The sequence below is a fragment of the Nyctereutes procyonoides genome, unplaced genomic scaffold, assembly GCF_905146905.1.
Source record: "Nyctereutes procyonoides isolate TBG_1078 unplaced genomic scaffold, NYPRO_anot_genome, whole genome shotgun sequence".
NCBI classification, from domain to species: domain Eukaryota; kingdom Metazoa; phylum Chordata; class Mammalia; order Carnivora; family Canidae; genus Nyctereutes; species Nyctereutes procyonoides.
Window position 1 is genome coordinate 25,894,778 of NW_026575133.1, and position 143,006 is coordinate 26,037,783.

Sequence of the window (143,006 nt, forward strand, 5' to 3'; positions counted from 1 at the left end):
CAGGGCAGAGGCCCCAAGGCGGGGGCAGCCCTGGGGTCTGAGGAATGGCCAGGGGCCCGTGGGCCTGGGACGAGGGAGCCAGGGGACATGGCAGGAACCGGGTCCCCGGGGATGAGAGCAGACCGTGTAGAGGCCACGAGAGAGACTTGGCACACGTCTGAGTAGTGGGGAGTCGGGGCAGAGGAACGGCCTCCCGCTCCCGCTCAGGGTGCCTCTCCAGCTGCCACATGTAAGGAGACCAGGCGAGGGCCGAGAGCGTGGAGACCAGCGTCAGCCACTCGCCAGGAGGACGAAGTGGGTGTGGACGGCAGCCGTGGTGATGCGAGGGTGGTCAGCGTCCAGACTCGGTTGGAGGATGCGCCTGCAGCACCCCAGCCCGTGGGGTGTGGGTGAGAGGCCGGAGGCGAGGATGCTCCTGGCCGGGGCCTAGGCCATGGGAAGGAGGTGGGCAGCAGGTCTCCAGCAGGTCAGAGAGGGTCAAGAGTGCAAGGTGCCCCCTAGACGTCCTGGAGGAAAAGGCCAATAGGCTGCTGGACGTGACAGTCCCGAGCTCTGGAGAGCAGTGTGGCCGGAGGAATGTCCTGGGGGCTGCCCCTCCTCGTCCCCCCTCAGCGTGGCCACCCGCACCCCTGCTCCCTTCCCACCCTGGCCTCCTGGCCACTGCCCTCCACCCTCCCGCACTACCCGGTCTCACGCTTTCCACGGCACAGCCCAGCCCCTAAAGGACCTCAACTGGCTCTGCGTGGTCCAGCCTCCTCCAGGGGGTGCCCTGAGCTCCTCCAGGATGGACGCACATCTTGCTTGGGCTACGTCCCAGCCGTCCAGCAGCCCTCGGGCCCTGGCGAACACTGCTGACCAGCACCCCCCTCCTAGGCCTCTTCTGCCCTGGGCCCTGCAGCCACCTGCTGCTCTTGTGCCAACTCCCGGAACGGGGCGGGGGGCCCCGCGACCTGGGGCCCTGGGATCCAGAGGGCCTCTGCTGCTCCGGGGACCCTAATGGAAAGGAACATCCTTCCTGCATGTGCAGGACCCAGCCCGGAAGCCTCAGGATACTATACACACACACACACATACACACACACGCACACGCACACGCACACACAGGGTTTGACCCTCTTTTCTCCTCCCTCCTCCCCCATCCATCCCCGGCTGAGAGTCTTAGGCAGGGAGCCCAGGAAAGGCCTGAGAAGCCAACTCTACCTGACTCTGCGTACTTCTTAAAATGTGCCGCAGTGTACTGAGTATTGATTACGCATGTGATTCATGACGAGGAGCGACTCCGACCCTTCTTTTCTAGGCAGTGGGTCCGGTCAGAAGGCGCCTAAGGGGAAGGCACCAGGCGGGCAACGCATCTTGTCCCGACCCCTGAGCCTACCCTGCCCGCAAAGCTCTCACGTTGTCAGGAAAGCGCTAGAAAATGCAGGTAAGCACCACAGAGACAGCAGCGATGCAGATCAATCTATTTGGGGGTGGGAGTCCCTGCTCCCGGGGAGGAGCACCCCCTGGAGGGGACTCCGTGCCCCCCAGTGCCTCCCGGGAGGTCCCGACCACCCTGCACCAGTCTGGTGGCTCCCTAGAGCCGTGAGGTCGGTTCCTGCAGAGGGTGGCCTGGCGGGAGGACAGCGAGCTGCTTCATCTTCTCTGCCGGGATATGGTCAAGTCGTTTGTGCGCTACTTTAATATTCTGGATGAGTGTCCTCTAGTTCCCAGCCTAGGAAGCTGGTGGGGGAAGGGCAGTCAAGAGGAAGGGGGCTTCACTGTACCCGCAGTGCGCCCACCTAGCAGGCACCCAGTGGGGAGGGGTGGGCAGCTGGCCCTGGGCACAGTGGGTTGCACCAGGCTCCCCACCATCAGCTGCACCCAGGGAGGGGTCTTGGCTGCAGACCCCCAGGCCTTGGTCCCGCTCTTCTGTGTTTATGGGTGCTTCCCATAACGTTCTTGTCCCTCCGAATGTGCAGGCAGCGCTGGGGACCCCACTCACCTCCTGACCCACAGCTCAGGAGGGCAGGACTCAGCAGAGGGACAGAATTTGGGGGTCCCACCTTCCAGCTCAGCCTGCACTTCCAGCCCAGTAGCCCTACTGGGGGGACCAGGACCAAAGGAATATTCCAGAAAGCACTGAAATGAGCAAAGTCCTAGGTAAACCCGGGCAAGCAGGTTCCCCTATGGTCAGCCCCACCTCCAGCTGCCCCAGCAGCAATTCCCCAGAGATTGTGTTTACTTTGTTCCCTCCGGATGTCACTATTTCTAGATCTTGACACCCTCTACGGGGGCAGGAATATGCTTTTGATGCCTGCAAGCCCGCAGTCGTTTATGAATTCCTAATTTGGGGCCAGCGGGGCTGCAGTGTAGCTGCTGGCACCAGGCCCGGCCAGCAACTTGCAGGGCAAAGCCCCCTGCCTTCTCGCCGGGTTCTGGCACCTTCTCGACTGTGCTTCTCCGCAGTGCCGGTCACCTTGTCATCTTCCCCAGACACCGCTGCTACTTTTTGTTTTCAGCCCTCTGGCTGCTGCCCTCGGAAAAGCTGATGTGTTCAGGCCCTGAGCCCAGGTCCCCCCTGGAGCTCGGCGGTGCAGTGGTCCCCGTGCCGCTTCCCCAGAAGGCCCGCTCCCGGCCACCTGGCTTTGCTGCAGCTGAAAGGGAAGCTACTGCTCGGGAAGGAAGACATTTGAGCAGATCTTTCTCAACTTTGTGTTTAGCATTAGACCACAGCTCTTGACGTCACAAGCCAGGAACCTGCCACCTCCATGCTTTGTTTTTATTTGTGACGTGCCCTCCCCCAAGACTGTGGTGGTCCTCCTAACCAGCAACCCAGTTAGAGGGGTTTGTGGGATCAGAAGGAGCCCATGGGTTCATTTCCCCCAGGCCATGCTGCAGGGTTGAGGCAGGTGGAGTCTGATTTGTCTGCTCTCCAGGCTAACCGGATGGTTTGTGTGTCTTCTCCTCCCTGATCAGCAGGGAGCCTGCTCCTCCCTCTCTTTCAGCCCCTCTCCTCTCCCCACTCATGCTCTCTCTCTCTCTCTCTTAAATAAATAAATAAATAAATAAATAAATAAATAAATAAATAAATAAAATCTGGGATGCTTGTGGCTCAGTGGTTGAGCGTCTGCCTTTGGCTCAGGTCATGATCCTGGGGTCCTGGGATCGAGTCCCACATCAATCTTCCTCCAGGGAGCCTGTTTCTCCCTCTGCCCATATCTCTGCCTCTCTCTCTGTGTCTCTCATAAATAAATAAATAAATAAATAAATAAATAAATAAATAAAATCTTTTTTAAAAAATCTTTTAAAAATGAGTAAAATATTTTAAAAAATAAAATATAGAATCAAAATGCATCACAATAACAGAAAAGCGTAAGAAAATACAGTGTTCTAAGATCTGAACACTGTGTGGAAGAAATAAAAGTCTTAAATTATGTTAGATGGTAATAAGGAGGGGATATATATTGTAATTTCCAGGACAATTATGAACATACAAATAAAAGTATAATTTAGTGCCAAGTTTAGATAGGGAAAATAGAGTGATAAAGCTATCAACCTGTAAAGAAAATACGAAAACAATGGTGTGGGAAAGCAACATAAAACAGGTGCAACAAATAGCAAATACATAGTAAAATTGTACCTTAAAAAATCCCAACATATTAATGATTATGTTAAATGTAAATGGACTAAATATTCCGAGGAAGACTAAAATTGTCCTATCAGAGTTTTCTTAAAACTGACTTATAAATTAGTTACAAGAGATTCAAACAAGAGCAAGAGATGATAACACTGAAAACGACGCCCGATAAGCCCCAAATTGGAGGAAGAGACAAACCCACAATAATATTAGCAGATATTAGCACAGTCCTCTCGACAGAAATAGAAAATCAGTAAGGATGAAGTCTCAACAGCACAATCAGCTTGACCTAATTAACATCGTCTCCAACATTGACAGGACACACCTTTTTAAGGGCTCGTTTAATAAAATGAACCATATGTCGAGTCGTGAAGCAACCGCCAACAGATTTTAAGGGATTGACATCATTCACAGCTAAGTCAGTCCTCTGGTCACCGTGTCATTAATCTAGGAATGAATAACAAAAGGTCATTTCGAGAATTCCCATCTCTGCCCCACTAACCATCTCTGCCCCCAAAATCTATGTCCAGTTCTTTGCAAATCGTGGGCAAGCCCGAAAGAAGGAAAGGGAGCACTTCTCGAGCCAGACGTAGAGCAGCAACCGCAAGCCAGAGGGATCATTCAGCAGCCAAGACCACCCAAGCCCAGGGGAGTATCAGATGCAAGTACGTGTCCTCAGGGCTGGGGGTTATTTATTTGTTTATGAAGATCTAATTGGCTTGATTAAGCAATTTGGGAATCGTGTTGCCTCTCATTTGGCAAGTGGAGGGGATCTCGCCGGGGCTGGGTTTTCATGCTTGTAGGAGAGGAGTCACAGCTCTGACATACAAGAGACAGAGGTGAACTAGGAACTCTGAACAAAGCCAGGGCCCTGGAAGACTGGCCCTCCCTTCTAAGAGACTCTAGGAAAACCAGAGATACACCTCAGGAATGGAGCTCGACTCTGCTCAGAAATGGTGAAGGTGGAAAAAGGCTCCCATTTGAAACCAAAGCTCCAAACCCACCCCACCCCAGGCCGAGGGAGAGTTGCAGTGTGCACTGCCCACAACGGAAGGACATCCCAAACCAGAAAGTCTTTGCAAAATTTGGTTTCAGAAATGTGACCGCTTGGATCCAGGCCAAAGCAGAGACAAACACTTGCCTGGAGATACTTTCCTGCTCTGGGCTGGAAAGGCTCCCATAATAAAAACTGGTGACACCAGCTGAAGAAAGACTCACAATAATTTCTTTAAATCACAAACTGCACAAGGAAACAATTCTCAGTGAGGCCAAGTCAGCAGGGAAAGGGGACTAGATCCCCCAAGCATTTGCAATAATAAATAACAGTTCAAATGAAACTATAAATCATACTTAAATGTAGGACTTACATTTTATAACGTGTGAAACTACAAATCATATTTAAATCATACATAAATTTAAATCATTTATAAATCACATTTAAATAACAGACTAGTTCAGTTGAGATGATAAATCATACCTAAAGCATGTTTAAAATGATTATGTAAAGAAGGAATGAGAACCGTATGGAAAGAACAGGATTCTGTGCAAAAATTAAATTTGAAAATGAACCACGTTGAAGTCCCACAACTGAAAACGATCCCAAAAAAAGTCATTTGAAGCTGAAAAACGATAGCTGAGCTCGCAGAGCTGGTGGCTTAGACAAGCAGAAAGATTTGGGGCGCGGAGAGAGGAAGGTAAGGATATTTCACAGAGTACGGTGCAGATAAAATGTGGGGAGCAGCTAGAACCTGGAAGGGATGAAGGACTGGGGAGGGGAGTGAGGAGGGCCAGGCTGGGGTCAGGGAGGATGGCCGTGAAATGACGGGTCTCCATCCCGGCACTTGCTAGCCCACCTGCCCCAGGTGGGCTCTGGCCACCACGACAGGAACCGACTATTCTGGGCTCACTTCTCAGAGGAGGCAGGGGTGAGCTCTCTCCTCTGATGCCCAGCCCAGAAGCTCGAGTGTTCCAGAGACGGCGGCCCCAGCTGGCGAGGGAGAAGCCTCAGAGCCCCTGGGATTGTGTGAAAGCCCGAGAGCCCAGAGCCCGAGGAGCCACAGGAAAGCATCTCAGCAGATGCGAGCAAACTGGGATCACTTCCTGTGCTACTTTCACTGTTTCTCTGAATGTCCTGGTGATGTGGGGTACGGGGGTTTCTCTGGGTTGTGATCTGCCCTTCAGAACCTGAGCTCAGCCCAGCCCAGCCATGCCCAGTCTAGCCCAGCCATGCCCAGTCTAGCCCAGCCATGCCCAGTTCAGCCCAGCCATGCCCAGTCGTGCCCAGTCCAGTCCAGCCCAACCATGCCCAGTCCAGCCCAGCCATACCCAGTCCAGCCCAGCCTAGCCATGCCCAGTCCAGCCTAACCATGCCCAGTCCAGCCCAACCATGCCCAGTCCAGCCCAGCCATACCCAGTCCAGCAAACTCCTGCTGGAAGGACAGCAAGTGAGGAGGGAGAAGGGAGGAAGTGGGAGGAAGGAGCAGAAAGTCAAAGGCAAAGGGGACAGAGGGAGGTCAGGTCTGTCCTGTTAGACGGGTCAAGCAGGATGAGTTCCTGCTGCCCGTGGAGGTCCCAGACCCCAGGGTGTCTAAACTAAGGCAGGACAGGTGCTCCATTAGCACAGGGAGGCCCTGGGAACGGAAGCCAGGGTGGGAGCCCAGCAGCCCCTGGGACCCCCGGAGCTCCTCCCTCCCCACTTAGGGAAGATTGGCCTGAGGCCAGGGGGAGCCGAGAGGTCACAGACCAAGGCCCGCAGAGGTGGGGCCTGCAGCCAGGCAGGCCTTTTGCAGGGAGCAGAGAAGAGAGCACAGCCAGCCAGGAGAGGATGCAGGGGAGGAGCGCGACGGTGGAAGCGGGACAAGGACGCGCAGGGAGGGAGTGCTGAGGTCTGCGGGCAGAGGCCACAAGCCAGGCCCTCCCACCACCCACAGCCCCACCTTGGAGGCCTGCTGGGTAGGTGATGGCTCCCTCAGGGCCCTCCTTGGCCACCCACAGGCTGGCTCAGGACTGGGTGCTTGGAAGGGGGGGTTGGAAGTGAGGGTTGGGAAGGGGAGGCATCCCAGGTGGAAGGACCAAGGTGGGGAGGAGGTGCCTGGACCGCTGCCAGGTACAAAGAGGCTGGAGGAGCCTCAGCTCAGCCCATCGGGAGCCACGTCCTGGAGGCGCCAGGTGGAGTGGAGGGAATACTGGAGGGGGAGTCAGGCCGGTTCCCAAGGAGTCTAGGCTCTACCCCTGGCCTTCGCCCTGCCTCCCTTTCCCTATGGACACTTTGGGTGTGACCATGCCTAGAGCCTGGAGGCCAAGAGGCAGGCGGGGTGCACCCCGGGAACACCCAGGACCACACTCCTCCCACATCCAGGAGCCTTCAGAGGGAGGCTCCGAACTGGCTGGAGGGAGACTTTGAGTCCTTCCGCCCTTGGACGCCCCGTGACTGGGCTTCCCCTTGGTTCCAGGGAGCTCCCTGGCCTAGGTGAGAGGCGGGTGGGGGGTCGCGGGGGTCCAGGTGGGTGGTGGACATCGATCATCCATCATCGATGCCCTGGTCGGCCTCCCGGCTGCAGGGCCCGCGCCGGCCACACGGGGGCAGCGCGGGGCTGTGTTTCTGTCCCTCCTGCTACCCGTCAGCTGCCCCCCCTGCACCCCAGAAGGCTGGGGACCCCAGAAGGCTGCCAGTCCCCGCCTCACCCCTTTCCCCACACCCTCTCCACACCCCACCTCTGCAAAAACGCCTTAGGAAGTCAAGAGTCGTGGCAGGTTTTTAAAAAGCAACCCAGAGACCAGCAGATCTGAAGGGCCCCCTGAAATCCTCCAGGCCCTGAGCCTGGCCAGCAGCTAGGGAAACTGAGGCTCAGAGCAGTTACGCCGCTTGCCCAATATCATCCCGCTCCCTAGCTCCCCGACCGGCCTTCTCTCCAGGCACCCACTGCCTCCCTCGCCCGGCTGCTGGTTATGGGGTGGGGGGTCCCCCAGGCTTCGCTGTCTAGATGGCCGGGGGGCACACAAACGACTGCGGAGCCAGGTAGAAAGCCATGAATGCCACACTGGGTGGGAGAGGGACTATGAGGGGGGCCTCCTCATGCAGGTGGGAGGGAGGGTGGAATCCGGAGGCCGTCATGGAGGAGGAGGCGCCGCCCGAGCTTGTTCCTGGGGTGGAGCAAGAGGCTGACTCAGCTGAGCAGGGGGCAGGCGGGCACTCTGACCGGGTAACGCCTTGGGCAGAGGCAGGGAGGCAGAACAGAGCATCGGTGGGGGGGACCCGGGCCTCGAGGGGGAGGAGGAGGTTAGAGGCTGACAGGGACGTCGCCGAGCCTGGCGTCCACGCGGGCTGCCTCGGTCTCTGTCTGTAGCACCAGGCTGGGGGGGGGGCGGGGGGGCTGGCTTGGCTTTGGGAATTTCCTGAATTCCATTATGTTGAAAGTACAGAAAATGGCAGTTCTCCAGATTATCTCATTTGGAGGTAGGAGTCAACAAATGGTCTCCGCGGCGACCGTGGGGCCTAAGAGGAGATGTCTGGCGCCCCACGAGCTCTGGAGGCCAGCCCCGAGGTGGGGGGGGCGGCCTCTCCCCATTCCTCAGTCGTGACTCGAACTCGCAGCGGAAGGAGAGGGAACTGGGACGCTGAGCTCCGCCAAGGCCTCGGGCCGGGCGTCAGGGCCCAGGGAGCGGGCAGGCCCGAGACGTCAGGGGCTCCTCTGGAGGCCCAGCAGCCCACTCGGGACACAGAGGGGCTGCAGGGAGCGGGGCAGGAGGCCAGGGTGGAGGCCAGGGTGGATTCTCGGCCTCAATGTCCCTGGCAAGGCTGGGCACCGGGGCCAGGGCGGGGGGCGGAGAGAGAAGGGGCACTGTCGTCTGGATCCGTTCAGCTGTGTCCACAAGGCAATGCCCTTGAAGATGCCACCCGGGCCTGGCGGCAGCCCCAGAACCTTCATCAGCCTCCCCGCCCAGGTGGAAAGGCAATTGGACCGCCCAGTCCCACCCACCTCTTTGCACACTCAGACTCCAGGGACCCAGAACTGAGGTGTGCAGGGTAAGACCCGGGTCCTGGAGACCAGCAGGCCTGACACCAAGGACCACCCCTGCCGCGTAGGAGCCGGTAGGGGCCCTGTCCTGCCTGTTCCTCATCCGTACGATGGTCGGCCCCAATAATGATAGGACCCCTCTCTGCGCTGGAGGGGAGGATCCAGGGGACCACGAAGGTGCGCTTGGCACAGCAGGTGCTCAGTAAACAGATGGCGCCGTGATTACTGTCGCCATCGCCACTGACCCGGCCTCCCCGGTCGGCAGATGTCCGAGTCTCCTCCGCTCCTGGCTGATGCTCGGGGCCCGCTCGGTGCTCTTGGCCATTCTGCAAAGTGCCCTCCGGTGGATTCTGTTTCCCACGAGTCAGTCATGTCTGTTCCCAAATCCATCCTATGCCACTTGCGCCTGACCTTATAAACGCGCAATTTAATTAAACACACAAAGCCGCGGTTCTCAGACTGTTTCGGATTAAGACTCCTTTCTATGCTTAAAAATTATCCAAGGTCCCAGAGATTCTGGTTATGTGGTTTCCATCCCTCAACGCTCACCCGGTTGGAAGCGACCGCCCAGGGGTTTGTGGAGCACCTGCACAGACCCCAACAGCTGGGCGACGTCGCTTGTACGCCCGAGAAGGACGGGGACTGTGTGAGGGCAAACGACCTCTGGGTATGATCGTGAAACCAGTTTGGGTGGGGGCATCTCCCCAAAAGATTTCAGCACCCGGACCCCGTGGGAGCCACTGCTGTGGACTCACGACCCGGGAGGGCGAACAGGAACTGCTCGCTGCAAACCAGCCTGGAAGCTTTGAGGACGTCCTAGCACAGATGAGGGAGATGCGGTGGGAAAATGCCACAAAGGAGGAAGGACTCTGCCTTCAGACTGCGAGGCTGCTGCCTTGGGGTCCCCGTGCCCTACAGGGAGCCCAAACCAGAGCCGGGCACTGATTTATCAGGACGCTGCCTCTGCGAGTCACGGCCCAGGGCTCCTCTCTACGGAGGAAAGGCTCTGGCCCTGATACTACAGGATGGACGAACTAATGCCCTTTAAATATTGTATGTAAAAATAAAATGTTAAAGACCATATATATGGTTCAGCAGGATTTCCCCTTTACCCAAGTTCCTGGAGGAATTCCAGAGTTCCAGAGGCCACCAGCACAGTGACTACCCCCCTCCCCGTCCCAGCCAGCCCATCGCCTCCCACCACAAATTTCCAGAAGGTCAGGTCGCCAGCCTTGCCAAGGCCTGGGAGGGTGTGTCCCGGGCGGGGACAGCGAGGGCTGGGTGGACACAAGGGACGGCTGTGAGGTCGGTGCTGGAGTCGAGGGGGCCGGGTGAGCGGGTGGGGGGAGCTGGGGGTCAGGGGTCAGTCAGCAGGGCGAGTCAGGGAGGACCTGGCAGGGGTCCGCATTTCATCCTGAGCGAGCTGGGGGGTTGAGGAGGGTTTCCGGGCACAGAGGGATGTGGTTTGAGGGATGTGTTAACAGGTTGCCTTGGCTGCAGGTTGCAGGGAAAGAGCTTGGGGGGGTGGGGGGGCAGGGGTCCCACCATCGGGGGTGGGATGGTTTTACATGTAGGTGTTTTGTGTTTCTTTTAAGATTTATTTATTTATTTAAGAGAGAGAGAGAGAGAGAGAAGGGAGGGGCAGAGGGAGAGGGAGGGAGAAACCTCAGCAGACTCTGGCCAGATCCCATGACCTTGAAATCATGACCTGAGCCGAAACCAGGAGTCGGATGTTGTGCCAGATGCGCCACCCCGGCGCCCCTACATGGAGGTTTTATTATTATTCAGGCCCAGTGAGGCCCACAGACCAGGAGACACGTGCCACTGAAGACACAACGTGTCACTCACAGCTCCCAAGAGGAGGGGGCCCGCCAGGCCGCGCGGGGCCACCCCGGGGGTCAACCAGGGTGGGCCAGCACGCAAGAGCCTCTACAGTGGTTTCCAGGGGAGAAGTGGGTGAAGAGGGTGGTCACGCTAAGCAGGGTTAGGACGGCCGGTGGGAGTGACTTGGAAAATCTCACCACCCAGAGCCCTGTGTTTTTCCTCCTGTTAAACAGGAGCCTGCGTATCTTCTATTTTGCTCGCTCCCAGGAGGATCCGGGCACGGGGGCGCCGAGCAGGAGCCCCGGCCTGGTCTGAGGCATGCTGGCTCTGCTGCCCGGGCCATTTGGGGGAAGCCGGGCCGCCAATCCCTACTCGGTTTCTGCCACAGACGCGGAGGGGAGGTCGCACGTGGGATGCAGTGGCCTCGGGAGGGGCGGAGGTCACAGCAGGAACAGGCCGCTGCCCTCAGCACCTCTCCCGGGGCCCCCCAGGGGTGCTGCAGTTCTGCACTGCTTGGGTGATGCTCTGGTCTGTATCTAAGTGCTGCACGAGATCCCAGGTCCACACGGACAGGGACCGGGTCTGCTCTCCCGGAAGCCTCCGGCGCCGGGCACCCAGGCAGCTCTCCGAAAACACCTGGTGAAGGAAGCGGCGAAGGAAGCGGCGAGTGAGCAGATAAGCAGCGCCCACCCCGGCCCACCCCAACATCTGGCCCACTGCCTCCTGCCAAGTAGATGTTCAGAAAATCTTTGCTAAGAAATTAAATTTTGAGTCTTTGTGCACTTTCTAGCTGCAGGGGGTCCCTTGGTGCCTCTGAGGCGGCGGGGTGGGGCTGGGCCCAGGGGTGGGCAGCCCACTTCTGAGGACTCTGCTGGCCCCTATGGGGGGAGCTGGTAGGTGGGAGGCCCAGGGGCTTCTACTGCCCGTTCCATTGGGCAGAACAGAGTTCATTTCCTTTTGTTTTCCCCTGGAAGCTCCAGTCACCACCCAGAGCCCTGGGACAGAGGTCTGAGGAAACCGCTGCTCCATCCCTGAGGGCCTTCCGAATGGGGGTTGGTCGAGGGAGGAAGAGTTCTGGTGCCTGAAAGGCTGGGGTACCGGCTGGGGAGCCCTGCTGGGGGCACGGTGCCTATACAGGATGGCACAGCGGGTAAAGGCATCGGCTTTGAAATTAGTAAGTAGAAAACTAGTTGCCATTCTGCTGCGACTGGGGATCAGGCCGTGCGACCTCAGGCAGGTGGGCAGCCTCTCTGACCCTGTTTGTCCTTTTGTAGACCGTGGTCTTATTAACTGTCCCACTCGCTCACGAGGCCCCCAGACCTGGGGATGTGGGAAAGGCCAATGGTGTTCAAGGTGATGGGGGTGGGCGCCTCTCAGACCTCCACTGGGGAACCTGGGCCTTGAACCCACCCTGTCTGGCTCCAGGCCTGGGGTTTATCTTCCTCCAACACCGTCCCTCTTTGGGCACAGTTTGGTGGGTGCAAGTCAAACCATCCCTCTCGGTGGAAGAATGGTGAAGAATGGCTCCTGACTTGGGGGGAAGCTGGACACGGTCCCGTCGGGACTCCCCGGGCCCGGCCTTTCTCTGCTCCACTGGGTCCCCGCTCTTATGTCACCATGTGGCCTTGGGAAAGCCATGCAACTCAGGGAGGCCCAGGTGTCAGCCTTGCAGAGACCTCCCTGCTTCTAAATCCTACCGCGAAGGCCGGCAGAGCCAGGGTGCATGCCGGAAACCCACGAGAGCCCCAGTGGCCTCCCTGCTCTCCCCATGCCGTGCCCCAAGTAAGGAATCCCCACCGTGGGAGGGGGGCCCCCTTCCTATACCCCCCGCACCCCACCCACAGGGCGGCCAGCAGATAATGGGCCCATCTGGCTCCTTGCCTAGTCCTCAGCGCAACAGTGAAGGGCGTGCGGGCAGCCTGCGTCTGGTCTCAGGAGCCCGTGGCAGGAGGATGGGCAGCCGCGCTCGGGAGGGCATGATGTTGTCCCTCACAGGTCGGCTGCAGGTGCCCAGGGCGCCACCGTGTCCACCCGGGCGTTCAGCCCCGGCCCGTGTCGGCTCTGGGGGGGCAGGCCGCGCAGCCCCCAGACACCCTGGGCTGCCTCCAGTCCTCCCCCCTTCTGCCCAAGACCTGGGCTGGAGCAGGTGAGCAGAGGGGGAGGTGGAGGGGGCCGGGGGATGGCATGGCCGGGCGGGAGGGCTGGGGACGGGGTACCAGGAGCAGGGACAGAGTGGACTGCAGTCCAGCCGTCCCCAGGCCGCCCCCAGACATGAGCCCATGGAGGTCACGGCCCCCGGGCCTCTCTCGGGGACCAGAAACCATGCGAACTATTTTGGTGGCTTTCAGAAGCTGCTCCCCTTGAAGCATGACTAACCCGGAAACAGCTGAACTTCAGAAACTCTCAACTGCCCTTGTGGCTGAGGTGGGTCTCCTGGAGAACCGAGAAAGTGACTTTAAAGGAAAAAATAGAACTTCTAAGCACTCAGCAATCTATCTGGGGTGGGGGGCCCCTTCTAAGCGCTCACCTGGAGAAACACCCAGAACGGCTTGCAAGGTAACCTTGGGAGAAAAGTGGGTCTGTGGCCCTGCCTGGCCTCCCCCCGTCCCGCTCACCCCAGCCACAGGACCTGCTGGACAGGAAGACGCACCACCTCGGGACGGATGGGTCGGGAGGGAAGCTTGGTCCTCTGCTGGGCAGCTGCCTGCCCCCTCAGATCTGCTTGGGCCCCACAGGGCGAAGATGCAAAGGCTGGGCCGGGGGCGTCCACTCCCTTGGCTGCCTGGCTGCCTCCCGGGGCCACCCTCCTGGGGGTGGCTGAACAATGACCCCTGAAGACGTCCACATCCTAATCCCTGGAGCCTCTAAGTCACCTTATGTGGCAAAAGGGCCTTTACTTAGATGTGACCCTGAGACGGGGAGAGGACCCTGCATTACCTGGGGGGCCCAGAGTCATCCCTGGAGTCTTTCCGAGGGCAGGGAGTGGGGACAGTCAGAGAAGGCCGATGTGACCCCGGAACTAGTCAGAGATTCGAGGATGCTACACTGAGGACCGGGGCAGGGGCCACGAGCCATGAAAAGGGGAGGCTTCCAGAAGCTGGAGATGCCGAGGGAGCGGGTCCTCCCCCAGCATCTCCAGAAGGCACGGGGCCCACACCTTGGCCTTCGCCCCAGGAGACTGATTCCGGATTTCTCATCTCCGGAGCTGCCAGATAATCAACTCGTGTTGTTTTAAGGCGCTAGTCTGGCATAATTAGCGCCAGCAGCTGAGGGATCCTGGTCTGGTTCCCCAGGGCCACCCGCCCACGGGCCTGCCCCCTCCTGGCTGCTCAGCGGGAGCCCTGGCCCGGGAGGTTCTGGGAAGGTGCCTCTTCCTGCAAGTCTTAACAGGATCTGCCTCGCCCACAAGGAGAACGGCTCCCCCAGGGTGAGATTTTGGGAGCAACAGGGAAACACCCGCCCACACCCAAGGCCTCTCTCCCTCCCTGCTGGCTGAGGCCAGAAATTCCTCCAGAGCCGGGCTTTGCTTGTTCCCAAATAGGGGCATGGGGAAGAGGTCATTCCAAAGGGAGGTCAACATTAAGATGTAGATGAGTGTTCCCTGTGAACTGGATCCCGAAGAGGGGGGCGCCCACACAGGGGAGAGGGTTTCCCAGGACAGGGAATCAAGGGACCTCAAGGCTCACCCGTCCATCCTGCCCCTCGTGTCCCACCCACCCCTCTCCTCTCAGGCTGGCTTTCTCTGCTGAGCCAAACTGGTCCTGGCTCCCTCATCAGGAGATGGGGTCCTCCTCTTTCCGGGTCTGGACTTGCTGGGCCCCCCTCCCACAATACACAACTACGGAGGAGGGTGCTGGGGGACTCTCCCAAGGTGGTCTTTTCAGAAAAGGGGGACCAACCCGTGGTCCACACTGGCCTCCTGAAAGCCCAGGCCTCTGGAACCCCAAATGTGGGTCAACCCCAACTCCTCCACCCGGCTGGCCCATCCCCCTGCAGCCAGAGGACCCTGAAGTGTCTAGTGACAGTGACACACACTCACTGCCCCCGGGTATGAGGGAAGCAGCCATCCTGGGAGCAGTCCGTGGGCACAGCAGGGCCTGTGGTCAGTCACCCCACCTTCCAACCCACACGGCCGACAATCACGTGAGGCTGGTCTGTGGGCACGGCGGGCCCTGGCACCCGCACACCCATGGCAGGCCACTCGTGGGTTGTCCCTGGTGATGTCAGAGCTCTTCCCTCTCCCGTCCCCATATGCAGGGGGTCCCCTCCCCCGGTGTGCGCAGAGAGCACACAGGTGAGACCCTGGACCATCTCGGCGACTCATCTGTATGCAGCAGGTGCGGTGGAGGACCTACCCCGGGCGCGCAGGGGGGCGAGGCACCGCATGCACTCCCGGGCCGGGTCACGGGGGCCACATTTAATTATGTTAAATATTAATAAAAGTACAGAGTAACTGTGGTTCACTTAGCATACCTTCCACTACCGAGGGTGTACAACTGAATACAGTCCGATACGCGGCTTTGGGGACACAAAGTATCTTCAATACCAGGTCATGAGAAACGCTCCCATTCACTTTGGTTTTGGACGACAGGCTCTAGGACGGCCGTCTGGAACGACACCCGGGCCGTCAGCCAGAACCGGGCTGCCTGTGAGAAAGCAGGGGCGCCAGGTGCGCCCTCCGGAGAAAGGCCCCTCGAGAGGAACTGTCTGGATGGCACTGATTGGCACCGAAGGGCTGGGCCTGCGTCTATAAAAAGATTTGTATCATAAACCAAATAATATTGGAAATAATACCTCCGGGAATACTTCTGTAAGAAGCAGAATCACACTACATGTTATTCACATGCATCCGAGTGCGTAGGAAAAATCCTCTGTCGTAGTCGTGGGTGGGGCGGGAGAGCGAGATGTGTCCTCAAGTGACAAGTTCGTTGGCAGAGAAATCAATCCATGAAAAGGTGGTGTCCAGAGTGGAGGCGCCTCATCAGCAACAGAAGTGGAAGGTGCCCACGCACGCATGCGTGTGCACACCCAGGACTGTAAATAAATACACACGCACGCTGCCGTGACATCTCCCTGCAGCCCCTGGTGCTCAGGCCGGATCCCCTGCTGGCTGCCGCTCCACCTGCTGCCTGTGAGGGACATGGGGCCGGGGGACTGTGCCACAAAGCGGGTCTTCGGGACACACAGCTCCTTCAGTAGCAGGAACAGCTCGGCTATGGCCATACTGATGGCCCTTGCACGCCTTCACCCGGGCGGCGCATCCCACCTCTTGCTGGCAGAAAGATGAGGACGCCAGGGCTGGACAGCTGAGCAAATCCTCACGCCTGCACACGTGGCTGGACACAAAGGCATCCGCATGTTCTGACTTTGGCGTATGGGACTTGTCCAGAGAGCTCTGGTTCCCAGGAAGCTTCCCTTGGAAACACTCCAGTGCAAAACTCCATCGAGGTCCCACCTGGGGCTGTGTGCCAAGTGGGCTCCAGTGTTCTCTTCGCTCTCTCCCCATCACCTCCAAGAAATGACGAGACCTTTAGCCCATCCACTGGTAAACCAAGCTGCCGAGCGGCCCAGTAAGTTCCATTAAGAATCCCAGCATACCATGCGCGGCCCACGTACAGCTCACTCATTGTGTTTCTCAATCAGAACAAGCATCTTGTAGTCTGTGAACATAGGAAGGGCCTCTGGCCATGCGTGGTGGAGAATGTGCGTAATGAGCTCATTCCGGGGGCTGGGGGGGGGGAGGCCGAGCAACAGAGAGCGTCCTTGGCCGGAACTAAAACTTGAAACACCTTCCAGGCCTGGTGGTGACCTTGAGTGTGCGAGGAGAGTCCAAGAGGCCCAGACTTCCCAGGAAGAGTTCAACCCCTGGAAGGTGCTCCGTCTGGCATTAACTGCAACAACTTCCCTTCCAGTTAGAAACGGACTTTGTATTCTGATTATAAACTGAGTAAACTCTTGAGGAAACATCTAAAGAGGCAGAAAAGGGAGCTACGGCTAACGAGATACAGAAAGTGGTTTCAAACATTCAATTTTCTAGTTGAACGTAAGTAACGCACAAGGACAGAATGGGAGATGGTCCGAGAAACAAATGTGCTACCAAATTTGATGATTTTTTTCTTCTCTCTCATGAAAGTGAAGTTAAGAGGGTTTATATCTGAAGAGAAAAAGGGTGGACTTTGGAGTAAAAGGAAAAAAAGGAAAGAGGCTCCATTCTCTGCCCAAATGAAGGTATTGGCCTGAACAGTGCTTCCAAACTGAATGGAAGTGTAAGCGCTGACCTCTAGCGTGGTGACATGACCCCTAGCATGGTGGCATAACCTTAGTGTGGTGGCATGACCTCCGGCATGATGACGTGACCTCCAGCGTGGCGGCGTGACCTCTGGCGTGCTCAATTGGATCCCAGCATCGTCAGCCCCCAGCTACGCCCATCCCCCAGCGCCCCCACCGGCACCGCCCGCCTCACCCCCGCAGCCTGGCCACGCTGCTGCGGAGGGAACAGTTTCCCAAGTGGATTTCCAATGGCCTCGGCTGGAGAGGCCCTGCAAAGGGTCAGTTGCCAGATTATTTCACACCACAAATGGTTATGCTAAACACGTGCCTCGGGAGGGGAAGAAGAATCTCGGGGTTTTCTCCACACTGTGAGTAAAAGGGCCCCCCCACAAAGACAGACTTTTCAATCGTGGTACAGTGGAAACCACAGAGGGAACGCAGCCCTCAGGTCTTCCTCCAGGCGAACGCCTCGTCGGCGAGCACCTGCGCCAGCCTGGTGTTGAAAGGCCCGTAGAAGTCCTGCAGGATCCTCTGGGTGACAGGCCACATGGGCCCCAGGTTCCGGTCCTCAGGACGCCGCGCATTGGACGCGGGGCTCTTTGTCATCAGGGTCTCTTGTTTCTCACCTAAGGGCCCTGAACAGAGAGAAAAGAAAGGCTCCCATGAGGCCAGAGGCACAGCAGGATGGAACCCCACAAAGCTCCCAGCCATGCTTCATGTCGAGACAGGAGTTCCCCTTCAGTGTGCGGAGATTAAAATGCTTCGGCTGGACCCATTCTGGAGTCACTGAGGGTGGAAAGCGGAAGTGTCATCATGAAATAGCAGGGACTCTCAGGCCTGGGGTTGCATACTTGCCCTCGGAAGTGTGGCTGGAACTGTGGGATGCAGCTCACCTGGGCCTCACCTCCTGGCTTCCTGGCCAGATACCCCTCAAGGGCAGGCACTTGCGGCCACCAGCCTGTCCTTCGATAACTGTCCAACCTGCACATCCATGTGCTTAGATCCTCCTGCTAACCAGCCTGCCAGAATTTTGTCCTTGTTCTTTCCACTTCAGGCTGCTGATGCAAAGGGCCTGTGGCTGCACCATACTTCACCCTGTGTGTTGTGCTATGCAGGGCCCACGGGGGCAGGGGGAGGCCACCTATGCCCAGAGACCCCATGAGCTGAACTTCCTCCTGCAGCAAGGTCAGTAGGAAGCAAGGCCCAGGAACAAGCCAGCCACCTCCACCTCCAGCCCTCTAGACCATAGGCCTCTCACTGGCTTAACCAACCGGATCAACGCTCAGGCCCTCGGGATGGTGGCAAGGCCAAGGTCCTAAGCCTTTACACAGAAAACCATCAAGACCGTGTGGTACTGGCACAAAAACAGACATATAGATCAACGGAACAGAACAGAGAACCCAGAAGTGGACCCTGAACTTTATGGTCAACTAATATACGATAAAGGAGGAAAGACGATCCACTGGAAGAAAGACAGTCTCTTCAATAAATGGTGCTGGGAAAATTGGACATCCACATGCAGAAGAATGAAACTGGACCACTCTCTTGCACCATACACAAAGATAAACTCAAAATAGATGAAAGATCTAAATGTGAGACAAGATTCCATCAAAATCCCAGAGGAGAACTCAGGCAACACCCTTTTTGAACTTGGCCATAGTAACCGGAGAAGGACAAACAGTGTATGTTCTCATTCATTTGGGGAATAGGAATAATAGTGAAAGGGAATATAAGGGAAGGGAGAAGAAATGTGTGAGAAATATCAGAAAGGGAGACAGAACATAAAGACTTCTAACTCTGGGAAATGAACTAGGGGTGGTGGAGGGGGAGGAGGGCGGGGGGTGGGGGTGAATGGGTGACGGGCACTGAGGGGGACACTTGACGGGATGAGCACTGGGTGTTATTCTGTATGTTGGTAAATTGAACACCAATAAAAATTAATTTATAAAAAAAAAAAAAAAAAAAAAAGAAAACCCTATTCCAGTGTCCTTGGGTTGCATGTAATAGAAGGAACAGAGCTGCCTCACTGTCCGTCTCAGGGACTAAAGGCAAGCTCATCAAGGCAAGAGAATCTACCAGTGGCCAAATCAAAGAAAAATGGTTCTGGGCCTTCAAAGGGAAGAATAATCACACTCCCTCGTATCACCAGCTCACCTATGACAAAAGGGTCCCAAGGCCAGTGGTGGGCACACATACTTCAGGAAATATTCCCTCAACAAAATTCCCAGGCCAGATAATTAGACGGGGCTGCGGGAGACGAATGATGAGTGAGCTCTGCTCTAGACTTCAAGCAATCCTTGGGGGCACATCCACATGGGCAGCACGCCGTGTCCACATGCCCACCCCTACCAGCCATCACCATGGCCAGGAGCAGTGGGCCTTCCCAGACGTACCACCAGCCATGTGGCCCTGACGTCAGGGGTTGCCAGAAACCTGGGACGAGGCAATGACCTGTCCATGCCCTCCTCCAAGCCTTGTGGCCTCCGCAACACTATTCCAGGCACACACTGACATCTCACCCATCCTCAGGGCTCAGGCCACTGACCATTCCTTCCAAGAAGCCTTCCATTCTGTCCTTCAGCAGCTGGGACCCCAGGTCACGTGTACAAACCTACTGCGAGGACACTAACCTTCCCCATCGTTCTATCAGTGCCTTGGGTTCCTTGAGCTGAGGCTTTCCTTCTCCTCTCTGTCTGCTACCCTGAAAGCTTCCAGGTGAGGGGCCATCCCCTCACTACCCCAGCACAAGGCTCGGCGCCTGACAAACAGCTACTGAACTAGCCACCCAGCTCGGCCCACCCCTGCCAAGTGCACGGAGTCCAGATGTGACTCAGCGAGCACCGCGGCCAGCCAGTGTCCACGGAGCTCATGCCAGCTCCACGGTCTCCAGCGCGACATTCATACCGAGGTTGAGGAACTGGAAGACCCTGTGCATGGTGTACTTGACGTTGGATGCGTGGTCTTCCAGGCGAAGAATGAGGAATTGGTCTTTGTTAAAAACAGTGAGCCAGTCCAGAAGGTACACGGCATACAGACCGACCTGGAGCCTCACCTAGAGCCAAAGAAGAAGGCAGGTGTTACCTCAGGAGTGATTCCCCCAACACTTTCCCCCAAGTATGATGGCATGTGTACAAGCCAACCCCAAAAGACTTATCCAAGCAAACAACTGCCTTCAAAGGATGGATTTTAAATGCCATGCATGCTCGAGTCCTCATGGAGGGTTCTGAGCTACCCACGCAAGGCGTTCCTACTTGGCGTCACATTTAACCCTCACGATGACCCTCTAGGTAGCCCCGTGACACATTTAGTAGTAAAGACTGTGGTGAAGGAAGTGCCCCAGACTGTTTGCATGAACAGTGCCGACATTCTTTACACAACGTCCTGGCTGTTTCTGCTCCTACACCCAGCACATGACGACCATGAGAAACACCAGTCAACGCCTCGGAGACAAGCCAGGTGAGGGAACTGCCATGTGCCCGGTGCCATCCGAACACCCGTGCCAGACGGCTGTGTGTACGTCCCGGTACAGCAGTGTTACATGCAGCCACTGCACGTCCGGGGTCCTCGTCCTTCTATGCCTTCTCTCACGCCCAACTGCAAGCTTGCACAATGAACAATTAACCTTGCCCAAGGGAAGTCTGACCCCTTGTCCTTGGATCCTAGGAGGTGACCTCTAGGTCACCTGGATGTCCTACCTCATAAGCATCTTTGCTCACCTGGGGCATCTGGCCACCCGACAGTACAGAGCACGAGTCGCCACGGGAGCTTTGGGCCACACAGGCTCAGTCTGACCTGCAGCAGGGGCTGGACAGTAAGGCCAGCCACGCGGAGGTATGTGACTGAGCCCAGGCAAGAGCCTGGACACCAGGGCTTCGGTGGGCTTCCCTGGTAGGCAATGCTCGGCACGTAGCGTCACGTGTGCTTCTTCCCCACACAGGCTGATGGGTGATGGGTGTCCCTTCCCTGCTGTAAATCGTAACCACGAATACCACCGTCTTCAGTGCGCCCTGGGATTCCTTCCAATTACTGAGCCCCAAAACCACTTTTGGGGACCCCCGACTTACAAACACGTCACGACTCAGAGTGGTCCTGGTATGTTCCCGTTAACCTCGCAGCTGCTATTAAGCTCCTCAAAGCTTCAGGAAAGAACAGTCCTCTCCCCTTCCACCAAGGCCCCTTGTCCTGCACTCCTACTCCTGCGCCCCGGCCTCCCCACGTCCTCGGGACCCCCACTCCTCTTCCTGTCTGCTGCTCTGTCTCTGCCACCTTCCCAGATGTTTCCATCCGCTGCCCCTCTGGTCAGGCCCCACTGCACGGCCTCCTCACTGTTCCTCCCGTCTAGTCTCCAGCAGCCAGCCCTCGCCTGCCACTACCGTAAACGGTCCCCACTCCCGACCCGCGCCCCCCCCCACGGTGTCCAAGTGTGGAGAGCTCTTGGTCTGGCTTGTGCTCAGCCCCCAGGTACCCCCTCCAAGCCTCGGCCCCTTTGGGCTCCTCCTGTCTTCCCCTAGCAGGGCTCTGGAGGCCCTGGCAGCCATGCCCACTGCCGTGGGAGCAGACGACGATGGTGAGACAGTTGACCAGAAGCACAACTTGTTTCCTCTCCCACTATTCTTTTCTCATTCTGTTATTTTTCTTATCGTGTGGGAGGACACAAAGGAAGAAAAACAGGGAGGGGGATCAGCTGTCTCCAAAATTCATCAGCTGCCTCCAGCCCCCAGGTGGTTGCCTCTTTGTGTGCCAACCTGTACAGAAGACCCCAAGCTGGGCCAAAGCCACAGGGAAATGCGTATGTGCCAGCCTCAGAAATCACGTGTGCGTCGCCTCTAACACAGACAAACCATTACAAGAACGCCTGCTTGAGTCATCAGCCTCAAAGAACATTTCAATTCTCTGTCAGCCTCACGGCTGGCCCCTCTCAGGGAGGCCCTGCCTCACAAGGGCCGTATCTTCCCGAGAGCCCGCTTTTGGATTGGGGAACTTTCTAGAATCAAAGAAGCTGGTGTTTGCAACACGATGGGGCACTGTATAATAGCCGGGATCCCACTCCTGACCTGGCCACAGGTGACAGACTATTTCTGGGCAGGCCTGCTATGTCCATCATGGGAAGAGCCCCCACCACTGCTCCCAGAGGGACAGGACCTGCTGGCTGAGGTCCTCCTGTAGCCGGAAACAGACTCAGGGGTGCTCTGCAGAAGGGAGGTGGGCTGGCTCCCATAGCAGCAGGCTCCCTGGTCCCCTGAACACCCCTCTCCCAGCCCGACGCCCCTGTACCACTCCAGGAAAGCTCTGGTCACCCCGACTGACACTTTCTGGTGCAAGCAGCATCGCTGCTACAACTGTGCGCCATTAAGACCAACCTAGGACAGGCCCACTCAGAATTATTCGCCTCGCCCCCGGCAGAGTTGGAGAATCAAAATGGAATGAAGATAAAAAGAGTATTTAGGGGAAGTGTCCGATTGATAGAAGATTACAAAACATCAGAGCTGAGAGAAGCCTTTGAGGTGATCTGCCCCAGCCAACTCTTGATGGAAAAATAGAAGCCCAGGGAGGGGTAGGAGGGCCGGCTCAGGGTCAGCTGGGAGCACCCACCAGTTCTGTTTCCTATTGGGGCTTAGGTAGAACTCCCCACCCAGCCTATCTGCTGTCTGCTAGTGCCAAAAACTCCTCGTTCATTCATTCACTTGTTCTGCAAATAATCGAGTGCGTGCTACACGCCAAGTGCCCCACTAGCCAGTGGAGATGTGCTGCTACGTAACAGACACGGCCCCTGGCCTCCTGGAGCCTGGAACCTAGTGGGGGACCCAAGAAACCAACACCTGTAACCAGCAGCTGCAGTCCACGCTATCGGGACACACACAGGGTGGGGACAGGGAGCAGACGGTAGATGAAAGCAAGACCGGGAGAATGAGAAGCCCTCCAACACCCAGGAGAGGCCTGTCCCCCGGAAAGGAAAGTGGGAAAAGGCGCTGGAACCTGTCTCTTCAACCTCAGGGGACAACGCTCTGTCTGGAGGGCTGCTAGACAGATTGCCGGGCCCACCCCCAAGGCGCTCGATTCTGGGGTCTGGGGCTCAGCCTGGCAGTCTGTGTTTCTGACAAGTTCCCAGGGGGCGTCGATGCTGCCGGTCCAGGGACCCGCTTTGCAAACCCCTGCTCCAAGGCAAGAGGCTGGCCTGAGGACTGAACAGGAGAGCGTGTGGCCGCAGAGCAGTGATGGAGAGGGGGTGGCAGGGAGGAGGTGGAGGTGGCGGCCGGGCCGGCTCGCGCTTTCTGGTGCTGCAGGAGGGCAGTGAATGTCTTCAGAAGGGTCGTACCAAGGTCCACCCTGGGCTGTGGCTGAGCTGGGATTCAGCTGGAGGGAAATCTGCTTCCCTCATGCCAGAATTAAAGATTCAATCTCCTTTGCCTGGTTCTTCCTGCTGAGCAGGAGCTGGCCAGGGGCTGAAGAGTAACGGCCAATCTGCGATCTGTGACACCCGCCCCCCTCTGTCCTATGTACAGATGCCGCCCCTGGGCTTCTCTCTCTGACCAGAGGTGTCTGCTAAGCCACCGCCTTGTGGTGGCTTCCCCCTTTTATCCCACCACCTCATCCTCATCCATCCCATCTGCACTTCTCTTCCACTATGCCTAATTGTTTCTAGAAACCTCCATCCCCTCCTACCCTGACTCAGCTACCAATTCTCTTATAGAAATCTCATCTCATCCCCACCCCCACTGGCTTCCCTGTCTCTGGGATACACCCCACCCTCCCACCCCTGAGGGCCCTGTACACTGGGCACCTTTCTGAAATGCACAACTGCTACAACTATCCTCCCTTCAAGCCCTCCCTGGGGTCCCAGCAACCTCAGGATGAAGTCCGGACTTCCAAGGCTCACCAGAGCTCCTCAGTGATGCAGGCTCACACCTTCCTCTTACCATCACCCCACCACCCACACAACTATGTGCTGTGCTGACTGTAGTAAACACGGTCTGTGCCCACCTCTCATCTTTTGCACATTCTGCTCCCCTCACCTGGACATGTCACCAACTCCACACCCCCAGATGACTCCTCCTTTCAGCTTCAACACAAACATTACCTCTCTGAGAGAGTCCCTCTGATGCTCTATGTCCGGGTAGCCTCTACTGGGAGCCACAGCTCCTGTCCCAGCCTGTCACTCTCCCTGCTAGGGCTGGGGCTGCACTGGGCAGTCTGTCCTGCCATGGCTGCCATCCCAGCCTGCGGGCCACTCACACACATAGTGAAGTGGTGAATGCACGTGAAGGGTAGCAGAATACGCAGCCCTGAAATATACCACTTGGCGTAAGGATTATTTTGAAGGCAACTGAGAAGAAACAAGAAAAGCTCTCTGCCCTCACTGTTTGCCTAAAAGCAGTATGTAAATTTGTGAGGGTGCCCTCCTCCCCTCTCGGCCATGATGGACCAAAGTTAATCACTGGAGAAACTCTAAACCTCTGTCGGCCTGAAGACAGCACCAAAGATTTGACAGAACAAACCTTGCTAAAACTAGCCCTTATCACCCCCATCCATTTACTTGCCTTCCCACAGTTTCCTGCTCTAGAAACTCAGTCTTTTTCCTTTGTCTGGTCACCTCTCTACAAACGCATTGTTCTCTTACCACGTCATATGAGCCTGAGTTCTAACCACCCCTCTGAGTTACTCATCAAGGATGCGTGTATCTGCAACACAGACATTAATAAGCTGGTGGTTCTTTCCCCTCTTGTTAATGTGTCTTTTGTCATCTAATTTATGGGGCCCCAACCAATGACTCTAAGATGGCCAGAGCCAAGGGATGATTTATTTCTCCCCCCCATGTGAATGAATATCACTCTGATCCTTCCAACAGCCCGGTAAAGCGGTAGTATTACTACATTTTATGGGAAGCAACAGAGTCTCAGAGAAGCTCAAACAATTGTTCAGAGTCACACAGCTGGTAAATCCCCAGGCTGGGAACTGCACCCACGCCACCATCTGACTCCACAGGCCACTCCTCTACCCTACACCCCTGGCCAAATTCTGTGCGGATCTGTGGCCCTGGTCTGAAGCATCCTTGACAAACTAAAAACTCCAGCAGGAGAGCCTCAATCCAACCCACTGCCCAATGCACCCTGCCTTCCAGATGACACACCCTCTGATAGCGAGAGAGTGAAACCCCTTGAGAGGTTTGTGAAGCTCCCCATGCCCAGGGGGTTCCCAGCCTCCACCTCCAGCACATCTGTCGGTGGTTTACCACATGATGCACTCTGCAGAGCAGCACTTGTGAACCACACCCCAGGACAGGGGCAGCGCTGGCTTCACTGTGAAAGGGTTTCCTGCCACACAAATCTACTACAAAGGTAAGCCCACAACCCAAAAGTGGTGCAGCAGAAATCCACCCTTAGCTAAAGTGTGTGGAATTCACCACCAGCAGTTTCTTTTGCATAAAAAAAAAAAGCAAGATGGATATGGCTATATTCCTGAAGGCAAACAAGAGAAAAGAAAAGAGAGATCAAGGAAAAAACATTTTTCCATTTAGGCCCTGCCAAAGAAACACTGAAAGTCACCGGTGGGCAATTTTTTTTTAACCACCATGACAATCCACCACTGGAGAACATGCTTAAGACAGTTTGAGAGCTGGGTCCCCGTGTCTGCCAATCCTAATTGCAGGGTGCATTTTCGGAGCCTCGCTACATGGTAATCTTCCTAAATGCGCCCTCATTCCCTGCGGAGGGAGGAGAGAATTGTACCGGGGAGATCAGCAGGGAAGAAAGCCTGGTGCCAGCTGAAAGGGCCCATCCCTCTTACAGTTTTTATGTCCGTGCATATTTGTGTGTGCATTAGCCGCCGCGCAGAAGCCTGGGGAGAGGCATCTGCACATTCAAATGCTTCTCTGTGTTTATATGCTCCCATCCCATCCACCATGCCGCCTGCATAATAAGCACCACAGAGCCTGTTCTGAGGGGGGCCGGGCTTCCAGGATACGCACAGGCATGGCATTGTTGAGCGTGTTGTTGTAGACACAGGCACGCAAGGAATAATCGAGCATGCAATTTTCAAACAGCTGCAGAGCTTCCGTCACTTTTTCATGAAAGTCGTCGGCAGATTTATTCGAACTTGCGAAGTAGAGATAGTCGGAGTACAACCTGTGAATAAAATAAATGGATATTTTTACCGCCCAGGAATGTGAAGTCATGCTTCTTGGGTGACAATGACAGTCAACGTGCAATCACAGATCTCGTCTTGTTCATTAGGACCCTGGCATTTCTTTGTTCCCTTGCACATGGGCCACTTCCCTACCTCCTCTCACACCTCCCCACCCCTGCCAGGGCCACCCACACTCTCCTGGACTCAGACTCATCTACACTGGCCCCAGACAAGCCACCAGCACTTTCTTTATTCTTTCCAGCCACTTGAGCGTGCAGCCCTGCTTTCCCTGTCCTAGTGAGCTCAGAAATGAGAGCAAAGTCAGGCCATGAAAATGTTATCCTCCTTCCGGTCTGTCTTCTCTCCTCCATCTGAGGCAACAAGAACATCTGTCGCTCTTATAACATTACAGTTCCTTGGGAAATTCCTGCCCATTCCACAGACATTCCAAATGTTTTTTTTTTTTTTAATACCACTTGATGGGATGAGCACTGGGTGTTATACTACATGTTGGCAAATTGAATTTAAATTTTTTAAAATGTAAAAAAATAAGTAAAAAGATTTTTTTAAAAAAATACATGAAATGTATCTTCCTAGATTGGTAGGGAACCTATTTTTCAACACAGTATAAAAACACGCCCAGATATGCATGCAGTCACCTCTAAATCTGTTTGCTTGTCCACGTCCATGGGTCCATTCATGCGGATCCCACCACATGGATGTGCCAGGTTTTCCTACGGGAACTGGTGGTGTGGGCTCCTTGGCTGAACTTTACTGAGGCTCCTCTAAACCTTCTTCCCAACTTGTAAACGGCCACGTCATCTCCGAATTGCCCAATTTCAGCAAGAATTCTGATGGGTCAGTTTAGCCAGAATCCCCCACCCTCTGATATCTGATCATCCTGGATGTGTGGTGGGTTCTTCATCCCCATCCCCCCAACCCTTGGGGGCATGTCTCATCCCCTCAGCCTGCCTTCAGTGGGAATCCTGCTACATCGGGTTGGCCAGAGCCCTGACTCACTTACCCTGATGTGTCCTCTCAATAATTTCCAACCCACCGATCCCCACCCTTCCTTGGCTATAAGTCCCCACTTTTCCCTGCTGTACCTTGAATGGAGGCCAGTATCTGTCCCCTACAGGAAACCCCACACCATGTCCTGACCTCCCTGCAATGGTCCTCAATGAAGCCTGCCTTCAGTCTTGAACAAGCACCAGGAGAAGGACCTGCTTGCTTGCTTTCTCTTTCTTTCTATCTTTTCTTCCTTCAATAAATCTTCTGCAAATATATTTTACTGAACTCTCTGCATTACAGACAGATTTTTTTTAAAGCATGGGATATTTCTTTCCTTACATCACATAAATAAGCGGTAAGACAAGATGAGTTCTAACAACATAATAAATCCATCTCTCTTGGAAAGCCTTCCTGCCCAGGTTCTCTGGTGGTCCTAACTGGGAGTCTTGCTCCCCAAAGATGAGCTTCATTATCAGTTGCTGAAACAGCCTTTGAGAAATTTTCTTTGCCTACTCAGGCATCTATCTGCATATTTTGTATTTTTGAAAACGCAGATGGCATCAGATTACATCGGATGGAGTCAGGCTGCAGACCTACCACTGTGGCACTCTCCTAATCACCTGGTTTGGAGGATTCTGAGCATCCATGAGAGCAGCTAACATGGTACACTGCAGCCTGACAGACACCTGATTCTCTTGTCGCCAAATAACTTTTCTCTTTAACAGAACTGAGCTGTGAGTTCCCACACCTCTTCCTCTTTCTGCTTGCAGAGAGGCTAAGTCACGTGCCTTTTCGATGCCCATCCCCACGTGACCTCCCTGCTGCACCCTTGCCTCATACACCATCCTCGGCCTGCCTGTGGGAACACAGGGCTGACGAGGGGTGGCCCCCTGGCTCCAAGGACCCACATTCTCTCTCCTTCTAATACCACATTAACCCCCACAACTTCTCCAAAGTGGCTTCACTCATTCCAGTGAAGGCAATTCAGTGAACCTTACTATGTACCGTATGTCTGAGGAGTACACATCTGTCCTGCCAATGGTGCTCCAGCCCCTCCCTGGGACTCAGCCACACCCACTGGAGCAGAAACCACTGCACAGGGCCCCCACTGCACAGGTCAGCTGCAAATGCTCCTCCCACACCTCTCCCCTCTAACTACTGTCATGGGAGGATATGCAGATGTACCGGTACCTCGAGCATGGCTTGTCAGGGACAAGAGCTTCTTCACCCCTGGCACAGTGCCTTTGACATGACCCTGAGAATTCATCCACAGCCAGTATTCACAGAGGACACCTGTGAGAAGTCTGAAGATGCCTGAGATCTGCCCAGAGATTGCCTAGAGTCTACATACACCCTGGCATGGGAGTTTTGTAGACCTCAACCTGTTCCATTAAACACTTCAAAAGGCTGTTTCCAGACTTGTCCTCAGTGATGCTCAGTGACTGGCGAGTTCACACCCACCAGATCCGTGCCCACCCGAGCATATTACCCAGGATGATACCACATCTGCCCGTTACAGTGTCCCCCAACATCAGCTGTCCATCATGGCATCCATCACTGCAGGCTAGTCATAATATAATCTAGAAGCTGATGGTTAAATGCCAAAATCAGATTTGCATGGACCTCACAGAGCAATTCAGTTGTATGTGCCAAGGCGTACCATGTGGCCATGAGTCCGATGGGGTACCATTCCCAGCTCACGTGTTTCTTATCAGTGCAACTGACATTATGGCCCAGGCCAAGAAAGTATGTCCAGGAAAAGTAACAGACACCTCTGAAACTGTCATCAAAATCTATTATTTAATAGGAAATCCAAAACCAATGACTCCTATAGGACTATCCACATTCTTTGGTGGTACTGGAATTCTACCCCATAAATTACTATCTAAAAACCCAACGACCAAGTCAAGTTTTCCATACTGAGAGTTGATTTTGTAGCAACATTTCTTGTGGACGTTAGGCTCATAAATAAAACAAGAGCCCCTAAAGCTGCCTCAATTTTATGTACAAAGTAACTTCATAAAGAATCTGCTGATTCTATACAATTGTTTAGAGATTAGGAAGTAATTCCAGGGCACACACTGCAACGTGTCTGATGTTCCAACCAGGTCAACCCAGCTCTGCCGGCAGGCAGGAGGGTGAATTTTCATCTTTTGGAGGTGACGTGAAATGAACACAAGATCCCACCTTCTGTGAGTCAGACCCACTTCCTCAGGAGAGTGGAGGGGGGATGTCCCTGGCCTCTCAGACCCCCCCCCCAGGAACTCTGAATCTGTCCACAGAGCATACAACAGGCCTCGGGGTTCCCTGGAGCCCACATGCATGCCCAGATTTATAATCTGCAAAAATACATCCTTCACGCTCCACTTTGTCAAAAACATCTGAGCAGAGTCTTTGTTCATCACAACAAATGGCCATCCTTCCCATCCAGATTCTATAGATCCCCTCAAAATATCTACCCAGTACCTGTGAATAGGATCTAATTTGGAAACAGGGCTCTTTGCAGATGAAATTATGTGGAAGATCTTGAAATGAGATCATCCTGGATACAGGGTGGGTTGTAAGTCCAATGACGCTGTCCTTACAAAGGAGAGATAGACACAGGGGAGAAGGCCCCATGAAGACAGAGGGAGAGGATGGGTGATACCACCACAAGCCAGGGAACGCCAAGAGCTGTGAGACACCAGCAGCTGCTGGACACAAGCCTGGGACAGTCCCTTCCTCAGAAGCCCCAGAAGGAACCTACCCTCCTGATACCTGGACTTTAGACTTCTAACCGTCAGAACTGCCAGAGAAGAAATGTCTGTTGCTTTAAGCCACCAGGTTTATGGAAATCTGTTGCAATGGCCCCGGGAAATACATGCAGGTTCTAACCCCCAAATGCCAGGAAGACTGGGGAGTCATTTCTGCCAGCACCTCTCTCCTACCCTGAAACCTCAGCAGAGTCCTGAGTGTGCAGCTCTATGGGGCCAGGTGGTTGGCTTTCCCAGAGACACAAGAGGGAAGGCGAAGGAAAAGCACTGTTTGGTCCCCTGAAGAATGAGGCTCATGCTTCATAAGAATGTTGGCAATAATCAATGCTGTGATTTCCCCACAGCTACCCTCTGGGAGGAACGGACCAGGTAGTGGCCATGGATGACTGAAAGCCACCTGCATGGTTTAAAGCCATTCAGAAAATGTTGAGAAGGGCAGCAACTGTATCAAGAATAAGTGTCCAAAAGCTGGAGTAGGCACACTCACGTGACAAGAGCTAAATCTAAACATCCACATTTTGGCCTTTAAAATCAACTGTACGATGATGAAACGGAGGAGACAAGCCAAAAGGGAAAATACACAATAGGTTTAGCTGACATAAGCTCGTAATGAATCACCACAGAACTGCCTGGACACTTATGCAGATCTCAGGATGCATTCACAAAGGTATGGCCTTGAGGACATGGGAGGGTGTCACCTTGCTCCACCCTGGCAGGTGGGGACCCCAAAGGAGGCTTGCCTACTTCAGTGCTAGGTGCCAAATGGTGGGAGGAATGAGCTGCTGCATCTGAAGAAGCAAGCCTTAGCAGGAAGGACAACAGTTTCAATGACTAAAAGGCTGTCCTGTGCTGGAAGGAGACCTGAACCATCCTCCTGAAGGACCGACTAGTGAGTAGAAGGTTCTGGAATTAGTTTGATGTGAGGGAAAAAATCTCCAGCTGGGCCAGTCCAGTAGGAAACAAGTGCCCCAGGGCAGGAGCAGTCAAGGCTGGGGGCGTTGCTGAGGGAGAGCCGGCTGACACCGACACCCAGCAGGCCCCCTTACAGCGTAGGGGCTGCCAAGGCCCCTTCTGCTGAACCACCTAATTTTCTTCTTCTTCAACCATCCCAAACAGATGGGTGTTACATTTGGCCAGGACTGTTTCCAACAGCAATTCCAAATATAAGTCCGAATACATTCCAGGCCTTCTGTGCTGTGGTTATTTTAGAAGGCTGCTGGGCGGCCCCATGCCGGGGGGTCGGCCCTTGTGGAGGTGCACTCAGCTCCTGCCTGTGCTGTGGCGGGGGGGGGGGGGTCCTGGGTCCCAGCACTGCCACAAGGGGGGGGTGGGAGAGAACATGTGTGCCCGGGGGGGGGGTGGCTCCCTCCAGAAGGGACCACAGCTCTCCCGTGGAAACAGAGGAATGGCCGTCAGGACCATCACAAAGACCCCACAATGTAAAATCGGGCTGGTTATGCCAAGGCCAGTGCTGATCTCTGCAATGACACAGCCGGGGTGCTGCTCCGAACCTATGTGAGCAGAGGTGGGGGCACTGATCGCCCCAACACTGGAGGCAGCCACTACTCCACGGGCCGCCCCTGCAGGCCAGGCTCACACAAGTGGGCTGTGGGCTTCCATCCCCGATGCGGCTGCCCCTCACCAGATCCTGTGCTGGGTTCCGCATGCCTGTCCTTACTCCCTGTTCAAGACCTGCCCTCTGACCCAAGACACAAGCTGAGTATCGCCACCCTGTCTTAGGAGGGGAAGACTGGCCTTTGGAGAGATTAGGGGACTTCCCAAGGTTACGCAGCCCAGGTGACTTTGCGGCTGGGGTCCAAACAAACCCAGGTTTGCATGAGTCCTGAGTCCCCTGAGCCAACAGGCCTGGCCCCAGGCCTCAGAGCTTAGGGATGGAGCAAGCAGCAGCTGATGAGAGCAGGGTGCTAACCATCTGAGCCAACGGGCTTGGGTTTTGATGTTTTGATTGTTTTAGGTGCACAGTGATTTGGAAGCAGAAGTCCATGCTGTTAGAGAACTGGTTAATAAGGTACAGGAGACAGAAAAGCAATCACAACGTGTAATAGAGCAAACACACACTCAGAATAAACACGGGGAGCTTCACTGCCACAATCAGGGAAAGCCAGTGTTTGTGGACAACCACACCGGACATCCAGAAAATGACAGCGACAACAAACAGGTGTTCAGGTAAGAGCTCCCAGAGTGACCTCTGAGCACGTGCGTAAGCTGACAGTCATTGGCTGTCGCAACAACTCATCTGCTTTGAATGGTTTAGTTCTTAAATGGTGACGTGCTCACCAGTCAGCCTTGCTGCTATAAGGAGACCCACGCAAGTTCCAGCTCAAACGTCCCTAGTTCGGGGAGGCTGGTTTCTCCTCCTTTTGTTAATGGTCTTGTTCGTATCATTTTTAAGTTGAGATGTAATCCACATACTGACGATTCAGTAGCTCTTAGCAGACACGCAAACCTGTGCAAGCACCACCACCATCCAATTCCAGAAGGTTTTCATCACCCCGGAAAGTCGCTCTAGGTTTTAACTCCTCCGTTCCCAGGGAGGCTCACATGAGAAGTCACAGAGATTCCCACGGCCGCAGGGCCACACGTAAGGTTCACCTTCACCAGCTCCGTCTCAAGAGCCTGAGCAGTGCCACTGCTCCCAGTTACTGCTCCACGCATCAGACATCGGGGAGGGCCAGGCTCTGAAAAAAGATCGGGGGGCAGACGCTGAGGTGGTGGGTGGTGGGGAGCAGCCGACGGCTCCTGGGCTGGCTCACTGCAGGCTACGCCGGCCCTGACTTCACTGTGCGCCCACAGCGCCCGCCAGCTGCCTTCTCAACGACATACATGTGATGGTCCTATTTCCACCACCAGAAGTGGGCATGCTCTCGTCTCACACGTCACTCTCCTCCCACCAATGACATCACCAAGGTTCTGCAGCCACCCAGAGGGTGATTACAAAAATGAAACCCAGAAAGCCCCCTCATCACTCTCCATTTGCCAGCATCCAGATTCAAATCACCGATCAATAACTTCCTGACCTCTGATATGGTGCCATCAATAATGATTTATGTGTATTTTTCCTACAAGGAAAAAAAGACCATTTAATATGGCCGGGAGGCCCTTCTGTCTCACTGAATCGTAAGCTGTGACTCTCTCAACAAGAGGAACGATGAAGCAGCACTGGCCGGGCCAGCTCATTTGGGGGGAAAAGCCAAGAGTCATCCAAAGCCGTCCACATGGGTGACACTGATGAGGCTCATTTTCTGCCACAGAAGAACATCCAGGTTTGGGCTAAACACATCCACATGGATGCAACATCTCCAGCTCACTGAGGTCATTTGGGCTGCGTTTTCTCCTCCTTTGGTGCAGCAGTGGGGTTCTGGGTTCACCTTTGTTTCTTCTAGAGCATCCAATCATGGGTCTTTAGTCAACATTCATGGAACAAAGAGTAGAACCCTCAGAGGCAAAACCAAACATCCCTTTGATCTATGAGCCTGGCATGGCTTACAGGCACTTTCACAGTTTGCCGGTGATCCTGATAGCAAGTGTCTGCTAGCAGGAAAGAAAAGGCAGCGCACAGGATCACCGGGCTACCCCTGGTTAGCAGCAATGAAGCCAGGCCTGGATCCCAGGATCCCAGGATGTGGGACCTCATCACAGAGTGTGGCCACTGCCCCCTTCAGCTGGGGTATGGCATGTGCTATCCCTCCCCCCCCAAAAAAAAAACAGCTCTAACTCGCCAACCTCACTAATCCGAGGTCCCTGAAGTGACCCTGGATTCAGAGTGGGCTGAGTGTCCTCCCCCATCCTGGCCTGGTGGGCACACAGCTCACAGCCTCTGCAGACTGAGCGATGGGGGCCCCTCTCCCCGGTGTTTCTTGCCTTGCGCAAACAACCTGTGTTGGAATCATCAGGACTGCCGAAGACTCTGTAAATGTTTCCTAAAAAACTAAATAGTGTCAGACACACGGGAATTTTCAGCTTGACCATTCTTCTCTCCCCAATAACAAGATGCGGTCCCTCATCAGGTGGTTACCCCAGAACGGAGTCACGAAGGCCCACGTTGTCCTGGCCAGGACGTGGCCAGCTCACCCTCCCTGCTCTGATGTCTGAGGTCTCCCGGGCCCCTGGCCCTTGGGTGGCTCACAGTTCAGCCCAAGGACAGTGACCTCATGCCATCTTTAGGGCTCATTAAAGGCATACCAGTGACACCCAGACAGACAGCTCACTCTGAGAAGCAAAATGCCTAAATTGGCCAGAAAACTAATAGGCCGCTGAGAGCCTCACTACGGTCTCCCCCAGACCACCGCTCATCCTTCATCCTCCAGGGTTTTAAAGACAAGGGCGAGGGTGGGAGCCAGAGGGAGGGAGGCAGGGCGTGGAATTGATCTGCGGCTGCTGTCACCACCTCGACACTCCAATAGCCTCTCCCCCCTCCAGCCCTTGCCCACAGAGGAGCTCTCTGAATTTCCCTTTAAGATAATTGACCTTAATAATTGATCCATCAGTGCTGAGGAACAGCGTGCTTTCTGATCCTCATGCGAATGTGTGAGAGAGGAAACGTCACGTGACCCCGGAGCACCAGCTCTCTTCTCCTGCCTGAGACGTGTCTGTGGCACTAAATCAGTGCTTCTAGGGACCGAGAGTTGAGCTATTCAGAGAAGATCTTCAGCACAGGCCAAGCGGCGAGAGAAATCCTGGTTTCAGGTCAGAGGTCTACTGCAATTCCAAAGCATGGATCGGCACGGCTTCCAGCCATCTGAGCTCGAGGCCACCCTGGGATCACCATCCTGCTCACTAATGTGGAGTCCGTGCTTGGGCACCATGAAGACAGGGGTCCTTACTGCTTACAGCGCTTTGCAAAAGCAGGGAGTCATCCTGCTGCTGGCTCACACTCCAGTCCCACCCAGCATCTGCCCTCAGCTGAGACGATCTTTAGGCCTCCCCAGGGCAGACCACGTACAGTGGCCCATGGGCGAGAGAAGCCTCATGGGCAACAGCTCTGAAGGGCCATCCCAGCCACACAAGTCCTGATGGCATCAAGGAGCCATCCATGTGACTGCATCACGGCCCAACTCTCCACCCCGTCACCCCCCCCCCAGGATTGTCCCACAATGGGTCCCATAAACCTCCTGCACACACACTGCTCTCTCCACATCCGCATCCTGAGGACCAGCCTATGATAGCAAGGACAGCTTGACTCTTCCATCAAACCAACACGGGCTCCAATCCAGCCTAGCCACTACTAACCAGGTACTGTGGGTAGGGGACGTAGCCCCACGGAGCCCGCACACCTCCTTGCCAAGTTCAAATGAGGCAATGCCTGAACCAGGCTTAGCACAGAGGGTGCCTGGAGTTAACGCTGAGGTCACTTAATTGAGGGCTGTCCCCACTCCTTCCATGAGACACAGGTTCCAGGAGGGCAGACAAGGATTTTGCTCTCCAATGTACGTACGTCTAACACATCAAAGGTGTCCAGTGACTGTTTAGCGAGCAAAGGAGTGCTCAGTCTGGCTACTGCAATTATTTACTACTACTGTAACCTAGTAATAATAGCTAATGATCACACAATATTTTGCATTTGTCCAGCACTGATTAAATACTTTACATATATTAAGTTATTCTCACAACCCTAAAAGCAGGACTATTTTCTCCCATTTCACCAATAAGTAAATGGGGCACAGAGTTGTCAAGTAGCTTTCCCAAAGTCACAGAACCAGTGAGTTACAGAGCTGGGGTTCCAACGTGGACCATTTGGTCCCCCAAGGCTATGACTCTATCAAGGTGACCCTGGTTGGCTGCTTGCCATCCACACGCCCTACCCACCCCTGCTTTGCAGATGGAGTAAAATCCATAAAACTAGGATTCCTGTCTAAAGGCTTAACATCACTCATTACTCTGTCTGAATGACCAAACTACATGCAAATGGATGCGTTTCATTAAGTGCTTCATTCCCTCCCTTCCTAATGCATCATCAGAAATAGATTAATTATTGATCCAGTCTAGTGGATTGTTGAAAAGTCCCTTTCTACAAGCAGATGAAGAAAACAACGCTCCAGGTGCCAAGGCTCAAGGAGTCAGGGTTAAAATCAAGTTCTCACTCGTAACTGAGTGGAGTTTTCCTTTCCGTTTGACCCGTCATCATGGAACATGAGCACCCAGCGTCCTGTGCGGGTCACTGCTGTACCTTGTATTAAGACTACATGCAGGGGCAGCCCTGGTGGCTCAGCGGTTTAGTGCCACCTTCAGCCAGGGGTGTGATCCTGGAGACCCGGGATCGAGTCCCACATCGGGCTCCCTGCAGGGGGCCTGCTTCTCCGCCTTTCTCTCTCTCTCTCATGAATAAATTTTTAAAAATCTTAAAAAAAAAAAAAAAGACTACACATGGAATTAAACCCAAAAAATGGATACGGTAAAATCTTTAACAGATGGTGTGTGACCCTACTCCAAGGATCCCCTGAATGAACTACATCAGAGAGCTCAGCACCTCCCAGCCATTTGTCACAGTTAATGGAGGCGGCCTCCAAATTACAAGGCAAACTCTGTCAATCGCTCACAAATGAAGAGGCAGGAGGCTAACGGGAGATGTGTTGAAAAGAACAGTTTTTCTTACTATAGAGTCGAATTAAAGTAAGAAAAAAATCTGCTTCTTAATTAACTAGGCCAATTTGGCCTACAAATGCTTCACTTTTTAAAACTGTCATTATCCCTTACATAGAGAAACTTGCAGCGTGAAATTTGGCTGGCCCTTCTGGCCATAAGAACCAGCCTATCCACGTCCCACTATTCTTCTGTTCTCCTCCAGGGCGTGGGGGTGGGGGACTGGAGGCGAACTTACCATTTATATCTTTCTCTGAAAACTTAAAAGTGATTGATTTGATTCTTTTTGCAACTCCAACATTTTTAAAATCCTCTACCTCAGATCAATTCTAGAAATAAAGGCTAAATGTGAATCTGGAACTTGAAATAAAATCTACCCCCACCCCACCAATTTGTAGATAGAAAGAACAGTTTAGCCTAATCCCACTGCAGCAAGCAACCCCCGGAACCTTCCCTTGCAGAAGAGCAAGGTCGCAGAACGACCCATGTGGGCTGATGGCCTGGGACCCAGTTAGACCAATGGGAACAGGAGTTCCAAGTGTTTGTTTCTTCAAAAAATCTAAACATTGAGTATCTATCATCCTTTCCGGCAGGGATGGCAAATAAGCCAGACATTTAAGATAGGCCATGAGTCACGGGTTCCAAAAAAGAAATTCCTATTGTTGTATACTTTTCATCAATGTTTAAAAAGCAAATGGAACAGCTGTTGCTGTCAGTAACCCACACAGAATATGTGCATATGAACACACACTTCACTGTGCATGTGGAGGTTCTGCCTCCGGACACGGTGCCGTACTGGCAGCTTCCCTGCTCCAGGCTGCAGAGCTGGCACCCAGGTTCCTGGAGGGACAGACAGGGAAATGGAGTGCAGGTGTGGTAGGCAATAACCCGTTCCTTGGCATGCACACCCTGTAATCCCCTCCCCTTGGGTGTGGCCTGGCCCTTGTAGCTTGTTTCTAACCAACACAATGTGGTCAAGGTGATGGGCTGACACTCTAATGATCAGATTACAAAAGTTTATGACTTCTGACCTGCTAGATTCTCCCCCATGCTGGTTGTGATGAAGCAAGCAGCCATGTTGGCAAGACCCAGAAGCAAGGCACTGAGGGTAGCCCCTAGCCAACAGTCAGCAAAGAAAGGAGGCCCTCCTTCCAAAGGCCATTGAGAAACTGAATTTCACAAATGAGCATGTGAGCTTGGAAGCAGAGCCTTCCCCAATCAAGCCTTTCGATGAGACCTCACCCTGGTGAAGCCTTGATGGCAGCCTTGGGAGACATCCTGAAGGAGAAGACATAGTAAATTGTGCCAGATTCTGACCCAAAGACACTGCAATAGTAAATGTGTGGTGTTTTAATCTGCTAAGTTTTCGGGTGATTTGTTATGCAGTAGATGACTAATGTAATACACCAGGCAACCCAATGAGTGGGGTAGCCTCCTAACGAAGGCTGCCACCATGGCATCCCACCACTCCCCTCCTCAGCACCATGACATCCACGTGAGACAGTCAATGCCTCACTTCTCTGAAAAATTGCCAGCTCCCAGAGAGTAGGCAATGGGTGGGCCTTCATCCTTCATGGATATGTATATGCTCAGCACCCAGCACAGTGCCCAACATGTTGTCAGGGCTCAATAAATCTGTGAACTGATGAACTATCTCTGTTGAGGACCAGAATAGCAAGAAACCTTCACTTTCAGCTCCTACAATAAACAGTATTTATTCCAGAAAGCGAGCAAGCAAACAAACAAAACAAAACATGGTGACTACTTGGAATGGCCATTTGTGGCCCTTGAGCCTTCTAAAGGAAGGCAGACTTTGGCTAGGTCTGAGAGGCAAGTTGGGCAGGTCTTGCTTCTGGCTCACTGTCTGACCCTGGGTGGCACCAGGACCCGTCCCTATTCAAAGGCTCGCCTTATGGCACTTGCGTCCTCAGGGGTAGAATCGGATCTGCAGGGAGAGAGAGACACGTAGGGAGGTTGACTCCACTCTCCAACAAGAAAACCCATGGTCTTTACTTTTGTCCACACTGATTCCCTGCTCAGAATGCTTCTTCCTCAAGCATGTTCCTTCTTTGTTGGCTCGGCAAATTCTTACTCATCCTCCAAAATCCAGCCTGGCTTCAGCTCCTCCGGAATAACTTTTCTAGGCCTCCCCACCTGGAGCTCATTCTCGCTTCTGTACACTTCTCACCCTCCCTCTTGCTCTGGCTGACTCCACAGGCCATAACCACCACAGCCATTGCTGGCTTACGACCAGCCGTGAGCTCCCCAAGCCCAGGGCCTAGAACAGGGTGGACACACACCGAACAGGCCCAGATGCAGACTAGTTCCCACTGCTCTATGCCCAGGGAGTGACAAAATGTCACAGTCTTGGCCCTCTGAGGTAGAGGCACGGCGTGACCTTCCTCAGAAGGAGAAACTCAGGAGATGTGACAGGAAGACATTCAGTGAGCAGAAAGTGCACTCTTGAGAGAATGTTCCGACCTTGTGAACTGCTGCTCGGGGCTGTCTGGGGGAGGGAGGCAGAACAGCTGTGAAAACACCTCAGTGGGCGGCGAGGGGTCACTTAGTCACTGAGCCTCTCCTTTCAAGGCTGACAGTTACATAATCATGTCTACACGAGAGCACCACTGGTTTGTGTCAACTGTTCTCAGGCCAAGGGGGACTGGCCCACTCCATGAGCAGAAGGGCCAAACTCCCTGCTTCCCAAGTGTGGGAACTGGCAGGTAGGATGAGGGAGCTGCTCTGAGGTCAGTGGCTGCCTCAGAACCAGACCAGATAGATTCCTGAGGCTGAAAGGACAGAGCCAGAGTGGAACCATCTGGGCCATATAGATGTGCCTTATGGCGTAGCACCAGGAGGGCTGCCAGGGTGGAGACGGCGGGGAACAATCCAGTTCTCTTTCCTCTGACTAGATCACATTCGGAGCCGCAGGGCCCATTTCAAGAACTCCACCGGAAGGACAGAGATAAATTCAGGGAGAAGAGGGCAGGACTTTAAGGCATATCTTTCTGGGGGCTACAATGTGAAACAAAGTGAGACAGGAAACCGCATGTGCATACAGTTGTGTGCACACACACACACACACACACACACACACACACCACTTATCTGCATAGATAAGCAGTCTGGAAGAAAATATATCAAATACAAATACCAGCTATTGGGTGGGAGATTATAGATTCTTTTTATAATAGTTTTCCTTGACACAGCTTTCCAGTGTACCTCCTAAAATTTCCACAGCAAACACGTCTTATTAGCATCACTGGCAAGGATGGTGAGGCCAGGAATGTGTGCCATCCAAGGAAGGCATTAGGGGTGTATTAGATTCCTAGGGCTGCTACCACAGCACTGCTACCACGGTCTCGTGGCTTGTAACTGCAGGAATTCATTCTCTGGCATTTCTGAAAGCTAAAAGTCTGAAATCCTGGTGTCGGCGGGATGGGTTCCTAGTGAGGGTTCTGAGGGTCTGTTCCAGGCCCATCTCTAGCTGCTGGCACTGGCTGGCAATCCTAGGTGTTTCTTGGCGTGTAGACACATCACTCCGATCTCTGCCTCCAACACCACCTGGTGCTCTCCCCGTCTGTGTGTCCCCGGTCCAAACTTCATCTTTCATAAGGACACCAACCACCCAATCAGGGGCCACCTTAACCCAATATGACTTCATCTTGAGTCCATCTGCAAAGACCCGTTTTCAAACAAGATCACATTCATACGTATGGGGTGGGGGTAGAACTACAACACATCCTTGTGAAGGGCATAATTCAACCCATAACAAGAGGTAGGTCACCCAGTGAAAAGGGACACAGAGGGCTGGGTCGGCTTCAACGCCTGGCTGGCCCTCCCATTTAGGGAGAGTGACACTTGGGTCTAGATGGTTCTATGTGAATAAACAGATCCAGCGTGGATGCTCCCAAAAGACAGATGTGGTTTCAAAACAGGAGGGGTATTCTCACAGATTTGGAGTGGTCATCTTGGGTGGGGGGACTCCCGCCCAAGGGTCCAGCCTGAGGGCCCCTTACCTCTGATGTGGCAGTACCACGTGGATCACTGCAAAGTGATCGTCAGGTCCTTGAAGCCTTCAGTTTCTGCCACGCACACTGGCTTTGTCGTGACTCAAGCATCGCCAGCATTGGCCCAGCCACCCCCGCATCGCCCAGTCCCACACTGGCTGTGTCTTGGCCATACTGGGCAGCCCCAGCTTTTTTTTACAACAAAGCAGCTCTGCCTGTCATTTCTGGAGACTGAACACAGTTTCTTTGAGACTAAACGCTGAGAGCTGATGGAGATAAAGGCATCACACAAGGAATCATGGGAACCAAACCCCTCGCCAAACCCTGACATCCCCTGAGTCCAAGGGAGTTTCACATGCCCTGACAGTACCCAAGGTGGGGGTCCCACGTCCCCAGGTCAAACAGGCCAGAGGGTGAGGGCCCACAGCCAGACCATGGGCAGGATGTCTAAGAAAACAATCCACAATTTGTTTAGACCCAGTGAAGATTGCACCAACAATAACATTTACATAAGAAATAGCAGTAACATTGCAAGTTAAGCTTGTTTATTTAAAAAAAAAAGAGAGAGAGAGAGCAGATCTTATTTATGACAAGAAGTCAGGCTGTTGCTTCAAAACTGCCTTTTCGCCCCAGATACGAGAACTCCAGAGTGCTCACCTCTCTACGGGGTCCCTGAGCATGACAATCAGTTTTGCGTCCGGCTGGAAGGCGTGGATGAAGTCCTGGGTGAGAAAGGGCGGCTCTCCGTCCGTGCTGTTGTCGTAGAAGAACGTCCACGCATTGTTGTCCCACATGGTGGAGGCGCTGGCCTCCCCTAGAAACAGAGAATGCTGTGGATGAGCAGGGTTGAGTTCCGGGCCCCCGCAGGGCAGCCTGTGCTGGGGGCCAGACCTGGCTCCACCACCAGCATGCAGGCCTCCAGGAAGATGAGGCCAACAAGCAGCCTCTGCCACAGTGACCTCCCCTGCATCCGCCCAGCGGTCTCTGGAAAGCAAGGTGATCCAGGCAACACTGAGCATCTGCTTCCTCCCAGCTCCTCTCCAGGATGTGTTTTTTTTTAAAAAAAAAAAACCTTCTAGCAGCATTTGGGTCCCAATTTCACGACACGACTTTGCTCACGGTGCACAGCTCTGTGGCATTTTAAGGGCCCACTGAGAATGTACTAGATGGTTTCCTTCAAAGAGCACCAAGGATGAAGGAGTAGTTTGGGTAAGCTGACCCTCATTAGGAAATCAGATGCAATCTGCATCAGATTTTCCCTGAAATCACAACCAACGGCTGGGTCTGGGCACGCTCTGAGACCAAATGAGACAAAGAATTTGCGGGAAGGCTCACGGGACCTCAGTCTTGGGTGCCCTGTCCTGTGTGTCCACCCACCCCATCACCCTGCACACAGCTGGCATTCATTCCATGCTGACTAGATGGACAGGAAGTTGGTCCTGCCCTTGTTTTACTATGGTCTGCATGAATAAGGGATAAAATGTTAAGTACACATTCTAGGACAGCGATGAGGCCAAGACATACACATTTCAACATCTCTCACTCAGATACTTGAACCAATTCCCTGACTTTTTTTTTTTTTTTAGGAGAGTCTTCAGAGATTTAGAAAGAAAGGCAAATCGATCAATTACATACAAATTCAATTTCCCGACATTTTACATGGGTATTTGATACATCTCAAAATCACTTATTCAGGGAAAATCTGAGCCAAAAGCCTAGGGTCTTTGATCAGTGATGAGTGCATCACAGTAATGCAGGGAGTTGGCAGGGTCCTATCTATTCTGTTGGATGTGCAACCACATCCAGGTGAGCACTTCTGTTCTAGTCTTTTCTTTTTCTTTTTTTTAAGAGAATACCACAGAATGCAGGAAACACAAGTCAATCAGAAGTCCTTTGAAAATTCTACTCACACTGAAACAAGAATATTAGAACAGAAGAAGTATCTAAAACCAAATTAGCATAACTCTGTCAAATCTCATAAACTACTTCTCTAACCACAGAAATATTGGTCCATCCACGGTCCATCTATACATCCATCCACCCATTCATTCATCCTCCATTCATTTCATATCCATCTATCCCAAAAGCATTCATCTGGTGTCTACTAGGTGCCTGGCACTGTTTGGCATCAGGATAGAGAAGGGAAATAAGACAGACAACGCCCTCTCCTCTCTGACCTTATGACCCAGGGGAAGGCTGACAACTCTATAAATAATCAGATCCTCAGGTGAGCACTTGGACAGGGCAGAGCGGGTGCCGTGAGAGTAGAGGCAGTGGCCTTTCATTGTGTCTAGAGCCTGTCCCACGCCTGAGAACCCGGCCACTTGAATCCTTCATGACTCCAGCCATTAGCCCAGACTACTGAAGAAAGGCTCTCTCTGATCCCTGAGCCAAGATGAAGACCTAACCAGAGGAAGCTGAAGCAGAGCTGAATCACATTCCAGGGCCTGGAGAAGCCAGAGTGAAGGCTGCTCCAACAAGCCCATTGTACGGATGTGCAGGCTGAGCTCAGGAACATGGAGACTGACTCATCATGTGGCACGTGGCTGGTGGCATGGGCGGGCTCACTGCCAGCTTTCCCCACGCCTCTCCACTACCAGAAAACTCCCCAAACTCTGCTTTAGGTAAATATCAGAGCAGAGAATTTTTTTCTTTAATCTTCCTTTTTAAATCTGGAAATAAGTAAAATTAGAAAACCAAACTAAGGCTTTCCTTTTTCATTCATTATCTTAGTCTCTATTTCCTAGCCCTAGGATGTATATTTTTAGCTCTTTCATAAGAACATGAGACTCTCCCAGAGGCATACAGTGTGGGAGTCACAGTCAAATATTAATTAGACTTGTGATCTGAGGTGTGTGGACCCAAGGCAGCCAGAAAATAGCTAGTAGTCAACTTACACCAGGGTGGGGGTGGTATATGATCTCATCAGGCTCTCAGAACTCGATTTAAAAAATAAAACAATAAATAAATCAGGGCTTAGGCATGTAAGCCTCTCTCCTTGGACAGGAGAGTCAAAAGCAAAGAGAAAGCTTTCACGTGGCTGATTACAATCCCTCTCAGTCACTAACAGATTCACTCAATTTGGAGAATCAAAATATAACAAATTTAGGAAAATACAAAAACAGATTCCTGTCTCAGGTAACCAATTTAAGTAAACTACGTGGCCAGGTTTCTCTCTTTCAGAAAATATAAGTGGGTAAATGTCTTCTCCTAAGCTGAATCCAATACAAAAAGCAAATGGGGCTCTTTATAAAACTTTGTGAATTAAAAAAAATATTAATCAAACCACTTCACTTTGAACGTCTGAGGACATTAAGTTGATGAGGGCTAGGCTTTTTCAACAGCAATTCATCACCAACTATGAGTTAAGGCTGCATCTTGTTTCTGGAGAGATTGCTTCTGTCTTCACTGCATCCTGGGGCCAGGGATTCCAATAGCCACAATATTCAATCAATGACTAATTGGCTAATTACGTTTATGATCCGCCATCCAAACTTAGATCAGTATGTCATGAAAAGAAACCAAGCATGTGTACTTAATTTAAATAAAAACAAAGAAATGTCAACTTTTATAAAAAGCCATTTCAGGTATACTGGAGCCTCCACAGAACTAAAAAGTCTGCTAAATAGTTTTGCTTTAGACAAATTGCGTCAGTGATATGAACATTTTACACAGGAGTAAGAGTGATGGCCAGGTCAGGAAGTGCACCCTCCACAGAGGTGGCAGGCATCACACATTTGTTCTGCAGGCAGAACAAAAGCTGGGCCAGCCCCAGAGCAGAAGGGGCCTGGCAGGAGTGGGGGGCCACCCTAGGGCAGGGATGGCCCTGAAGGGAGCCACACAGAAGCCGTACCTATGATGATTCTGGTCATCCTGCTCTGCTCCTTTGCAGAGCTGGCCTGCAATCCTTGATGAATCTGGTGTGCAGCCAGGTCAAAGAGGTCCAGGTAATCTTCCACGGGGTAGCGGTCCCGAAGCCCATCTCTCAGGCGCACAATTCCTATGAGAACCAAAAGGCAGGAGTTACTGAGCACGAAGCTGCCAATGCTGGGTGGCGGCCTCCTGGGGAGTGACCAGAGAGAGACGTGAAGGCCAGGGGCCCAGCTGCAGAAGCCTAGGCTCCATCCAAGTAAACTGCAGGAGGAGGCTCCCAGGGAGAATGTTTCACGGGTGCTCACCTCAAGGGGTGGAAAACCACCATTCGGCTGCAAGCGGCAGCCTCAAGCATGGCACACCTATTCAAGAACTCTAAATGCATCTGCTTAGAGGGCCAGCCTTTGGGGCTGGCTGACATACGTACCAGGTGGGGCCCCAAAGTGGCTGAGCAGCAACAGCATTCAGAATGCACACACTTTATTAAACAGAAAAGGGAGTTGGGTTTTGTGGGCTTTTTTGAAGACTTTGAGAGAGAGAGAGAGAGAGAAAGAACCAGCAGGACAGGGACAGAGACAGAAGCAGGCTCCGTGCTGAGCAGGGAGCCCAACATGGGCTTAATCCCAGGATCCTGGGATCATGACCTGAGCCGAAGGCAGATGCTTAACCCACTGAACTACCCAGGCGCCCCAGAGAAGGTGGTTTTTATCTAGCTTCTATCTCTAGCCTCTTTGATCAGGCAACTTGTCTGTCCAAACAAGGGGAATTGTCCCAGAACCCAGCGACAAACAGTTGAAATCACTAGTTATTTTGGCACTGGCCAATGCGGCCTAAACTTACCCCCTTGCCTTAAAAATGGGTGAATTTTGGGGATCCCTAGGTGGCTCAGTGGTTTGGTGCATGCCTTTGGCTCAGGGCATGATCCTGGAGTCCAAGTCCTGGGATTCTCCCTGCATGGAGCCTGCCCCCCCCCTCCCCAGGTGTCTCCCATGAATAAATAAATAAAATATTTTTTAAATGGGTGATTTTCACGTGCAACATTAACAACACACTGCCCGAAACCACAGCTGCCAAGGTCAATGGAAAGGGGAGAGAAAACATCCATGCGCACAAGAGCAAGAGGTTCCAGGAGACTCTTGAGTCCCGGGTCCCAGAAGCACGCCCCTGCGCTTCCCTCATCCCTGCCAGCAGGAGGCTGGTTCTCATTAGGACGAATGGTGAGCGCCACAGGGAGAGCGCCTGCCCACGTGAAACCCTGAAGCCGGGACTCCCACAGCTGCCTCCGCCAAACCACAAAAGACACATTTACACTTCTGTCCGCTAGCTCCAGGAAGAACATCAAAAGGATTAAGTCAATTTGTCAGGAAACAAACAGGACTTGGGCTCCACTTGGGCCCTACAAAGGAAAAACACATTAAGATTCCCTTCTAAGCAACCTGGTCCTGGACGTTGAAACACGCCCTGGAATCCCTCCCCACCTCTGACATTTGTCAAAGTGACCAAACGTCTCCTGGCAGAAGGGAAAAGGTTAAGAAAAGGAAACAGTGACCCGAGGGCTGCAGAGTGGCTCAGGCTGGGCGGGGGCCGTGTCCACAGTCACCCCTGCGCGGAAGGGGTGCTGGAGGCGAGGTCCCCCAGAACCCCATCCATGTGATTTTCCTTCAGAGCAGCTCAGGGAAATGAGCCCCGAGGCTGCTGGAGGAGTGTTCGACGCCCTGGAGGAGCCAGGCAGCAGCTCAAACCTCACCCGGAGAGGCACCCTTCCTTCCTACAGTGTCCCCCCAGGGAGGGGTGGGGGGTGGAGGGGGGGGGACTCCAGGCGCAGTGGCGCTGCAGAGCTGGGGATGGGTGCCCCCGGAGAAACACCCACCTGGCACCTGGCACTCACCGATGGCAGGTGTCCCAAAGCTCTTAAGAACGGCTGCCAGTCTGCACCTTCCCCTTGCCCTGCATACAGCTGGCACTCAATAAGTGTCCTTGGGGTGCGTGGGAGCGGAGTCCAGCCCCGCGGATGTTTGTGGAGGGGGCCCTCCACTAGCGAACTGTGCGCTCTCTGCGTCTCAGGTGAGGGTCCTCACCTCCTGCTGCCCTGCCTCCCTGGCTGCGCTCAGCAACGCACCTGGAGCCCGCCCCACCGCACCTGGCGCCCGCCCCACCGACCCCCAGGCAGGACAGATGGGACCCACGTGGGCCAAGTTGCGGCCAAGTTGCGCAAGAGGCAGAAGGCCGGGACAGGGAGAGGCGCATGCGCATGCAGGCCCCGCCCCTCGTGGCAGGCTCCGCCCCTCGCGGCGGGGTGGGGGGGCTCGTGCGCATGCGCTCACCAAAGCGCTTCCGGGTCCACCAGTGGGGCTCCTTGATGGCGGAGAACTTGACTTCCGGGTGCAGCCGGAGGCGGTCGTAGAGGTCGGTGGTGCCGCACTTGGGCTGCCCGATGATGTAGAAGCGCGGCAGGCAGCGGAGGCGGAAGTGCTTCCCGCTGGCGTGGGACAGGTGGCCCCAGAAGGCCTTGCGCAGGGCGTCGAAGGTGGAGCGGAAGCGCTTGGAGTAGAGCACGTAGGAGTTGGTCAGGTACGGGTCGGTGGTGTTCCTGCCCGTGAACTCCTCGTACCAACACGGGCTCTTGCTATTTGGAAGAAATTTATTGGGGATTACTGAAAACATCTGCAGCGGGAGAGAGAGAGGGGGAGAGAGACACCCGGAGGCGGCGAATTAGCGAAAAACACGTTCTAAGCACGATGCGGTCACGCCCGATGCTCGCTACGGGTGTTCTCGCGAGAAGTCTCCTTGGACAATAGCTAAACCCGAAAATAAAGCAGACCTGGGTAAGTGGCCACGTTTTCCCTTGGCCCAAAATTAAACTAAAACTTGGGAGAGAACGAAGGTAAAAGCGGGCTCAAAATCCGTTCTGCGGCGCTGGGCTCGGCAATCTTAATTAAATTTCACAGTTGGAATCTTTTTTTTTTTTTTTTTTACTAGGTGCGTATTTAAATGACCCCATTCGAGGAAAAAGTACTAATGAGGACACAATAGGAACAGGACGACAGTGATCTACAAAAACAACGGCAACCACCCCAGCCACCTTTCAAGTCCTACGATGGCATTACTAGAAGGGGTGGCCCTGAGCCCCTGGTACCCGGACTTCCTTCCTGGGGGCGAACATCGTCAACGGAGAGCCCTGGCAGTGCCCTCTGATCCATGAGGCTGTCAAGTCCCCCTTGTTACACCTGAGACATTTTTGGGTCACGTTTCTTTACTGTGTTCCCAAAGATGGTGATGGATAAAGGAAGCATCTGTTTAAAAAAAAAAAAAATCAGCAAATGGAGATTAGCACAAGGCTACTCACGTGCAATTCCTGCTTCTTGAGATCTTCTATGTCTGGGAGCTGCCTAGTGGTGAACTCTATCCTGGCTGTGATGCTGTTGATAATTAATTTAATGCTTGGGTAGTCTTTGACATACGAAATATTATTTACAGAGGGTTGGTGATGGTGCTCTTTCCCGTCACTCGGGTTTTCACCGTCCATCAAGCTGGGATTGCTGGGGAAGGCTCCGTAATGGAAAGGCGAGGAGATGAGAAGCTCTTGGTGGGCCCCAGAAAGGATGTAAGACGCCATCACCAAGGTCATTATCATCAATCCAAAAACGAGGCTGCATCGCTTCCCCTTCTTGAAGCGCAGAAACCTGCCCCAGCTCTCGTTCCCCTCAGCCCTCACCTCGAGAACAGCAAGCAAGTTCATCTGCTTACCGTCCACACGAAGCACGATTTTGTTCTCGCCTTTGCACGCGGGGCACTCCGGGTGACTGTGAAGAGGGCCTCCTCCGCAGCCCACCTGCTGTTGGCGCTCGTTGTTGGGCAACAACTGTATGCAGCAATTAATGCAGTGCCTCATGGTAATGCCCTTGGACTGCTGGCGCACAGAGCCATGGGCGAGCCCCTGAGGAGCCCAGATATATGCAAGGTGTGCTGGAAAACGTTAAAGGAGGTCTTTTGATTATACAAGATGGTTTTAAGGCACCAGCAACGGAAACAAATATAATGTAAAAATGAGTAGGCACCAACGCACTAGAGAACGAGGAAGGGCCTTCTTTGGTTCAAGTTTGAAAGACAACAAAAAGAAGTGATCTCCAATTGTCATGTTCTGTAAGAGCCACTACAATCTTAGAAAAATCCCCAAGTTTGGGAGCAACGCTGCCTGTTTCAGGTTTTTCCCATGGCACAAAACAAAGTAGAAGAATTCTCGCTGGAGAACATGGAAACATCCAAGAGATTAGAAGAGATCATGGTCTCAGTGAGGGATGGGTCGGCATGCCATCCTTGGAGAGGCCTGTGAAGATTTCTTCTTCTACATCCCGTGTTCCTTTAAAATGTTTCCTCTTCAGGGGGAGCAAAATCTTTAAGATGTCGGATTACCTAAACAACAAAGAGGTTTTATTCCATTACATGATGATAGCAATATCCCTGGGATCACCTTCCAAGGAGACAAGTTCTCTTTTCTACTCCCGGTAGTTTTTGTTAATCTGCTCGGTCACAAGCAAGTCATAGAAAATCACACAGGATAAAAGGAGAGCTTTGAGGTCCTAGTTGCTTGGCTCTGGGGCTCAATCTCTGCCACCAAATGTGGCTGCAGCACCAGCACCGCCAACCTCATATCAAACACCTCAGATTTTGTACCGCCCATATATCCTTTAACGTCCCAGCCATGCCACAGCTAAGTACTGAATCCCCAAATCTCAGAACGTCACAGTCCTTCTCAGATGCATGCCCAGTCAGTGACTATAAAAGTTGAGAGATTAACTGAAGTACCTGTGCTTTTAAATCAACAAAATATCCAAAAAAGCACCTGGTAGGGTAGGAGCATGCGGAGAAAATATGTTTTTTTTTCTCTCCCAATAGCACCAATAGTCTCTTACCGAGAACTAACCTTTATTATCAGTTTAGGAGGCAAAAGTTAATGAAAATTTAGAAACACTGCAATGATTCTCTCCTTCAGCAGAGTGTATCATATAAAAAAACCATTTGACTTTAAGTTATTAAGCAATTAAACCCAACGTGCAGTATTCCCGAGTAACATAACACTCAAACCCTGAAATCATTTTTCACTTTCATCATCCTGGGGAAAACATGATTCTTAAAAATCCATTATCAGAATTCTGTGGTTATAAAATGTATTGTTGCCCACATGACACTTCTTTGTAGGTGTTGTAAAAAAAGCAAAAAAAAAAAAAAAAAAAAAAACTTAGTTTCCAATAATGGTAAACCACCACTAATTAGCTGTGTGACTTCGAGTGGGCTATATAACCTCTCTGAGCTTTGCCTCCCTCCCTAGTAAAATTACGGTAAGAGTACCTCCCTTATAAGCGTACAGGAAGTACTAAATTAGTTAAGACATGTGGAGAGTTTGCATAATGCCTACATGTAGTTATTAGCGGCCCCTAAAAGGTAGGCAATTTTAATAATAGCATCATCAATGACCATTACTATTATGATTTTTAATTGTCAGTGAATGCCAAGAACATTCAAAGTGGAATCAAAGAGGGGAGATCCTATCATGTTACTTTTCCTACTGCGCTTGAGGGTTACCCAAGAGCAGTAGACTCACCCCTCCAGCTCGGCCCACATGCACAGCCCTCAAACAGTCCTGCTTGTCCCCAGAGAAAGTGAGATTAACTAAGCCTGCGTTAAGGCCTCCTCGTATTAGCTAGAAGGCTGAACAATGAGGACTCACCAGCAGGAATCTTCCCTTCCCTTCCCTTGGACAGAAAACCCATGCTTTATCAAAATACGTTGACCAAGAAATAGCCAAGCAGTGCTTCCTAAAATGTCTTCCACTCAGTGTTCTGCACGTTGTTGATGTGTTCTTTGCCTAAATTACTTGGTGAAAAGGTAAGAAGGCCAAAAATCAAACAGACTTCTTTACAACAGGACTTTTGGGGGAACCTTTAATATGCCAGTGAGCCCTGTGGCTCCGCAGGGGAGGAATATAATACGCAAACCTTCCAAAACATAATTGGCCATGGAATTCTCACGAATGTCGCAAGGAACAAACTTGAGAAATGCTCGTTAGTAAAGGCTGAGATTGGGGTCAGGGCGGTTCCAGGAAGGGCAGAGGAGCGGGGGTGTGCAGGGAGCAAACCGCTCTGGAGCCAGGCCAACATCCGGGGCTCTGCCCCTCATCTCAGAGAGGTTGGAGGGACGTGACAGGAGCCTCAAGGCAATCTCTGCCTCCCACTCGCTCCACCACCCTTGACCCATCACTTGGTACAAACAATTCTTCCAAACCAAAGAAACAAAAGGGCAAGATCCCCTACTTGGAAATCCTATCACTAAGCCAAGAAAACATTTTTTTACATTTTGAAGACAAGGCCAAGCAGGGCTAAAAGGAGGCTCCAACCAGGATCTCAGTGGGGAACGTGTTCGCACCCTTCTGTGTCTCTGGCTGCAGAAAGTCTAATTAGATTTTTTTTCAAAACAGTCTTTGAAGCCCCAAGACAACAACATACAAAAAAAGAAAAAAAAATCTGGACCCAACAGAATGGGCAAAATATTCCTAAACAAAAACAAAGGTTTGTCTTACAAGCCAAGGAAGTGAACAGATCTGGGTAGTTGGGGAAGCTGACAGTCTTAACGGGAGGCTCCGGGATTCGGCGAGCCCAAGCATTTGTACCCTTTGGGTGGCTGCACACTCCAGCTTGGCCTCTTCCAGTCTTGCTTCTTAAACATAAATTGGGGAGCAGAGAACTGGGGTGATGACACATTCGTTTGTTCTTGTGCTCAGCAGATCTTTTCTGAAGAGCAAGTGTGGACCAGCCAGTGCTGCAGATACAGTGGACCTGAGGGCCCTAAACCAATAGAAGATGGGGAGTAACAGAATAAAAAATAAACATGTGGTCTCTGTCCCCAGTTCCTGGCAAATAGCTCCTAAAACCCTTGGAATCTCCTAAGTGAAAGGGTGAGAGGAACATCTTTTTTGTGATTCATAACAAGCCCCCATTCGACCACAGTGGAATTTATACTGTGACTCTGGGCAGCACCCCTGAGAGCTTCAGCTTGGGGCTGGTGGCCAGAAAGCACAAGCCTCGGTTAGACAGTCAGAGGTTTGGGACTTACAGCCCCACATACCCAACCTCCAGGGAGGCAAGTGAGTTCATCACCAAGGGCCAATGATTTATTCATCACGCCTATGTCATGGAACCGCCTTAAAAACCCCGAAATGACAGGATTCTGAGAACCTTCTAGTTGGTGAACATTTGGAGGTGCTGGGAGGTGGCTGGCCCAGAGAGGAAGGCATGGAAGTTCCACGCCCATCCCCCCATATCTTGCCCCACGCACGTCTTCCATCTGGCTATTCCTGAGCAGTAAGTATCCTTTACAACAAACTGGTAATAGTAAAGAAGGCATTTTCCTGAATTTTCTGCCTTGTTCTAGCTGAATTATCAGACCTAAGGAGAGAATTTGTAGTTAGGTTAGACAGAAGTTGCATAGCCTAGGGACCCAGTACTTGCAACTGGCGTCTGAAGTGGGGGCAGTCTTGGGGGCCCGAGCCCTTAACTTATGGGGTCTGTGCGAGCTCCAGGTAGTTACTATGAACTGAACTGAATTGTTGGACACCCAGCTGGTGTCTGGAGAGTTGGAGTTTGCTGGCATGAGGAAACATCAGGGGGACCCTCTTTGAGAAAAAAACATAAAACTATCTTACATTTACAAGTTTTACCAAAACATACGACTGGTTTTTAGTATATAAGATACCCCTTGATGTCAATGAAAAAAAAAAAAGTCCTATGACTATATACCACTCGTAGCTGGGGCCCTGTAAGTGCAGAGCCTGGAGCTTTGAGGCTTCCAGCCCAAACCTTGTCTGACCGGACGGGAGTGGTACAAAAGTGACCAGGACAGGGAGGCTTTTCCCCACCTGGGGTTTACATCCCACCAGGAGTGAGGGGCTACAGGGCAACAGACAATAAACATGACAAAGGTGTAAGATCATCCCAGACAACAATAAACGCTACAAAGAAAATACAAAGAATACAATGAAACCATGACAACATGCATTCTCCAAGGCAGCACTAGGGCCAGATAACTCTTTGCATCAGGGGCTGTTCTGTGCACTGAACTCCACCCCCAGGTGAGACTTGCAGTCCAGAAGAAAAGGGGTCCAGCAGCAGGATGTCCAGGGAAGACTAGTTGGGAGGGGCCACCTGAATGACAAGAAGGAAGCCATCCGTGTGGGGATCGGGAGAAACAAAGACCCCATGAAGGGGAGAAGCTGGGGATCAAAGCCGAGGGGGACCACCAGGAAGGTAGAACCCTGGGCTTTGGGGCAGGTGAGGGGTAGGAACCAGATGAGAGAGGAAGCAGGAGCCAGGTCCTGTAGGGCCCGGGAGGCAAGAGTCAGGGCTGAGATTTGTTCAAGGGCAAAAAAAGGATGCATGCCATGTATTCTCTCGAAAGGATCTTTACAATACGTATTACTATTAACTAACATAACCCATGAAGAAAAATCGAATTACTGTGACTGTATTGAAGGGAAAAGGGACTGCCATTATACTCGTGAATTGGCCTTTTCCATCCGCCACAAATCACCCTGAGAACAGTCACGCAGAAACCTAACACTTCGGTGGTTCTTCCTTAAAATATAAAGTGACGCATGTCCCTTGCACTTTGCCTGTCTGGAATGTCCACATTTTGGTGCCAGTCCTCAGATAAGCGAGGACCCTTGGCGTTCCCATGCAGCTACTAAACCAAAGTACTCAGGTATACATTTCAGTGAGATCGCTTCCCAGCCTGGGCTCAGTGCTGCGCCCTATGGAGGCAGACAGTGAGTGTGGGAACCCGTACCCCCCTGCGAGATCAGATGACTGGTCCCAAAATAGAAAGCGTTCAATTACCCAGCCCTGGCTAGGATGCCCCCTATTAACCTATGCACCCCAAGCATCATTAGCAAGCCATTTATAACAAAATTGTAATTGAGAGACCCAGAAATACCACTTTAGAGTAAGTAATTGAATGCCCCCTCGGTGTAAGATCGATAAAGGGCATCCAATTTCACCCTAGGAGAAACTTATTAAATTATTGTAGCTATGAGCTGATAGAGCAAAAGAAAGATGTACAAAACTTCAAAAGAAATCTGGACAGATTTAAATAAATAGCTTCATTTAGGTAGACCATTTCCATCTACCCTCTGGGAGGGGAGAGGGAAAAAATAGCTAATTACATTATTTTACTTGCATGTTTTAAGGGGAAAAAATTTGATGGGTCTTAAGTAACCTTTACTAAAACACAAGGCTTTCTTCTGATTAGCATGTCTCACTGCTGACATTTCTCTTTGGGCTATGTATATGGAAATACATTTCTTCAAGGAATATTCATCAACAACTACAAGAAGGAACATTTTTCATATTTAGCTCAAAGACATCATAAGATTGTCTCTGAGACTGAGAAGCAGCAAGCCTGGAGAGTCCCGTACAAACAACAGATTATCAGCTTCAACCTTGTACCTGGAGTTTTACGCTTTTGATCACAATGCAGTCAAGTCAACAGAACAAAGCCAAGACCCCCGATTATCCCTCACTGGCCACAGCACAGTAGAAGGAAGCCAGTCAGCGGTCCTGCGGGCCAGGATACCAACGCGATGTCCACCTGGTGACTTCAGGCAAGTCACTCAAGTGATCTGGGCCTCTGTGTTCTCAAAAGAAATCCTTGATGGTAATAAATCACATATAGCATTGGAGCTTGGGTGCCAAAGCCAGAACCTGGCTTTGACATTGGCCAAGTCATTATAATCCTCTCCTGTTCTCCCTGGATGTAAATGGGGAATGCTCACAGGACCCATGCTGTGAGCACGAAGTGGTCAATTCACATAAAGTCCTTCAAAGAGCCGCCCATAGAAGTGCCAAACAAATGTTAGCTCTTTTAAATATGGATATAGTCCCGGCCCACAAGAGGTGTTTGGTAAGCAAGCAGTTAATTACTATTTTCGGTAGAGATCTCACTATTGGTTCCAGTTTATTACCTTGCCCCATATTCTACTTTTGGTCACATGAATGACTTTGCAGCTTCTCCCTTTGGCTTGAGTGGGAGACTTGCTTTGACCAACAGAATGAGGGAGAAGTGACCATGTGCCAGTCCCAAGCCTAGGCCTTAAGACTCGTCCCACATACTCACTTGCCCTCTGCACCTTTGCCGTCACCATGGGAAGAACATGGTGGCCTGGCAGTGCTTGGGGTGGTTGGGTATGTGATGAAAGCTTATGGATACACTCTTCTGCAGGTTATAAACACTAGGTGTTACTAAGTTAAACTGGTATAATTTTACATTTACAAGTTCCAAAAAATGGGTTTACAGGAGTAAAGTGAATCATGAGCGATTCAGGCCAAAGCAATTCATCCAAAGACCCAGTAAATCAACTGAATCAATGCTTTTGCCTAATAGAACCCGTTGGCTAATGACACAAGCAGATATGCCAAAACAGTGCTAGAAACCCAGATGGCAGCTGCTCTCGAACAAGACATAACTGCCCAAATGTCACGCACTAGGTTACTTTCTGGCAAAATGCGTGTTTATGACAACCGCAGCTGTTATGCTTTGTTATCTGGACAACTGACCCCATTCTCCCCACTTCCTGTTAAAGACCCATTCCTCCCTGCCTCGCTCTGGAGCCACTATGCGTTCTGTGCTTCCTTGAGCAAGCCCGTCCTATAGCCTAGTCCTTAGGATGTCCTTGCCAGATTTTACCTTTCCTGATAACGGAGACACCTCATCCGTGCTTTGTCTAAAACAGGGGTTTTCACACTGTGCAACCTGCAGGGTCTTCCTGATGGGCCCAAAGCGTGTGTCATCTGAAACACAGGCAGTTCGTAAAAAATTATTTTTAAAGCATATTTGACTGTATAGTAAGTTCATCATCAACACAGCTGTTAATAAGGACTACTTCCCATGCCTTACGGTATAGAAAATATATTCCAAACTATTCTTTCATCCTATAAAATACATCCATAAGAAACAGGTATTTCCTCTGTGATCAGATCTTCACAGGATACAGCTCCTCCTTTGTATCTAGTGTAAGAGGCCTGATGCTCTGCAACTGCAACTCTGCACAAAGTTGGGATGTAGCAAAAAATGTCTTCTGAGCAATCCAAACCAAGTGTTAACAGGCTTTGGAGTCAGGCAGACCTGCATTTCGATCCAACTGCACTCTCTCCCAGCTTTACGATCTCAGACAACTAACCTGACCATTCTGTGATTTTATTTCTCATCTGTAAAATGGGAATAAAACCATCTGTGTCGCCTAGAATGGATGTGAGGAAGAAATAAGATAATATACATAAAATGCTTCCTCCGGCATCTGGCACCTAGCGAGCCTCAATATATGACAGGTGTCCTTAGCATTCTTATAGAAGCCCTCAGGCCCTCACTCCAGGCCTACTTGCTTTCAATGTATACATACTTCTAGGCACAGGTGTCCAATTTTCCTGTCTGCAGCTGATTTGAAGTAATGAATGAGAAGAGACAGGTGGTGGTGAGAGGCAGGCACACAGAAGAGCCAAGTTTTACAGCAGAAATAAGATGCCAGTGAGCATTGCTGACTGTGATCACTCGGTGCCCCGATAACCAGGGTGGGTGGGGAGCCCTGGAAAGCCTGAGACAGCAGTGGGTGCAACTTGGGAAAAGCCCAGCACCTTCAGAATAATCATCCATCCATAATCTGCTTCAGTGCTTAACATGGAGCGTCAGTGCTCCAGAAATGTGCCCATCCGCAGAGGTCTAAAGGTCTGGGCTAAGCAAGCCGCCTCTTTACAAATGGGAGGTTTAAGAGCAGAAAGGAACTCATGGAGGATTCCTGGGGACTTCTACCATAAAGTCCTTCATGCTATGACAAACCTGGAACACCTCAAAAATGATGGTGAGGAGTCAGGGTGTAGGTCAACAACGGGACAGGCTCCAGGGATTCAAACCTGCGGTACCCATTCTAGGCCCACATTTCACAGACGAGGAAACTGAGGCCCAATATGGTCCTGTACACCCCCAAGGGTGAGCATCTCATTACAGAGATCCAACACCCTGATCCCTATCCACCTGCCCAAGCCCACACCTCCTCAACCCAACCTGAGGAGCCCATCCTCACCCCCACCTGGCTCTCAGAAGCCTGGCTCTCATCACCCTGGCCTGGCTCTCAGAACAGTCCGGAAGTTCCTTCCAGCCCCTTGCCTCCCTTCAGAAATTCTCTTCTAAAGAACAGATATGCACAGAGATACAGGATAGGGGGTCCTGGATATGTGGGAGGCAGACGTGGGGCGAAAGGCAGGTACCTCCTCCAATCACTTTGTCAGCCCAGGGCACTGAGTCTTAAACTGTCTCAATACAGACTCATCATGCAGGTGCATCTGCCCCAGCTGCAAAGTGTGACGGGCACCAGGACAGTGACAAAGTTGACAGAGGCTGGCCTGATGCCAAGTGTGGGGCAGGGGACAGAGATGGGGGCTGGTCCGTAACAGAAGGCTGGAGCTAAGAGAGCAGGGAGGAATGGATAGGACCCCATGTGGGGGAGGCAGAAGAAGCCCCCTGCGCCTTCTTATGCATCAAAGAGAAAACCCTGGAACCTATACGACTGAGGTGGTGGCTTTTCAGACTGTGCTTTTAAACTTTGTAGCCTCAAAAGCAGCACCTTCCCAACGAGGCAGCAAACTATTGCACATGGCCCCTGAGCTGATATTTCCCAGTGGGAACCTGGCTGGTCACCCAGGGCAAGTCACGGCACCTCTGGGCCTGTTTCCTTGTAGGTAAAACCTGGAGCTGGCACTACCTCCTTCAGCCCGAACGCTCACAGGAGTCTGATTTGAAGTGAAGGTTTCCCTGATACCAACCCACTGTCTTCACTTGCTATGTCTTCTAAGGCTGCTAAGAAGCCAGCGGTCTTGCAGCGAGCGCTGAAAGGTTGGTGCATACCTCCTTCACGCTAGGCAAAAAAAAAAAAAAAAAAGCTGCACAATTAGCCCCAAAGACACAAAAGTGTCTTCTTAGCTCACAACACCTTTAAAGTACATGTTTATCAAGCACCCACTGCATTTGCCGAAGCTACAAATATGAAAGCCCAGGCCTTCTGGAACATTCCATCTTAATTCCAGAACAAAGTCTCCAGAGGCTCCAGAAAAATGTCCACCGTCAGAATTACACAGAATTATACATAGCCCCCAAAGCTCACCAGGCCTTGACTCTGCAGACCCCAGAAGAGCCAGCACCAGCTCGCAGAGCTGAGAGGCGTCCTCACAACAGGGACCCGGATCCCACCAGGGATCTCTGGTGGTTGAAGGCAGCGGGGGTGGCGGGGACACTCCGAGCCCCCTCTGAGCTGGTGGCTCTCCAAGAGGGTTAATGTGCCCCAGCAACCTGTGCAACTGCCCAATACATGCAGGGAACACAGCCAGACACCGTCTCTGCGCCAGGTGCAGCACGATGAGGTGTCCCCAGCAGGAGGGAAGGGTGGACAGGAGGCTTCAGGATGCTCCTGCCACAGCTGGCACACGATGACGTCTATGTGCACAAGACACTAAAGGTCTTTTTCTGAAACCAATTGGGGGGAAAACTCTTTCTTATCGATCATTTTATTACTCCCAAGGGTAATGCAAATCCATCCTAGATTGAGGTACTAGATTTTCCACTCAAGCTTACAGATCTACTGATGGTGGTTTTCTATTAAGGTAGAACCTACCAGAGACGAGCTTTCACAATCTGCTGCGAAGCCTGCCCACCTAATGGCTCTTGGCAAGAAGCAACAGCCGTCACATAAAGGGAAAGCATTTCAAGGAAGCAACGTTCAGTCTGTTTTAAGGCATTCAAAATTCAATATCACCCTTTGTGCAGACTGGGATGTATACCTCAAAATGTGGTTTTCAGGGACCCCAGAGGACAAGAGTACCATGTGAGGTCCCTTTTTTTTTTTGAAGGGGGGTGTGGAGAGGAGCAGAGGCAGGAGAAAATTTCAGGCAGATTCTGTGCTGAGAGCAGAACCCAATACGGAACTCGATCTCAAAACCCTGAGATCATGACCTGAACCAAAATCACGAGTCAGACCTCAACCAGCTGAGCCACCCAGGTGCCCCAATGTGAGTTCCCCTCTGGATGGCAACTTTCTGGGCTCAGCACTGGGACCCCCATGTTACATGTTACTGTGTGCCCACTGAGGCACAGCTGGGGTGAACACATACCCAGAGAACCAAAATGCAACTGCAGGCCTGTTTGGCTGCAAAGCCATGAGCTCTGTCCCGTAGCACACCACCATGGAAGACAGCGGCTCTGGGAGAAAGCCACTCAGAAGTTGAGGCTCCCGGGGCAGCAAGAGGTGCTGCTGCAGTTCCGTGACTCTACCTGTAAGCTCTACAATGGCAGGGTTGGTGACAGCCCTGAATTCAAATCAGTGCAGGCACTAGATCTCCCACACAAGCTTCAATATCTACTGTGCCTGGCACCGGGTGGTACTCACTACATCTTTTTTTTTTTTTTTAATTAATGAGTAAAGAGGTAAACTTCTAGCAGATAATCCAGACGGGGCTTTGGCCACTTACGACAACGATAAAAGTGACAAGAGCTAAAATTTGTTAGGGCTTCCTTATGCCCAGACACCAGGCTGGGACTTTGGGGATTATCTTGTTTACGCATCATGACAATCTAAAGAGGACAGCACAATTAGCATTTCCACTTCAGATGGGAAAATTGTGGCTCAGAGAATTTGATGTCCTACCCCTCCTCCTCTATATGACTCAGAGAGTCATAGAGTCTCTCTATGAGAGAGAGCTGGGGATCCTGGGAATCAGTAGGCCTGGGTGGAGCATCTGCCGTGCCCCTTAACCAGCTGCGTGACTGGATGCAAACCCCGGCACCACTCAGACCCCTCAACGTCTTCTTCCCGAAGCAGACACATCACAACAGTCCAGTGATCTCAGGAACCCAGGTATGTGATATATTGTTACGATTCTTTTTGCACGCTTTCAGGGTTTCCAAAACCTGTCACGACAAACCTTAACTGCCAGGAAAAAGGGACACGATGTGGGTCGATGGGGTTATTATAGCTCTTGTGCAGTGAAACTGCGAAGAAGAGAGGCAGATTCTAGTTGCCTTTCAACGATGTTCCCCTAACACAAACAGGAAAATGAATATAAAGCAGCAGCAGCTCCCAGGATAAGGCACAGAGATGACATCTCAGGGCCATAAGGAGCAGGGTGGCTCTCCCCACGCAGAGTCCCCAGAACCCTCCCACCTGCTTGGACAGGAATTCAGGAAGAGTGGAAGGCCGTGGAAGAGCAGAGGAAGCCCAACCCAGATGTCCTTCAGTTCGGGAGAAGAAGAGAGGTCTTGCATAGACACATAGCTCACATGCTCAGAACCAAGTGCGAATAATGATCTTGCAGATGTACAGCGGCACCCTTCAATGAATAAATTAAGGGCAGCACAATTGAATGGGGAGCAGCTGCGTACTCCCCACCAGATGGCTTTGCTGATCTGAATAGTTTTAAACATTGTTTTATTTCCAAAGATAAGCAAAATAAGAATCTGGTTAACCCTTGAATAAGAAGAACCTCCTGAAAACACTTCTTCAGAATTTATTTCTTTTTGATGGCAAGAGTGAATATGACTGAATCTCAATGTTCGCGGGAAGGTTTTAGAACAAGGTGAAGTGAGATTTCTCCAGGTTGCTGTCTGCAGGCAATGGACATTCACTGTCTGCCCACAGGCCTGGCCTTTACTAGGTGTGGCAAGAGGCAAGGATCACTCCAGCACCAACCCAGCTTGGATGTAGAGACCCCAGGGGCGTGGGCAGGTGCACCAGCCCCCAGGAATATCGGGACCTATGCCAACCCTCCCAGGGGAGTGGGCAGGTGCGCCAGCCCCCAAGAATATCAGAGGCTATGTCAGCCCCCCAGGGGCATGGGCAGGTGCACCAGCCCCCAGGAATATCGGGGGCTATGCCAACCCCCCCTGGGGCATGGGGAGATGCACCAGCCCCCAGGAATACTGGGGGCTATGCCAGCCCCCCAGGGGTGTGGGCAGGTGCACCAGCTGCCAGGAACATCAGGGGCTATGCCAACCCCCCTAGGGGTGTGGGCAGGTGCACCAGCTGCCAGGAATATCAGGGGCTATGCCAACCCCCCTAGGGGTGTGGGGAGATGTACCAGCCCCCAGGAATATTGGGGCCTATGCCAACCCCCCCAGGGGCATGGGGAGATGCACCAGCCTCCAGGAATATCGGGGGCCATGCCGGCCCCCCCAGTGGCATGGGGAGGTGCTCCAGCCCCCAGGTATGTGGGTAGGTATGCCAGTGCTCCAGGGGCGTGGGAGGTGCGCCAAGGGCTGCAGGAAGCTACAAGACAATTTGAAGCTTCCATGTTCAAATATTCAAACATTTCAAACATTACCAACATTGTTCTTAAGTGAAGGTAAGCTCAGATCTGTCACTAAATAACACAAAATGTGCCCATCAGAATTACAGCTTGCCCCAGTGGGTGCTGGAGGTGAGTTTGCTGTAGGGCAGCGGGTGGAGAACCCACAGGAACCCAGCACCTGTTCTGTGCCAGGCACTGGGCTGCCTCCTGTCCACCTCGAAGATGAGGCCAAGCTAAAGGTACTGTCTCATTCTGCAATTGCCCCCTTCTACAGGTAAGAAAACGGACACTCTGAGCAGTGGAGCCTCTTGTCCTAAATCACACAGCTCGTAAGACACAGAGCTGGATTTAAACACAAGCTGAAGCCCAAACTGCCCATCCCTGCAGGGAGGGGGTGCCCACGGGAGGTGGAGGTGGGCAGCCGGAGGGATATGCTCTCCACTTACACTTCTCCATCTGACTTCCGAGTCTACTTAGGGCAAGTATCCCTTTCATCACCACAAAGACAGTAAAGGTGAAGTAGCAGTAATAGATACTGAATAAAACAGCATGACAAGTGGGCAGTGGACAGGGTCAAGGCCCCCAGGACAGGAGCGCTCATCTCTGAGCCTCAGTTTCCCCTTCTGTGAGAAATGAGTGCACTCTTGTCCCAGTCCCCGGCTCAGGTGGCTGGGGCTGAGGGGGTGGCACCGAGGCCACAGCACCCCTCAAGACAGGGTTTGGTGGCACTAAAGGGCTTTGTGCAAAGTACAAACATGACATGGAAGCCTCACTTCATCCCCTTAGTTCTCAAGTTGCTTTTGCATTGATAGCATCTTCCCACGGGACGTACTGTAACATTCAACTGTCATTTAAAAAAAAATCCCATTCCCGTTTCACTAGGAATGCTGTGCCTGGGAGTGCGCCCTGCCTTCCCTACTACTGCTACGGAAACCCTGGGGGGCGTGCTCATTGATAACCACGTGCACCCACTGCCCAAGAGGGCACAAGGGGCCCTGAGCACAAGAGCCCCTGGAGGACACCTTGTGCTGTTCACTGATGCCAAATGAGGCTCTGACGCTGATGACCCAGGATCAAGCATCAGATGGGTACACGGGCACAGAACAGGCATGTTGCTCTCATGGAAGGAGGAATGTGATGGCAGAGAAAAAAGACAGAAAACCAAAGTGAGATGTATGTGAACACACACACATGCCCATCTGGTCGCTGTGTGCCTGTCTGCTCATCTGCAAAATGGAGACCAGGCTACACCTGCCGCAGAGCCACAGGCATCAAGTGGGATGATCCACTCGAGGTGCTTGGATGCTGGCCGCTGGCGCCGAGCACCGAGAACCGGCAAGTGGACCTCCATCCTCATGTCTCCTCCTTCTCCCCCTCCCACCACTGCTGCGAGGGTCTCAGCTCTGCAGGAGGGCTGCCCACCCGCTGTATGAAGACCCAGCCAAGTCTGGCTGCGAGGCAGGAAGGAGGAAAGCCGCAGAGGCTTCAAATGGGCCAGGTCTGGAGAAATGGAAATAGGCCAGTGGAGGAAGCCCTCGGTGGTGAGGACGTGGGGACGAAGACGCCAATGCCACCAGGACACCCGGAGCCAAGCGCTGCTTCGTGGATGGAAGGAGAGACCCACCAGAGGAATGAAGTTACACGGTGGTGGTTTCGAAGCCTCCTTTACACATTTTAGAAAACAGGCTCAGTGTCTGATAACCTCACTCAACTCTGGCATCCACAGTCACAACCCTGTAAAAGAAACAGGTCAAGCAAGTGTTATTTATAGACGAGACGAGTTATCCCCCCAGACACTGACCGTGGATATGCCCAGGCGACGGCAAAGGAGTTCCCCTCTCCATTAAGTGGGGACACTCGAAGTGTTTAGTGGCCCATACGTTCCAAAAGGCCTGAGTTTCCATACTTGAAGCTGGAGAGGTGAACATTTGGTAAGTTTTATAGGAAAGGTTACGTTCTCCAAGAATACCTCCGTTTCTCTCAAGCCACATCTCTGCCCGTCTCGAGGATGAAGGGGGGGGCGGGGGGTGCAAGCCCAGGAGACAAAAGCCTCTTTCTCAGCGCAGGTAGGGATAGCAGAGTGGAGGACTAGGAGCAGCTACACAGCACATGAAATCAGACAGCTGAGCTGCAAGATCCTCCGTTCTGCGTAAACAAAGCAACCTCTTTAAATTAACCACAGAAGAGTGGAATCTTTTTCATAAAGATCTGGAAAGCCTTCAGGCATCATTATGAAGGTCAGGACTTATGTTCACAGAGCTCAAAAAAAAAAAGTCTCAACTCTTAAAAAAAAATTTTTTTTTGGATTTTTAAAAAAGTCCTTGCGGCTGACTTCCTATCAAGAACTGCTCTGGTCTCTGTTTCTGCAAAATAAATATTTGGCTAGAGTGTACAGTTGTTGAGACCCAAAGTCGGCTCACAGGCAGTAAGAATTTCTCTCGACATAACCCGAGTGCGTACGTGCTGCCTCCCTCATCCCTCCAAAGGCCCGGCAGAGGCTGTGGGAGCACTGGACTTAGACAGGAGTGTGTGGTGAGCGGAGCAGGAGCACGGAAGCTTGGGGGCACCTGCAGCCCAGAGTCCCCAGCAGATCCCGAAGCACTGCACCCACCGTCTGACTTTGGGCGGACCACCTCACCTCTGAGCCGCCGGGCTGAGGACATATCTACTCTCCCGCCGTACTCCAGGAAGGTTAAAGGAGAAACAGAGGCCCTGGATGCCCCCTCTGCCCCACTACCATCCATCCCACTGCCCCCCCATTCCCTGGCCGTCTGCCATCTTCTCCAACACCACCTACCTGCTTGGCCCATGAACTCCTGTCACCCTTCTGATGTCAGCCAAGGCCCCCCAACCCCGAGCCCCAGACCAAGTCGGACCCCACACTCATCTGTCCAACCCTTCCCATCTCTGTGTGTGTTTCCTGGACTGGCCCCCGCCCTGACCACTGTCCTGTGAGCTCAACAGCAGCAAGAGTGTCTCTTCTATTCACACTTACCACCTCTTCGTAAAGGGAGAAAATCAGAAAGGCAGGCAGGAGGCAGGCAACAACACATATAAAAATACAGCACGTTGCAAACAGAGAATTCCCAATAAATGCGGGGGGGTGGTGGTGGTGGTATTTAAAAGAGAACTTAAAATCCTGCCATGCTGAAATCCTGCGTCTCTAGGATTAATCCTTCCGTCACCGAAAACCCACCTCCTGGTGTCTCCAGGGCCTGCACCAGCTTCCAGCATGGGGCTGTGTGCTGGCCCCAGGGTCCCGACCCCTGCGAGGGCCCCCCCACCGCCCCAGGTGTGCAGGGGCCTGTGACAGCACCTCATTCCCGCCAATGTCACCCCTCTTCTAAATTAGCTTTCGTACTTAAGAAGACACAAAATGCTATGTCTTCATAAATTATAGGATTCTTATCTGCGGCCAGAGGTTTGCTTCTTCCGTTCTGTGTTTACCCATCTTCAGCTCTGATGACACCCCCTGCCCCGTCTCAAGCATGTTTCCGAACGCACTAGGACGCCCCCATTTCTCGGCGCGCGATGCCACAAACCCCAGGACTGAGTCCCAAACAAAAGGGAAATGAAAAACCCCTCCGCCCTTCGGATCATTTTCGTTTCCTTCCTGTAAAGGCTCTGGAAACATTTCAAAGACGCCAAGTTCGGAAAGTGCACCAAAAACCCAAATTGCCTCCCCCTGCCCTCCTTGCTTTCTCTCTCTTCTCCTTCTGTGGCCCACCTGCTCCTGTCCCCATTTCTCTACTTCAGGAGGGAGAAAACACCAATTCCCCCTAAAATCCAATGCGTGCCTCGATTTAATTAATTCGAGGGATTTCCTGGGGTCCACGGGTGGGGGGAGTCCGCCGCAGGGCTCGGGGCTGGGGCGGGCAGGGTGGCCAGCATGGCCCAGTCGCTTCCCGGCCCCCCCAGTTCACACAAACCGGGGCTCGAACCCCGGACGCTCTTGCACCACTGCCGCCAGGACACATCTGGCCCAGCTTCTGCGTCTGTTCCCAGGCCCTCCCCACGCTCCCCTCCCACGCCGGCCGGAAGAAACGCCTCGACGCTGTCACACGGGGATGGGGGCTCATCTCTTTTCTAAATGTTCCTCCACCGGGATGACTTTCACTTTCTGATGACAGTTATGACCCGGCTGGACCGTCCGTGGCCGACTCAGTGTTTCTGAGGTTTTCACACCCTTTCTGCAGTCGTAAAACCTGAAGCAAAAGTGAACGACTGGGAACAAATCCCCAAGATGCTAGAAGTGGCCAAAAGCATTCACTGAACACAATCTGGAAAAGAGATGGAGCCGTTTCGGCTTGGTCAGGGCGGCACCCCTGCCTGGACGGCTGGCCACCTCCCTGGGGACCCTGCGGGGCCTTCTGGCCACAGAACCTGCATGGGCACACACCTCGGCTTCGGGCTCCTGCTCTGGCCCCATCTGCCCCCACCCTTCCTGGGGTCTGACCAGCCCCCCGCCACAAACAGGCTTTGCAGATGGAGCAGAGGAGCTGTTTGCAAATCCCAGAGTAACCGGCTGGCCTCAGAGCATCGCCGGGCATGCAGGCCCCCAGCCTGGGCGACGCGACAGCAGCCTCCAGACGCCTCATTCTGCACTCATGCCGGAGGATGCGGTAATGTGCCAGGACTCCTGCGAGCGCATGCTTCCATCCTCCTTAAAATCCTCTCGGGGGATTTCAAAGAAGAAAATAAGAACATTGTTCAAAGGTAGCATGAAGCTCTCACATACCTATCTTTCATGGATATTTTCTGGCCAGTAATTTCCATTCACATCAATGAAACTGTGGCATCTCGTTCAGACCCACCTGCTTCGTCACCAGGGTTAGGCCTTGAGGAGGGAGGCAGAAGAGAGCCGGCGTCTGCCATCCCGTTGGGTATGGAAGCCTCCGGAACAGAACCACACACCTGGGAGATCACCCAGTTTCAAGCTCTCATTTCACAAGGAGACGTCAATCTGCCCAAAACCTGAACTGACTTTCAAGTCTGATGAGCATGGGAGTTGGAGGATGTTATGCTGGGGGCAATTAAGCTCTTAACTGGAAGCCTAAGGAGTCAGGAATTTGAGGAAACAAAGTTAGAGATGGGTAAATATCCAAATTCCCCAAGTAGAGCTGGATTTTCAAATTGCATGAAAAGTTGCGTCTAAACACCTAAAATAGAAGCAGCTATCCAGATACTTCGTGTCAAAGCTCCCCCAACGTTTGCCTGAGTTATTGAAACAATGGAAACAAAAAATGATCATCCGGCTCACTCCGGAGTCACTGTCTCCAGGTCTCACCTGCTTGCGGGGTCACAGGCAGAGCCGGGGTGCGGGGAGAGAGGGGTCTCCATGGGGGAGGGGTTCCACATGCCAACTGCTCAGGAGTGGGGTGGTGGCTACGAACACGGGGGTCATCCCACCAGCTGGGGCTCTTATTCTGGCTCCAAGGCCTGACCCCAAGCCCACCTGAGTTCCCCATCTGAGAACTGGGGATGATGATGAGGATAGTGCACCTGCAACTGCAAGCAAACTGCAGGGAGGATGGATAATCCACGGACAGTGATGGGGAAGGAGCCTGGCACCCCCTAAGTGCTTGAATAGACAGCAGCCATCCCAATCACGCTTACCCTCACCATTACTATTACTCCCATTCCTGTTATTATTCCTGCACTTTGGGTCTGTGTTTTGCTGATACATCAGGTAGGTCTCTGGTCTGGTCTGTCTCCCTCGGCTCCGTGTTTCATTCTGGCCTCTTCTAGAAGGCTGGCTTGCCAAAATGCATCGGAAATGAATTACTTTGCTTACTGTCTGTTGCAACAACTGATCCTTCGTATTCTAATCCAGAGAAAGAAGATCAAAACACATACATTTTCATGTCTTCTAAGTCAGTTTAAAAAGAACTGCTGTGCTCTTATAAAAAAAAAAATTCTGTTTTCCTATCAATGCTTTGATAGCCTTAAACACACACAAGCGCACGTGCGCGCGCGCACACACACACACACACACACACAGAGCCAGAAAGACCAAGGAAACAGTTCTTTTAAAAATAATGGGCAGCCCGGGTGGCTCCACCGTTTAGTGCCGCTTTCAGCTCAGGGCCTGATCCTGGGGACCTGGTATTGAGTCCCACATCAGGCTCCCTGCATGAGGTCTGCTTCTCCCTCTGCCTGTGTCTCTGTCTCTCTCTCTCTGTCTCTCTGTGTGTGTGTGTGTCTCACAAATAAATAAATACAATCTTTAAAAAAATAAATAAATAAAATAAAAATAAGACCTTGTGAATAACTGCAAAGTATTCCATTTTGATTAAAAAAAAAACAAATACAAGTGATTAAAACAGGATCATTTTTATCCTAGAATGGTAGGTTTGATTTTGGGCCTCAAGCCCACAAAGAAAGCATTAGCAGGGAGATAATCCAAGCTAGGAAGAAAGTATCCAAACAGGTTCGAGCAAGCCCCTCTCTGGGCTAAGCTGCAGTCAGGCATAAGTGGGACACGACCAGTCAGGGTGGGGACTCCGCCTCTCAGAGGTGGGGAGGTGGCCCGTCCCTGCACAGACATCCAGCTCAGCATCGTGCCCCAGAGGCCTCTCCCTTGGGGGCCCCCAGGCTGAGTTTCACCCCACAAGCTCCCCACAAGCCGAAATCTCATGTGACTGCCCACATCCCTTAAAACTCCCAAATGCAGGAAGAACTGGGGTCACAACCAAATCCCACCAGCTCGGCGACCATACAAATCAATGCCACACAGACCATACGTACAACCAGGTGACGCAGGAGTCTAGTAAGATTCAAGCTCGTCCCTGGAATGGATGACAAAGGGCGGAGACTGTGTGAACCATGTAACATGGCACGAGTTACTGGGTCTGGGTCTCAGGAAGCTGCTGCCAGGGGGACCCAAGGTCCCCTGGCAAGTCACCTGGTGCCCGACCCCTCATGCTATGATGTCACTGTCAAGGTCAACCAGTACAGAAGGAGAAACTCAAACACGCAGTGGGCAGGGCCTATGGCCTGGTAACAGCTGAAGAGGGCGGGGTATTTACCGGAAAGTTTATAATTTCAGGTGTAGAAATTCAAGTCACTAACTTTAAACGGCCAAGCAGAGGACCGATGAGCCAGGCTCCATGTCAATCGTGAGCTCCCACTGGGGGACACCTGAGACAGAGGCCAGCCAGCCTGTCCCTGCTGAACCAGACCCCGACCCTTCCCTCAGAGAGACACGGATTTCCCTCACTCTGCTTCCCCACTTACATGGGACTATTCCAACTTTGGACACATGGTCCCATTTTTCCTGGGGTAACAAGAGAATACTGATGTGGCCCAGGGCGCTGTCAGGAGCAAACAACAGAGGAAGGTCAAGGGGACAAAGAGAACTCTGCACAGGTGGGAAGTTTTCTTTCAATGTGTAATGTTTTGGTGGTGTCCAAGGAACAGTTTTTGGAAGGAAATAGAATCCCCTGCACTTAGAGTTTTAGAATAAGGTGCAATGTTGGTCTGAGTCTCCTACCCACTCACAAACCAGGGCCCCCAAGCCCACGCACCAAGGTTTAACTTCAAGGAGGCCAGTCCCTCACCCCCAAGGGCCATAATCTGTCTTCAGACAGCATGTCCCCAATTTTTTAAATTTATTTTTTAATATATTTTACTTAAATTCAATTTGCCAACATATAACACCCAATACTCATCCCATCAGGTGCCCTCCTTAATGCCCATCACCCAGTCAACCGATCCCCTGCCCACCTCCCCTTCCACAACCTTTGGTTGTTTCCCAGAGTCAGGAGTCATTCATGGTTTGTCTCCCTCTCTAATTTTTCCCCACTCAGTTTCCCCCCTTCCCTTATGGTCCCTTGCACTATTTCTTATATTCCCCGTATGAGTGAAAGCATGTGATGATTGTCTTTCTCCGACTGACTTTTCTCACTCAGCATCATACCCTCCAGTTCCATCCACATTGACGTAAATTGTAGATATTCATCGTTTCTGATGGCTGGGTAATATTCCATTGTATATATTGACCACATCTCCTTTATCCATTTATCTGTCGAAGGACATCTTGGCTCCTTCCACAGTTTGGCTATTGAGGGCATTCAGCATGCCCCAAATTAACCCATTCAACAAAGTCCACAAAACCCCACTGTGGTGTCAAGCCAAGGGCACAGCAGTGAACCAAACAAGGCCTGTGCGGTGGGCTCGCAGGCCCGGTGGCGGAGGCATCCAGAACCCCACGGGATGGACTAAGTGTGGGGGTGAGCGAGAGCTGCTGCACCACAGTATCTTCTGGCACACAGGTGAGCTCCTCTGAGCGCCACAGACCGCCACACCTGCACGGGACTCATCCAGGCGGCTCCAACTCCCCTCCAGAAACACAGGGACCGAGGCCAGGCAGAAACGAAATCTGCTTCACTTTCTGGGATACGTTTCTGCAGCTTAGCGGTCTATCTCCCTGGAGTGGGGCATCCGAGCAAAGCTCATTTCCAAAGGCAGCCCCAGGAGAGACGTGGGAAGGGCAGGCAGGGCAGGGCACTGGGGCGGCGCACCGATGGCGTTCCCCTCCTCTGGATGAGGTACCCTTGAGGCCAGGTGTAGGGCCGGATGTTTGATCAGCCCCAAACCCCGCTTCTAGGTGAGCAAAACAACAGGAGACAGCAGGCAGCCGTCACCTCCTCCCGTTACCTGGCACAACTCCCAGCACGGAAGGAGAAGCCTCAGAGCAGCACGCCCCACAGAGAGAGAGCATGGGCCCCACAGCCAAGCTAAACGTTCCAGATCAAGTTCATTCTCACCTCTATTAGTCACCCGGACCTATCCACAATAGAATCCTTTCAGCACGTATCAGCACCAGAGCAATCAGTGGAATTGCTTGCGTTCATCCAGGAAGAAAGTTAGAGCGTGTGGCGCTAAGTTTCTGCCCCGTAAGAAAGCAAGAGAGAGGCAAAGGGCACGCAGGCAGTTTGACACGGCGCGGACGCCCCAGCGCCATCCAGCCCTGTCGCCTCGATGAAGGCGGACGTCCTCCCATCGGATGGACACCTGTTTCCCTCCAGAGGCGCCAAACCAAAGCCGCCTCTGCTTATGCATCTCAGAGTGACTAACAGAGCTCGTAACCTCTTTGGGCTTATTTTCTGACCCAGCTCGCAGTCAGACAGCTAATGACCTCCAGCTGCCAGGTCCTAAGGGCTCCTCCGGGGTGGACATGGCCAGGAGGCCGCACCGGGGCCTGCTCAGCTCGGCGGCCCGGCCAGGCATGCGGCAGGGGTGAGGTGTGCGGGGCGGGCTGGCTCACATGTTCTTTCAGCCTCCTCCCGTAGGAGACTTTCTGGGGCAGAGGCTGCATCAACAGCAGGCCCAAGGCTCCCTGCCCCACCGCCAGGAAAGGGAACTCACCGCTGGGTCCCGGGTCTCCCACTGTGCAGCCAAGAGGACCCGCACCCCCAGGGAGGGAGACACGGAGTCCTCACGTGGGCCTTAGACGGTTCCTCTCTGCAAGCTGCTTCCAGAGAATTTCTCAATCTCCCAATGGAGAAAGAGGATGGAGGTCCCAGGAACCCTGTCCCCGGAGGAAGCCCAGGTCCCCTGAAGGCAGAAGGCAGGAGGTGCTAGGCAGTGTGGGCCACCCTGACCGCAGGGACGCAATGCTGGGGGTCGGGGCGGCTGCGCCTGGAGTGGTGGTTCTCTCCAGGAACCCAGTCTCCAGGAACAAAGACTCCACACTCTCTGAACATCACAGAGAGAACCACAGGTCCCAGCACCTCACTGGGGTTTGTGACCAGGACCCTCCTGTCGCTTAGCCAGCAGCTGCAGACTGCCCCTCCAGAGGCCTGCTGGGGCCTTTCCCTCCCTCCGCCCTGGGCCCAGAGCTTCCTTCTGCCCACCCTCCGCCAGCCTTGTCCATCATGACCTGAGAGTCCCCGACAGCCCCTGTACCCCGGGCTAGAAGGCTCGATGCATCAGCCAGCATACTTGTGCACCACTCCCACCCCTAAGGTCTCCCCTGCGACACACTCATCACCACTGCAATTAAACGACCATTTGACTAAGTGCTTATGTCTAGTCCGTCCACTAGACTCTAAGCTCCGAGTCTGTAGGGCCCGGACATGTCCTACCCACCGATTCCCCAGCAGCCAGCGTTTACTTCCTTGCCTGTGCCCTTCTGTGGGTTAGGGCTCACAGACTGGGAGCACCAAGGCATCCCCAACACCTGGCTGTCCATAAACATTATTTCTCTCCCACCCTCACATCTCCTACAGCACAGCTGTGGAGCAAGTCCTAGAACCAAATCTCAGCCCAGCCACTCCCAGCTGGTTGATCCCAGGCAAGTGACTGACCTCCTCTGTGCTTGATCTGCCCGTCTACGAAACAAATATCACATCATCTACCTCTCGGGGCCAAAGGGGAGATTAACTGAGTTACATGAGGTACTAACCATGAGGTCTCCAACAAGACAGTAGGATTTTCTTCTATCTTTATCATTTCCTTCTATTTAGGGCCACTGTCCAAGAATGCTGGCTCACAGGCCCAATGGGAACCTAGTGTCTGGTTCACTGGTCCATTAACAGGTCCTACTAAGTGTGGCTGTGCTAAGTGCGGCACAGGGCACAGTAGGTAGACCAGACAAACAAGGTCCCTGACCCTGTGGAGGTTCTGGGGTTTGCAGAGAAGAGAGATTATTCTAGCACATTCATCTTTTCATGTCTCTCTCTCTGTCTGTTTCTCTCTCTCTCTCTCATTTTTCACTTGTGCATTGATATTTTCTTCCCCGATAGCTTTAAACCAGAAGTATTATTTAAGTTATCTCAGACTCCCACACCAGGTAATAAAAATATTGTGGGCTTTTCTCCTATTACTTTTCTTTTCAAAATAAAAAACCATGACCATGGATGTCTTACCAGGGAAAAGAAAGAAAACCAGCTTCTGCTTGCAAACGAAGATGCTAATCCCATTATTTATTGAAAAAGTTATGTACTGGCCAAGTGCTCCCTTGAAAGGGAGGAGCTGAACCCAGACCAGCAGGTGCAACACAGGGTGTCGGCCCCGAGGGCGGGATTCCCGCCTTGCTACCTCTCCCCGGCCAGGAGGCAGAGAAGACCCTTCCTTCTTCTCTCCTGGAGCTCAGAGGCCCATTCAGACCCATCACCTTGTAACAACGAAGGACAGCACAGCTCCTGCTGCTCCGAGCTCACGTCTCCAATGACCTCTGTCCAAACCGAGGACAAAAGGAGGAAAACCCAGCACACAGTAACTCCCCCGAGACGAAGCTCCGAAGAGCCGACCTGGGCAGCTATCCACGAGTGTTCTGAGCTGAGCCTCATCCCCTACACTCCCTCCCCATTAAAAAAAAAAAAAAAAAAAAAAAAAAAAAAACAACTTTCATCCTCATCCTAGGGCCCCAGTTCCGATTCAAAACCTGCAAAGGCCAGGCTCTCCTTTGCTGGAGCCTCCCTTCTCTTTGGCAGCCGGCCCCGGATGCTACTTTCTGCTTCTCCACTGGCTCCTGTGAGAAAAAGGCACCCACTGAGCGCGTGCAAGTTCTGGCTGGCGGTGCTGGGCGAGAACAAAGGCTTCACACAAAGGAGAGCTGGGCCTTCCAAGGCCTGCGGCCACTCGCTCCAGAAGAGGATGCTCCAGGGCCAGAGTCTCCTAGCTGAGGTGCACTGCGCCGCCCCCTCCTTCGTACCCCGGGAAGCGACCAGAGTGACCTACAGTGGCCCCAAAAGCCTGGACTTTCTTGAGATGAAAGGCCGGGAGGGGATAGGCTGCTGCCCCTCTAGGGACTGAGGCACAGGATCCATTAAGGGGCACTGGATAATCACTGTTTGTCAGCCTTTTATACCGTGCAGTGAAAAATTACCAGGATTTTAGCTTTAGACTCACACACGCGCGCGCGCACACACACACACACACACACAATCTAGAAGGGTTTCACATTCAGGGTTTCTCTTCTGTAAGCTGAGCTCTCTGACCACGAGTTTCCTTGGAGGATTTGTGCCCTGGGCTTGTCCATTCTGAAGAGCACAGTGGTAGATTTTTCCAGATTCCTAACACTTGGGCACCCAAGAAAAACACAGGAAATCCCACCAGCAGACCAGGACAATCGCTCCACGAACCAACTCAGCTCAGCAAATATCACCAGAGTGTGCCCAGGAGTCGGGCACCCCTGCCAGGCCCCACAGAGTCCATGGGGGTGATGCATCTGCAGCCCTGCCCTCCGGCTGCTCACGATTGACCCTTCACGCAAGTGAAATTCTCTGTAATCTTTCAGGAAGGGGCTCCTATTTGCATGTTGCATGGGGCCCTGTAAATTATACAGACGCTTGCAGAGATATCTTAAGAGTTATGCAATTAGGATTAGAGAAATCATGCCCAAAGAGCTTCTCTTATTCCTGGTACACGTACCCTCGAAAGAGCAGTACCTAGAAACGGCATTACACCTCATCATGGGTCTGAGTAGGGACCTTTCCCAGGGCACTTGGGAATCAGCATCCTGCATTCTATAAACCAGCAGAGAGGTTACCACGAGGCGTTTCCATGAGGCCATTTATCATCACTCTGATCTATAGCAGCATCTCCTCTAATGCAGCTTTGCCTGACAATTTAAACAATATGGGCCCTTTAATTTATCACACTAATGCGATTACACACTCATCCCAGAGCCCAGCAGCGCGCACTCAAGTGGAGGCCCCTTCTGTGAAACTTACGGTGGAAGCTTACACTCTTCTGGCCCCTTTAAATGGGGAAATCTTTACCTTAGTTGAGCGATGGGCTCATTCCACCACCTGCAAAGAAAATGAAGCCCTTGGACAAGGGCCCTGCTCCATCAGTTTCTACAACCATCACCCAGACTGCGAGGTTTAAACGCCATTTACAAACAAGCTTAATTTTAACCTTCCTTTGTGGAGAATGCAAAATCAATTAAGTATCTGCTGATAATGCCCTCGTATCTCGTTTTGGTGGCATCTCACAATTAATGCTGCCCATGAGGCTGACAGCGAGCAGCCTCACACATGCCTTCTGGTTATTATGAGCATCACTCTGACCCACAGCTGAGCACAGGGGGTTCAGACACAGCACGCTGCATGGGGAGTTTGCATTTTTAAGAAATCGGCTTGTAGATGGTTTAATTAAAATACACTAGAGCATAATTCAATTGGAATTGAGGCTTCCATCAAACTAAATCAGGCAGCAGAGATCTTCCCAACCTTAAAAGTAGCTACTGGTTCTTTACCAGTAAAACCAACTGTACTCAGAAACTAAAGGAACATGAAAGGAAGGAGGAAGGAAGGAAGGAAGGAAGGAAGGAAGGAAGGAAGGAAGGAAGGAAGGATTGAAAGGACAAGACAGATCCTCCACCAAGCCCCATTATGTTGCAGTTGAGGAAAGAGGTTCAGAGAGGTCAAGCAAGCAGCCCCAAGACACACAGCCGTCAGTGAGAACTGAGACCAGAAGGGTCAGCGCCTGAACAAGGAAGGCAGCCCTACAAGGTGAAAGCATGCAACCTCTGAAGTCAGACCGCCCGGATTCAAATCCCACTCCACCTTTCGCCAGCTGCCAGAACATGGGCACAGTGAACCTCTCTGGCCTCAGTTTTCCCATCTGTAAGTGGGGGTGTGAAGCGTGTCTATATCAAGAGGTGCCGAGAGTAAACACAGTGTAGATAAAGACCAGCACAGCCACTCAAAGCCTGGACTCAAGCTTCCCGATTCCCTGTTCTGGGCTCTATCACACACTGTTCCTTAGGGCCCCTTAGATCTGAGAATGCCTCAAATCAGAGGATGCAGGCTGCCTATGTGCAGGCACCAAGGGTGATGCGCCCCGGGAGCACTGTGTAGGCGCAGAGAGGATGTAACACGCACACATGACGGATCTTCTAGTATCAGCTGACCAATAGAAACCAATTTTAACTGATGGCCAACTGGAAGAGATCCAAAGACAATCTAAAAGATAAATGACAACATTGAAGTTTATGAAATTCTAAAGTGCTGCAGATCCCTAGATTTAATAAAATTAAGTGGCAACAGAATAGGGTCTTTGGCGTAGTGACGGTATTTTACCAATGTCAATCTCCTGGTTTTGATAGTGTTCGATGGTCACACAAGAGGTTATTGTTGCGAGCACGCAGGAACTTGGTACTATTTTTTGCAACTTCATGTGAGTCCAAGATTCCTTCAAAATAAAAAGCTACCATAAAATTATGAGGCAGCATCTAGGAATGCCAAAAGATTAGGGATATTCTCGGCAAGTTTTCAACACGTTAATACAGTCACAGTTTCCAGGTGGGATAGCCCCGTGTGGATTTGGGAAAGGACGCTGGGTGAACATCTGGAATGATTCTAAATCAGGCTATCGGGGGGGGGGGGGACCTCTTTCTGTTATTTTTCCATTTACTCAAACTCAGGGAAATTTATGTTTTGTCCAGAGTTAAAAAACCCATCACAAATAATAAAAAATGGAGCTATACATCTACTACAGCTACTGAAAAACATCTATAGGAAAACTTTGCAATGTTACTTTACACCCTTAAGAAGGACCAGAGAGAGATTTAAAGTCTGAAAATAATCGATAAAGGGCAGCCCGGGTGGCTCAGCGGTTTAGCGCCTGCCTTCGGTCCACGGCATGATCCTGGAGACCCGGGATCAAGTCCACATCAGGCTCCCTGAATGAAGTCTGCTTCTCCCTCTGCCTGTCTCTCTCTCTCTCTCTCTCTCTTTTTCTTTGTCTCTCATGAATAAATTTTAAAAAATAAAATGTTAAAAAATAAAAAGAATTGATAGAAACAATCTGTTGAGGCCCTATGATGTGTCAGGTTGACCAGTGGGCCCTTGGACCTGATTCCCCACCAAAAAAGCTGTCATTAACGTGTCCTGGCATGAACTGACTACATGTTGCATGGAGCAGTCTAGGTGTGCACAAGGCCCAGAGGATCCTGCAAGAGAGGAAGTGGAAGATCTAGAGGCCGGAAGACCAAATCGGCTGATCCCATGGAGCTCACGGGTGATGGCAGGACCTGGGTTGGGAAGGGAGATGATTCCAAGAAAGGGACAATGAATGGCAGGGCCCTCAAGGAGCTGTCACAAATTTAGGTCATCAGCCGTGCACTCACCTTGGGGACCTCCTGGCACTATTTCAGTCTTGTGTTGACGAACAGTTTCAGCTGCCCACCCTAGGACTTCGCCTTATGTAAAGCACATGTTTACATAAAAATAACCTTTGCTCACAAGCCAAACCCTAAGTGAGAGGACAGGAGGATGGGGTTTCTCCTGGTTTCCTGCTAGCCCTATTTCTGCAACTGCAGCAGCTGTGAGCCAGCCAGCATCAGACAAGTGTTCTTCACCCAGAGATGTACAGCGAGTGAGAAGGCCGGGCTGTAGATGATAATTTGGAGGAAGACAAAAGAATGGATGTCAACCCCAGTGTGCTAGAAACCAGGTCCTCTGACCAGCTTTCCCGTCAACTGGTCCCCTCTTGGGGTCTTGGCACTTGCTGTCCCCACTGCCTGGGACTCCCTTTCAGAGCTTCAGGTGGCAATGCCTTCTTATTCAAGGATCAGCATTGATGTCCCCTTCTTGGAAAGGCCTTCCCTGATCATCAGAGAACATTCTGTTCTCTGATATTTGTGAAACTGTCCACTGTCTGTCTGTCCCCATGAGAATATATGCTCCATGACCACAGGGACCGGTCTGTCTAGGTGCTGCTGCATTCCCAGCTCAGGTGCTCACTCATTCCCAGTGTCAGGTGCTCACTCATTCCCAGTGTCAGACACAGAGCAATTCCTCAATCGGGAGAGTGACTCTTAAGGGAAGGTAGAAAGACTGAATCAAAAGAGCTGGTTGAAGGGTCAGGCTCCCAAATGATTCTTCATGTTAACGAGGCAGAAGGATCAGGGGTAGGTCCCTTCACCTCCACAGGTCGTGGCTTCCCCAGGTATAAAGGGGCTGTGGGCAGGACAGGAAAATGAACCAGGACACCTGTAAGACCTTTGCTGTCCCCACACAGCGGGGCTAAGGTTTTCAATTACCCAGTATACTCTTGCCTTTCTTCCCTTCACCCATGTGTCTATCCATCTATCCATCCATCCATCTAATCATTCTTTCCTATGGGCTAGGCCCTGGAAATGTAGCCTTGAGTAGGACACACTTCCTGTCTTAGAGGGTAAGTACATGTCTTTAGTGGTACATGTTAAGGAAGCAACCCCTGCAGTACCAGCTAAGCGCCATGGGAGACCCCTGGGTCTCTGGCTGGGCCGCTGTGGAGATGGTGGCAGGGCAGCTCACAGGGAAGGAAAACAGACCTACAACCCCACAGAGGCAGCAGAGTGATGGAAAATATATGATGGTCACATCCAAGGAGTCTGGTCAAGAAACCCAAAGAGAGTAACCATCCAAGTCCCAACAGAGACAAAAAGGCTCGTTCCTTAGGATCACTGTGGAGACGATCTGCTCCTCTGTTGGCCATGCAAGAACTCAAAATTCTCCTTAGAATAATTATAAACACTGCTAAGTCCCACCAATAGTTCTCAGCTAAAGAGCTTAACACGATGCCCGTGCACGCGACCCCACGCACACACACAGATGCCCAGGGCCCACTCCCCCAGGCCTGATGAATGACTGGAGCACATGTATTTCCTTTGAAAAGCTCCATGGGGGTTTCTGAATTGAGCACCCAACCTTAGAGCCAGTGGGTTTCCTGCAAAGTTATCCTCTCACCACAGTGTAGAGGTGCATGACGATGTCCCTGAAGACGATGTGAAAGGTATCCCTGAGGATCTTAAAGATGGACTTTCTGAAGCATCCAGAACATTCAAGCCCTAAAACACTTCTATCTACTGCATCAGAAATTCAACGGGACCTGGAACCGAGTGCGAGAAAACCTAGTCTGGTAACACAGCTCGACACTCCAGGGTGAACCCCTAGCCACGCCAGCCGCCCGTGCCCCCGGAGGGGCCCCCGCCGGCCTGCGCGGGTCTGTCAGTGCTCTGGCCCAGTGTAATGCTTTAAGAACAACTTCATAATGTACCCTGAAGTCACAGCCACAGCCCCTTGTTTATGGGCTCAGCCAGATCAGATAAAATTTCATTCTCTGAATTGGTTCCTAATTTAATTACTCCCCGGATAAGCGTTGGCCTCCTGTTGCCGCAGGGAAAAAGAATGAGAAGGCACTGGCGCCGCACGCTCCAGTTCTGGTTTGGCAGCTGGGGGCGGATGAGCCATTCCCGGGCCTCTGTCGGGTCAGAGGGGGGGACAACAGCGGGCTTGGCAAGGTGGTCACCCATGGTCCACCCCACGCCAGGCAAGAGGATGAGCTGGGGTTTAACTAAGGGTTCAGAAAGAAGGATCAGGGCAAGTGGACAGACTCTGAAAACCAGGATCCAGTCCTGCCTCTGTGTGGTCTCTGAGGGCCTCAGTTTCCCCAGCTACAACGTGGGGCTACACTATGATTCCCCGAAGGCCCTTCCAAGCTCTAAAAGTCAGACAATCCAGAAGGGGCACAGAAACCCATCTGAAGATTACGCCTTCCCTAGGGCCAGGGAAAAAAGTAAAAAAAGCAAATGACTCATTAAGAGCAAGTAAAGGGGCGCCTGGGTGGCTCAGTCAGTTGAGCAGCTGCCTTCTGCTCAGTCGTGATCTCAGGGTCCTGGGATCGAATCCTGCATCCGGCTCCCTGCTCTGTGGGGGGGAGCCTGCTTCCCCCTCTCCCTCTCTTCCTCATCCCTTCCCCTGCTCTCTCCCTCTCTTCCTCTATCAAATAAATAAAATCTTTCAAAAAAAGAGCAAGTAAAAATGTAAACTATAGGGATCCCTGGGTGGCGCAGCGGTTTGGCGCCTGCCTTTGGCCCAGGGCGCGATCCTGGAGACCCGGGATCGAATCCCACATCGGGCTCCCGGTGCATGGAGCCTGCTTCTCCCTCTGCCTGTGTCTCTGCCTCTCTCTCTCTCTCTCTCTCTCTCTCTCTCTGTGTGACTATCATAAATAAAAAATAAAAATAAAAAAAGTAAACTATAACCCTAGAAATGGACGTGTCCACACAAAAACTTGTACATGAATGTTTACAGCAACCTTATTCATAAGACATTAAAGATGGAGAAAATGCAAACGTTTATAAAAACATAGTCTTGGAGCACCCGGGTGGCTCAGTGGTTGAGCATCTGCCTTTGGCTCAGGGCGTGATCCTGGGGTCCCGGGATCGAGTCCCACATCGGGCTCCCTGCATGGAGCCTGCTTCTCCCTTTGTCTATGTCTCTGCCTCTCTCTGTGTCTCTCATGAGTAAATAAATAAAATCTTTTTAAAAAATGGTCTAACCATACAACGGAATATGATCTGCCATCAAAAGGACTTCAATACTGAACATGCTACAACATGGTGAACTGAAACTACGATGGCAAGTGCAAGAAGCCAGTCACAAAAGACACGTGTTCCACGATTCTCGTCCTACAAAAGTCCAGAACAGAGAAACCGACAGAGATGGAAAAGTAGATTCCTCACTGCTCAGGGCTGGGGGGGCGGGGGCTGATGTACCCAGCTAATGGGTACAGGCCCTCTTTCTGAGATGATGAAATGTTCTAAAATTGAACGTGGTGCTGGTTGCACATGTATCTGTAAATATACTCAAAACTACTGATTTCTATACTTTAAATGGGTGGATTTAATTTAAACGTGTGGTATGCGAACTACATCTCAATAGAGCTGTTTTTAAAAAAAGAATAGGTTGAATGGACCAAAAAAAAAAGTCTATTGCATAATTGTTAAAAATAAACCAGATGAGAACTTTGTAAGATAAATACACACACACACACACGCACGCAGGCACATGCACGCGCATACACACACCCCTCCCTCAACAGTTCTGCAGCTTCACGGCTGGTCCAAAAGGTACACAGCTAATTTTCAGTGGGTAAATCTGCTTCTTCCATAAACCAAAAACACTGCTGACTCAAACGTGGGCAGGCCTGCATTTTTGTCTACCAATTTGTTTCGGTTTTAACAGCTGAAAGCAAATTTCCTTTCTACCACCCAAACGGCAACCAAGCTTTTAATACATCATTTCACCTAGCTTTTAATACATCATTTTTATTCTCTGAGTCAAGTTTTTCCAATGTAAAGGATCCATGGATTTGCAACCATCAACCTGTGGGCAGGTGGGTTTTTTGGGTTTTTTGTTTTTGTTTTTTGGGGTTTGGGTTTTTTTGGCCCGGGAGGTGCTCCTGAGGAGGCCACATTTAGTGCCCACTCTTCTCTCCTGCACATCCTTCCACGTCTAGTTTCTCACAGTTGCGGCAATAGTGGGTATAAATAGCTTTTCAGCTAGGACGTCACAAAGGTCAGGCTGCTCCCACTCTCATTAATCGGAGCGTCCCTTCATCCTCTTATTTATTCCGACTGATAACATGCTAAGGCAAGTTCAGCATGTCCTAAAAGCAACTATTTCCTCTGACTTTTGGAACAGCGCACTTGGGTTACTGGCCCACTGTGGGGCTGCACACCCAGGCCTTCCAGGATCATGCGATCTTTATTAAGAACCGTGACAGAGAATATGGGGGGGGAGGCTTACATCACTGTGGGTCAGGCTAAAGAGGACCACAGAAAAGGCAACTGTGAGTTTCCCCGCAGATCAAGAACACCCAGGCACACAACACAGGAAGTAGTCCTTCCAAAGGGCTCACTATTTCTAAGGCTGGACAAAAAGGACTAGGATAAGGAATAAGGAATGTTCACTGATGGGTCAAAGTAAGAACCAACCAGAGGAACTTCCATGCCTAACACTGGATGGCCCAGGGCAGCGTGGGGGTTTGAGCCCTGGTTCTGCAAGCCTCTCCCCTCAGACTACCTCTGTCCCTCACTTCCTCTCCCATGTCGGGCTCAGCATCTGGGGAGCCCAAGAAGGAAGAGCTCCCAAGCACAGGGAGGCCTGAACTCCTATAATGAGGACGCTATGCCCTTTGCAAGATGGGGATGGGAAAGGCAAGATGGAGGACTCCTGCTACCTCAAGTAAGTCCGGTGCTAAGGTAACAGGTGCAGCATATGAAGTGGAGTTGGCCCCACCCAAGGTAAAGAGCCTGGATGGCTGGGAAGCAGGGACAAATGGGTCCTGGTACTAGGCAACCAGGGGCCATGCCCCCTTCCCCCCTGCCCTCCACCCTGTGATGATGGAGAGCTTGCCAGGTGTGGGTCAAGCCTAGATTTGGAGCTGGCCTATCACCCAGGCTGGTTGTCTCCCAACAGGGCAGCAGACCTCTACCTCTCCATTTGTGGAGACTTTGGGAGGCAGGGTTTCTAACCAGGGCTGCCACAGAGGGTTTTGAGAACAACTCCCTCCACCCTCACACACACACACACACACACACACACACACATTCACAAAACATCAGGAAACATCATCCTGGCCTGGCCCAACTGCAGCCCCCAACCTCTCACTCAGGAGAAGAGGGCAGAGACCAGCGAAGTGGTAATATTCCATCTCCAGCAAGTGTCTGACAAAGCAGGGCTGTTCTTCACACTCGAATAAAAAGCCAAACTGTCCCCAAGAATCTAATGGAGGATGACATCCAACAGAGGCCTTCGGAGTTCAGCCATGAACCCAGAAATGGGAACTTCCTGCTCTCTTCACCAGACCACAGGATGGCCACCAAGCCCTCCTTCTTCTCCACATCATCCTAAAGCAACAGCAATGCTAAAATCAAGCATCTGGTTACACGACCCAGAGATGAGCCAGCTGCAGCCAACCCCCTGCCTGGATGTCCAGGAAACTGAGGACAGAGCAGCCAGCCGATCCCATGGGACCTGGGCCAAAACTTGGCCATCCTCAGAGTGGCTGCAACTGAACAGACAGCGTGATCAGAAATGCATGCTGGGAAGCACAAGTGGCCCAGATTCCCCAGGGCAACCCTGCTCTCCAATAACCCTGGAATCCCTCACGTGCACAAGCAAATATGGTTCTGTGTGTGTACGTCTGGAAGGCTCTTTATATAAACAGGTTCACAAATCAGAGGAAATAACCCTCTGCAGACCAATAGTCTGATTTTAGGTTTGGAAATTATGGTCCCAATAAATGCATGCCAGGATATACTTTATATTTTTAATGCAAATATTTACATTCCAAACAAAGGCGCGTGGAACTTAAAGACAAGCTATTTATGCCAGCTATAAGAAATGCTAACAGCCCCCACATTTCTTCCCTGAGTGGATGGCTCCTGTTTATATTTCTGAAACGCCAACCAAATGTCCATAACAGTTCTCCCCAAGACTCTCAAGACACACAAAAAAACTAATTAATGGCCCAAAAACCTAATGCCAGGAAATCCATGGTTATTACATTAGGCTCTTGACTCTTTCAGAAATTTAGTGGCAAGCTAACTCCCATACTGTGCTACCAAATTGGGGATTCTTTTATGTCCTCTGGGTCACACCCAGGGGCCCATGTAAAATCCAGGAAGAGTCCAGGAAAAATGGGCTTTTGAAAGAATTATTTGCAGTGGATGCATTAGTTCAATCATTGCCAATCCCTCCAGACTCCGTAGGGGCCTAGCCATGAGCGGGCCTCCCAGACACCGTCCGCACCCTCGAGAGGCTCACTGGGCTGGGGCGGGCAGGTGGCACCCAGGAGACTAGTGCGCTGGGCTCAAGGTGGAGCTGGACGGAGTAGAATGCAGCTCAGAGGAGGAGAGCAGCGCTTGGATAAGGGACGGAGGGCCACAGGGAAGAGGCGGCAGACGTGCTGTGACTTCCTGGCAAAGGTTTCCTGAAGGCGACGGGGGCTCTGGGGCTTGGTGGGGAGCCAAGAGGAGGTGGATAAGGTTCTCCTGGCCAGGCTCTGGGTGAGCCTGCACCTCCCCTGGGGAGACCCCCCTCTCAGTTAGAATGCATCCTGGGGGTGCCCAGTGAATCATCGCCTCACCGCGGCGATCACTGCCACGTGCTGCAGGTGACAACATGTCACTGACAGGTCTTGCCACCTCACCCCGATGCCCCCCTGTCCTCATGGGCCCCATCTGTCAACCCCCACCAAGGACCAGGCCCGGGGCTCGGCATTACTACTCGCTGTCCGCAAGGGACTCTCCTAGCCCATGCCCGATGTTTCCTCCTGCACAGAGGGTGCTCCGCCTGCGTGTCTGCACCTGGGGGTGTCTACACTGTCCTCTACACTGTCCCAGCAGCCTGGGGAGAGGAGCTGGGCATGAGGAGCCCGGTCTTGCCTTCTCCCACCCGGAGAACGCATCTGGCCCTGCCAGCTGCCCCCGGAGGAGGGGGCTGCCCCGGGGGGAGCTGCAGCTTTCCCACTCTGCCTATGACCTGGGGGGGGGGGCTGGGGAGCACGGGGGCAATAGTCGGCCCCCCTGCCCGAAGCCCTCTGTTCAGGGCCATGAGGCCCGCCTGCCCACCAGTTCAGGCACATTTCTCTGACGTCAGCTTCAAGCAGAGACAGATGGCCAGGAAGAGGGGTTTGACATGGGGAGACCCCTTGAGCCCTAAGTTCTGTGACCTCTAATACTCAAAACACAATACAAAGTAGAAATTATTAACCCCCTCCTTACCGATGAGCAAACTGAGGCTCATCAGGGAAGGTCAAGCCATTTGCCCAGGGTCATGGGTAACAGAACAAAGAAACAGAGGAGGGACTTGGCCAGGCTCACCCACCACCCACGCTGCGCTCCCGGGGCCTCCAAGGGAGTCACCACCTGGGGTAAAAGAAGGTCTGCGTGGAGGCACCGAACACTTGGTTCACCGCACACATGAAGGTGCAGGCTGAGCTTCACTTGCATCAGCGTAAGGAAATGGGTGTCACAAGGGGCAGACAGAGCTACCCAGCCCCTTTCAGCAAGGGGATGACACGACATCCCACCTTCCCAGAGTCTGGGACGCAGCTTCCAAGCTCATAGCAAAGGTGCGCCAGGCCCAGGCCCTTGGGGCGGGTCCCTACGAGGCCACAGCAGAGCAGGACAGAACCGTCCCTTGACCCAGGGCTGCCCCGGGAGGGACACAATCACCAGCCCCCGTGGTCTTGCCTCCCGCACCGAGCCCACCACTGACATGTTTGCCACAGGGAGCAAACGGATCAGTAGTAGGAGCATACTCCCTTTCAAGAGAAAACGTGAAACCACCAGGTCCCAGCACACTGCAGGAAAAAATAATTGCGGCCGGTCTGTATCTAATTATTTGCCCATGTTGGGGTATTTCCCAGGCACCTGGGTGACTAGGCTGCCTGCTTCAATATTTTCATCACAAACACAATTCTGGAGAGTGTCCAAGTTTCCATTATAATGACACCCTCTGCTTCTGAGGATCTGCCAACCTCACTTTCTTCTGAGACCCAAAAGCCCTGGACCAGGACGAGCTCTAGAGACGTGGCATAGGTGTCAGGGAGAGAGAGCCCGCCCCAGCCAGAGGGCCCTACCCCCGCGAGCCTGCTCTACCCTTTTAAGCTTACAGTGGGGCTCAAGACGTCACATTCAAAAGCAAGCCACTCAGCACATTTCCGGGGAGACCTGCCCCATCTGCCCCCTGCTTAATTCTGACCAGTGGGAACACAACCCCACGGATCCACAGCCTGCCCACAGTGTGAGCTGAAAGGGTCAGAAAGAGGCTGTTCATCCAGCCGCTCCTCGCACACATGAAGAAACAGCCCCGAGAGGGAGAAGCAACCAGCCGAAGAAAACCCGAATAGGATCTAGGTGTCCTGGGGCTCCTGGCCTTATGAGGTGTCAGAGAAGCCCTCAAGGGTAGAATTTGCTAGAAATCATGCCTCCTAACCCCAAAGTACACGCATCTACCATCTGCATCAAAAGTTGTACATGCAATTTCAGGGAGTTCAGAGACATCCTCTGACCCTGGTTACGAGCTCTAGAGCTCAAGAAATACCACAAGGGCTGACGTTTATGAGTGCCTACTGTATGCCAGGCACTCCTCCAAGCACCTGGCAGGTGTCAATGCATGTATAGGACAGCAGCTGTCAGGCCAGGGCATGAAGTCACCCCAGGCCTCTCCAACCCCAGAGCTGCTAACCATGCCCTGCCACGCTCTCAGCAGCCTTACATAACTGCCTTGTGCAAGCTCTGCCTCGCCCACTAATTGGGTGTTGCCCTGATGCCCAGTGCTGCCCCTAGGCCCCTGCGCACCTGGCCCGAGGCCCACACCTGGGGCCACCTAAATGCTGCACATCGCTGCCAGGGATGAAAGAGACGCCGCTCGAGACCTCACATCCCTTTTGAAACCAGCAGAGACCGAGAACCCCCTTTCCGTGGCCACCTCCCCCTAACTTAACCACTTGCTGATTCACGCTCGCCTTCCCCTTCTGGGGAGGCCACGACTGTTATTCTCTACCCTCTCTCCTTTCTGTCCTCCTTCTGCTGTAATTTCTTCATCCCTCCTCCTGTACATCTGGAAGGCTGAAAACTTGGTCTGGGTGGTCTCAAAACAGCCTCCCCGCCCTCTAATTGAAACAAAAGAGGGGGGGGACAGCGATCTGACCTGCCTGGCTCAGGGCCAGCTGGGAACTAGTAGGGACCCAGCAAATGACAGCTGTCATGACTGTCTACCTCCCCAACCCCCATAGGTCAAAAAAAAATTTTTTTTTAATCTGTATTGGCCCAAATCAACACAAAACCTTCACTCTTCTTCTCAGCTCTCTACATGGGATAGACTAACCAGGTACCTGCCACCTTTATGCTTTGTTTTGTGCTGTGAAAACACGGGTCATCGTCTCCCAGGGCTCTACTGTAAAGAAGGGGCACCTCAGTAAGGAAATCAGATCTCAGCACTTGAGAACAATAAAGAAATACATTGTGCATGTCCAAACATTCAGCCTCCCGATACCTGGTCGGCTAAGTGACAACACAATCTCCCGATTCACACGACAGAAACGAAATCACCCACGGAAGGAAGTGAATATCGCTCTCGAGCCTCCCAACATACAGACTGGGGTGGCAGGGTGGGGGAAAGACAGGCTGCATTATTCTCCACGATCAATGGGAAGGATCACTTCTAAATGACACGCCGCTACAGGGTGACCGCCGCTTGACTGCTCCCAGAAATGACCCTCCCGTGCCAGCCACTACGTTTAAACAAACATAGCTTCTGCCTTTAGAATTTAAGGAAAGTCCTCTCTCTCTCTCTCTGACACATGGTTCCAAATGGCATCTCTGCAATCCTGGACCTACTGAGGCCCCCGTAAGGGGATGGATTCCAAAGAAGCAGACAGGAAAAGTGAGAGCTGCCAACCACAGAGGGTGTGGATTCACCTGGGAGCGTCCAAGAGGCCCCCGCACAGCATGGTGGGGGAGAAAAAGCAGGCCCAGGAGCTAGGCATCAGAGACCTAGACTGACTCTCCACTTTCGGCTCTTGGGCAAGTCACCCAACTGCTCCAAGCCCAGATTTCCACATTTGTAAAAGGAGACTCCTCCCCAACAACCCAACCCCTCCAGCACCGTCCTTGCCATACTCTCCCTCCTGACTCGAGGTTTATTTGTCCATCCGGCACAGGTACTTCTGGTACTCCCCGTCCTGCAGGGGCGGGGCTGGGCCTGTCCTATCACCGTACCATCCCCAGATGTTCCACCATGGGATCTATTTGATAAATGAAATTATATGAAAAGTTTTGGCACGTCACTTGACGGGAGCTCATCAAGTAGCCACTCACTGAGTACATGATACACAAACACATGAAGAAGCCCGGCTTGGGCCACAGCCACGTGGAGACCCGTCAACTCTTAGTCTCTGAGCCCTTGGGGCTCTGAGCCCATTTCTATCACGTGTCACATCTCCCACGGTGGGACACTCCTCCCATTACACATACACAGGGCCAGATGTCAAGCTTCAAACCCCCTGGCACTGGACCCACCCCAACCTTTTTGTCCAATTCTAGAACTTGAGCACACGCTTGAATATCCACGCTTGAAAATTCTCTTGAAAATTAACAAGACCTGCAAGTCCATTCTTCCCCAACTGGCCAAGCCTGAGTCAAAGCTGCCCCCCATGGAGCTCGCCTACTCAGGTAGCTCCAGAATCTCCCTCCCCTCACGCTCCTCCTACACTTTCAAGAGCAATTTCCAGCTGGGCCCTAGGTGGCCTTGAACAACCACAGTCTAATCACGACCTGGTACGAGTCTAAAGCTTCTCACAGTGCAGATTCAAAGGGCCTGGGGTTCCTGTGGCCCAGCTGGCTAACTTGGGAGATTCTTTTACGCTCTCCTCCAAACACCAAATAAGCACAATCCACCTCCTAACCTCTCCCGCAAACACTGCCTCTTCCAGATGCAGAGATTAATCCTGTCTCTTTCAGGCAGGTGGAAAACCAAATGCCTCTCCTGGCCAGGGCCAGAGAGACAGAGGAGAGAAAGGTGCAGAAAGAGCAGCCCTCACAGAAGCCACTGTGACAGTGCTGGGATCCCCGGCCAAGACAGTGGTTCAGGCATCACAAGCTCCAGCCATCAGAGAAAAGCAAGGCACAGTGGGGGCAAACGTGCCCCCACTCTGCCGCCACTCCCTCCTCCCATGTCCTGGATAAATTAATGCTGGCTGCTTGCTTCCACCACGAGCCAGCTCACTAGAGTCATGCAATGATCCGAAGAGAAAAGACAATGTTGAATTTCCTTCCCAGGGCCCTAGAGACGGTTCTCCTGGGGAGCCAGACCTTGAAGGGAAGGCCAGACCTGCAGTTCCACTTCTGGCTCAAATATACACCGAGGGATCCCTGGGTGGCGCAGCGGTTTGGCGCCTGCCTTTGGCCCAGGGCGCGATCCTGGAGACCCGGGATCGAATCCCACGTCGGGCTTCCGGTGCATGGAGCCTGCTTCTCCCTCTGCCTGTGTCTCTGCCTCTCTCTCTCTCTCTCTCTCTCTCTCTCTGTGACTATCATAAATAAATAAAAATTAAAAAAAATATACACCGAGAGGGAGACCACGGCAAGCGGCCTCACCTGGCTGGCTCACGCTCCCCATCCAGGAAGAGGCAGGAAGACCATTTTCCTGCCAGTCTTCCGGGAGTATTGTAGACAAAAACTTACCTGATTAAAAACTACCTAATTAAAAGGTATTTTTATTCGCTCGCTATTTTAAGCAAAATCCTATATGACTCCTAAGTATTTAGGTACCAATTAAACCATCCTGACTCAACATGCAGTTTGTAAAATTAATAAGTGCCATCTTCTGTAAGGGAGGATTCCTGATTTTGCAAAAGCGGGGGGCGGGGTGTGGGGGGGGGTCGTGGGCAGGAAAGCCAGGGTGAGGAGCCGAGTGGTAAGGTGCTAGAGAGGAACTTGGGGCAAATCTCCAGACCTCAGTTTCCTGCGGGGTGGGGGTGGGGGTGGGGGTGCCGCAGGGGGTGCAGATGCCCTCAAGGTGGCTTTCTGCTCCGTCGCCGGGTGGCTGCGCTCAGAGCAACCGCAGCTGATAAAGGGGCTGGGGACCCAGCGAAGAGCCTGGAACCTGAGCCCGCTGCTCCGTGTCACTGATCGGCGCGCCAAGTCCCTTCACGGGGCGTCCTGGGGCTTCCCGAGAGCACAGCTTCATGCCCCAAACTCCGTGCCACCAACTCACCCAGTGCACGCGGGGAACGGGGGAACGGGGGGTCCCCCCGCCACAGGAGCTAGTCTCAGCCTTGCCGCCTGCTTCTCCAACCTCCCCACGCGCGGCGCAGACATCCAGCCGCCAGCAGCCGGCAACCGAGCCCAGCCTTGGGGGCCGCCGGGCTCTGCAGCCGCGAGGGGGCCGGGCCGGGCCGGGCCGGGCCGGGGCGCGGGGCGCGGGGCTACGCGGGCCCCGGGGCCGCGACGGGGCGCCCCGCCCAGGACGCGGGCGGCTCCGAATCCTGAACACAAGCGCGCACACGCGCCGGCCCATCCGTTCGCCCCGAGGAGTCGCCAGGCGCTGTCACGGCTCTTCATTCATTCCCCAAAGGCGACGTTCGTCCCCCCGGGCGCCTCCCTCCCGCCACCGCGGGGGCCCCGAGGGGGCCAGGGGCGCCCCGCGGCGTCCGCGCCCGCACACTCACCCCGACGCCCCCGCGCCCCGGCACGATCGCAGGCGTCGCCCCCGCGCCGGGGCCGCCCCGCCCCGCCGAGCAGCGCCGGCAACCCCCGAGTCCCGGCGCCTCCTGAGCCGCGGCCGGCCGCGGGGGGGAGCGCGGGGCGGCGGGCGCGAGGACGGGGGAGGGGCCGGGAGCAAAAGTTCAGGCCGCTCGGGGCCCGGCCGCGCCCCCGTCTCCTCCCACAGCCGCCCCCGCGGGGTCCCCCCCCACCCCGGAGCCGGGTCCCCCCGGCGGCCTCCTCCGCCCGAAGCGGCCGCGGGACTGGAGCGGGAGCTCGGGAGGCGGCCCCCGCCGGAGCCGGGGACGCAGAGGCGGATGCCCCGCTTACCTGCCCGGGGCTGCGCCGGGAAACTTCCCCGAAGTGCGCGGGGAGCGGGGAGCGGGGAGCGGGGAGCGGGGCCGCCGGCTGGGGAGATCCCCGCCCCCCCACCGCCCCCGGCGCGCGCTCGCCCGCGGAGAGCCCCGGGGTGTCCGTGCGTCCGGCCTCCGGCTGTGCGCGGCGCCGCCACCCCCGCTCCCGGTCCGCGGCCCCCGAGCCCCGGCGGCACGCTCCCGAGCCAGGCAGGGGCCACGCGAGCCCCGGCGCCGCCGCCCCGCAGCCCTCCCCGCGGGGTCCCCGGCGCGCGGGGCGCCCGGAGGCGGCCGGGACGCGGCGGTCCGCGGGGGCCTCGGGGAGGCCGGGCCGAGCGACGCGGGGCTCCAACCTGCCTGGGCTCGGCGCGCTCGCAAGTTCATTGTCTGCCTGGGCCGCCGCCGCCGCCGCCGCCGCCGCCGCGCCGGGAGCGCCGGGGAGGGAGGCTGCGCGCAGCTCCGCCGGCCCGGACTCCCCACGCCCAGCGCCGCCGCCGCCCGCGCCGCCCGGGCCGGATCGCCGAGGGGCGCTGCCGCAGCCCCGAGCCGCCCCCCCCGCCCGCCCCGGCCCCGCGCCCCGCGCCCCGGCCCCGCGCCCCGCGCCCCGCGCCAACTTGTACCTGCGAAGCCCGAGCGCAGCCCCGGAGCCTGTGCGGCTCGGGCCCCGCGGGAGCGCGCCCAGCCCCGCGCCTGGAGCCCCGCATCCGGGGCGCGTCAACCTGACTCCCCGAGCGCAGGGAGGAAAAGTTTGGGAGTGACGTGCGGATGGCGAATGAAACCTCCGAAGAGAACCCTCCCCCCGCCCCATGTCGCGCTGACACCCAGCGGCTCGAGTCTGGAATGCGAGATCCAGGCGTGTGCGCCGCGCGGTGGGTTTGGTCCCCGCCCCCCGCCCCCCGCCCCTTCCAAGTAAACGCGGCTGGTGTGATGCGGTGATTCCAAATGGAAAGCAAACCGAAACCCCTCGGGTCTGCCAGAGACGTTTTTAGGAACTTGGCGGTCTGCAGCCAGCGCGTGCATTGGTATGCAAGGCCACGGCGCTGGTGGGTTCTGCGCCCTCTGTTGTATTTTTGCAGCCCGCGAAGGCGAAGGCCCTGCCGGGCTCCTGGGCCCAGCCCGCTTGCTTCTGCCGGGAGGGGCAGGCTCGGCGGGCCCCGGAGCCCTGCCGCAGTGGCCCGGACGCCGCGCCCGCTCCAGAAAACCACCTGGGCTGGCCGAGGCCGAGGAAGCGGCCCCAGGGATCCACTCCCCGACTCTTGACCCAAGATGCCATCGCTTAAAAAAATAAAAAAGACCCTGGATTTGGGAAGACTCAACTCCAGGGGCGCTTGGGGCACCGAGCCCAGCCTCTCAGGAAACCGGTCCAAGGGACTGGGAAGAAAGAAAAAAAAAAAAAATCTTTGTCTTCGGTCACACAGCCTTTTGCCTGCCCATGTCCCCGTGGCCACGGTCCAGCATCCTCGCGCTCAGAGGAGCCAGAAGTGAAGCTGAAAGTGTTTCCCAAGTGCTGCAGAGTGCTGGCCCTCGGCTGAAGGGGGCTTCCTGGGCCTGCCTTCCCAGCCCGCCTCTCCTCTGCTTCTGAAAATCTGATCTCTATTTCAGGAGGCTTCATCTCACTTCCCCTATCCACCCCCCCCCCAAACACCCTAGCCTGCCCTGGGGTCCTAAAATTGATGCTCAGCATCCCCGCCCCCCCCCCCAACTAACACGGAGGTCACAATCAGAGGATTATAACTGCAGATGGGGAGCTGGATGAGAGGGGAGTTCTTCAAAACTGTGTCTTGTTTTCCTGCAAATAAATGCCCCTTACATAAAATCTGCGAAGAAAGATTGATGCAAGAGGCCAGCCTCAGAATGGCAGACGGCATTGCTTTCTCCACGTAGACTCCACTTGGTGACTTTTGTTCATTATTATTTTTTTAAACAAAAACCTTTTTCTGAAAATACAATGAGCTGCTTTTTGCACGGTTCACAATTCCCAATAGATGATGATGCCATTTTTCAAGGTCTTATACACGTTGTGGCTTTAGGGCTTATTTATTAGCTCCCAAGAAAAGCCTGCCTTTCAGTGAAGTTTATATACTCAAGTAATTGCATCGAGGGACACAGTGCAGGGCGCTGTTAAAGAGGGCTAGTTGTACGGGGAGGCCCTGGGCCAGGCAGCTGTCAGACCAGAGTGTGCAATGGGTTTAAACAAACACAGGGAAGGTTCTATGGAAACACGCAGGAGGAAATCCCCTCCTGTAAGGCTGTGTGGAACATTATTCCATGGCCACACATACCTCCATCTTTCCTCTCCTCCCTCCAAGTAAACACATGACCCCGTTATGGAGATGGCGCTGGGCCCACCCGGATCACTTTCAAATTCAGGTGTCAGAAATCACGGTTGACACGGAGCAAATTGTTTTTAAGTAAAATCTCGGTACCACTTTGATACGAATTCCACTAGGGACTTTCCAAAAGTATTTATGCACGTGCCTGAGATTAACTGGAGGGCAATTTTTTGCCCTCCGCATTCATTTCACAAAATTATGCAAGAATTGCACTTTGTGTGTTATTCTGGAGAGTTGAGAGAACCCCCAAATGCCAGATGTGTGTCCGTGAGCGGATGGATTGACAGTGAGATGCGTAACTGTGAGGGATGTTGGTGCCAGTGTGACACTGGCAATTAATAATGGGTGGGAAAATGAAGATAATTTAACAAAACAAATATCCCCTTCCCCATGTGCACGCCCTTCCATAATTCTGGAGTTAAATTGCCCAGTTTCAAGCCATACCTCTGACACCTACTAGTCGGGTGTACGTGACTTTCTGTGCCTCAGTTGGGATAAATAATAGCATCTACTGGTGGTCAATCGAATGAAACTGATCCCATGGGGTTACACTGCTACACCCTAGTTGGGGCCTCAAAGAGCATGGAATATACTTCCCCATTCCTTGATTTTGGACTTGGCCATATGACTTGCTTTAGACAATGAGATCTTAGGGAATGTTACTGAATAAGAAGATTGAGATGTGTTGCAGGGCTAGGCTTGCTGTCTTGTACTCTGGTGGCTTATAATGAGATGATGTCACAAGAAGCCGCTGCCTCTTCCATCACAGAAGGAACACACATGGAGCAGACCTGAACTCAGCTGGTAGCCCGGAACCAAGTCACCCCACCTACAGCTGGCCACAGAACTGCCTCAGCCAACCTACAGACACATGAGCAAGGGGGAAATGCTTGCTGTAAGCCACTGAATGCCAGAGGTTGTTACGCAGCATTATCACGACAGTAGCTGACTGATGCATTCCCTTGGTGGGCTCGTGTGAAGATTCATGACAAAACGCTTGAAAAATACTAAGCACAATTTTTGGGACATAGTAAGAGCTCAGAAATATTTGTTGTGATTAGCAATCAACATTATTGAAAGTAATTCCATCCATAACAGTCACATAATAAACTTTTTGACCAAGGTTGTGAATAGGCCCTTACACACTTGTGAACAAGTGAACCAGTATTGCTCAAATAAAGACTATACAAGACACTACAAGGACATCAGAGACTGAAAAGCCAGGGGCCTGCCATGGTGACCGAGTGACATTCACTCACTCCCTCATTCATTCAGCAGCCATTCCCAAACATCTGCTCCATGCCACACACTGGAGTAAATGTTGGAGCCACTAAGATGTCTGTGTCTCCATCCCCTCCTAAACATGAGGACCTCTGGAGCCCCACCATGTGAGAAGCGCTCTGCTAAGCACTTTTGCATGCTACATCACTTGACCCTCACCACAGCCTCGTAAGCCAAATATGAGCCAGTATGACTGATCCTCATTTCTAGGCAAGAACAGAGGCTTTGAAACCAAACCACATAGGGGAAGGGCCCAAATCTGTAGATTCGTGTGAGCTGATGCCAGTGAATTCAATTTAATGGCAGGCACGCCTGATGGGATAGTGTAGTGAGAACCAAGTAAAGGGGTGAACACAGCTTGGGCCACTCTCCATGCCAGCTATGTGCTAAGTACTGGGGAAATACTGAGGCTCAGAAGACCCAGGTTCTGCTCCAGCCACCAGCTGTCTCCCTCTCTGGACTTTGTGTCTCCAACTGGAGGGGGAAAGACTTGAAAGCTACAGTCTGGCATTTTACAGAGCTACAAATTCAAGAGGAATTGTTGTAGAAAGTCCCTTCTTTGGGGATATTAAGGGATGTGAATCATGATTCTGGGAACTGGCGCCATCATTTGAAAGTGGGGACCACAGACCACTAGGGAGGAAAGGAAACAAGGCCAAGCCTTGAGCACTACTCATTATAGGCCCCAGCTCAACCAACAGCAACCTTGTCATTGGTCATTCCACCGTTAAAGTATTGAGGCTTGAGCATTTGGGGTCTTCCAGGCACCCCCTACTAAAATGTAAAAGCCCCCAAAAGAAAACCCATGTTAGATGCCTAAAGGCCCTAGTTATCAGCTAACACCTTCATATTCAATTAGCACATTAGCAGACACTGGGATGGAGTTTCAGTTCACTTTCACCTTGTTCCCACAGCTGAGGTGGTTTCCAAAGGGACTGCATGGGGGTGGAGGGCTGCGGGGAGTTGCCTATGTGTGGAGGGCCTGTACGTGGGTGTGAGGGGCCCATGGGGACCAGCGCACAGGCTCTCAAATGCAGTTCAGCGGACCTGGCTTCGGATCTCCACCAACAGCAACGACCTGCCTCCAGCCCTGTGACTTTGACAAATTTAGACTGCTCGGTAACCTGAAGTGCATTTCAATTTCATAAATTTAGAAATGCTCTGGTTAGACAGATCCCTTCTGCAGTAATGCATCCATTAAGTGCACTTTACGCCAATTTTGGTATGCTAATCCATCACAAATCGACGTGAAATTTAGGTTCTTGTGAAAATTTCCTACACCCGATCCAAAACCTCTACTGGATTTAGGGTAATAACAAATTGTGGTTCCTTAAAGCTGCAGACTTCAGCTCTGCATTGAAACTCCCACGAAGAAAGGAACGGGGCCAGTTTGAGACCGTCATTGGAACCTGTGTGTGCACCCTGAGCTCGGCCTCCTCCCCCAGGGACAGCTCCCTTACGCCTTAGGTGCTGCTGCAGCCTGAAAGCATCACCTGAGAAGTCTGAACTGAGTGGCTGGAAGTCCTGGAAGGGAGGGCAGAGCAAGGTCCTGTGAGTGTCAGCATTCCCGGCCCCAGCTTAGAGCCTGGCCTTGCAGGCACACCCGCTAAATGCCTGGTCAATGACCCAGCTGGAATCTCCTGGCTTGATTGGTGCCTTGCCCATCAGACTTAGCTTCCTACGATTCTCACAATTTTCTAGAATCAGATGTCTTCCCCACCAAAGAAGATCGGAGAGCCCAAAAGCTGGGGCAGAAACCTGAAGGCAAATCAGTTGAGGACCCCAGCTGATCTGAGCCACGACAGCACCATGGAAAGAGCCTCTTTATCCTGCAGCGTCTGAGGCCAGGAGTGAATGAAGGGCCAGTAATTGGCGATACAAAGAACGTGCGGGTGATGAAAGAGACATAATGTCATTGCTGTCACCGCCAGAGACTCTGCTGCTACCAATTGTGGAAGGGCAGCGCCGATTAACTAGGTGTTTCTAGCTGCATAATAGACATTTTGCCAATAAGGTGAAAGTTTATGGCCGGTAGCATTTTCACTTGCTTCTGTCCTAAGATCTACAATCTACCCAACAGCAAAAATGAGCTGTTGACTTGGTAAATTTAGAGCAGCATTGCCTGCCCTAGATGTGAAATACCTGAGCCTTCTAAATACATTTCATTCTCCTGGCTGAGCATTTAATGCAGTCAAATGATACAAAGCAGTGCCGGGGAGGGTAATGGGAATGACACCCACACGCAGAGGCTCTGAGCGGCTGTTCACTATTTGCACTCCCTCCCTGCCCGGCTTCGCTGCTGAGTCCAACCCAGACCCACTTCAGGCTCTGCAACAGCCCTTTCTTGCAGGTCCCCACCACACACCTGCCCAGGTGCCTGATGCCTAAAGCCCCAGTGTCTTCTTTAGCGCTTTGGCCCCCAGTTACCCACTGTCCTCTTCCCAAAGCCTGGCTCACCTTAGAAGCCTGGGAGGTTTTAAAAATTCAGATTCCTGGGACACCTGGGTGGCTCAGTCGGTTGTGGATCCGACTTGTGATTTGGGCTCAGGTCATGATCTCAGAATCATGAGATCAAGCCTCCCCCTCATCAGGCTCCACGCTCAGTGGGGAGTCAGCTGGGGATTTTCTCTCTCCCTCTCCCTCTGCCCCCCCACCCCCAACCCCTCACATTCTCTCTAAAATAAAAAAAATGAGTCTCTAAAAAAGAGAGAGAGATGTCATACAGGCTTGGTTGGTCAGACTCAGATATTTTTGCAAGAAGGCTTGGTGGATGGTGGTGTGTGGAGCTCATGACCACTGGTTGTCTTTCTTCTTGTGATGTTAATAGCTAACAATGTTTCTAAATCCAAAATTCTAATATTCAAAATCCACTATTCTTTCTTCATTTATCAGATGGAATACTTGTATAAAAGTGAAGTTTTCCTTGTCCACTGCTGTTTTACCTTGTGGTACAGTTGGTAAAGAGAAGGCAAGGTAAATGCTTAATTTTAAAGGTAAAAAATTCTTTCATTTACTGTTTTCTAAAGCATGGTTTGGTTCTCCAACATCCTCCAGTGGTGACCAATCAGATTTACTTCTGTTGTTGCTTTAATCCTATAGGGTTGGTGGCCCTATGAGAAAAGGGAGAGAGAGATGTGTCTCCCAAGCATGCACAAAGATGTCATGGAAGCACACAGTGGGAAGGCAGCCACCTGCAAGCCACGAGAAGCATCAGGCTGGGATCCACCTGGGAGGCACCTTGATCTTTGACTTCCCAGCCTCCAGAACTGGGGGAAAAACAAATTTCCTTTTTTTTCTTTTTAAGATTTTATTTATTTATTCATGAGACACAGAGAGAGAGAGGCAGAGACACAGGCAGAGGGAGAAGCAGGCTCCTTGCAGGGAGCCCAATGTGGGACTCGATTCCAGGACTCCAGGATCACACCCTGAGCCGGAGGCAAACGCTCAACCACTGAACCACCCGGGCGTCCCAGAAAACAAATTTCTGTTGTCTAAGCAAAAAACAAAGACCCTGAACAACGCCCAGTGAGTGTGGCTGTGGCTATGGTGCAGTGTGGGGTGCTAGGAGGAAGTGAGCACCTGGTCCAGGGGGCCTCCCCTCCAACCCGGCTGAATCTTGCTCGGTGCACTCGCGTACTTGGTGAATGGGCTTCCAATCCCCAGGCTCAGGTTCTGCAATTGGATGACCCCCTGGTTTGCTCTGAGACCCTGGGGGGGGCTTCCGTTCTCTGGACCTCACTTCCCTGCTCCTGACATGAAGGGGGGTACTGGATTATCTCTTGGGACTATGCTCTCGCCAAAGGGGGTCATTCGGATCTTTATTATGCCATCAATGAGAAGTGGCAGAAAGTGTTCCTATCAGCCTTCTACTGCTGTGAAACAAATTACCCCAAACTTAGCGGCTGAAGACAACATCCATCTGTCACCTTGGAGCTCTGTAGGTCAGAAGTCTGGCGGACTCTCTGCTCCAGGTCTCAGGAGAATGAAGTCACGGTGTTAGCGAGGCTGGGCTCTCATGCACGGGTCCTGGGGAAGGAACCACCTCTAAGCTCATTCAGGTTGTTAGCAGTATTCGTTTCCTTGCAGTCACTGAGGTGCTCATTTCCTCGGTGGTTATCAATGGGGGGTGCTCTCTCTCCTCCTAGGGGCCCCTGTGCGTCTTTGCATGCGCTCTCCCCTGCCTTTCTCTTCTGCTTGCTTTTGGGGCTCCTGTGGTTACGCTGAGTCCACCAAGGAGAATTTGGGATGTTAGTAATGCACGGTGACCTCCCTCTCTGAAGGTTGACTTCAACTACCTGCAAGGTCCTTTTTGCCATGTAACCAGCACATTCACAAGCAGGACACTGGGGGCAAAGGTGATGGGGATCAGTTAAAGTTCACCCGACCACCCATCTGTGTTAGGAAGTCCAATAGGGGGGCACCTGGGTGGCTCAGTGGTTGAGCGTCTGCCTTTGGCTCAGGTCATGATCCTGGGGTCCTGGGATAGAGTCCCACATCGGGCTCCCCTCAGGGAGCCTGCTTCTCCCCCTTCCTATATCTCTGCCTCTGTGTGTGTGTGTCTTGTGAATGAATAAATAAAATCTTAAAAAAAAAAAAAAGGAAGTCCAATAGGCTGGTCTCTCCTGTGGACCATTCCTTCAGCAAACATTTCCTGAGTGTGTGGGGGATGCTCCCCGCCGAGCCTCCGAGATGGCACCCCTGCCCTCTGGAAGCCTCCCCATCAGAAAGGACAGAGACAGAAAGAACCAGGTGCCATGCCCAGGCCTGTCCTGGGGCCCTGGGCCCATGGGGGGCAGGTGTCTCACACATAAGAAGTTGGCCCAGGCAAGGGTCCCAACTCCCAGGCATTCCAGCCACTCTCAGCTTTCTCTCCTTCTGGATCTCCCTGTGCGTTGATTTACTTTACTGCGTTCTTTCAACAACTCACGGGGAAGCGATTTACATCCTGAAACACACTGACAAAGTGGGGAGTTGCTTCCATAATGAAGTGTGCGCAGAGTCAGGGGAATAGGGGAACGACATTGACCACGGGCCGATGATGATGGTTGATGCTGGAGGGTGGGCTGTCAGGCACCCATCTCCGTTTTGGGTCTGAGCTTGGAAACGTCCACAGTAAAAAGAGTTTTTCAAATGCATTTTGAAGGGATGCTTTCTTTTCCTCATCAATGGAAAAGCCACTCTCAACTCTCATTTGCCATAAGAGATGATCAAAAAGTAAATATAATTAAAAGAAAACAAAGTGATTAAACCCCAGTCAGGTACTGATGGGTATTTTCTCCTTGTTAACAAGGAGATTAGCAAGTATCAGAGTTTAAGGAAAGGGCTCAGTGGACTTTCTCGTTGGTGTAAGGTTTTTTTGTTTTGGGGGGTTTTTTTGAGATTTTTATTTATTTATTTGAGAGGAAGAGAGAGGGAGAGAGAGCACACATGGGGGGAGGAGGGGCAGAGGGAGAGGGAGAAACAGACTCCCTGCTGAGCCAGGAGCCCCTCACAGGGCTAGATCCCATGACCCGGAGATCAGGATCTGAGCCCAAGGCAGATATTTAACCAGCTGAGCCACCCAGGTGCCCCTCACTGGCATACATTTTTGAGAAGACTTATCAATTTTCTTTAAATCTTTCTCAGTAAGCACAAAGCAGTAAGCAAGTCAGTAAGTTGTATTTAACACCGGATCCATGCATCCCTCTGTGGTCGGAGGAGCTCTGAGTCACCTTCCGACCCTGCAGTGGCCCCGCCTGGAACAGTGGTGTGCTGTCTGGGGGCGTCAGGGAGGGGCCAGGGGGTGAAGAGGGACCAGCTGGGAGAGCTGCTTTAGGCAAGAAAGCTTGGGTTCTAAGCCTACCTTTGATGCCTCTCCCCTTGCTTGGGCACCTGACCTCCTTCTCTAAATTGTCCTCCTGCCACTCCTTAGGACTCAAGACCCCAAGCACTGCTCACACCTCCACCCTCAGCTGCAAGCCCGCCCTGGGAAAAAGCCTAGGCCACCACCTTCACTGAATGACCAACTAAGGCGTTTTGCCTCCTGGCGCAACACCTCCCCTCCCAGATATAAGAAGAGACTGCAGGTGGCTTTGTCAGATACTTCTTTTTTTTTTTTTTAAGATTTTTTCTTCCTTCCTTCCTTCCTTCCTTCCTTCCTTCCTTCCCTCCTTCTTTCTTTCTTTCTTTTAGAGAAAGAGCACATGTGTGTGCAAACACAGGGAGGAACAGAGGAAGGGATAAGCAAACTCCATGCCAAGCACAGAGCCCTAGGCAGGGCTCGATCCCACAACCCCAAGATCACAACCTGAACCGAAATCCAGACTTGGCTGCTTAACGGTGCCCTGCTTTGTCACCTTCTAAATCTTAGGCATCCTGAGCACTGAAGAGGCTGAGACAGGAGGCTGGCTTCACAGCTGGGCCATCGATCCAGAATTGAGCTGTGGGCCCTTCTGGTCAGTGGTGGGGTTAGGCCTCCTGACCTCCTGGCATCTCTCAGAGGCCTGGTCTCCAGCCTGTCCCAGCCTCTCAAGGATATGGACAGAGTGAGAAGATGGGCCAATTGCCTGGCAGGATGGAGGCCACAGGGAAAAGGAGCAAAAGGAGATCCAGTCCCTCCCCAGGAGCAGCAGGTGCTCTCCCAACCTCACTACTACAAAGAGACAGAGGAAGACATGCATCCAGGCACTGTGCTGGGGCCTGGCCCATCACCTTAGGCTGAGACACTGCCAAAGTGGACCAAGGTATCCAATAGGGAATGGTGGGGTCTGAGGCACCACGGAGCTCACACACCATCCCAGGAAGCAGCTGGCTCTCGGTTCCTGCTAGATGAAGCATGGGAGCAAGAAATCTGAGTATTATTGTGAAATAGCCCAATTTGCAAAACAATCTTGAATTGGCAACTAAATCTAGGGGGGAAATGTTCAACACATTAGGAGCCAACCCAGTCAGATTGCAGGAGACAGGAAAGATGTCCATGGATCACACCTCTGTAGCTTTTAAACCAGTGACTTCCAGACACCAGCTAAGCTGTGATGGCCTGGGTGAGAGTAAGAGAATATTGCCCCATTTTACACATTAGCAAACTGAGGCTCATGTAGTTGGCCAGAGGCACACAGCTTTACCAGTGGCACAGCAGGAGACAGGGTAGGGCCCATTGCCCCTTGATTCAGTGCTCTGTTCGAGGTCCCCCCTCACCCCAGAAATGGGCCAGGTGTCCTACCCTAGCAGGTTAGCACCAAAAGGGTGGAGCACTCAGTCAGGAGTCTCTTTCAAGAGCCTGAGAGAGCCACCAGTCACCTCACTCCTGATTCACATATTTATTCACCAGTAGCACATGCCAACAAGGACTGTGAGCCATTTTCAGATGACGATGTTACAATTAAGTCCTCTGAGCCATTCGTCATCTCTTGTTTACTCCTTTTATTGCCTGGCCCACGCCAGGCTGTATCACGGTAAATGTGATGTATCTGGCCTCTGGTTGGCCCCTCGAGAGGGGGAATTCTGGGAGGGAGGAGCCCAGGACCCAAGAAGCCAAGAAGTAAGAAGGACCTCTCCTGGGTGGAGAAGCCTCTGGGCCTGGCGTCCCCCTTCCCAGAGCCAGGAAGACCCATCGTCCTTACACCAAGAGGACGGGGATGTATGCCACCTGAGTCCTGGTCCTTGCCTGCCTCCCACAGGCACCCACTCAGGGGAGCTGCACTGGACATGAAGCCTAGAGTCACCCTCTCCCATCCTCGGGGGGCCGGGCCTCTGGGGGCTGTGGGTGCAGCCTTCACACGGGGTTTTCCTCCTGCCTCTCAGGGGCTCAGGGCTGAGGAGCCGGTGACTTCAAACGTCTGCCTCCAAGGAGCTGAGTGGCATTTCTCTCTCTCACCAGGAGCCACTGACACCGATGCATACATCACACATCTCAGCGACCAAACTGAGTCATTAGTTTTCAGGCTGTGACCAGGACCTAGAGCTGCCTTCCTGGCTCGGGTTGTTGTAAAAACAATGATTTCTTCTTTCACTTCAGCCCGAGAGCTGAGCTGATATTTGAAGATTCAAGGAATCAAATATTCATAGAAACGACTGTATGATTCTTATTTGGAATATCAATTATGGGAAGGGATGGACAGAACCAACCCTTTTCTGTTAAGCCCCAACCAAGGAGCTGTCCCTAGTCTCGGCTAAAAGCCCAACATAAATAAACAAGGTCTCACCTGCAGCTGGACATGCCGTCAGGACCTGCTCCGGGCGAAGTGCTACGGTCACAGCAGCACCAACAAATCCCAGGTTGGGCATGCCTGGGGCTTCACAATTTACACACTTTCATATTTGTCCAGTCTTTTGAGCCCCCAACTCCAGCTTTTAAAGATCTATACAAGAGGGGTGCCCGGGTGGCTCAGTCGGTTAAACATCTCTGTCTTGGCTCAGGTCATGATCCAGAGCCCTGGGATCGAGCCCCACGTGGGGCGCCCTGCTCAGTGAGGAGTCTGCTTCTCCTTCTCCATCTGCCCCTCCTCCCACCACCTCCACCCCACTCCTGCACACACTCTCTTCTCTCTCTCAAGTAAATAAAGTCTTTAAAAAAAATAAAATAAAGATCCAGATGGGAAATACTAATGCACCATTTTTATAAATGAAGCAGTAGCTCTGAAAGGGAGCAGTTCTTGCTCAGACTCCACTAAGAAGTGTAACTGGAAGGATTAAACCCCAGGCTAATGCTCTCCCCGCCAAAAACCCTCTTTACTTCGCAGAAAATCTCAACCTCCCTCCAGCCCTGAGAGTAGATGTTCTTCGACCCATTTCATAGATAAGAAACTGAGGTTGGGAAGCTCTGTCTTGGACGCCTTTCCAAATCCCTTGTAACGTTCAGGCACCCAGCTTTCCACCCACAGGATGTTCCCGGCACCCCAGGATCCTGACCCGCTTTTCCCCGGGATTAGGAACCCACAGAGATGGTGGCATTCACTGTGTTTTTCAGTCGTTGTTGCTTTCCAGCCCGGTATTTAAAAAATAACACACCGAGACCACAGAACACAAGGTTTTCTGCACCTTGGCTAATTTCCTGCTGACTCAGGCAGGCTGGGCAGGAGCCAACCGTGGTAACTTCTCCGGCCCTGTGTGAGAAATATTTATTGTTGAATAGTCCTCTGTTTAATAAAAGGCGGCCGGGCCTTTCTACGGGGCAGAAGGGCTCAGGCAAGTGTGGCTGTATTTCCCACGCCTGCCACCTCTGGGCCAAGTCATTAGGGAGGACCCCTCGGCTTTTGTAGCAGGGCTTGGGTCTTCCCTCTGCAGAGGACCTGCAGCCATGACTTACATAAGCCAGAGCGGCACTTCTGTCCCCAGCTTCACTCTCCTAGTGAGCCAAGCAGAGGACTTAACGCCTCTGCACCTCCATTTACCCGTCTGCAAAATGGCCAGAATCAAATGCAAGTATTGATGGCCTTGTAAAAGGTCCACCTCTGATTCATCCTCACGTAGTCTCCCTGTTGGGGGTGGGGGGACTCCTCCCTGGAGGTCGACCGGTGGGTCTATGCGGACTTGAAAGGAGCCTTTGAAATGCCGGAACGAGTGAAATAAGTCAATCGGAGAAGGACAAACAGTGTATGTTCTCATTCATTTGGGGAACATAAATAATAGTGAAAGGGAATAAAGGGGAAAGGAGAAAAAATGAGTGGGAAATACCAGAAAGGGAGACAGAACATAAAGACTCCTAACTCTGGGAAACGAACTAGGGGTGGTGGAAGGGGAGGAGGGCGGTGGGGGGGGGGGTGACTGGGTGACGGCACTGGGGGGGGCACTTGACGGGATGAGCACTGGGTGTTATTCTGTATGTTGGCAAATTGAACACCAATAAAAAATAAATTTATTATTAAAAAAAAAAGAAATGCTGGAACGCAGGCTGGAAAAACAGAAAAGGACTTGGGGCACTCGGATAGTACCTCTGCTACTTAATAATGCACGAGGCTTTTTATGATGCTTATGGGAACAGCTCCTGTCTGCGGAGGGGCTCGCTGAGAGAGCCACTTTCAGGAGGGAGCCCTTCAGCATAGATTGGAATCCCAATCCCAGAGCCCAGGGGGTCAATCACGTCTCAATTACCTCCACAATTACAAAGCAGGATATTGAAGGGTGGGCCCCTATCCCCCACCCCAGCCGGGTGGCTTGTCCCCTGCCTTAAGGGTGTACTTCTGCTGGAGGCAATTAGCACCTCAATTTTTTGTCCTACCTCTGCCCCGCTCCCCCCGCCCATCGGAAACTCGCAGACTGAAAATTGATCAGAACTTAAGGGGCTGAGATAACAGATGGTGCTTTTTAATCTGTCAGCCTCCCTCTTGTTCTTGCAGGACTGGCTGGCGGCTGCCTCCTCCTCCTCCGAGCAGGGCCTAGCATGGCTCTGCCAGGGATGGCTGTGGTCTCTCTTGAAAGCCCTAGAATATTGCATCCCACTGGATGCACTACTGAGCTCCCCCCCCCCCCATTTCCCCCCAAAGCCGCCTCCCTGATGCCCATCTCAGGGAAAGGCAATCACCCAAGTGCAGAGGCTGGAATTGCTCTGAACTCCTGCCCCCTCCCTCCCCTAAGTTTTAGCTGGTCTCTTGATCCCACTTGTTGACAGCTCAAGGACACATCGCCTCCTCTCTTGCCCTGTTGCCCTGGCCCCAACTCAGGCCTCTACTGGCCTCCTGCAGATTCCAGCTCTGGCCTCCAACGGGGCCTCTTGCCTCCAGCCTACCCCCCACCCCCCATCCACTGCAGCCAGCACTCTCTAGCCTGACCCACTGTCACATCCTTACCACCACTCGGCTCCCAACCCCTCCTTCCTTTCTTGCTCTCAGTGCTGCAGGAACCCCGAGCTGCTCACGGTTTCCCAGATACCCTCCTCCCTCTGGGCCCTGGGCCTTTGAATATATTGCTCCTCCAGTCTGGGAGGCCCTCCCCACCCCTGTCTGGGCAGCACACATTTATTGCTGACTGAGGATCCATGTGCTCCCCTGGATTTCCCAGCACCCCTTTCAGTTAGATTGGCCACGTGATGAGTTCTGGCCAATGTGCTGGCAGGAGGATGACATTTCTGGCTGAAGCCTAGAGGAGCGGTGGGAGCTCCGTGTGCTTGCTGGCGAGGTAGTGGACCCCAGGCGATGGCAGCCTGTCACTGAGCCATTACAAGGAGGACAGCTGGATCTTGAGTCTCTGGACATACAAAGCTTGTGTGTGAACAAGAAAAAAATCACACACGTCAAACCCCCAAGGTTTGAGGGTTGTGGTGATGACAGTAGAGGCCCAGTCCATCTGAACTGACAGCCTGCCTGGTGGGCTCCCTTCCCTTCATACAACCAAGAGCTGCCTCCTCCAGATGCCTGCTATCCAGGCCCCCCAGGGAATCTCAGGGCCCCACTCTGGGCTTCCAGAGTGTCCTAGGGCTTCCCCAAGGGGAAGAACTTTGTCTTCATCTGCACCGTGGTCACCATCACCATCAGCAGCATCTATCATTTCTTGACTACCATCTAAATGCTCTACACACATTCCACATCTCATCTCGTCTCAATAATCATCCTCTTAGTCCATAGTATTTATTGTTCCCATTTTGCAGACCAGGAGACCGAAGCTCAGAAAGGTTATGAGGTTTGTTTGGGGGCCCGTCTGCTGAGGGGCCATCTGTGCAAGCCCAGGTACCCACCCCTGCTGGATCCCTCCTTTAGCCACTTTCATATCCCCAGCACTTAGCACAGGTTCTAGCACACAGTAGATGCTCAGTGAAGTTCGTTGAATCAATACACAACTGGCGCTTGCTTTCTGACCTTCCTTTTATGCAGTAGAGGCTCAGGGGGAAAGGCGGGCCTACCCAAGGGGTGTTAGGGACAAGTGGAAGGTTATGCCCAAGAAAGATGCTCAGCAGGCCCTTTCCCTCCAGGGCAGGGGGCTATAGACATTCCTCTCAATTCATTTTGCAGATTTTTGTGATGAACCTTTTTTTTTTTTCTTTTTAAAGAAAACTAACAAGGATGGGATGATCACAGTCCTCATCGAATGCTTCTACCTTGACACTGGAATTCCAAGGCTTTGGTCCCCCCAGTCCTAGAAGAGTTTCCTGCCCTCCTCTGTGTGCAAAGCACATTTCAAGTGTCTTACCTTATTTGATTCTGAGATACGGGTTATCCTCCTCCTAGATGAGAACATCCAGGGCCAGAGATGTTGGGCGATTACCCCTGTTTGGCAAACTCGTAAGAGGCCAAGCTGCAGACTCGCTGCCATTGGAGCCCACATGGCCTTCCCCACTCCATGCTGCCTCTGTTCTGGGGGGGCAGAGGAGGCAAGCTGGGCCAGTCCTGAGGCTGCTGGTCACGGATGCCAGGATTGAGAGCAAAAGGGGAGCTTGCAAGCCGTTCTGGTAACCTCTTTCTGGCATTATATTCAGCACAAGGGAGCCATTATGCTGATTATCTTCCTTCCTGGGCAAAAAAGAAAAGCAAACCCAAAGTAACAAGTGGGAAGACTGTTTGGAAGACTTGGGGAGGCCAGCTCCAGGAGGGGCATGGAGGAGAGGTGCCAGGTGAGCAGACAGTTTGGATTGTGTCCTTTAATGGCTGGCTGTGATGGTGTGATGCAAGGCTCTGGGGAGGAGAGAAAGACAGTGCCATCCACTGTGCTGTGATGACTGCTCAGCTGACCAGTCTCACAGCCTCCAGGAATCAGCTGAAGGTAGTATTTGTCTTTTTCCACCAGCCTGGCCTGATTTGAGATCCCCTGAGACAGCCAGTTGGGTTTGATTCACTTTTCATGATTGGCTCATGGCTCCCATCTAGGGATTGGAAAATCCACAACCAAAGGCTATCAAGAGAGACAGAGAGGTGGGTCCCTCTTCTTCCTTGGTACAGTGACTTGTCTGTGTCTTCCCAGAGCTGGGGGCAGTGGGGAACAGATAGAAAATGTGCTGGTGGATGGATGGATGGATGGATGGATAGTTGGATGGGTGGATGGATTGGTAGATGGGTGGATAGATGGATGGATGGTGAGACATAGAGGCACTGTTCGGTCAAAAAGCATGAGGTTGCTCCAAAGGCTCTTCTGAGGGGGTCTTCGGGAATCAGGAGCAGGTAGGACTGGAGTCTAGGAGGAGCTGAGGACCCTCTAGTCCAGGCCACCCCTCACCCTTTCCAAGAACCTTCACCAGGTGTGGGAAACCACACATGGAGCAGTCTGTCCACCCAGCCACTGAGGGCATGCCATGGTCTAGAAGGACATCAGACGTATAATGAAATAAGCATCACCAGAGGCACAGTGCCCATCCTCTCTCGGCCCCGGAGATAGCACCACACCTAACTTGTCAACATTGGAGAGCTTGCTTAATTGGAAACAGGACCATGTAATCACAGCCATTCCTTCCTTATTCCCTTTACCAATAAACAACAGTGGAGAGCTCAGAAACCTGAAGCCCAGGAAGGACCAGTGTGGGAACTTCAGAGAATAGAACAGATCACAAAACGAGGACATTTGATGTCATGTTGCTGCTCAGATGAGCCACACCGCCTGAGGCAAACACCTACCGTCCTCTGAATGCTCATTAAATGTTGGGTAAAAGGACCATGGGATGTTCTGGGCCCTCAAGGGACATTTGTGGGGCGTCATCTCAAAAATCTCACTGGTGCCTCTTCTGGGTGAAGCACGTGGAACCACAGGTACCTGAGTTGAGACTGTGGCTCTTCCATCTTCTGACTGGATAACCATGAAGGAGTCACCTCAGGCCTCTGTACCTCAGTTTCCCCAACTGTCACACGGTAGGGGGGCTGTGAGACCATGTCAGGCAGAGGAGAGGAGCATGGCTCTTTGGAGGAATTGGAAGCAGACCATTAACACGGGGTGGCAGCGCAGGGCTGGAAGATGGCCCTCGGGTCTGTAATTAGAAATGAGCATTCGCTCACTGTCACTCGCACCTTCCTAGCATCATATTCTCTTCGCAGATTCACTAATACACCTTTGGGTTCATCTCAGATGGGTTGTTTCTCCAAGGCTTTCCGTGTTGGCTCAGCTAAACTGCAGCCCTCCTGAATCCACCCTCATGTTCAGCTGGTCTTAGAGACACCCTTGCCTTTTGCCCTTGACTTCAAACCTTTAAGGATCCTAGGTCCCTCTTCTCCTTCCTGAGAGGTACCTGTGTGGGGGTGTTTCCATCTACTTTCAAAACTCCCACAGTGTCCCCAAGACAGCAGCCTACGCAGCCAGCATTGCAAATGAACCCAAGGTATGAGACATTCACACTGTCTCTGGTGGTAGAGGCTGAAAGTGTAGAGATTACATTGGTTCCAGGGAAAATGGGATCCTCATATCCAAGAATCAATGCAAAGAATGTCTTTGTTCTAGAACATTTTCTGCATTTGCCCCCTGACCTCATTTCCCTAGAGTCTTCCTAACCCTGTTGCATGTAAATGGAGGTCTGAGATCAGCTGTTCCTATTAGCATATGAAAAATCTTCCCGTTCTATTGATTGCCATTACTTGAGTCCCCTCTGTAATTCCTGCAGACTTAGGAGCAGAACATGGCGTGAACACAGAAAAATGGTGAGGGGAAAGGAGAGAGGGAGCAGGAACCAACAATAAGCCTGTACTTACAGCTCCCACCCTGGGGAGGAGCCCAGCAAGAGCTGGATAGGATGTCAGGGACCTTGCCAAGCAGGCCAAACACCAGTCCTTGTGACAGCAGGGAAACTGAGGCAGGGACCAGCCCTGGAACTGCGCCTGCTTGGCAGAGGGAAGGAAAGACCCCAACAACTACTCCACAGGTGCTCCTGAGAGGGTGCCAGGTTCACGGGCCCTGGGGAACCTGCAAGGCATGTCACCTAGTGGCTTGGTTAAGGGTCTCATATTCCCACCACGGACCCCAGAAAATCTGGTCAGAGGCAGTTAGGACCTAGTGCTCCTAATAACGTGACCATCACCCACTGTCCCACTGGGCAGAACACTCTGCCCAGCACCCTGGAGATGGGCAGTAAGGAAAAGCCGTATAGATTTCTGCCTCTTTTTAAAGACTGTATGTAAAGGATGCGGGCAGGGGCTTCTGATGAAGATGGAAATAGAACATTCCCCTCTGGCTTTAAAAGTAGAAATGAACAGCCTCCCGAAGAAAGAAGAATGCTCTGCTGGGTAATATTGATTATCTTTGGGGTCAGAAGTTGTTTTGCAGTTGTTCCTGATTGAAAGGTTTTCTATTAATTCCTACCGGCAGGCACAATAAGAAATATTGAATACCTAATTGCCTTTGAAATAATTACACCCCCCAAATGTAATATCTTAACCAAAGCATCGCACAATCGATGCTGAGCTGAACTAGGGAGATTCGAGAGACAACGGAAGGTCAGCCCCGGATGGGCCGGGGGAGGGGACTGCTAGCGCCCCGGGGTTTGGGGTTAGAGCAGTGGTCTGCTTCTCCCTGAGTCCTGGCGTCCTTCTCCCTGGCTCTGGCCCAGTTGCGAGCCAGGTGCACGACAAGCCCTCCCACCAGGACCCGGCGTGGGGAGAAGGATAGAGCACTGAACTAGCAGAGCCATCGTCCTGACCCAGGGACCGTGGGGGAGCTAATCAACCTCCTAGGTTTCTGTCTCTCTCTTCTGCAGAAGGAAGCTGACGGAGAGCGGCCCTGGGGGCCGGGGGTTGGGGAAAACAACTCACTGATGGAGGTGGAAGCATTTTGTCATCTCTGAATTCATCCATTCACTCATTTAAAAAATATTTATTTAGCCCCTGCTCTCCACCAGCACGGACCTAGGACCTCAAGTGACAGCTGGATAAATAAAGACCGAATCCCTACCCTCAGAGAGATTAATTCTAGAGGTCTGCAGGAGACAAGCAGAGAGGAACGCTGGTGACAAGTGTGAGAAGGAAAAACAGATCAGGGACGGGCGAAGTAAAAGGTTGGGGAGGGAGCAACGGGTACAGGTACAGGTGTAGGTATAGATGTAGAGGAAGAGCGAGATTGCGATTGCGAGGAACTGGCTCATCACGGAGGCCGAGAAGCCCCACGATCTGCCGTCCGCAAGCTGGGGACCCCGGAGATCCAGGGGTGTAAATTCCAGTCCGAGTGCAAAGGCCTGAGAACCAGGGATGCAAAGGCTGTATGTCCTAGTCCAAGGGCAGGAGATTAATTTCCCAGCTCAGTAGGCAGACAGAGAAATAAAATTCAGCCTTTCTCCACATTTTTGTTCTATTCGGCCCCTCAACGGATGGGCCAATGCCTGCCAACCTTGGGGCCAATGCCTGCCAATCCGCTCTGCTTTGGTCTACAGATTCAAATGCTAATCTCTTCTAGAAACACCTCATGGACACCCCCGGAAGTCATGTCTAACCAGGTATCTGGGCACCCTGTGGCCCACTGGAATTGCCACAGAAAATTAACCATCCAGCTAAGATTTCATAGAGTCCAATCAGCAACGCAGAGAACATATGGGCCACCCACCCTCCACGCATCGGTAGTCCCTCTAGAAGAAATCTTGGGCCATTTTTTTCAAATCCACTCATGTCCCTGGAGATTCTGACGAGCAGCGCTTCGGGATTATGCCCCTATTTGCATATGCCAGGCACTGGTCTAAATCCCGTGCATGGATCCCACTTCTCAATTTTAGCAATCAGAGAGAGAGAGAGAGAGAGAGAGAGAGAGAGAGAGAGAGAGAGAAAGGGAGGGAGAGAGAAAGAGGGAGGGAGGGAGGGAGGGAGGGAGGGAGGGAGGGAGAGGATAATCTTTTAAAGATTCCCATTCCACAGATAGGATACAATGGCTTGGGGAGGTTAAGCAATCTGCCCCCTACCAGCATAGAAGGGGCTTCAGAGCTGGATTTGTGGCCAGAGAGTGTGACTCCAGTGCCAGAGTCTTTCCCACATCCCAATCCCGCTTCCACACCTGGGGACCCCCCCCCAGTTCTGAGGCAATGATCCATGTTGACAAACCACTCATCTGTCCCAACAAACCCAGTTGCCAGCTAGGAAAAGAGTCTCAAAGAGAACGAAGGCTTCCCAAAGAACAACTTCGTATGTCGAAGGGGAACCCCGTGTGATTTGGAGCGAGAAATCCAGGTTCAAATCTTAGTTCCACCCCAAGGAGTTAAGCCACAAGTGGCTGCAAAGCCACAAGTGCCTCCCCTGGGGAAGTGGGCGCTCTGACCCTCTGTCACACGCCAGCATTTGGGACTGCTGTCCTAAGGACAGAGAGGGCTTGCTTCTCAGAGAGCCCCCGTGACTGCCTGCCCACCGACCTCTAGGGATGTAAGGGGAGTCGACACATCTTGTGACATCGCCACCGTGTGCCCAGGGCAGGGGTGCCTTCCTGCCACCATGAGATCTTTAGAGCCGACTTGCAGACCAGAGCGCAGCACCAAGAAGCTGTGCCCTCCTCTCTCCTTCCAGCGGAGACGCCGCTCACACCCATAGTGCCATCAGCACACCACTTTCAGGGCCCTGGGGTAGAACTGGAATCGTTTAAGTGACTGTTCTAACTGGGCTCCCTTTCCTCTGTTCCCCCTCCACCTGCTTTTTAAAGGATTTCTCCTGCAGCCCCTTCTGTGCCTGCTCTGATCTTCATTTATTCAGTCAACAAACACTTGAGCCCCCAGTGTGTGCCAGGAGTTGGCAGAGGTTACCAGACACTGAGTGCTGCACTTTAGGAGGCGAGGCAGAAAGAAATTATGTGGATCTGCGAAACCTCAGTCCCAAAAGCCTAACTGCTTTCTCCAGTTGTCTTCAAGGGTAGGAGCCGTCCCAGAATGTCAGGACCCTGGGGGCCCCCCGCCTCCCTCAGCTCTGTGACCATGAGAAAGCCACCAAGCCTCAGTGGGCCTCAGGTTCCTCATCTATAAAATGACGAGGTTGGACCAAAGTCTTGCTTGTCTCCCGATCAGCACCGTCCAAGTAGAACTTTCTGCGATTACGGACACTTCTTTTACCCACGCCGTCCAACGCAGTGGTCACCGGTCACATGGGGGTGTTGAACACTCGAGGAACAGAATTTTTGATTTTAGATAATGTTTATCAGTTTGAACTTAAATAGGCCCACATGGCTGGTGGCTACCACGTGGGATGGGGCAAGCCTCTCTGCCCTCCTTCCGTGTCAGGCGCCCTGATTATACGGAAGCAAGAGCCACCACCAGCTCCGTCAGGTACCTACACATTCTCTGCGCTGATCATCGAAATAAAGAGACAGATGTTCAGAAGTGAAAACAATTCTGATTTTCAAACAGGTTGGTTTCTCCTCCCAGAGGCAAAGACCTCGTGCCCCTACGTGAGACCCAGAGGCCAGTCCGAGTGCCCTCTGGTCCCAGGCAGGGCCTGGGAAAGTGCTGGGGGAGATTTTTAGAAGCGCCGACCACCGGGTCCCCACTTGCAGCAAATTAAGTTGGAGTCTCAGGGCCTGGAGCTGTCGTGATTCTAGCGGGCAGCCACTGTTTTGCCCACAGCCCCCTGACCTACAGGGAAGTGGGATCTGTCCTGCCCACATAGCAGCCCATCTCAGAGTCTGAGCTGGACCCCAGGTCCCCAAACTCCTGGGCCACACAGGCTTTGCTGCCCGGCTGGTGGGACCAGCTGCAGGGCCTGTGGAGACGGCTTTCCTCCTGACTCCTCCCCACGTCTGAGCTGTGGCCCAAGCTGGGATTCCAGCCACCTGGTACCTTTTAACTTCCCAACAGCGGGTGCATTGGTCAGCCATGCAGACACCCTCAAGGATTGTGTAAAGCCACAACCCTTTCCCATTGGGGTATATTATTCAGGGCCCCACAAATCTGAGAAAGGGTTATTTGTAAAAGATGCAGTTCTCTGCTCCTAAGGAAACAGATTCACCTACGAGGTCATTCCAGACATGGGAAGACCCAGCATCAGGAGGGTGAGGCTAGGGGTGGGGAGGGTTGGGGAGAGGCAGCAGGGTGTGTTGGGTCAAGGCAACCTTAAAGCCACAGAAATGGCTACCAAATCAAGGCTGGGTCTGCTCAGTGTCCCCATCCCCTGTGCAGGGACCTCTTTCTGGAAGCCACTTGGTGGGGATGGGCGTCCCCACCCAGACACCGCTCTGCCTGGGAGCCCTGTCCTCACTCTTGGCTGCTCCCTGAATCCTTCCATGCACCTGCAGGTCCAGCAGCTGGCTCACTCCCAGCTCACATCTGGTGGGCGGGGATGGTTTCTTTTGCCGGTTTTATTTATTTCTGAAGCCAGTCTGGTCTGGTGACATAGCCATGGCAGACCTGGACTCAAATGTGAGCTTCCCCGCTTAACAGCTATGTTATGTTCTAACAGAGCTTCAATGGCTTCATCTATAAAATGGAACCCGCCTTCCGGGTGGCGTGGAGGAAGGGGCTTCCTTGGGGCGGTCCCACACCTGCAGCAAGGGCTCCACAAATGTTGGCTGCTTTTTCTCCCTCTGCCCCACACCTGCAAATTGTCAGCTGCCCCCAGACTTGGGTCCAGGTCTCATTTTCTTTTGTCGTCTCTTGAGCATTTCTCAGTGCCCGGTAAAGGGCTGAGTACCGTGGGCCTTTGGCAAATACATGCTCAGTGTTACCAATCCCAGAAGGAGAGGACACGGGATTGCCTCCCCTCCATGTTTCTTCCCCAGGAATTAGAATTGAAAATTACCTTCCTCTCACTGGTGAACCTGACAAACAGAGCATCTTGCAGGCATTTCCTCGGTTACGCACATACACACACACGTACACACACTCGGCATCAAATGCATTCCCTTCAAACAATAGGAGGAAATGAGGGCAACTGGGAACACTGCCTGACTATTGCAGAATTGTCCAGAAGCCTCCCACTGAAGATGGTAGCGGTGTGAAGAGGAGACCCAGCAGCCAGTAGGCTCAATAGTGAGAAAAACAGGAAATGGGAGGGGGGTGCGTGTGCTGGTGTACTGCCCGTGGAATGCACTCCGTTCACAAATGCGGATGGACCCAAGGCCACTGCAGCCTGGGGTGCTTTCTGACACCCAAGAGTTGTTCAGGCAGAGGGTGCAGCCCCCAAGGATGGGAAGATGGATCCAGGGGAGATGTAGGGGGTTAGGAGCTCTCTAGAAGACTCGGAGGGCCCAGGACTCAGTAATCCTCTCTAGAAAAGCCCACTCTCTCTTTTTCTCCTGGAGGAGCCTGGGTTTTCAGTAGGATTTGTGATGGAAAAAAGGGGGTTAGGGACTGTTGATTAATCAGTACAAGTCCTGGGACGGCTCAGGAGGCCTGAATCCTAATCCTGGCCACACCAGTGCCTTGTTCAGAGCAGAAACCCACACGGAGGGCTCAGAAGGGGAGTTGACTTAAGGGTGAGCAGGATTCAGGTGGGGCTGGCAAGTCATGAGGACTCAGAGTCTCTGTCTTTCTCTGTCTCAGTCTCTGGCTCTCTTTCCCTCTTCCCTGGACCACGTGGTCTCTCCATTCCCCCTTTCTCTCTTCTCTCTCTCTCTCTCTCTCTCTCGATCTGCTACGAGTATGAGTGATGTTGCTGCTTCAATGCCCACCACACACTGACCAGCCTCCTGGTCTCTTGGTCTAGCACTTCATTTCAGAAATTTCTATAAAGTGCCCACCGTTTGTTTGCCAGACACTGTGTGGCACCAGGACACAGGCTGAGCAAGGCTGCGTGACCCTAATGGGCTCACCCTGTCATTCCATCGCTCTGGGGAAATAATTGGATTGGTCACTGGTCTTGGATGACTGTCGTCCGGTGCAATCGGCTACAGCAAGAAGAGTCACATGATGCCAAAATGATGACTAAGCTTGAAGCTGCTGGGGAGCTCCAGGCAGGCCAGGTCCAGCCGGCCACCTGTCTTGGAAATCAGGTTTCACTGGATTGTGACCATCTGCATTTGTTTACATATTGTCTGTGGCTGCTTTCACACCAAGCTGGCAAAGCGAGTAGTTAGGCCAGAGATTCTATGGTCTATATAAGCCTACAACATTTCCTATCTGGCACTTTACAGAGAAAGTTGGCTGAACCCTGAGCGAAGACCCACAGGTGTCAAAAACCGATGAGTGCCACAAAGTACGATGTGAATGTGAGGAATTATATAGCGAAATTATGCTGCCAGGACTTCAAGAGTCAGCAGGACCGCCTGTGTAACGTATTGAACATTCTAGGTATTATTTTCCATGGTGCCAAACTTCTAGGCTATTTGCATAGGCAAGCAGAGCCAATCTGTCCGGGTCCCGCTTGCCTGTGGATGTGACCTCCGCTGAGCATGGTTCAAGGTGGCACGAACCCACGCAGAGATGAGAGGAGGTACAATTGTTCACCCAGACCCGTGCTCAGCCTCTCGTGAGCACTCCCTCATTCATCCTCACCACGGCTTTATGAGGCCGGTACAGTTATTGGCCAATTTTCCTGACGCCAAGGCTTGGGCAGGGGCCACAGTTGAGTAAAAGAGAGAACTGGGATGGAACCTGGGTCTGCAGATCCCTTTGTCCCCCAAGGCTAACGGGTTTGTTAGAAATCACATATATAAGCCACTCAGCTAACATTTGAGTGCATAAACTTTGCAAAATAGTGAGGTGGGTGCTTTGGGGGGCAGCATGCGTGATGAATACGGTGGAGCACCTGCTGCAGGGAGCACGGTGTCTGGGGGGAGACACTGATGCAGGGCAAACTGGAGGAGGACTGAACCCGTTCTGCAGGGAGGTCCCACCCAGTGATGGTGGCAGCAAAAGGGGCGACCATGCGGGAGCTGTGCTGCTGGTGAGAACCTCAGCAATCATGCCCCCTGGGACAGACCCTGCCGCCCCCTGCCAGAGCCGGGTCCCCGGCTGCCTGCAGGAGGTGCCTGTGCCCAGGCGGCCTGCAGGAGGTGGGGCCGCGTGGCTGCCGTGGAGGGATCCACGCTCCACAGATCCTCCGTGCTCACCGGGATGGAGACGACATGCCCCTGAGCCCGAAGATGACAGTGACGACGGCAGAGGCACAAGCTCGAGTCCGCGGGGCCAAATCACCCCTGGAGGGTTGCTGTGGGTGCATGTGCTCGGAGGGTCGCGTGACCGAGAACAAACGAGGATCACGTTGACCCAGTGAGACTTGGGGGCGTGTTTGTTGCAGGAGCTGGAAGGATCTAAGCAGCTGGTCCCTGCCTGCGTCTTGTGGCTAAAATCACTCGTGGAGCTTCCTTGACGCCCGGGCCCGGCTCCCCCCGGGAGCTGATTCAGTAGATCGATCGGCCGAGTGACTGGCCAGGCGCGTTAGGAGAAAGCGTTCTAGGCGGTTCTCGTGCAGGCTGGGGTCTCCAGAGCCTCCCTCATCTTGCGGATTCTGCCGAAAATGAAAACCGGTGAGCTCGTGGCAGCAGGTCACCCAGCGAGGGCGGGCGGAGCCGGCGGAGAATCCAGCCTCCTGATGCCTAATCGGGTCCATGACCTCTGTGACCGCTCTTGCTGCTCCGAACCGTCCCAAGGTCCGGGTGGCGCTCTCAGCCTCCAACGCCGCCGCTGGGGTCTTTGCCAAGGACACGGCTCTTTGTTGAGAGAGTTTAAGCGCGACCAAGTCGTATGAAAATATTTGGAGAAAACTGTTAACTGATTTGGGGGGAGTCGAAACAGCAGGTTCAATCGCTTCTGCCTTTCCCGCTCCGAGGGCCTTGCCCCCCTGCCCCCGCCCCGAGGTCAGCAACCACACGCAGACCCCGCCCCACACACCACACTCACACCACGTACACACCTCGCACACCACACACGCCTCAGACACCACAAACACACCACACAAACCATATGCACACCTCGCACACCGTGCGAACACCATTTGTACCTCACACACACCACACATGCCACACACACCTCAGACACCACACACATACACCACACACACACAATATGCACACCTCACACACCATATACACGTACATCACGCACACCCACACACTTGTCATACATTCCACACACACCACAAACACTACACACACACACCACACACACGTACCACACGCATGTCATATGCACCGCACATGTATCACATACACACACTGTGCACACGTACCACACACACACATTGCACGCACCCCTCCCACGCACACTACGCACATACCAGACACAGACCTCGCACACACCTCACATACCACACGGTCACACTCACCCAGCATGCTTAGAGGATGGTGCATGAAATTAAATCAAATACTCCAGGTCAATGATATTCGTCCTTAGGACATGAGTTTTTAGAATTTCAACCACTTCCGTCAAAAGCCTCGATGAAACCTTTAGGTGCTTCTTGGATCCTTCCGCAGTGACGACTAGTTTTCTTGATTTAAGATCATCACGAGTCCGCGTCCACACGGCCGAGTCTGCTCCATCTCACGTCTGAGGCGGTCTGGTGGGCTCTGGACGACCCGACTGCGGGTCCCTCCGGGGCTCTTGCTTCTGGCTCTTCCGAAGGCTGCTAGCTGATGGCAGACGTGCTCCGGCTCCTCGGCCGGGCCTCATGAGGCGTGCAGACGTGGAGGGAAGAACCAGAGGAAAGCGCCCGAGGCCAGGCAGATCCCACTTCGCCTACAAGCTCCGGTCTCAAGTCTGTTCTGGACTCAGGGTTGCTCCAAGTCCGACTTCTGGGTGGGGGTAACAGAACATTTACCTCGAACACTATCGCGCCCTCGTCCACACTAACTTGAGCTGGTTACACACCGACTTCCCTGGTCGGACACCACCTCAGCCTGCTTACGCATTAGCCTTCCTCGCCGGAGACTAGCTGTCCCGGTTGACCTAACTGGCCTAGTTAGGCCGCACCTTTGTCAAACGGTCTCTGTCTCTCAAACCAGCTGTGAGCTCTGGGATGTGGGCACCCCTCAGCCACCTGCGGGCCGCCCTGGCCTGCCTGCCTTCCCCTTGGCCCTGGCTCCGCAGGTGCTGGGTCCCGGCGCCTAGTAGGTGTCCTTAACGCTCGCGAGCACAGATGTCAGCTCCGGCCCAGGGCAAACGTTGTCAGATATTTTAAAAGATTTTATTTATTTATTCATGAGAAGCACACAGAGAGAGGCAGAGACACAGGCAGAAGGGGAAGCAGGCTCCATGCAGGGAGTCGATGTGGGACTAGATCCCAGGACCCCGGGGTCATGCCCTGAGCTAAAGGCAGACGCTCAACCACTGAGCCACCCAGGCGTCCCACACGTTGTCAGATATTATGTTAACATTTCCGAAAACATCAACCTAGCTACAGGTCAGCGGATGGGGAAGGAGTGGGAGCCACCTCTGGGAACATCATCCTCAACGAGGAGATTTAGATTCATTCCATTTCTGCATTTACAGAAAAAAAAAAAATATATATATATATACACACCTAGGAGCCCGGAATAAAATTCCATTCCATATTTTAAAGCCACAGCCTAGATTTTTAATTTCCTAATGGATTTATAACAGGAGAAAAATGGCCCCTTAATATGGTATTCTTGCCAGACACCAAATCTAGCCCCTGTGGGCTGTGCGACCTCCCAGCGGCAGAGCCCCTGGCTTCCCCCAGCCTCTGAGCTGAGCGCAGTCCCGATGGCCTCTTCCCCGGAGAGAGCTCAGTGGACACCGCAAGCCCTCCCCGCCCTCCTGCCAAGGTCCATGAGGGGGCCTCCTCCCTCTGCCCTGCGCTCTGGGATGGCCCAGGATGCCAGCCTCCTGGGGCTAGAGCCCCCGGAAGGAGCCGAAGAGAACTCCTGTTCACGCTTAGGTGAAGGATGAGCACCCGGAGGCCCAGAGGCGGGCTTGGAGGGGGACCTGGAAGCAAAGCCCAGACTGGACATCAGAGCTATTCCCCACCACCTTCCACCCGCCTGTCAGGGCCACCTGAGCAACGTACGTGCAGCGGCCCACCCCAGCTGCTCCAGGCCTGGAATGATCACCTGCCTCAAGGGCCCCGGTCCCTGTGTGACCCCCGGAAGATTCCAGTCAGCCTGCCCCCCAGCCTCTTCCCCTCCTAGCACCGACCAGCCATCAGCCCACACCTTCATCTCGTCCTCCTCCCCAAACCACACTGGCCTCGTGGAAGACGCCGAGGAAGCCCCGCAGAGCCAGCCTCAGTACCAGGGTGGTGGGACAGGCACTGGGGGCCCTCAGGCTCCTCCTGAGCGGGGTGCTCCTTTGCTGGGCTCCGTCCCTCCCCCAGCAAGCTGCTGGGCCAGAAAGGAGAGGAGAGGCGAGCAGAGGCACTGAGCCAGTGGGGCCAGGGTGGTGTGTGCACCCATGGGCTCCAGCAGCCAGGGAGGCCCTGAGGGCAGCCCCCAGTCCACGCTGTGACTCGGTACGAGGTTCCCAGGGACGAGGAGAAGTATAGACTTTCTGGAGGTTTTAGGCAAGACAGTGACTGTTCGGGTGGTCACCAGGCCTGTGCCCAGCTTCCCATCACGGGGCCTCCATGGCCCAGCAATAGGACAGCTGGCCTTGCCCACCCTGTGAGCCCCGGGGCGCTGCAGGAGCCCTGGCCCTAGAACAGGGAGGCAGCCGGCAGCACTGAGAGCCATCGGTGGTGACAAGATTGAGGACAGTGTCCGAATTCTGTAACCAGAGGTTCCTTTGTCGGGCAGAGGGAAAGCCTTGGGACCCAAGGATCCAGGCGGCAGTCCCAGCCCTGCCCCCCCACTGCCCTGTGACTTGGCCTTGGTTTCCCCTTCTGGGGAAGAGGATGACAAAGCAAGCCTCGCAGGAGTCTGAAGAGGCTGGGGGGGCATCAGCAGGCTATGCACCCTTCTGGTGCTCCCCCATCCCCACCACCCCGGGGTATTTGCCACAGCACACGGTGCTCAACTCTTACTGTTACCTGAAGACCAAAAACATACTCGGAAAATTTATAAACAGTGTGTGTTCAAAACTGAGGCCAACCGGGGGCGCCTGGGTTGAGCATCTGCCTTTGGCTCTGGTCGTGATCTCGGGGCCTGGAACCAAGTCCTGTCGGGAGCCTGCTTCTCCCTCTACCACTCCCCCTGCTTGTGCTCTCTCTCTCTCTCTTTCAAATAAATAAATTATTTTTAAAAACAGAAATAAATAAATAAATAAATAAATAAATAAATAAATAAATAAATAACTGAGGCCAATCCCCAGAGTGGACAGAAAGCCCATCACCATTCTGCCCCTGGCCTAGAGAGCTGATGCAGGGTGCCCTCTACTCCGCTTGGGGGCAGGGGCCCTGAGACTGGGGACTGGGCCAGGACTGAGCTCCCCGGTCTCCAGGGGCAGGGGTGGGATGGGAGAGGTGACTGAGAACGATCTGGAACCCACCAGAGAGAACAGAATCAGTGACTATCTGCCTGGGAGAAGTCTGAGATGTCAGGGCGTCCTACACCCTTCGTTGCAGGAATGGGGAGCACAGCCCAGGGAGGGGGAAATGGTCCACAACGTCCGAGCCAGCCCCTTGCTGATGGTGCAAGACCCCCTCTGCCAAGGCCTGCCCCGTTACGTCCCCTTGTCCATCTCCTCCCTGCTGCCCTCAACCTGTCCGCTTTCTTCCTCACTCCTCTGCTTCCTCTTTCCTTCTCCAAACCCTCAAGGGAGGCTGGGGTGTGTGGAGAGGGGATGCACAGGAGGCAAGGCCCTTAACTGTCTGGCTAGCAGGGAGTGAGCAGCAGGCCTCCAGGCCCCTGGAGCTGTGATGCCACAAAATGTGGAGGAGCAAGTGTTTTCTCTCCCCACCCAACCTCCTGGGCTCTCCCCAAGCAGCTGCTCCGCGCGCCCCCTCTGTTCCACCATGTTTTACCCTTCCATGCACCCGCTGTGCGACTTTGGTGGGTGGGTCACTGTCCCCTTCTCTGCACCCTCACCCACAAATTGGCAGCACGGAGTAGACACTGCCTGGTTTGTCCAGCACACAGCTGTGGGCATCCAGGCCCAGGGGCCAGCGCGCGCAGGCTGGGCGCCCAGCGACGTGAGAAACCAGCTCCTGGGGCTCCACCTTCATACCTTAACCAGCCCCGTTATGCACACATCTCCCAACCCATCATTTTCCCGTTTAACCTTCAACCACTCCAGTGATTTCTTTTTCACTCCGGGTCCCTCCTGAGGGGAGGCACAGCCTAGGGGGGAGAAGCCTGGAGACACCTCCCCTCCCCTCTCCCAGGGGATCGTGGGCCGAGGCTCAGCCGCCAGTCCCGACCACTCAGGGCCCGGCTGACGCCCCCGCCTCGCTCGCCCGGCCCATGTATAATTGACGAGCCTCGTTCTCCCCGGGCGCAGCCCTGGGTCTCTGGGACCATGATGTTAAAAGCTTCCTGGGAAGCACTGCTCGCATCTCCGAGTGGGGTAATTAATGTAATACAGGGGTTTCCAAGTCCGATCCTGGCTGCGACTTTGACTCCCTACAACTCCTCCCTAGATGTTTCCAGAAGCACCCAGGCCTTTAGTACCTGTCAACTGGAAGGAGCTCCATCCCCTTGCACCTGCTTCCTTTTGTCATTGAGAAAGAGGCCCACGTCACCGGGTTCCAGGCCTGGCACAGGGCGTGAAGGTGCAGGAGACAGCCACCGCTGGGCAGCACACCCTGCTTGTGCATGGGTCTGGCCTCCATCTCGGAGTCCCGGCCACCAATCCTCAGCCTCCACTCACTGTTTAGAAACAGCTACTCTGACTCGCCACAGGAGAGGCTGCTGGAAATGAGATTGCCTGATCCCGAGGGCAGAGGGGCAGCAGGCTGGCTCTTGGTGTCTGAGCTCCGCCTACTAGGCAAACACTGGCCCAGGGCTGGTCAAGGCTCACAGAAGCTTTGAGAAGCAGGTTGTCAGCTGTGCTGTGGTTTTACAAGTGTGCCCTCTGAGTCCCAGACTGGTTCGGTACCGTGCACACACATACAGAGACATGCACACACACATGCACACACACATGCACACGCACAGAAAGACCAGGATTCCGATTCTCCAGAAGCCATCCTCTTCCCCCTGCCCCAACAAGCGCCAGGTCACTGTAACAAACCCATCCCCCATGGGCACCTCTTTGCCCTGCAGGATGCTTGAAAGAACGTAGCTCCTCCCTCCTTGTGCACTGGGGAGAAGCTGGAAGGCATTGCTTCTTCCCTGGAAATAGAAGGATGGAGAAAAGGACACCCGACAGCCTGGTGCACACGCCCACACGCACCCTCACACACGCGCGCACACACACACACACAGTGGGCCGGGGTTGGAGATGCACAGGGGCCTCAGAAATCTAGGCTAGGCTGCAGGGGTCAGAAGGGCATTTAAAGGGACTTGGAGCAAGAACCCTGCTATGTGGGAAGCTGCTCTGTCTGGGCTGGCCGGGGAGAACCTAAATGATGCCAAGTCACCCATCAGGGTTCCAGCAGCTCAGGACGGGTTTCAGGAGTGGCCTAAGACCTGGAGTGCTGAGCAGGGAAACTGAGGTAGCCAGAAAAAGCTAGAAACCCAGGAATGCAGCACGCACCTTAGGGTGTGGGAAGGCTGAGTGACTCTGGGCGTGGCTACCCAGGGCTCAGGGCCAGGACATCAGATGCCAGGCGAGTAACATCCTCCCAGCTACTGCCCCAGTCTCCAGTGGGACTGAAGCTGCTGTGGGGAGAGACACCGTGATCAGGGTGGTGGGGTGGGGGCAGGTGGGGCAGGTAAAAAGTGCCCCTCCCTGTTCTCCTTCCCTCTGTGGCTTTCCAGTTTCCCAGTCTCTCCTCTCTCGACCTCCCTGATGCTCCCTGGGTTCCAGATGCCAGCTGGAGATGCACTGTTCGGTTTGGTCCCTGGAGACTGAAATGAACCCAGGATATAGGAAATACTGAGAGGTGATGGGAGCCGGAAGTCGCCAGCAGCAGCATGACAAGATAAAAAAAGGAAACAAAATGGCACAAATAATTAAATAAGGAAAAAAAGTCTTGTGAAATAAGACTTCGCTGATAGCATTTCACGAAGCATCTCGGGCTTTCCTCGCAGACCTCAGGCAGAAGCCATTCTTATCCTTTTTCTGCTATCACTTCAACAAATCTCCCCAGAGTCACTGAGATTTCTCGTTAGCCTCGGGCTGGAACGTGGAGGTTCCTAGATATTAAACATTAGCGTTGGCACATGCACTTTTCTCAAAGCAAGAAAAAAGCTAAAATAGAGAATTCAAAATTCAGCTGTCGTGTGATCATTTTTCCTGCTTATGGTTCAAGGATTTGACATTTTCATTCATACGCTGCATAAATGTTTATGGAGCGCCCACTGCACTCCTGGCTTGGTTTTGAAGGTAATGGCACCATTTAAACCTGTTTGAGTATTTTCGACATATTTTTAACATCCTTAGACTTCCCAAACCAGCAGTCCGCTTAATCCCGCCATTCGCCATCTCAGAAGAAGAAATAGAAACGTTGCCTGGAAAGGTTAGGGGCTTTGGTCACCTGTGGTTAGGGCTGTTGGATCCCAGGGCCACGGGACGGGAGCTGCGATGCCAGGAGTACAATCTGGTGGCCCCCAAAGCACGCGGCACCCTGTGCCTGCACAGACTGCAGCATCAGGCCAGCCCAGGGCCAGAGGGAGGGGTGTCCCAGGGACGGCCTGGCTTCTAGGGCAGGTGGGGCCCGAGTGCATGACCCACCCGAAGCTGCATGAGAGCTTCTCTGCAAGGGGAGAGTCCTCCCCTTGCCACACACACCGGGGCATCTCCCAGTTGCAAGTAAAAGCAAGGTCTGAGGTGGGCACTTGATGAGCTTTTCCCTCCACCCAGAACACCATGATCTCACCACCCTTAAACACCCTTCTGTATATTGATGGTTATAAAAAAAATTATTTTATTTTATTTTATTTTTAAAGATTTTATTTATTTATTCATGAGAGATACCGAGAGAGAGGCAGAGACACAGGCAGAAGGACTCCGGGATCACACCACGGGCCAAAGGCAGACACTCAACTACTGAGCCTCCCAGGCGTCCCAAGAATTTTTTTAAAATTCCACCTGAGGGTTTTAAAAGCAAAATGAAGAAAGCACGTATCTGACCCATCCTCTTTCACACAAAGTAAAGCCAGATGACAGAAGGCAGCCGGAAGGGAGCTCGAAGATGGGCCACAACAGCCTGGGAGGGACCCTAACCCATGAGCCAGGGGCCTGGCCTCTCTCTTCCGCTCTGTTCCCAACCAACCAAATAAACTTGAGACCCTCATTCCATTTTTAGAATTTTTCTTCTGTATTTGCTTACACATGAGTTCAAAGCCACTTGCTGAGCCCCTCCCTCCAAGTCAGCTGATGCAGACAACCGAGACCCGGTCCCTGCCCTCCTGTGGCCCTGGGTGATTAGGGCACATACCCCAGCTGCTGCCATGACAATAGCCTCAAGGACAGCATCTCAGCAGTCCAGGGCTGCAGAGGAACTGGGACCGATAAAGCTAGAAACCCAGAAGGAATGGATCGCTGTGGACTCCAAGTGTGGTGACAGCCTGGTGACATCTGGTCCCTGGCAACAGCAGTGAGGATGAAGGAGGGAGCAGGACTAGATGAGTCATCACGAGGCCCTGGTTTCCCCGTGAAAGCTATAGAGTAACCCTGTCTGACGAGCCCGGACTGGGACACCTAGCAGAAGAAGAGTGACAAGCACAGGTCGATATGCAAAATAGCCAGTGCACCGCATCAGCAAGCCCGGTGAAGGGGTGGAGGGGAAATTCTGACTGCAGAGAAGGACAGATTTTGCTTAGTTTTCATGCAGAAGTTCTCGTGCATAAAGCCATTGAAGGAGGGAAAAGCTCTAGCTAAGTTTAGGGAGAAGAAAAGGTGGGTTGCAAGTCTCCTGAAGAAATCCGTTGGTAGTGGTTACATGGCAAAAAGGAGAAAAGTGGGGGAAAATAGGAAAAGCAACTGCCCTAGATTCTCTCTGGAAAGTTTTTATGAAGACTGCCTCCTATCTGAACTTGTTCAATTGCTGCTCTATCAATCAAGCCAGGAGAGGGCTAGACACGGGGGGTTGGGGGGGGGGGACCCTGAGAGCCAGTTCGGACAGCTACAGTAGCCCACGGTAAGGTGGGCCGTGAGAGTCCCTCCTGCAGGAGGATCCCGGGTGGGTGCATGCCGCAGGCGAGGGCTCTCCCCCAAGCATTCTGGGGCATCCTCGTGGCCACCAGTGGGTCCTGCAGGAATCAGGAAATGGCTCACGTGCCAACATTGGGTTTGACCCACAGGTTGATAACGGGAGCGTTTTCAGAAGGTACCTGCTTGACCCTGCACATTTGTAGGTCTACAGATTCTGTCCCGAATTGTCCATGACTTTCTTTACTAATAACAGTTGGAGATTTCTTTTTAATTTTTGCATTAGTCGAGGAGAGTTCTGCAATTTTCAATATATATAATGCCCACTGAATAGCAAGTGGAAGGAATTAGCACGTTCTAAGTTCTCAGAAACCCCTGCTTACAAAGCAGAAGTAAATATTGAAACAAGACTTTGTTATTATTTGTGTGAATTTTAAAAACCTGTTTTTCGGACTCTGCCTAATGTCCACTTCCCTCACAAGGCCTTAGCCAAATGATGCAGATGCCCAGGCACGTAAACACATCTCTGACCCACCCGAGGACAGCTGCGTGAAGCAAACTAGCAGAAATGCCTCTTGGACGCTGCTACCAAACGAGGAAACATGGAGCTGCCTCCGTTAATTCCAGCTGTTGTCACGGTTTTAGTGGCGCATCTCAGAGGAGGGGATTTTTCTTCCTCTTGGAGTGCGAATCAACCCATTAGTCCTACCAAGCTTCCTGAGACAAGGAAGCAAGTGCTTAAGTGACTTAAACAGTGGCAACTGGATGGCCATTCCAGTGACTTTGAAGGTGGAGGTTTGGGTGCCCAGGCAACATCTGCAATGCTATCTTCTCAACAGGGTTGGCTCATGCCCCGCCATTGACAAGGAACCCAGCCCATGCACCCTGTGGGCTCACCTTCCAGTGGCCTGCTCACTGCTCAGACCCATCTCCAAGTGTCTGGGCTGAGAATGACCCAGACCAGCTCTAACGCCATGTCCACCCTTCCGTTCCACGGGCCTGACTCACCCGGACAGTGTGACACTGGCTGCGTAGGGACATAGCTCCTGGCTTGCTGCCACCCCACTCACTGGCCTCACAGTGCTGGGGCTGCGTGAGGCCCATTGTCTTGAATGAGAAAACTCCAGTCCATCCTCCTTGTGGATTGTGATACCTAGAGGGGAGGTCCCCTTCACAACTTGTAACACCGTGCTAGGGACTATTAGCATTTGTTAAGTAGAAGATAGCCATTTCCTTTATAAATGGATTCTTCTAGCTGGTTCATATAAATTTTCAAATACTTACCTTTGACTTCCTGTACCCAACAGTTCAGCACACATTTGTTGGACATCAACAATGTCCTAGGCTAGGTCGGAGATACCACATGAGTAATTCACAGCTTCCCTCAAGGAGCACATAGTCCAATGGAAAAGACAGGAGGCGACCAGCTCATTTGAGGATGGCACTCTGCGCAACCGCCTGTTACTCTCCATCAGATGCCAGCTTCATGGCCACCCCCTCAAAGGGTCTTCCCTAAACACCCCCATCCAATGCAAGTTTGTCAGAGCACCTGCTAAGCTCCTTCGTCAATTGCTATAATTTTGATTTGATTTTTATTTATTTGTGACTTGTCTCCCACTGATATACAAACACAAAAGCAAGAACTAAATTGCTCTATTAGTCTTCTACTAGAATCCCAGTACCGAACACCCATAAATAAAGATCTCTTATAAGAAGGAGTGTGTACGATGATGTTTCTGACTATGTATTACAACTTGCGGCACTTCCTGCCTTGACACCCTTTGGTTTTGGGTTTTTCTCTCCAGGATATCACATAATTCATTCACTTATTTTGTTTATTGCCTGCTCAACCCTACTAGGATATACATCTTGTGCAAACCAGGATTTTTGCCTGTTTGGTTCAGTGCTGTTTCCACAGGATATAGAAAAGTATGCATAGTACAGCCTCAATAAACATTTTTTGAATGAATGAATGTCAATGCTATGTAGGAGTGAACAGGAGAATAATTTAATCCATTTAGGCAAGGGGTGATCACAGGCTTTCTGCGGACACGGCCCCCCAGCTTTGTCTTAAGTCCTCATGAATTAATTCACCAAAAGTGATCTGAGAAGAAAGAGAAAATCTGAGTAGCTCTATGATCACTAAGTAAGGTAGATTGATACTCACTTAAAAACCATCTGCTAGGCCCAGATTGCTTTACAGGAGAATTCTATCAAACTTCTATTTCTGATCATTTTTTTAAATTTTGTTTATTTGAGACAGAGAGAGAGAGAGAGAGAGAGAGAGAGAGAGAGAGAGAGAACAAGCTAGGGGGAGGGGCAGAGGGAGAGGGAGAAGCAGACTTCCTGCTGAGCCTGATGCAGGGCTCAATACCAGGACCCTGGGATCATGACCTGAGCTGAAAGCAGGCACTTAACTTACTAAGTCACCCAGGTGCCCCTCTATTTCTGGTCTTATATACTTCCAGAAGATATAAAAAGAGAAATCATTTTGTGAGGTGACTATAACCTTGATAATAAAACCAGGGAAGGACAGTGTGAGAAAGACAATCACTAGCTAACATTGTTCACGAGTTTCATGCGGAAGTCATAAGAGAATATCGGCAATCCAAACCTATCAATGACTATAGAATAATCATGCATCAAGTTAGGTTTATCCTAGGAAGGTGAAGATGATTTACTAGCAAATTATTGGTATTTCCTTTACATTAAAAGATTAAAGAGAAACTATATTGGCATCTCATTAACAGCAGAAAAAGGCATCAAACAAAATTGAACATTTATGATAGAAATCTTAGCAATCTCAAATAAGATAGCAATTTATTTAACCTAATAGAGAGAATAAATTAAAAATCTATATAAGCATCACATTTGATGGCGAAGCATTTAAAAGCATTCCTTTCAAAATGATGAATGATGCAAGTTTGTCTAAGATTGCTGCTTTCATTCAACTGGAAGAGCTGACATAAAGTAAAGGATCAACTGATAGATAAATAGCACCGGGGAATTGGTTATCCAAACGGAAAGAAATGTGATCCTTGCCTCAGATTATATGGAGGAAAAAAAGACATAAGCACAAACACTAAGAGACAAAAAATGGAATAATTTGACAGAACTTAAAACACTAATCAAAGATACATTCATAAATGGAAAAAGACAGATCACAATCAGGGGAAAGATGTTAGCAACATATATAACCAAAACCAGATTATTATCCAAAATGTATTTTGGAATTTTTTCAAATCATTTTTAAAAAATCATTAGGAGAGTAGGGGATCCCTGGGTGGCTCAACAGTTTAGCACCTGCCTTCGGCCCGGGGAGTGATCCTGGAGTCTCGGGATTGATTCCCCCATCGGGCTCCCTGCATGGAGCCTGCTTCTCCCTCTGCCTGTGTCTCTGCCTCTCTCTGTCTCTCACTGTGTCTCTCATGAATAAATAAATAAAATCTTTAAAAAATAAAATAAATAAAAATCATTAGCATCATTAGGAAATATGAGCAGAAGTAACCAATAGGCATATCACAGAATGGGAAACGTGACAGGGTACCTATAATCGGGGAACATCAAATCAAAAGTACAACGGGATTCCATTTCACACAGATCTGTCATCCAAAATCTTTTAAATGTGTTACTAGACAGTGGAGGCAACCATGTAGAACCATGTTCTTTTTTTTTTTTAAGATTTTATTTATTTATTCATGAGAGTCACAAAGAGAGAGAAAGGCAGAGACACAGTCAGAGGGAGAAGTAGGCTCCATGCAGGGAGCCCGACATGGAACTCAATCCCGGGACCCCAGCATCACGCCCTGGGCTGAAGGCAGGCAGTAAACTGCTGAACCACCCAGGGATCCCCTGAAGGGATGTGCCACTGGTGAGCCATATAAACTACTCTAGCCATTTTGGCAAATTATTTGGCAATATCTAGGAAAGTAAAAATTTTTACTTGCCCCGTGATTTGTAATTCCATTTCTTCATGAGACCCTTGAAGAGCTGTTGCCCATGTTCACAAGGAGATGTGTTGATAGTGCTCACAGCAGTATGGTTTGTGGTGGAAGGAAGGAAGGAAGGAAGGAAGGAAGGAAAGAAAGAAAGAAAGAAAGAAAGAAAGAAAGAAAGAAAGAAAGAAAGAAAGAAAAAGGGACACCTGGGTGGCTCAGTGGCTGAGTGTCTGCTTTTGGCTTAGGGCGTGATCCCAGGGTCCTGGGTTGGAGGGAAGGGGAAGGAAGGAAGGGGAAAGAGAAATTGGAAGTAACCAAAATACTCTCAACAAGAGAACCAATGTAAACACAGACATGTGCACACACACTGAAATATTGTACAATACTAAAAACAAATTAACTAAGGCTGCAACACGGAACATCTCAAAAACATGTTATTAGGCAAACATCACACGCTGTAGGAGGATACATAGAATATGATACCATTTATGTAAGATTTTAGAACATTCTAAGCAGCAGTGAGTATTGCTTAGGGACTCATACATACAGAAACGTATGTAGATCTTAAAAAAAAAATGAGGGGATCCCTGGGTGGCTCAGCGGTTTGGCACCTGCCTTGGGCCCAGGGTGTGATCCTGGAGTCCCGGGATCGAGTCCCACATCGGGCTTTCTGCATGGAGCCTGCATCTCTCTTTCTCTCTCTCTCTCTCTCTATCTCTCATAAATAAATAAAATCTTTTGTTAAAAAAAAATGATAAGACACTGAATTCAAAATGGTGGTTACCTGGCAGAAGTTCCAGAGGAAGAGACATGGGCTCCGGAAGTCCAGAGAGGTTTGACTGTGTTGGGATACTTTGCTTCTTAAGCTTGGCGGGATATTCCTTATCTCCCTTAGATGTCAAATATTTTATTTTAAAATAAATATATTGAGGGGGAAAAAGCCATGAGTTCTCATCAGAAGAAAAAAGGAGGGAAGGGTTGTCTATGGGGGAGGAAGAGCTGGAGCAAAGATCTCGGGGGGTAGATGAGCAGGGGTGGAACCATGAGAAACGCTGTGCTTAAAGACCACGTCAGGAGGGCATGGTTGAGGTTGTAGTCAGGGGGCAGACCATGCAGTAATCTCGAGCCTGAAGCTGAGGAGCCAGGAAATTATTCTCCGAGGTATGGGGAGTTATTTAAGGGCATTAGGGGGGTGAGTGATTCAGTGCTCTCAGCATTTTGGACAGGCTTCATGATGCTGCGGGGGGCGGCTTGGACAGATGGGCCAGGGGACGGGGCTTCTGGCAGCAGGAGACCCGGTAGGAAGCTGGGAGTGGTCCAGACCAGAAGTGAGGGGCCCCAAGGCCGAGCCAGTGGTAATGGGGGGGAAGCTGCCGAAATATTAGGTTATCCAGGCCATAGTTCAAAACAACTCTAATGCTTGTGGCACATCCACATGGAAATGACTGCTCAGCGTGTGGCAGCCTTGAAGTTCAAAGCGCAAAGGCTCCAGCCTTCCCATGTGTTCCTAGAGGCAGCTTAGGACTGCAGGTTCCAACCAAGTTGGCTGCGTTCTACTGGCCTCTGACGCCATGATTACGTGTTTATCGGTATTTAGAACGGGTTGTGCGCACTGCCCGTGTTGTCAGGTCATTGCTGAATCTGAGTGATGGCCTCTCTGTTCCATTTCTTTCTGATGAGGACACACATTTGAGCACTTAATAGAGAGCAGTGGCCTCCCGGGACAGATGGCCTGCGAGCAGAACAAAGCACTCTAAGGAATCCGCGCTTTCTGACCTTTATTAACCGGTCTGATGACTCTGGACGAGGAAATTCAAAATGTTATTTCCAAATTGGCCAAATTACAATAGTAATTGCAAAGCCAAGTCACAGAATCCCAGGTATTTAACACTAGATATTTAACAGCAAGCCCATCGAGAAAGCAGATTCCGCATCAGATAGCCCAAGGGAAGGATTTTATTATAGAAAACTAGTTACAAAGGTGCTGGGTAGGCAGGAAGGACAGACAGGATGGTGAGGGTGACCAGACACGAGCAGTAGCAGGCAGCTACTACCAACCCTAGCGGAGACAAAGAGAAGTGATGTCCCAGAGCCTGGGAATGGGCACCATATGGGGAACGGCTGGCCAGTAGATTCTGGGCTACAGGGAGCTGAAGCAGCCACTGGAGATGGTCCCTGAAGCAGAACGAAGGGACAAGGGCTAGAACCACCCTGACTCCTCCCTTTCTCCTGCCCTCCAGTCTGTTGCCAGCACCTCCCAATGGCTGAACCTAACCCCAAGCCAGTGGGCAAGCAGGCCTGGAAAATTCATTTCCCCCAGGCCCTGTGATACATAAGCAGGATAGGAAAAGGAAAGGGCTGGATCTTAGGACAAATAGGCAAATGGCCAGGAGAGGAGGCAACATTGAGTCAAGACCCATATGTTGAAAGGACCAAACCATACAAAAGTCTGAGAAGAGAATTCTAGCAAAAAGTATCCAGGGCAGGGATGGGCATACCATCCTCCTCATCACAGTCCAGGCTTATCACTGGCACTGGTCATCTGGTTGACCCCCCACCTCATGATTCCCTTTGCCAGATTCTTCCCTTCCCGCTCAAGCTTGGCTCTTTGGTACCTTCCAGCAGTGCAGAGCGCTGCCCTTCAGAGACCTGGGGGCTGCGAGGCAGGCAGATCACGCTCCTATGTCTGAGCCAATCCTCTGACTCATAATTATACCTCCCTCTATTTATTGACTCTTCGCCCTGTGCCAGGAATGGCACCAGAACTTCAAGTACATTACATCATTTGTTTCTTCCCACAGCCTTGTGAGGGGGGCTTTGTTCTCCCCATTTGACAGATTAGGAAGGGGAAGTTCGGATTAGGGAAATAACTTGCCCATAGATACCAGTGGATGGCAGGCCTGGCGTTCCTCTCACTAATTCCATTTGCAAATATGTGATGAACATCTACCCAGGGTCAGAGTGAGGGGATAAACAAGCATAGAATATATATAGTGTCACAGGGAAGGCAGGTATTAAACAAATAACCATGCAATTGTTAAGTAAGTGTGTATGATACAGTTAGTGCAGAAATTATTAATGGCAATAAAAAAATTGTAATAAAGTCCAGAGCCCTGCTCGTGTATTTCTCAAGTACAACAATTGAACATTTTGTTCACCAGTTCTATTAACTTCTGCTCTTCCATGTGTCATTCCCTTCTTCCTTTATATAGGTTTACTTCAAAGTTGTTTCTAGATACTTGAGTATCTAATTTATAGCTAAGGCTATAAATTTTCCTCTGAGTGCTGCCTTTGCTACACCCCACAGGTTGTGATGTATCATTCTTCATTTTTGTTCCATTCTAAACACATGCAGAAGTGAAGCTGTCAGGGTACTGGGACAGAATCTTACTGCACCATCTTGACCCAAAGTTCTTTTCTTTTGTTAAGCATACAAAATACAATAATAATAATAATAACAATAACAATCAATTCCTATCAATGAGGGAGGGTGACCCCAGTGTATTGAAAGGGTTTGCCAACAAGGGGAGGCTCCCTTTCACCCTGGGTCCCCCCATTCCCTTTCTGCAGAGGTAATACCCATCGTGTCTTATGTCCCTCTAGAGACATCATCCACACCCAGATGCACCCCTTCTTGAACAGGTCTTGCCTTTTGCAGACTCCAATCTAGAGTTTCTCTGAGTGTGAAGAGACCATTGGGGCCATGCAAAACCAACTACAAGATCCCAGTTCTTGCAAAGGAGCTTCTAGAAAAATGCATCTTGAGCTTACTTCTATTTTGAAGTTTAAATACAGAACAACAGGACCTTGGAGAGGTTTGCTCAACAGGAGGGCTTTGAGAATTTGGCTTTTGTAACCTTGAATTACAGCAAAAGGCAGAGACCCCAGCTCCAACTTGGGCAGAGATTCATTTTCCTGCTTTGTTCAGCTCAGAGCTCTCAAACAGTTCCTGGATCCTATACAGGACATGCTTGACAACTCCGGGGGGGTCCGCAGGGTGCCACGCCCTGCCCTGGGTATTTTCATATGCCATCTCATTTAATCACCAAGGGCATGTGCCGTCTTAGGGAAGAGTGATAAAAACTCAGAATGGGTAGGTATTGGAGCTCAGGGCCACATGGTCAGTAAGTGATGTAGCAGGAATCTAAAATCAAGGCTGTCAGTAACAACATCCATGCCCTCCCATTCCACCATGTTGCTCTGACCATGTAAGGCCAAATTTACCTTGGAGCCCAGTGAGGGCACTCTGGGACACAGTGACGGGCCATTCTGGCCTCTTAGCGGAAGGGTCTTCTGTGCTCATCCATGTGTGTAAAGCTGGAGGGCACTGGTCCAGAGGCCCAGGTCCACTATGACCTGTGGGTCGGCTCTGGTAAAGAAGCCACAGAGACGCAAGGATGATGCACAGGGGAGAGGGGGCACGTCATGCAAATGTTGCCTCTTTGACTACCAAACTGGCTAAGAAATGCCAAAGAGAGAAAACAAAGTAGTCGAATTTGTCCATTCTTCATAGATGCAATTTTCGGTTTATTTTCTCTCAGTATAAACAGTGCTGCGGTGAACATCCTCACATATGTTCTCTTGACATGTCTTTGACAGTTTCTCTAGGGTTTATGTATTCCAAAGCAGATGTGTCAATTTATTCTTCAATCAATCATGTGCATATCCACAATGTTCCAGCATTCTTGTTTATGTGAAACTATCAGACTTCAACAATGTTTGCCCATCTTATGGGTGAGAACAGCATCATGTTTTAATTTGCATGTCCCCAATTATTAAATGAGAGTGTCATTTTTTTTTACTATACTACCCAAGGTAGTGAATTTTATTTTATTTTTATTTACTTATCTATCTTCTTATTTATTTATTTATTTATTTATTTATTTATTTATTTATTCATTCATTCATTCATTCATTCATTTTGAAGAGCAAGAGAGCACACAAAGAGCAGTGGGGCAGGGGAGAGGGAGAGAGAGAATCTTAAGCAGGTTCCCCACTCAGCACAGAGCACAACACAGGGCTCCATCTAATGACCCTGAGATCATGACCTGAGCCGAGTTGGATCAAGAGCTGGATGCTTATCCAACTGAGCCACCCAGGTGCCCCTAAATGAGAGTATCTTTTAATATGTTTTTTGATCATTTTTATTTCTTCTAGAATATTCTTTTGCCTGCTTTTTTCTACTTTTCTCAGCTTTTTAGGATTTCTTCAAATAATCTGAATTGCATTCTGTTTAAACTTTTGAAAATATTTTCTTCCCAGCTGGCAACTTGGTTTTTAACCCTGTTGCTGGTGGCTTTGGCCATGCAAAAAATGTTTATTTTAATGTAACCAAACTTTTAAATCTTTTTCACTTATGGTTTATATCCAAGTAATCATTTCCTAACCCAAGAGTACAACATTATTCTTAAGAGCTCTGCCTTCAGAAGGTTGCTAGTGTATTCTAGAAACTTAGTAATTCTAGTAGCTAGAGAGATGTTAACAAACTTTTTCTGTAAAGGGCCAAATGGTAAATATTTTAGGCTTTGCTACCATCTCTTGCAAATTCTCAACTCTGCCATTGTAGCATGAAAGCAGCCGTAGACGATATGGAAGTGAATGGTGTGGTTATGTTTCAATAAAACTTTATTTACAAAAACAGGTGGCAAGCCAGATTTGGCCCACAGGCCATAGTTTACTCACCCCAATCTAGATTATCTACATTGATCTACATCTGCAATCTTCCAGTTGTTGGAAGGTCAGCACTTTCTTGTGTGGTCTTTACAGGTGCCTCACCAGGTTTGTATACATTTGAGCGATTGTATTTGGAATTACATATGAGAACAATTATATGTGAAATAGATTTGACTTTATTTCTCTGACCCAAAGGACCTATCCTTCCTTTGTGTTTGGACACTGATTCTGGACAGATCAATTGGCTAAGTCATGTGTGAATAAGACAAAAGTTGCACATTTAGTTCTGAAAGCTAAATGGATGTGGACCAGAAATGAGCACACTGCCACCAGTTCAGTGTTGGCCTAGGGAAAGTGTGCTGGGGTTCAGACAGCCTGTGTGATTTGCAGGGCCCAGTTCAAAATGAAAACGCTGAGCCGCTTGTTCAAAAATTACTAAGACTTTTAAGACAGTACAGTGAGAAATCAAACCAAGCCTGGGACCCTGGTACGCATGGGACCCTTTGCTACCCGTGGGGGGTCCTGCTTGGGGGGTAAAGGCTGCATTAGGGGATAGATGTCAACTTTCATCATGAGCTTTAGAGAAATTGTGCAAAGGTTATGCTGACTGACTGGTGGGTTACTGGCATCGATCTAATCCAAGGATCGAGAGGGCTGAGAACCACTGAATCGTTTCATAAAGTTTGTTGCATGCTCGTGGTAAATTTTGAAATCCAATTTCTGAAACTTTTAATTTTCCCATTTGCTTTTTGGCTGTTTGTGGATTTTGCCTTATTTGAAATCTGAGGCCCTAAGGATATCTATTTAAAGCTACTGTCCAAGATTTGCAGCAGAAAAAAATGGTGCGTCACGCCTGGACTTCTACAGAGCAGAGTTTAAAGACAACTCTCAGTTCTGATGCCTCTGTCTTTGGTTAGCGCATATCATCCTGGGAGAGAAACCTCTGGGAGCCGAGAAGTGGTTTCTGCTTCTGGGGTTTTGTTCTGAAACCCAGAAAGGAATAAATAGCATCACTCCAAAAAACACCCCTGTTTAAATGTTTGATCTCAGCCCAAGCAGCTGCTGGGGGGCGGGCCGGCCCACCCACCCCTTGTGGGTGCCTGTCCTGGGCTCAGTAAGTACAGGGTTACTTGCAGTCCTCCGGGGCTGGCGTGGCCGTGAAATCAAGCAGTGCAACTTCCCCAGATTATAGCAGAAGCCCAGAAAGGGCAAGTGACTTTGCCTAAAGACACAGCGGTAAGCTGCAAAGCGGAAGCCTAAAAGCAGTCTTCCTGCCTCCTGGTCCGTGGTCCACGCTCTTTCTCCTTCTCTGCTCTGCACCTTGGGCCCTCCCATCCTGAAATGATCATCTGCTGAAGCATGTTGGACCTCGCGCTACTTCTTTTTTCTTTTAAGATTTTTTTAAAGACTTTATTCATTCATGAGACACACACACACACACACACACACACACACAGAGGCAGAGACACAGGCAGAGGAAGAAGCAGACTCCACGCAGGGAGCCCAAAGTGGGACTTGATCCCAGTCTCCAGGATCAGGGCCTGGGCTGAAGGCGGTGCTAAACTGCTGAGCCACCTGGGCTGCCCTTCTTTTAAGATTTTATTTATTTGTTCATGAGAGACACAGAGAGAGACAGAGACACAGGCAGAGGGGGAAGCAGGCTCCATGCAGGGAGCCTGATGTGGGACTCGACCTCATGACTCTGGGATCACTACCTGAGCCAAATGCAGATGCTCAACCACTGAGCCACCCAGGCGCCCCCCCCTTCCTCTTTTCCTTCTTTCTTTCTTTCTTTCTTTCTTTCTTTCTTTCTTTCTTTCTTTCTTTCTTTCTTTCTTCTTTCTTTCTTTTTCTTTCTCTTTCTTCTCCTCCCTCCCTCCCTCCCTCCCTTCCTTCCTCCTTCCCTTCCTTCCCTGCCTCTCCTGTTTCGGCAATGGTCACCTGGGCTGCCGGACCATCTTAATTCCCTGCCACGGACCCCAGAGGTGTGCTCAGCTAAGACCACCCAAAGAGGACTGGGGACAAGGGGCGGGGGAAGTGATGAAGTCCCCCACTTCTTCTTGCTGGTCTCTTTCCTGTGGACCCGCCCAGTGTGAAGCATAGACCAGTGGTGGTCTCTGGGTCTGGATAAGCACAATGTGGGTCTCGAGGCCCCGAGGCCCCGGGCCAGCATCGCCGCCAACAGGTGCTCTGCTCCCGCTTGGCCGCAGCCGGTGACGCACACGCAGGCCGCCGGCTCCCTTGCCCTCTCTGACCCCGTCTCCAGGAGCTGAGAAGCCGGGCACCAGGTCTGCCCTCCCCGCATGGTCCCCGTGCCTGGCCCAGGGTGGGCGCTCAGGTAGACTTGATCCACAAATAATTCTGCTCCTTTTTGAGGCAAAATCTGCCTCCTAGGATGCCACCCGCACCCCCAGTCCTCATGCTGTGGCTCTTCGGGCCTCACCGAGCACCCCTCTTCCACAGGAAAGCCCGTGGATGGTCTATGTGAAGAACCCTGAGGGCCCCTGTGAGTTTTCTCTTCCCCGATACCCACATCTCAGGCTCCTCCCTGGTTTCCCCAGGGACACAAGGGCCGCCCCCCCGCCCCGCGCTCTGTGCTTGTGCCCCAGGCTGCTTGCACTTCTTCATGTGTGACGGTCAAGAACTAGCCCACACCCCAGGTCGTGTCCACGGGCACGGACCGGGCTCCCATGCCATTGTGGGAGTGTGTCTGCGTGTGTGTGAGCGTGTGTGATCGTGTGAGAGCGTCTGTGTGAGTGTGTGAGAATGACTGTGTGAGTGTTGTGTGTGTGTGATTGTGTGAGAGTGTGTGTGTGTGTTCTGTGGGTGCATCTATGTGTGTGTGAGTCTGTGTATGTTGTGACAGTGTCTATGTGTGAACATTGTATGGGTGTGTCTATGTGAGTGTGTGAGAATGACTACATATGAGTGTGTGTGAGTGTTGTGTGTGTCTGTGTGTGAGAACATGTGTGTGTTGTGTGGGTGTGCCTATCTGAATGTATGTGTCTCTGTGTGTTGTGTTTATGTGTGAGTGTGTGAGAATGTTGGCGTGTGTGTTGTGTAAGTGTGTCCACGTGCCTGAGAATGTCCGTGTGTGTGTGTGTTGTGTGTACACACATGTCTGTGTGGGAGTCTTCTCCCCGATGTCCTTCGGGGGAGAGCTGGCTGTGGCCTCCACGGTGACAGTCACATGCCTGTAGGGACTTTGTCCGGGAAGCGCTGAGCACAGGGCCTGGCGCCCAGGAAGTGCTCAGCATACTCAGCCACTGTGGTTGTCACAGGCAGCGTATCTTGTGGCACTGCCTAGTAACAAAGTCCCCCTGTTGGGTTATCCATTTCCTGAGGAAGGGAAATTGCAAAGAGGGGACTTGGTGGGTCCCTGCTATGGGCTAAACGTTCGTGTCCTCCTCTCCAAATTCATGTGTAGACATTCTAACCCCCAGAGGTGATGTTCTTAGGAGGTGCGCCTTTGGGAGGTGAGTAGGGCCTTGGGTGGAGCTCTCATGACAGGATCAGCGCTTTCATAAAAAAAGACCCTACCCCTCACCCCTTCCTCCACCCAAGAACACAGCAAGAAGGTGCAGTTATGAGCAGGAAGGGAGCATTCACCCAACCCGGGGGGGGGGGCACCGTGACCCCGACTTCCAGCCTCCAGAACAGTGAGCAGTAAAGTTCTGCTGGTTGTAAGCTCCCCGGTGGGTGGTATTTTGCTCCAGCAGCCCCAGTGAACCAGCGGACTTCACAGCCGGCAGGGATTCCTGTGAAGTGTGTGACCCAGAGCTCTCTTCATAGAGAACCCCATTGGCCCAGGGGACGTGGTGGCCACAGTCTGCTCAGCGCGGTGAAAAACAATCACGTCGTACAGCTGGGGAGAGGAAATGGGATCACAGCACCCAGAGCGTAGGCACGAATAAACACTTCTCGTCCGCATGTCACAACTCAGGGGGTGAAGGGGCATCCTTTCCAATCCCTCAGATCACCACGTGCCTAGCAGAGACTCATTTTCCCATCGGTCAACCCCCGGATTGTCCCAACAACACTGCGGGCTGTGTTGGAGCCTGTCTTTTAGACACAGAGAGCTCAGAGGGGTCAAATGACTCCTCACAGTCACACAAAGTCGGATCTGTCCTGGATCTTTCCAACTCCCAGACCAGGGCTCTCGTCACTCGGCCCCAGAGGCCACCATGGGACTTCCTGACCTGCCACCCAACAAAATGAAAACATCCTGGGCTGTCCTTGTGTGTGAGGAAACACACATCCTGCTGCCAAGAGTTGCCACCGAATCATTCTAAATTGGGCAATTAGAGTGATTTGTGAAATGAAGTACAGGATATGCCCTGACCCCTTGAACTTCTTCACCAAACTCTCTGGCCCTCGTTGTGCTTTCTGGTTGTTGTTGTTGTTGTTGTTTTTCTTTTTTTTCTGATGGGGCCAGGGCAGATAATCCCTTAACCTAAACATTCACAGTTGCTACTTCCTGGTGAACCATCTCTACCTGGAGAGTCGAACTTTCCAGAAAATCCAAAGTTGGATTCCAGCAAAATGAAAATAAGGCAAACAACAAACTAGGAAACGTAGCATGGGACACTCACCACAGAGGGTTGATAGCCTTAAGAAACAAGCTCACGAGATGGACAACCAGGAGAAGAGTGGGCAACAGGATGAGTCAGCAATTCACAGGAGACAGAAACCGTCAAGAAGCACAGAAGAAAAAATGGTCAGTCTCACTGGTACACAAACAAAAGCAAATTAAAATTCTGGGATGTTATTTTTTTCCTAATAGATTAGCAAAGATAATACCTGGTCCCAGTGAAGAAGCAAAGAAATGTGTCCTCCCTACCCTGGCATTGGCCATTTCAATCCGTCTTTCTTAAGGGCCGTCTAGCAGCGTGAACAAGAGGACTTTAAGATGTGGGTAAATGTGACCCAGTAAATATTTTAAGACTGTCTCACAACAGAATTAGTCGAGATGTAGGCAGAGCTGAATATACAAAGGTATTCACTCAAGTGTGACTTATAATATTGAAAAGTCTGGAGAAAACACCCCAGGGGTCCAACAATAAATCACTGCCCATGAAAATGAGAGTAAATCCTCCATAAGAAGAGATATAATGTCATTGCCTGAAATTCCACGGCATCTGTAACTCCAGGTCTGGTGTCCTCCCATGAGGGGTGGCTGCCTCTCAAGCCCGCCCCAGACGAGCCTCCTCCTTCCTGAGGCTGTGATTCCAAAGGGTGGTGGCAGCAACCGACACCCACAAAACAATGCAGGGTGGCATCGGGTTCAGGCCTTGGAGGAATAGGGAACGTGGGCCAAAATGCTCCACTGGCATCGATTTGAAGCCGCGTGTTTTCAAATAAGAAGCTAATTAAATAATTGCATCTTGCACACTTCACTCTTGTTTACTCCACCACCAGCCCTGTCCCTGCCAACTCTGAAGAGGGCACGTGGCCCATGTGAGGAGTGGCACAAAGAGAAGACCAGAAGTCCTCGTTCCTGGGCACCTATCAGCTGTGTGACAGTGGACCGCTCGGAACGCTACGTTCCTCGTCCAAGACCTCCTGTAGCTTAGGGTCTGACCTAAGCAGGTGCTCCACAGGTGACTGATTGACTGGTGGCTGGTTCTCCTGTCGTCTTCCCCACCGGCCATCCCACTCCTGTGGACATGCGTGATTTTCAGCAGCAATCCAGAGATTGCTGTAACACTGGGGAAGAGAAACTTTAAAAGCCCAAATATTGGCTTAAAGGGAGGAGAAAGGGGCGGGGGGCTCAGTGGTTGGACTTCTATCTGCCTTTGGCTCAGGTCATGATCTGGGGGTCCTGGGATTGGGTCCCTCATGGACTCCCTGCAGGAAGTCTGCTTCCCCCTCTGCCTGTGTCTCTGCCTCTCTGTGTGTGTCTCTCATGAGTAAATAAATAAAATCTTTAAAAAAAATACAAAAGAGGAGAAAACACTTGGCCTGTGTACACAGAAGCTGTAAGTGAGCTTCAGAAAGGAGCACTGAGTGGTGTGCCCATGGGATTAACCCCCGAATCCCCGGCCCAACTCTAAGCCAGTGGCAAAGGCAGGCTGTCTAAGCACAGGCCATATTTTCCCTCCAGCCCGAGGGGCTCCCTGCTCTGAGGATCCTGAGCACGTCTGGGCGGCGCTGCACGCTCTTGGTGCCCCATTGGCACCCACGCAGGGGAGCCTGGTCACAATGCACAGCCTCCCCCCTTCTCCGGAGAACTGACCTCTGCCTGCAGGGCTCTTCCCTCCCCTAGACCAAGGCCGATGCTGGAGGCACTCCATGGAGTGGACAGGTCACCCCAACACTGCGACACAACTCGTGCCCCAGAGTTCCCCCCACCCCCAGGGAATCGGGCGGAAGCAAGTCTTCAGCAGAGACCACATCCCTGCTCAGCGGCTTCCCCTGCCCCGTCTGCTTCCTCACTCTTCTCCTGAGAGCTCTTTTCCAATAAACCACTCCAACGAGTGTCTCTATTTCAGGCTCTGCTTCAGAGACCAGCTTTGATTTAACTCTCCGGCGATTCTTGAACACTCGCTCCGAACAAAGCCCCATGCCACACCAGACACGGGCAATAATCGGTCTTGCAATTTCTGCTCATGGGATAGAGGGTCCAAGATGACCAGAGCTGAGGGAGACCTTCGTCAACAGAGAGCTCTGTATTTCCTGGAGGGGGTTCTCAGGAACACCGATCTCACTGCGAGGTGGGAAGGCAAAAGTGATTCTGCTTCACATAAATTCCAGAAATTCTGACTTCGAAGTTAAAAGGATCCCTTTGCTGGCTCTTAGTCTTTCATATTCATTTCAACCCAATGGCAGCAATTTTCAACCTCAACTCCGTGGACTTTGAGGCCAGAGAAGTCTTCCTTGTGGAGGTGTCCTGGACATGTAGCTCGTCAGGAGCACCACTGGCCTCTCCCCACTCAACCCCCAACTCCAATTTATTGCAACCAAAAAATGCCTCAGACATTCCCAACCAAATGCTATAAGGGAAAGGTGCCTTCCTTCCACCAGCAACTTTGGGGGTTTCTTTCTCTTCTCTTCTCTTCTCTTCTCTTCTCTTCTCTTCTCTTCTCTTCTCTTCTCTTCTTTCTCTTCTTTCTCTTCTCTTCCTTCTCTTCTCTTCTCTCTCTTCTCTTCCTTCTCTTCTCTTCTCTTCTCTTCTCCTCTCCTCTCCTCTCCTCTCCTCTCCTCTCCTCTTCTCTTCTCTTCTTTCTCTTCTTTCTCTTCTTTCTCTTCTCTTCCTTCTCTTCTCTTCTCTCTCTTCTCTTCCTTCTCTTCTCTTCTCTTCTCTTCTCCTCTCCTCTCCTCTCCTCTCCCCTCCTCTTCTCTTCTCTTCTCTTCTCTTCTCTTCTCTTCTCTTCTCTTCTTTTTAGCATCTCTTAGAACTACAATTCTGCAGTTGGAAAATATCGATCTTCAAAACCAACTTCCACATCGTAGTTGAAGGAGCTAAGGGCCTGATAGGGGCCCTTTGGACTCACTCGCCAAAACCAAGTGAGTCAGTAGCAACTCTGAAACCAGAACCCGAGTCCCCTGTGCCAAGGCCAGGGCACGGTTCTGTTTTTTCCTGAGGGAGGATCCTGCGAGGTAGCAGAGATGGGGGTGTCCAGAAAGGACCCAGTGCAAACCCTGACCAGGGCCCCCCGTTTGGCTATGACTTCTCTACTTTCCCAATGAGCTGATCTGTTTATTCATTTCCAAAAAACAAGGTTGGCTTGTTTGTTTTGCTGAGGGCCCTTCTCGTCAATACCTTCCCATAGGTGTGGAGAAATCATGAGTACTTGGGATAGGCCATGGAGGGGAAGGTCTGGAGCCCAGAGAAAGCAGTTCTGCTGCCATTTGAGAGCTGACGGGGCTATGGATTTGTTTGTCGAGACCCATTTCACTCTTGACCTCTGTGCAGGCGCATCGCAGCCATGCCAGGCCACAGGGGCACACCTGTAATTTTGTATTCCAGCACAGAGGAGCTTCTCACAAGTTTTCAATTATGAGAGAGATTTAACTCAAATCCCAGGAGGAGAAAACTCATTAATTTATTCAGTCTGGCCTGTCCTGCTTCTTTCTAGACTTTGAAAATTGTCATGCTTGCATGTGTCTCCCCACCACCCAACCCCAGCTGCCCACCGCCCCCCACCCCTTCCAAGACCATTCTTTTCAAAAAACAGCAGGAATTTCCTTAACCTACCTTGGAAATTAAGTCCCAGGAAAAGCCAGCATCTAATTCATTTCGCATGCTAAATTATTACAATCGAAAGGCAAAATCTCAAATGTGCAGCTTTAAAAACATCTGTGTTTTTCTTTTGACTTTTGGGGATAATTATCCCAGCTCATATTGTGATTGCTAATTACTAAGCTAAACTAACCTGCTGAAGGGCTGGGGTGGGGGGGTGCTCTTTTCAAAGCACTCTCCCTCAGAGCATTAAATCATCTGAAAGTGGAAATAGAAAATGGAGCGGGCACAAGGAGCTCTCTCCACGCACTCTAGGGCTGGGCTGATGTCGGACCTTGTGGGTATGTCTCACTGGGGATCCCCAGATCTAGGGCAGAGGCAGGGGCAGGGGTAAGGGATGCCGTGGGGGGATTTAATTTAATCAAACCGCTGGCTGTGAATTTTTTTTTCATGAACACATCATTCATTTGACCAAGAAGCTTACTTTTCACAGAAACCAGACAAAACCAGGATTCCAAAAACTTGACAACGCAGATTTTGTGTTCAACCAAGAACCAAAACCAAAATGTTTATAGTATATTTTAAAAATTGACTGAAAGCCAGTGACATCATGTAAGAGACGAATGTCTAGTGAATCCGTGTGAACCAGAACCCAGAACCGAGACTTTCCTTGCTTCAAAGCGTGGCATCTCAACAAAACGTTCTCTCCCTCAGTTGAGCCTTGTACGAGTCCTCGCCACATGGTGGGTAACTGGGGATGCAATGGTGGCAAGACGGGGGCACTCCCGGGCCTCACAGAACTCAGACTCTGGTGGGAGGACTCCAGAGAAGAAGGCAGGTGATGCTGAGCCAGGCCAAGAAGTGTTCTGCTGGGGTCGGACAGCTTTCCCTGACACTGGGAGGGGACCTCTGGTTCCTGAGCAGAGTGCTAGGAGGCTGAGGAGAGTAAGCAGAGCCAGGGGTATGGGTCAGAGCGAGCCCAAGGACAGAAGGGAGGCCTGATAAGGTTGGTGCCGAGAGGAAGCAGCAGTACATCCCAAGAAACTGCAGAGAGGTGAGTGCCACCCAGACCACTGAGGCACTATATGCGGACGGTCCTGGGGAGCCAGAGAAGGCCCCATGCAGAGCATGACCAGATCGCAGTCCCACCTGGTATCCATGAACCTGGTATTCATTTTGGAGACAAAACATACTGGACTGGAAACGGGTCATTCAAGCCCTGATTCCTGCTGGGCTGCATGGGCGCGCAGGAAGTCCAGCCCCGTAATGAATCTATGGGTCTGGGCAGAGACTCCAGACCCAGAGGGGATTCTCACATGCAGAGGCCAGCTGGGCTCTGAACCCCAGCACCTTCCGAGCAGCCCTGAACTTCTGCCTCTGCAGGAATCCCTCTCCCCGGGAGGTAAAAGGGTGGAAGGGGCCCCTTGATCTGCGAGCCAGCAAGTGCCCCTGATCACACAGCCACCATGGGAACTTCACACACACGACAAAGAAGAAATAAAACAAAATCACGAATGCCTCCGAGAGCCCCTTCCTCATCCAATGAGGAAAAGGAATCCTTTGCTCTGCTCAGAAACTTCTGGAGGAAATGCAAAGGGGAGAAGAAAGGAGAAGGCAGGATGGCTTAGCTTGGTGGGCAGAGCCTGGAGAGGGAAGGTGGGGGGTTTGCAGAGAGAACTGCTGGAGTGAGAATTCAGGGAAGCCCTCATGCTCCTGGACGAACCTCCCCTTGCGTCACGGTGTGTGGCCCCAGTGAACCCCGTAAACACCTTTCTCAGCACTTCTGGGGTCCCGCACATGGGCAGCGTACAGGCATCGGGCTACGTGGGAGTCACGCGGGCGCTGCTCTTGGCATCCTCACTACAGGCCCGTGAAACACGTGTCAGCGACCCCGCGGCCCGGAGAAG

General features: G+C 52.1%; 1 protein-coding gene across 10 annotated transcripts; it reads right to left on the reverse strand.

Moving 5' to 3' along the window:
• Positions 1-14,860: 14,860 nt before the first annotated feature.
• CHST15 (carbohydrate sulfotransferase 15) lies at positions 14,861-89,632 on the reverse strand. 10 transcript variants are annotated; one of them, XM_055299913.1, is made up of 11 exons: positions 89,445-89,632; positions 62,099-62,208; positions 56,962-57,053; positions 54,833-54,936; positions 47,445-48,511; positions 46,423-46,762; positions 44,079-44,225; positions 40,883-41,039; positions 25,694-25,850; positions 19,633-19,780; positions 14,861-17,363 (listed from the first exon to the last, which is right to left on the reverse strand). In XM_055299913.1, exons 5-11 carry the CDS (start codon positions 47,988-47,990, stop codon positions 17,173-17,175), a joined length of 1,686 nt encoding a protein of 561 aa, XP_055155888.1. In that variant the 5' UTR covers positions 47,991-48,511; positions 54,833-54,936; positions 56,962-57,053; positions 62,099-62,208; positions 89,445-89,632; the 3' UTR covers positions 14,861-17,172. The 10 variants fall into 10 exon arrangements, with proteins under 10 accessions (XP_055155888.1, XP_055155886.1, XP_055155887.1 ...); XM_055299911.1 differs by lacking the exon at positions 56,962-57,053; XM_055299912.1 differs by lacking the exons at positions 56,962-57,053; positions 89,445-89,632 and adding an exon at positions 88,802-88,848.
• Positions 89,633-143,006: the final 53,374 nt, after the last annotated feature.

Bases quoted from the DNA above. Each gene is read 5' to 3' on its own strand.
- CHST15 (XM_055299916.1), bottom strand. From the start codon at position 47,990: ATGAGGCACTGCATTAATTGCTGCATACAGTTGTTGCCCAACAACGAG. The intron at 46,763-47,444 runs GTGAGTAGCCTT...CTCCCGCTGCAG, and splicing joins TCAAGAAGCAGGAATTGCAC to ATGTTTTCAGTAATCCCCAA. The intron at 19,781-25,693 runs GTGCGTATCCTG...CTTTGGCTCTAG, and splicing joins CGCTCAACAATGCCATGCCT to GTGAGGCTCCAGGTCGGTCT.